The sequence below is a fragment of the Dromiciops gliroides genome, chromosome 1 (genome assembly GCF_019393635.1).
Source record: "Dromiciops gliroides isolate mDroGli1 chromosome 1, mDroGli1.pri, whole genome shotgun sequence".
In the NCBI taxonomy this organism is placed as follows: Eukaryota; Metazoa; Chordata; class Mammalia; order Microbiotheria; family Microbiotheriidae; genus Dromiciops; species Dromiciops gliroides.
In genome coordinates, this window is record NC_057861.1 from 697,683,446 (window position 1) to 697,827,624 (window position 144,179).

The following is a 144,179-nucleotide window of genomic DNA, read 5'->3' on the forward strand; positions in this document are numbered from 1 at the left end:
CATTTCAAATCCAACACTCTCAATATCTTACCCTTCTCCTCCTCCCCAATCTCCTCCTCTTCCTAACTTTCTTCTTTCTACCGAGGTTAATATCATCCTTTCATTCATCTGGTTTTGTAACCTAAACATCTGCTTCAACTTTTCCCTCTTCCTCACTCCCTTCTCCCATATATCCAATCAGTTGCCAAGTCTTATTAAGTCTGTCTCCACAACATCTCATGTGTCTGCTCCTTTCTCTCCACTCATATAACTACTACCCTATTTCAGGACTCATTTGCCTCTTGCCTGGACATTAACTTCTTAAATGGACTACCTCTTTCCAGTTTCTTCTCTCTCCAATTCATATTCCAGGGGGCAGCTGGGTGGTGCAGTGGATGGAGCGCCAGCCCTGGATTCAGGAGGACCTGAGTTCGAATCCGGCCTCAGACACTTGACACTAGCTGTGTGACCCTGGGCAAGTCACTTGGCCCACATTGCCTCGCAAAAAACAAAACAAACCAAAACAAAAACACCAAAAAACAAAAAACAATTCATATTCCATATAGCCGCTAAACCTAAGGGTAGACCCTCTTCTGGTCTCACTCTGTCAATTTCCCAAGATTGGGTTCCCAGAGGGTGACTTACTCCTTCACTCTTCAAGGTTCTAGGAGTAACCTTGAGGGGTCAGGGTTTTTAGTACTGCCCCAGACAAGCCCCTATTCAATATGATCCCCAATATTATTCATCCAGTTGACATGAATTAGCTTTTATAAAAGGATATTTGTTAAGAAGGCATAGCAAGAACAGTAATTATAAAAACAACCCCTCCCAGTACCCACAAAGCAGGGGTCACATTCTTCCACGTACAAGTTCCTTGAGGAGAGTGGCCTAAACTTAAAATACAAATGTAGTGAGGCATGAGTCTAAAGAACAGTCTGATAGTACCTCTGAATTCTTGGATTGGTCATTTTCTCCCTTTGTGTAGTGTTTATGAAGTTTCCACCCCTTCTGCCCTCTCTTGGGGCAGCTAGGTGGCACAGTGGATAGAGCACTGGCCCTGAAGTTGGGAGGATCTGAGTTCAAATCTCACCTCAGACACTTAGAGCCATCTACAGTCCTTCTCCAGTTAGCCTGAAGTATATCTTGCCACTGGATCTGAGATGACTCTGGAGGAGGGAGTGAGGTTGATGACCTTGCACAGTCCCTCCCCTCCCTTAAATATCCAATTCACTTCAAGTATGATACATACTTCCATGTCATGGTCCTCTTCCAGTGTGAAAAGACAAACAACAACCATGAAGTTCCTCTAGGTGTATCTCAAGGTGTATTGCATAGATTCAAGATCATTGCTGTAGTTGGTCTCTCTTTTCTGTCTCTGAAGCTGCGCCATCTTCAGGTGAACTTCCATTGCAAGGTTTTTTTTTTTTTTTTTTGTTCTGACTACTTGCTACATTTCCCACAGATTTTGTTACCACCAATAGTTTCTGGAGTGTGAAGGGGGTTCTTTGAGGGAGAAGCTTAGTGCTCCTGAGCAATAATTTCCATGTGCTCTTCTGTGGCAGCTAAGTGGCACAGTGGCTAATGTGCTGAGCTAGAATCAGGAAGATAATTCAAATCCAGCTTCAGATACTTACAGTTGTGCAAACCTCAGCAAATTCACTTAACCTCTGCTTGCCTCAGTTTCTTCACTGGTAAATGGGGATGGTAATAGGATTAAATGAGATAACATTTGTAAAGTGCTTAGCATAGTGTTGGCACATAGTAGGTACTATATAAAGTTTAGCTATTATTATTATATTAGATCAGCTTAGATGGTATAGTGCATAGAGTGTTGGGCCTGGGGTAAGGAAGAATCATTTTCCTGAGTTCAAATCTGGCCTCAGACACTTGTGACCCTGAGCAAGTCACTTAACCTTGCTTGCCCTCGGTTCTCCTCATCTGTAAAATGAACTAGAGAAGGAAATGGCAAACCCACTCTAGTATCTCTGCCAAGAAAACCCCAAACGGGGGTCATGAAGAGTCAAACATGACTGAAAAAAATGACTGAATGAAATTATTACTACAGCCAGTCAGAAGGGTCACAACATGCAGCACCATCTTCCTTACCCTCACCCCTTCTTCTCCAGTTTACTTACTGTTAGGCAAACTCATCAAGCTCTTGATGTTGGGTTGGATTGGAAGCAGGCTGGGAATATCTGTCTATAGGAAATCATGTATAGAGATGAAAACTGATCCTTGGGAGCTGATGAGGTCACCAAGTGAGAGACAATAGTTCAAAAAGATAAGCGATCCCTTGATAGAGATCCTTGGGGGGGACACTCCTAGTTGGTGAGTGTGGCATAGATGAAGAATCAGCAAAGGGAACTGTGATTGGACAAACAGGAGCAGTGTCACAAAAACCTAGAGGGCAGAAAGTATCTAGGACGAGATGATCAATAGTATTAAATACTTCAAAGAATACAAGTTGGGACCGATCAGTCCCACCTCCTAAAGTTCCTCAGTTCCCTATTTCCTCTAGGATAAACTTCTCAGCTGGCATTTAAAGTGTTCTATGTTTCTGGCTCCCACATACCTTTCAGACTTCTTCCATATTATTTTCTTTTCTACCAGGTATGGAATTGGAAGATAGAGTGTGTAGTTATGTAATGGCAAGAAAGATTTTGATCATAAAGCACATGAAGGGGATTAAAGGGGTCATATTAAAAGCAGTGAGCTGAGACCTGAACCAGGTCTCCTGACTCATGCTTAGGTGTCTTTATATACAACTTGCTTGTATTTCCAGCCCTTAAAACTGGTGAACTTTGTTTGCTCCTCAATTTCAGCATTCTATCCCAACTCCTCTTCTTTTAACTATATATATCCAGAATGCACTCTTCTGATTTTTGCATTCTTTGCACTTTAGAATCCCAAATTTCCATCTCAAACTCTGACTTTTTTTTTAAACTGGACCTGTGATTTCTTCCCAGTAGGGATCACCAGGGATTCAGAGGCAATAATCTGTAAACCCATTGTCTTAGAGACCTTGCTCATGGCCAGACAACTAGTATGTGTCAGAAGCAGGATGTGAACTCAGATCTACCTGATTTTAAGGCTAGTCCTCCATCTGCCTACACCTGACTACCCTTTCCCTTCGCCTCTTGAAGCTGTATCTCTCATGCTACCTTCTAGGAAAGCCTTTTCTGGTCCTGCCCTTCCCTTCCACCCCTTGGTCTTGCTCTCCTTTCTCAAATAATCAGGAATTACCTGTAATTTCCCATTTTGTATCCTATGGTAGACTGTAAGCTTCTTAAAATCAGGGGTTTCTTTTGGGTTTTGTCTTTGTAAGCCTAGCCCTAGTAATGAACCCTGAACACTGAAGTCCCTTAATAAATGTTTGTTGGATAAGATCGCATATTCTCTAGGTTCCAATATTCAGATATCTTTAATTCCCCCTTGTATCTCCCTCACCTTCCACATCTTCATCAAGTGCCGTTCATCTTCCATGTCTTTTTCCACATTTAGCCCTTTCCTTCCATTCATTGCCACTACCCACAGACTCTCATCATCTGTTACTGAAAAAACTTCTCACTGGTTTCTCTGACTCCATTTACTACAGGCCATTTTGAACAAAGTGTCAGAATAATATTTCTAAAGCCTAACTCTGATAATGCTACTTCCACACTCAAAATCCTCCAGAGTTTTCTCTATTGTTCTAGGATAAAATTTGTCCAGAAAGGCTCACAGATTTGCATCTTTGGGAATGGAGGAGGGGGAGTCCTTTGTAACCTTCTTTAGGTCTTTTTATCATAAAAGTATTTTATTATTTTATAGTTACATGTAGAGATAGTTTTCAACATTTGTCTTTATAAGATTTCTAGTTCCAAATTTTTCTCCTTTCCTTCCCTCCCCCCTCCCCAAGACAGCCAGCAATCTGATATAGGTTATATATGTATAATCATATTAAACATTTCTGCATTAGTCATCTTGTGAAAGAAGAATCAGAACAAAAGGAAAAAACCTCAAAAAAGAAAAACAAAAAAGTAGAAACAGTATGGTTCAATCTGCATCCAGATTCCACAGTTCTTTCTTCTGGATGGGGAGAGCATTTTCCATTATGCATTTTAGGTATTTTTTTTTTTTGCAATAGGATTTCTTTCTTTCTTTTTTTCTTTCTTTCTTTTTGCTGGGCAATGAGGGTTAAGTGACTTGCCCAGGGTCACACAGCTAGTGTCAAGTGTCTGAAGCTGGATTTGAATTCAGGTCCTCTTGAATCCAGGGCCAGTGCTTTATCCACTGCACCATCTAGCCGCCCCCATTGGATTTCAATACAAAATTGAACCGCTAAATTTACTTCTTTGGCCTTGGTTCCTTTCCATGACCTATAAAATGGGATTTTGGGGAAACACCTGAGAAAGATGATAACATGCTCAAGAAATGACAGTTTGCATAGAGATCATTTATGGATTTTTAGATACTCGTCAGAAAAAAAGGCCTTTAAACAGGGCTTGTGGGAAGCTAAGGCTTCTACTTCATTTCCCTTTCCTCATATTTTCTGATAAGGTAATCAGTCATTAAGAATTTATTGAGCCCTTACTTGTGTGCCAGGTGCTATGCTAGGTGCTCAGGCTACAATGTTAAAATGAAACAGTTGGGGGCAGCTAGGTGGCACAGTGGATAAAGCACGGGCCCTGGATTCAGTAGAATCTGAGTTCAAATCCGGCCTCAGGCACTTGATACTTACTAGCTGTGTGACCCTGGGCAGGTCACTTAACCCCTATTGCCCTGCAAAAACCAACCAAACAAAAAGGAAATAAAATGAAACAGCTATTTTTCAGGGTGCTTTCATTCTATCCAAGAAGACTACAGGTACATTTCCTGGCACATACAAAATAAATACAATATACATTTTTTTAGAGGGAGTTAAGAACCTAGCAGCTTGAAGGTTCAGGAAAGACATAGGTTTTAGTACAGCACCTGCCACTAACTGTAATTTTGGTCAAATCATTTTACCTTTTAAAGTCTCAGTTTCCCTATCTTTAAAAATGAAGGTATGAGAATAGCTGATCTCCAAGGTCGTAGACTCAAAGATGGAAGGACCTTCTGAGGTTATTTTATAAGCAATAAGTAGAAGAAGCAGGGTTTGAACCCAAGTCTTTTGGCCCTATATCTACCGACTTTACTATGCTGCCTCCTTTCAGGGTTCACATTCTATGATCACTATCAGAGATCGTATTCCTTAAGGCTGAGGTTTTACCAAATGTCTCCCTACAGTGGTCAACAGTGAAAGTATTATTCCCATCTTACAGATGAAGAAACTGAGGATCCCGTTGATTTGCATGTAGTAAAACAGTTAGTTTAAGTCAGAGCCAGGATTAGAACTGAGGTGTCTTGACTACTAGTCCCAGTCTCCCTCATCTTCACAAACTTCAGTCAGAGAGAGTGGATTTCTCCTGCCCTTGGACTTTCCTCTCTGGCGGGGCTGCCTCCCTGCACCTGCAACCTTAAAAGTCCTAGGACTGGACCTGGCCGTGCACGACTCCTTCACTCCCGCCAGGTGGCGCAGCGAATGCTCGCTAGTTCGGCTCCCCTGGGGCTCTATCCAGGTGGACTGACTTTGTCTGGTCCCAGCCCGCCAAGTCCCCTGTCCCAACCACGGCCTCGCAGCCTACCCCCTCTTCAGTTGTCTAGGGGCCCGAGTCCAGCCTGGCTCGGAAAGTGGCCGGGACAGGATTGGCCATGCATGATATTCGCCTTAACTGGAACGCTCCGCAGGCGAATGGGGAAGCCCCTACTCCTGTTTTGCAGGGTTGCCTCCCCATCCGCGACAATGCGTGGTCCGTGCCTACGGACTAATCCCGAAGCCCAGCGAGAAAGCGGGGGCTCTAGTAGAGTGTGTGAATGTGGGGGAGGTGTGTGGCTACTGATTTATTTTTTAGCTTTAAAAAAATGATTTCCTTTTTTTAGGAATAACACCAGGAGCGGAGTCCAGATTCCGGGCCCCACCCCCGTTATCACGGCAGTTCCCTCCCCGGCCCCCCGCGGGGCCACGAGCCTCAGGGCGGGGGCGGATAAAAGGCCGGGTGCGGCCGGGATGCTGGGCACCGTCCCCCAGGAACGAACGCCAGATCGGCGTAGTGCTCTCCGTGCCAAAGTCGACGGCTTTGGCTCGACGAGTGGGGAAGGGGCCGGCCGGGCCAGAGTTGTCGGTGCCGCCTCCCGGTTCGGGTTAGCAGCTGGGCTGGCGCGCTCCCCACGCCTTGTCCGGGGTCACAGGGCTCCCCGGCTTGGAGGGAGAGAGCGAGTCAGTGAGTCTCGGGGAGCATCCCGGGCGCGTCTGCGTGGCTACCTGGGCTTCAGACCCTAACTCAGCGTTCAAAGCCCGGCCCCCTCGGCCAGGTGAGGACCCCTCCAGCCCCACGCTGACAGCTCGGAGGACCTGGGGGCTCCACCGCACGGCGCCCCGAGCCGGAGTAGCTTGGGGTCTCTCCGAGAGCCCTGGGAACCCTGGCTGGTTCCCGACCGAGAGGGAGAGGCGGGGAAGGCCCGGGGAGCGAGGCAGGAGGTGCGGCAGTTCTCGGGGAAAGGCAGCGCTGGGGCGCAGCGCGGCTGAGCCCGGGCGTTTGCTTGCGCCGGCAGCCTAGGGGAGTGCGCGAGCTTGCGCGCGCGCGCGGGAAGACCGTAGCCCCCTCCCCCTTGTGTCCCCCCACCCCCACTTTCCCTCTTCCCTCCCCCACGCGAGGCCGGGACCCCTTGGCTGCCCTCCGCTGGGGAGGGGAGCCCAGGAGGCTATGGGATCGGGAGGGCGGAACCCGCGCGGCCCCGGCAGGTGAAAGCGAGCGAGTTCTCACGCCCCCTCCTCCTCCTCCCTCCACACAGACACACACGCGCGTACACATACACACGCACACATCCAGCCCTCCTCCTCTCACGGCCCCCACTCCGCCCCCTTCTTTTTTTTTAAAGCAGCACCCTACCCCCACCCCACCCCCACCCTTCCCGAGAACACGCCCGAGTATTTGGAGGAGAAGAGGCAGATAGTAGCAGTAGCATTGAACATGAGGGGGCTCGGATGTGCGCAGACCTGCAGCTCGCGGAGCGCTGGGCGACCAGGACGAGGCGAGAAAGCTTGAATAAAAGAAAAGGAGAGAGAGGGGGGAGCGGACGGAGACGCTGGGAGAACGTGGGAGCCAGGGAGACCGACATCGAGAACCCGGGAGATCAGACAGACGCGCCGCGCGCGCACACACCACACACACACACACACACACACACACACACACACACCCTTAGCCAGCGAGCGCGGGAGAGAAGGCCACTCTAGAGCCAGACGGACCGACGCCCCGAGACGACCCCCTGACCCCAGCCCCCCCAGCACCCCTGAGACCCCAGGGCGGGATATGGTGATTGTCTCCACTACCTCTCGGGATTTACAAAGACAGCTCCGCCTGCTCAGGGTTCCTGCTCCAGCTCTTGCCCCTAGCCCCCGGGGCCCCGTCCCCCGTGTCACCAGGGGGGGCTCAGCCCCGTGGGGGGCGACCCTGGCCCGAGACTGAGCCCCGAAACCCAGTCCCCTCCCCACCTAGTGCATGTGGAGCTGAGCGCCGCCGGCCAGCGGGGAATATGAACCGGAAAGCAAGGCGCTGGATCTGCCCCATCTTCCTGAGCCTGGGCATCGTCTACATCAAAATTGGGTAAGGTACTCTGGAGGGCTGGGCAGGGCAGGGTTGGGCGGGGGCGCACGGTCCAGGACGGGGCCCGCGAGCGTGGGGATCTCAGCACTCAGGCTCCCTTTGGAGCTCTTTGTCCCTTCTCCAGTCCGCGCGCCAGCTCCTGCCTCCCTCGAAAGGTTTGCGGTGCACGACGAGTGGAGAGAGGTTGCGATAGTAGACCTGGGGGCGGCAAACTTCCCTGTCCAGGACTCTGGGCACTGGAGCCTGGAGCGGTGGCGAGGAGAGTGGAGAGCCAGACAGGAGAGGCGTAGGGATGGAGATCAACGCGCGCTCCACGTCACCACCAGATCCACCTAGACCCACACGTACAGAGATACACAACACACAACACACACACACACACCACCACACACACGCAGGGAGACACTCAGACACAAAGCGAGATACAGAGTCCCCGGACACGCAGAGACACAGACATCCAGTGCCATTGACTCAGTCCACACAAGGTACCCAGACACACCGTACTCTAGCCAACCGAGCCAGCCAGCCACCCACTGTATAGATACACATGGTACAAGCTCAACCACACAGGTATCACGAATACATATCTCACATACACATTCATATCAGACTGATGTCCACCCCCAATCCTACACAGTTGGAACCGCTGCCTCCTTGCAGCCTCAGGCCCGATCCTCTCTCACAAACTAGCTGACCCCATTACTGGGAAGCCAATTTAATTTCCTCTCTACCTAGAGCAGGCAGAACCCCAGGATCTCGGGTGGGGGGAGTAGTTCGGCCGTTGGACCTGGAGAGTGGGAGGAGAGTCCTACTAGTAACTATCTTTCCCCTACGGGACGCCCCTTTTATTGCACAGTGTAGAAGTCTCCCCCTCACCCCACCACCCACGCACCAGCGACCTTCCAAACAAACTTCACAGCCCCTGCGGGACCCCCAGAACCCTGTGCAGGTGCTGCTCTGGCTCGGTGAGAACCAGGCACATTCCCAACTATTCTCCCCCCCCCCCCCTCACGCCCCAGCACAGACCCGGGGCAGTGCTGCGCGGCTCAGCTGGGGTGGCGGCAGGGGCAGAGGCAGCTAGGCCGCTGCCGTTTGTTTTTCCGATTCTTAAAAAAAAAATAACCTTATTGATTTATTTTTCCGCTCACCTCTCCACCCCCATCTCCAGTTTCTCCTTCACACATGCCGTCCCATCGCTCTCATTTAGCAATCAGGAAGCAGGGCGCTTTGAGGAATGCCCATTGGCTCTGCATCTTCCTTTAAATTTGCAATGGGGGAGGGGGGGTGGTCAAAAAAAAAATCTCCTATCCAACCCTCATTGACCCTGGTCCTTTCCTTCTGTGATCAGGGAAAAGGTGGTATTGTTGTCTAATTGAAACCTCCCGGCTCCTGGAGCCTCAGGTTGTGCCTATATAAGGGGCAGAGGATTGGCAATGGGTGGGGTTCATTGAGGAAAGGAGGGGGACTTTTCGGGGAGGAGCACTTTCAGTTTTCCTGAGTCTGTGTAACACTTAGAGTGGTGAACTGCTTCAATATGCTTCAACCGTAGTCCCACTCTCTGGTTGCCATTGCAGAAAGGGCATTGGATCCAATGAAAATCAGGAGACTTGGGTTCTAATTGTGTCTCTGAGGATAACTAGCTCCTTGACCCAGGGCAAGTCATTGAACCCTTTTCGGGCCTCAGGTGCTTATCTATTCTTGAATCTAGAGCTGGGACCTTAGAGCTTTTTCTAGTCCTACCCCCTCATTTTCATAGGAGAACACCCAGGCACAGAGAGGTTAGATGATTTGACCAAAGTGGCACAGGTAGGTAAGGATGAAATTTGACCCCAGTTTCTTTGATTTCAAATAGACGCTTTTTCTATTTCATGCAAAAAATGAGGGGATTGGACTAGGTTTACCTTAACCTATAAGGTGCTCAATTCTATAAGGTTGTGGTCCTTTTGCACTGTCATTACTAGTTTACTTTTATGACTCAAACTAAGCCATATGTTAACTCATTTTAGACTCCTAGTTCATTTTCCTTGAAAACATTAAAAAAAAACCAAAAACCAAAATTGTATACTATATTGTTGACGTAGAAATCTCCTAGTCATGCAGTCTGTGTTTAAACTTTCCCAATTCTGATCAAAATGCATCCGAGGGTCACAGGATATAAGCTAGAGTTTTCAAGGGAACTCAAAGATGATTTAGGCCAACTTTTTTCTTTTACAGATGAAGAAACTGAGTCCAGAGAGGTTAGATGCCTTGCACAGAGTCAAATGACTATTCAATGTCATAATGTCTTCTAGTTTCCCATTCATGTCTTTCCCATCATCATTTTCCTTTCTTTTACTGAAACAACATTGCTTCATACTCATTGGAGATATGGGTTTATTTGGCTAATTACTTTAAATAATTGACCCATTCCTTAGGGTATTATTACAGATATATCGAATTGTAAGCAAACTCATTGTATAAAAATTCAAATATACAAGTCTTATAATTGAGGGGAGTGAGTTTAAATTGTAATTGATCCTCAAGTACATTAAAACAGGATCTATTAGAAAAGGTAATTTACAATTAATTAATAGAAACATTTATCGTACAAAGTGAGGTTTACCCATATTTCCATCTGTTGACAACTAATGCATAATTATTTTATTGGTATTGGGACTTATTGCCATTATCAGGTTTACAACCTTTCTAGAATCCTTCTTTAAAGCTTCAGGTTCAGAGAATAGACTATTTTGAGGTTGTTATCCTCTTGAACTAGGCACTTGAAATGAGTGAGACACATATTTGGCTGAGATTAAAGTTGTAGCCTCTGTTGTTAAAAAGAAAGCTTGGAGTCAGTGTTTGCCCCAGAGGGTGGGCCTGGTCTGACCCTGACCCCACAACTGCTCCCTGCCTTTGATGGCCAGTCTGTCTCTCTCTTCCTTGCAGGGGGCTTTCTCCTCCGTGGTGGCTCTTGGGCCAGCTTCATCTGTAACAAGATCCCAGGGCTAGCTCCCTGACAGAGGGCAATCTGTCAGAGCCGACCTGACGCTATCATCGTGATCGGAGAAGGGTCTCAAATGGGAATCAATGAGTGTCAATTTCAGTTCCGAAATGGTCGTTGGAACTGCTCAGCCCTGGGAGAGCGGACGGGTCTTTGGAAAGAGCTGAAAGTGGGTATGTTACCTCTTCCTTGTTTACTGCACAGCTAGAAAGAATCTCAGGCTACCAAACAGTGCAGTCAGGACCTTGAGCCTTATTCAAGTGGACTACTGGTCACCATTGTAAGCTACCTTTACATTATCTATCCTACTCTCTTACTTTCATGCAGCCCTTCTTCCCCCTGAGGAAATACAATTTGAAAATGTGTTGTTTACTCGTTTTTAGTTGTTTCTGACTCTTTGTTACACCCATTTGAAGTTTTTCTTGGCAGAGAATACTGGAGTGGTTTGTCATTTCCTTCTCCAGCTCATTTAACAGATGAGGAAACTGAGGCAAAGAGTATGAAGTGACTTGCCCAGGGTCACACAGCTTGTAAGTGTCTGAGGTCAGGTTTGAACTTAGAAAAGTTGAATCTTCCTGACTCCAAGCCCTGCAACTCTATCCACTGTGCCACCTAGCTGCTCTTATTTTTGAAAATACTGCTCTGTCTCTAAAGGGTCCTAACTTCACCTCTCTCTCCCTATCCTTTAATAATGTCTCTCTCTCTCATCTTCTCTCTCTCTCTCTCACTTCTCACTCATCTCTCTCTCTCTCTCTCTCTCTCTTCTCTCTCTCTCTCTCACACACACACACACACACACACACACACATACACACCCCCCCTTGTTCAGATATTTTGTTTCTTGACAATCATGAAAACTGGGGGATAAAGTACTACACAGTTATGCCAATATTGTTTCAAAATGCCAGACCCAGAGAAGTCACCAGTCCATGTGGATTTAATGTGTCCTCTTTGGCTGAGCTGAGGGAGGGAGGAGTTGTAATTAGTTTATTGTATGATTTTGATTCCAACCTCCTTTCAAGAAGGAGGTAGTATTTTTTCTTTTGGCCCTAGTTATCTAGATATACTCTTTATGATGGTCATGTGCCACAGTTTCTCAGCTAACAACTGAGGTAGTGCTTTATTGAGATATCACCTAATACTTCCAAAATTTCTTTCACCCCTCTTACCTTGTTGGATCCTCACAACCACCTGAGACAGGGCAGGGGTTGTTATTTGTTCTGCAGATAGGGAGACTGAGGTTCTGAGAAGTTAAGCAGCCTATGGCCAAGGTCAGACAGTTAGTAGCAATGCTGGGGGCTGAACCTGAGGTCTTCTTTTACTTAGTGCTCTCCCACCCAACACTTTACAGTCTCCTGTAGCATTGTTTTTCTATTTCTACCTTTTTTTTTGTGGAAGTCAATGGACTCTTTGGGGGGAGTTGTTTGTTTTTATGTCAGAGGCCAGGATTTCTGCAGCAGAAATACTCTCCAGACAATGGGGAAAACCACCAGAGTTGAGAGTAATATTAGAAATATGGCATACACATGATTCTCATTGATGGTGATAATCACCTTGGTGACTGTACTGTCTTGGTCTCTTAAGCTTCTTGTCTCTATGGCTCCAGATAGAAAAACTTTTCTTAGGGTCACTTCCCAGAGGGAACAGAACCATGAAGACACATGCCCTTGGGCATCAAATAGAGCAGCCCTTTGAGCAGATCCTGAGAGAATGGAAGGACTCTCCAAGACCAGTGTGATCACATAGCCTTCTATTGCTAGAGAGAATTCCTACCCCTTAGTAGCATTGATACTGCAGCTTATCGTACTCTGGCCACAACAGAACGATGATGGCATGTTGCATTCTGCCACTGACATCCTAAATTAAATATGTTGCGGTTTAATCACTTCTCTGGCTTGAGATGGAGTTCTGCTCCTTGGAATCAGCCCTTGCTGGTTTCTTCCTCTTTGACCTTCTCTTTAGTGGGGTCAGATTGCCCTCAGGTGTCTGCTACTGACACCGTGGTGTTTTGAGAAGGATGAGGAGAGTGCTTGTGGCCCCATCAGGGAGGTCTTCTTGTGAGAATTGAGAGGTAGGGAGTAGAAGATGTGACCATTGTGGAATGGAAATCCCATTGAGGGCAGAGTGGCTCACAAAGGGATAGTGAACAGAAACAGCAAAGGAAGTGTTACAAAGCAGCTACCGAGGGCAGGAGAATGCCCTTGCCCCTCAGAAGTGATAGAAGACACTGTTAGCAATTTCCCTTTTGTTTTAACTAGAAGTTCCAGAGGCTGGAGTCTGCAGAGCAGGGGATCAAAGAATCTCAGAAGGAACCTTCAGGGGTCTGGCAGCTCAGTCCCTATCTGAAATGTACATCCTGATTTTTTGATGTTCCCAGGATCATTCAAACCACTTTCTTGACCACTGTTGGTCACAGAGAACTCAATACCGTCCTGAAGTGGGGCATCACATGATTGGATAGAGGCTGGCTGTTAAGAAAGTTCTTCCCCTTTATCCTGCTCAAATCTATCCTACAATAAATTGAGCTTAGATGCACTCCACTCCAAGACACCTTTTTTCATCTTCCTAGTTGTTAAATAGTTGCCCCTTCTTCAGATATTATGTATTTATTGATTATGAACATCATATGTAATGTAAGCATCTTGAGGTCAGGGGCTGTTTTTGTTTGAGCTCTCAGCATCTAGGAGAGTACCTTGCAATTAGTATATGTTCAACAAAAACCCATTTGATTGAATTAACTTTTTTCCTTCCTTTCTTTTCTTTTTGTGGGGCAATGAGGATTAAGTGAACTTGCCCAGGGGTCACACTGGCTAGTAAGTGTTAAGTGTCTGAGGCCAGATTTGAATTCAGGTCCTCCTGACTCCAGGGCCGGTGCTTTATCTACTGTGGCCACCTAGCTTCCCCTTCATCATTTCTTATAGCATAATTATACTCCATCACAATCATAAGCCACAACTTGGTTCAGCCATTCCTCAATTGAGGAGCGTCCTTGCAATTTTTAATCTTTTGCCATCACAAAAAGAGCTGCCATAAATATTTTTATGCATAGTAGTCTTTTTCTCCCCTTTTTTAAAAATCTCTTTGAGTTATAGTGCTACTAGTAGGTATTGCTAGGTCAAAAGGTATACACAATTTTAGAGTCCTTTGGGCATAATTCCAAATTATTCTTCATAGTGGTTGGACCAATTCACAATTCCACCAACAATGTATTAGCATACCTATTTTCCCTCATCCCCTCCAGCATTTATCATTTCTGATAAGTAGAGGTGATACTGCAGAGTTGTTTTAATTGGAATTTCTCTAATTAATAATTGATTTAGAGCCTTTTTTCATATGACTATTTTTTGATTTCTTCTTTTGAAAACTGCCTGTTGATATCCCTTTGACCATTTATCAATTGGGGGAATGACTCCTACTTTTATAAAAATTGAGTACATGCTTTTTGACACTACCATCCCACCTTCCCTCCCATAGAAAAAATGTTCCTCAGTGATGAAGAGTGTCATAAACCAGGAGAGAGAGCTCATTATGAAGTTACCAGGGTCAGGACTCAAAAAAATCTTGAATCATCTGGAAAGTGAGGTTAACCCTCAACAACTTGGTCCCAATACAATCAGTATGGGGAACTCCCAATATGAAATTCCATTTACTGATACAGGTCAGCCACTGCTTCATAACTGATGGTCTCCAGAGAAGCCTGGGCCCTGAGAGGTTAAGTGTTTTGCCCATAGTCCTACAGACTGTGATTTGGGTTGGAACCCTAGTCTTAAGGCAGGAGTGGAACCTGGGTCTTCTTGGCTCTAAGTGTAGCCCTCTATCTCCTATGCCACACTGCTTTTCACCAATGAGTCAAAATCAAATGAGGATTAACTATCCTCCATTCAAATTAAACAAATCAACTGCAAAAGTATAGGATGCATGAGCCTCTGCTTCTCAGCATCCATATGAAAAAAAGACAACAGGTTGTAATTGTCTGAAAGTCTCAGTATGAGTCAACAGCGTGATGCGCTGGCCACACAGCTAATGCAATCTGAGGTCATCCCGAGACAAGTGTGGTGTCCAGAAGAAGGTCAGACCAACATCTGGAGTGTTTTGGGGTGCCTGACTTTGAGAGGGATATTTATAAGCTGGATATTTTCCAGAGTGTAAAGCAGGATGGTAAGGGGTTGAGAATGCAGACCTTTCCGAGGAAGAGCTAGAGGAGCAGCAAAGCTAAGTCTTAAGTGGGGGCTAAGGTGTGGCAGAATTAGGATGAAGCACTTAGATATGGGTAGGGCCTATTGGAAGAGATTTAGCTTTCTTTCACGTGCTTCAAAGCACATACCTAGTAGAAATGGGGTGGAAGTCAGTGGGAGGCAAACTTTGGTTTACTTTCCAACAAAATTGGGGGAAAGAAGTGTTTGTGGTTCTGTGGGAAGAGCATTGGATTTGGAATCGGGGACGGACACTCACTCAGCTCTTTTTGGAGTCAGAGCTTTCATGCTTACACCACTTGTATGATCTTAGAAATGTTGTTTAACCTCTCTGAGCCTCACTTCTCTCTTCTGTAAGACGAGGCAGCTGGACTTGTTGGCCTTTAAACTCTATGCTCCTGGGATCAAGGAGAGCTTTCCAAGTAAGGGAATGGGCTGCTGTGGGATGAAGCCAGGAGTTTGCTTGAGCAATTCAGGCTGAAGAAGTAGATGACTACGGGGCAACTAGGTGGCACAGTGGATAAAGCACTGGCCCTGGATTCAGGAGTACCTGAGTTCAAATCCGGCCTCAGACACTTGACACTTACTAGCTGTGTGACCCTGGGCAAGTCACTTAACCCTCATTGCCCCACCAAAAAAAGAATGAGATGACTACCTTGTCAGGGCCAGTTAGAAAGGATTCCTAAGTTGTGTAGAGGAGTGGGAGATGGACAGAACACTGGACAGATAAACTCTGTCTATGCTCTGTCCTGCTGCAGATGCTGACTTAACTGTGAGCAAGTCACCTAACTTCTCTGTTTATCTTAGTTTCCTCATCTGTAAAATGAGGTCCCTTGCAGCTCTAAATTTATGATCTTCTATGACCTCTGAGGTCCATTCTGACTGATTCTGTGTTCTGCGATTTCATGGTAAACTTTAGGTAAAGAGGATTCAAAGGGCTAGCATTTACATGGTGCAGAGCGCTCTATTCGCTGTCTTACCTAGCTTCCAATGAAATGCCAGAGATGGCAGAAGACCCAGTATCAGATCTAAAGAGAAAAGACTGTTTATGGGATGCACTTGCCTGTATTCATGGGAGTTAGTCGGGGTGGGGGGAAGGGGGTGGCAGGAGGCAGGGCCAGGTGGGAGGATAGCCTTAGGAGTCTCAGAAGGTCAAGTCCCCCAGGACTTGAAGGACCTTGTTTCCTGTCAATGTTTTCTGTTTGGACTAGTGGTCCCTCCCCACCAGACTGTAGCCTATGGCGCCCTTTGAGGAAGCAGAGAAAGTCCCAGGGAGTTGAGATGTCAGGGTGAAGGTTGGACTGCAATGAAGGTGAATTGTCTAAATTCAGGACCCCTTGGACTGGACATTGGCCTTTGATATCTCCTCCAGTAGCCTCCTTGCTGGGGTCTGGGAAACCCAGCTCTCATGCTCTGCAATCCTGGCCACCTTGTGCTTTTTCTCTCATTCCCCCCTCCCCCCCCCCAAGACTTGGTTGAACAGAGAGCAAAAGTAGCTCGAGAATCCCTCCTGAATGTGATTAAGCTGCTGTTTTTCCCTGTTCTGTGATCAGTGATTCTCTTATTTACTGGAAATTAAAAATGAATTTGCCTAAGTAATCCTCCAAGTAAGCCCACTGCTTAAAAGGAAAAGCTGTCAAATTGGGGTTTGACCTGGAACTTCGGGGCTTCCCCAGGCTTCTTTCTGAGGTCTTTGTAGTGAAGGGCTTCCTTGAGCCCCATTCAAACTGAGACCAGAACGTAGGGGGAAAAAAAATGGAATCAATCTCTCAATCGACAGATTTTAGTGATTATCTCTTAGGTCTAGACTCTGCTAAGATATATTAGTGGGATTAAAAATTAGGAGATGATATCCTGCCCTACATCACTTACACTCTATCTAGGGAGATGAAATATATGCGCCAGGCTGTACTGGGTAATAGTAAGTCCCATGAAGGGCGGGCAAGGTTTTTTTTTTTTTAAAGTGAGCTATTGGGGTTAAGTGACTTGCCCAGGGTCACACAGCTAGTATGTGTTAAGTGTCTGAGGCCAGATTTGAACTCAGGTACTCCTGACTCTAGGGCCGGTGCGCTATCCACTGCGCTAGTCTAGCTGCCCCATTGGGCAAGGGTTTTAAAGGATGTCTGGAAGTGATCTCACTGGTAAATGAGATCCTCTCTAACCGCATAGCACGGTGTTTTGTAGCCCTTTAATGCACTTGTCTTGTATTGCTATGAAATATGTAGCTATGTCTGTGCCTTAACCCTCTACTAGATTGTAAGTTCCTTGAGGGCAGAGATCTAGGTTTTTGTGGTTCCTCCAGTTCTAGCAGGCACCTAATACTTGTTTTTGTTTTAATTTTAAAGGAATGACACGCACAGAAGGAGGTGGAAAACCCCAGGCATGTTCAGGTTGAAGTAAGATCAGTTTGCTTGGAGTGGTGTCTGCATGTAGGGGTAGTGGAAGCTGGAAATGATAGAATTGATTCCAGACCTGGAATTCTTGAATGCTTCCTAAGGACCCAGAACTTTACCTTACAGAGCATGTGGAATCCCTGTAGGCTTTGAAGCAAGGCTAATGCTCTGAGTGATAGAGGCATTTTCACAAAGATTATTGTCTCTGGGCAACAAGGGAAGGGAAGTACTGAAGGCCAGAGAAGACTGGAGATAAGGGGGACCAGGGGGACCATTGAGATAAGGTGAATAAGGGTCTGAACAGTGTGGTAAAGTGAATGTTATGACCCAAAAGCCTCATGATCAAAGAGGGCTTCCCTCTTGATATCCCAGTGCCCCACTCCCCCTTCTTGTAGGGGATTTGTCTCTGATACCCAGGTCGGGAGGTGTGTGGTGTTGTGTGTGTGTGGTGTGTGTGTGCGCGCGCGCGAGCGTGTGTGAGAGTAGGGCAGTGCCAAGATTCTGGAGCTCAGCAGCCCTGAATGGCGGTATAGGCTGGATGGATGATGTTGGTTAGATGACACAGGGCATCCTCTTCTCGAAGCCAGAGGGAAGAATAGGAGACACAGAAGCTGAGGAGGGGCTTTCAGTCAGCTTTCCCTTGTAACAAAGATTGAAAAGAAAAACTCAGCAAAATCGATGAACACATTGCCACATCGGAACTGTTCACACCCATGGTTCCCACCTCTCCGTATGAAAGAAGGGAGGTACCTTTTTTCTCCTCCTCTTCTTTGGAGCCATGTTCATTTACTGAGGGGATTTCTTTTGCCAATCCAAACTAAGTTCAACTCAATAGACATTGTATTTAGTGCCTACTATGTGTAAGGCATCATGCCAATGTGGGATACAAAATTACAGGGGCTCTACCTTCTAGGACCTTAAACTCTATTGGTGTTCAGATGACTGATTTTGTTCATTACGTGTTGTTTCTGATTTTCCCAAAGTCTGGGGCTCTCGTCCTATTTGGAACCAGTAACCTTGTAATTCTGAGTACTGGCTGCAACAATGTAGTGATCAGTCCTGCCCATGAATAGGAGGACTTGAAATTGGAGTTTTTTTCTTCCAGTGGTATCTGTTGTTCTAACTAATAATAATCATGACAACCCAGATTCCTCTAACGCTTTAACATTTACAAGATGCTTTCCTCGTAATAACTCTATGAGGAATGTGATACCAATAGTTCTCATCCCCATTTTACAAATGAGGGAATTGAGCTGGGGAGAGGTTAAATGACTTTCCCAGGTTCATATAAATAGACAAAACAATAATTAAGTGCTTACTGTGTGTCAGGAACTATGGCAACTACTAAAAGCAAGTAAACTAATGTGTTGTTCCCTCAGGGAGATTCCATTCTAATCAGGGAAGCCAACACATAAAAGAGGGAGCTGGGAAGGGGGTCTTGTAGACCCCCCCCCAATCTGGTAGATTGCCGGATGTTCAGGAAGTGCTGTAGAGGTCTGAAATGGAGCAAAATAAGGCCCCAAACTGCTTATCAAAGCCTAGGGTGGATCCCTGTTGGCAGAGTCCAGTTTTCCAGTAGAAAGGGAGTGGATGAGATTGGTCCAAGTGGAGTTGAGTGAAAATAGCATGTCTGGACATGTCCAGGATGTGGACAAATAGTGTCAGAGCCTGTATTGAACTCAAGCCTTCTGACTGTAAAGTATGTGCTAGCCAGTAGAATGTCCTTCAGGGAAGGGACTTTTTCAGTTTTTCTGTTGTCTCTTCAGTGCTTAAGAGAAGACACCTTAAATGTTTGTTCAGCAGGATTGTTTGTTGACTCATCTACATTCTCTTACCTTGTCCTTCTTATGATCATAGGACCAAAGATTTTTAAGAACTAAAAGAGACTTTAGAGTCCATCTAGTTGTGCTCCCCTCAGTTCACAGATGAATGAGACTGAGGCTCATGGAATGGAGATGACTTGTTCATAAGCCACATCTGTAGTGCTCAGGTCTTCTGACCTCAATTTCATTATACCCCCATTGCCTCAGAAGCCGGCAATGGAGGCAAACCCAGACAAATGAAATTGCAGATCCTTGAAATTTTTTTTTTTTTTTTAGTGAGGCAATTGGGGTTAAGTGACTTGCCCAGGGTCACACAGCTAGTAAGTGTTAAGTGTCTGAGGCCAGATTTGAACTCAGATACTCCTGACTCCAGGGCTGATGCTCTATCCACTGCGCCACCTAGCTTCCCCAGATCCTTGAAATATTAAAGAAATACTGAAGGATTAGTAGAATCAGACACTTAGCCTTCAAAGGGACAATGCTGGTCATCTATACCAACCCTTTGCCCAGTGGAGGAATCCAGTCTACAGTATCACCAATAGCCATAGGTCTTTGCTTGTAATAATAAGAGTTGACATTTATATAGTACTTTAAGCATTAAAAAGTGCTTTACATAACTTATTCTGTCAACATGTGTTTTTGAGATGACTTTAGGAGGGCTCTGGCCAGCTCTAGTCAGGGAATGGAAATAGCCAAGATATTTGACTTGGAGTTAAGAATGGAACTTTCAGACTTGGCCTCATCTATATTACTGCTCTCCTTTTGGAGAATGATTTAAGAACAAAGAGGAGGACATACAAAAAAGAACCGAGAGGGCTATAGTGGCTGTCAGTGTTTATCATGTTCAGAAGACTATACAATTTAGAGCTAGAAGTGAATTTAAAAGTCAGCTCATCTAGCCCTCTCATTTTTACAAATGAAGAAATTGAAGCCCAGAGAGATTAAGTAACATTTGTGGTTTTTGCTTTCTCTAATTCCCATTATTTCACATGTTTCTTTAAATTTCTTCATAAACTTCATGTCTATCACATTTTGTTGGTATTCTCTCATGTTGATAAGTATGTGATTTTGTTGGTGTGGGAACTCAGTTCTCTGACACAGAACATAATCCTTCTCTGATTTGATTGACAGTCTTCAAGGCTTGCTATGGTCTCATTTTATCATCCTACATTTATTCATCCATCCACTTATGGTAGGGCATATTTAGCTTGGTTTCCATTTCTTTGGAACTGCAAACAATATCACTATCTTTAAACATAAGCTATCTTTTTTTCCCCTTCCATGATGACTCCTCAGATACTTAACTAAGAATGGAATCATAGGGTCAAAGCGTCTAAATGAATCTATCTACATATATATATATATGTATATGTATATGTAACCCCCACCTACTCCCCCATATATACATGTGTGTGTAAACATTTTTTTCTATCTTCTTGTGTATGACCACATTACTCTTCCAAAAAATTTTGGTCAATCTGTAGCATATGAGTGGTCCTGCTGTTCTATGTCCACTTTTGGATTCATCTGTGTATCTATAAAGTTCTGTTGCCTTTGATAGTTTTATTTTTTTATAATGATATAGTCAAACATACTCATGTTGTCTTCTATTCTGCTAAACTCTTTATGTATCACCTTGGATATATCTTTTCCCATCTCTTTGTATTTATATTTGACATTTTTATGGGGATTTTCCACTATATTCCTATACTATGGAGCCATTAGTTCCTACTATAATATGCCATCCATTAAAGTGGGTTGTTTCCAGTTTTTTTTCTATTCTAAAGAAAAGACTTCTGAATATTTTTGTATGGATAGGCTCTTCTCCTCAATCCCTTTTAAAGATTGCTTTTGGATATAATCTCCTGCAGGTACATAGCTGAAAACAACCCAAAAGGTTGACTAACTTGATAAGGTAGCAGATTAGCCCCAGCTCCTATTGTCTCCCACTTGGGACAAGATATAGATTTCTTCCCAAGTGAGTGGACCTTTGTCATAGACTATGATGTCACGGGGGTGACCAATAACAAGTGATAAGGATGAGTCATGCATTCCTAGAGGGACTTGGCAAAGTTGGCTCTGCCTTTGAAATTTCTTCCTCTCCTTGGCAGGGTCATTTCAGCCTCTGATTAGAATGTTAAATAATCAATGGGTTCATGAAATCAAATTAAACTCAGAGAAATAGAGTTAGGAAATGGTTAGGGGTGACAGAGGTTGGGAAGGTTTACAGGTCTGCTTTATCAAAGCCAATGTGTTAAGCTATTTAAAAGCATTTCAAATTGGAAAAAAAATACCTTTCTCATGAAACTGAGATGGGAGGGATAACAACTTGTACATGTGAAAAGAATTGTCTATTTTCAATCATGAATTCAGTGGGGTATCTATGTCAATATGTGCATTTGGAATTTTTGGGGTAGGTATCTTGGGCATTATCTGTGAGGGATATTTATGAGTTATTTATAGGAGGTATTTGTGAGGAGGTATTTGTGGGTTAATTTCGACATGGACTGTGGAGGTATGTCAGTGGAGATGAGTCTATGGACATGATGTAAGCTTCGTGAAGACAGGGACTATTTAATTGTTCTTAATTTTTCTCTCTGTATTCCCAGTGCTTAGTATAGTTCCTGATACAAATTAGACATTTAATAAATGCTTGGTGATTGGTTGGTACATATGTGTATGTGGAGGTGTCTCAGAGATAATAAATATATGAGATGTTCATATATACATATGTTTATGTGTTTGTATATATATATATACACATATATACATATACATATACATATGTGTGTGGGTAGTATTTCTATTGGAGTACCACTGGAGGGGCTGTTTTAGGAGAGATATGAAAGGGTACATTGGATTTTTCTGTGAGGTATGTTTTTGGGAATGTGTGAAGGTGTACCTATGAGGTTGTCTGTTCAAGGTGTGTATGGAGGGATATCCCAGTGGTTGTATCTGAATGATTATGATCCACTTATGGTAGGGTATGTATTGATGGAGATGTCAATGGTGGTGAGAGTAGTTGGGGGTTATGGGTGTCTTTGTGATGGAGCATATCTGTGGTACCCTGGGTATATGGATTTGTTTGTAGACCTTTTCTGACCAGTTGTGACTATTTGGGAACGCGGAGGGGGGATTTTTCTGGGGATTGTGTCTGTGGGGTTATGTGGGAGGTGGTATTTCTCTGATTGTATCTACTTATTAAAGGGTCTTAAACAAGTTTCTCAGTCTTAAAAATGGGAATGAGGAAGTTGGATCAGACATTCTTTAAGGTCTCTTTTTGTTCTAATATTCTGTGAATCTTTGATTCTAAACATGCTTCTGATGTTAATACTCTGAAGTTTTATGGCCACAAAGGAAGAATGAAATGGAACATTGCACAATTCTTCAGTGAATATGACCTGTGTCAACACACTACACACTTAATGAGATGCCCTTAAATTATTTTTTTCTTTTAGAGTAATCTTTCATCTTGAATTACCTGGATAAATCGCCTTGGTACTCTATTTCTGTCACCTTGTGATGACACAGATGAGATGTTCCCACAGAGGCCTGCCTCATGATTTACAATCCAGTGGCCTTGTCCCAGAGCAGATGACTGAGCACTGCCAGTTTTCTCACTCACCAAGACTAGCTGACTTGGGGGATCTGCCCATTTCTTGTATTTAAGAGTCAGGAAGACCTAGGTTCAAATCCTACCTCAGACACTTGTTAGGTGTGACCTTAGACAAGTCATTATTCTGCTCTCTGAGCCTCAGTTCCCTCATTTGTCAAATGAGCTGGTTGGACTCAATAACCTCTAATGTTTCTTTCAGTTCTAAATCTATGAACTTATGACCATCTTCCCCTCCATGGTTAGATGGACATATTATGATGAACTTTGGCCATGTGAACTAATTTGAGAGAGGTATTCTTTTGTTTGTTCAAAAACACATTTAAGGATACCATGTGAAACTCTATCGTTATTCTAGAGGGTAGATCAAGAAATAATGGGCAGAGATTCCATGTGGTTCAATCACATTCTAGTGATGAAAACTACCAAGGGTTGCCTTTTGAGATAGTGAGTTCCCTGTCACTGAAAGTGAGACTGTAGGGCAGCTAGGTGGTGCAGTGGATAAAGCACCAGCCTTGGATTCAGGAGGACCTGAGTTCGAATCTGGCCTCAGACACTTTACATTTAATAGCTGTGTGACCCTGGGCAAGTCACTTAACCCTCATTGCCCTGCAGAAAACAAAACAAAACAAAAAACACAAAAAGAAAGTGAGACTGTGGAAGATACTATAAAGGAGACTCTTGTATTGGTGAGATTAGAAAAGACTACTATTTCTTTCAAATCTCAGATTCTCTGAACTATTTGAAGATGGCCTACTCTTCCACATAAGTCTTCTCTTCTGTAACTTAAACATATTTTGGTTCCTTTGTCTTAAGTCCTCATATGAATTGGCTTCCAGACCCACCCACATCTTGCCCTCAATTCTCTCTAGTTTGTTAGTGACTTTCTTATGATAGGGGGGCCACAAATGAAGGCATAACTCAAGAAGTGGTCTGACTAGTACAGAATACAAATACAACATTACTTCCTATGCTCTGGAGTGGACACCATACTTCTGTTAATGCATCTGATGGACTAGCTCTTTTTTTTTTTTTGTTTTAATCTGAAGCATACTTTTATCTCATATTAAGCCTGGGATCTTCTAAAACCCTGATCTTTTCCCTCGTATGAATTGCTATCAGTATGGTGAATCTGGTCTTGGATAGTATAAATGGGATTCATGATTTGAATAGGAGTTAGAGGCAGCATGGTGTGGTGGAAAGAGGCCAATATTTTTAGTCAGAGGCCTTGGGTTCAAATCCTCACTCTCTACTTAACTGTTTGGCCACAGGCAAGTCAATTAACTCTTTAACCTTCTGTTTTCTTATGTGCCAAATGAAGGGAATACCTTACCTTCACTGATGTCTACCATTCCCTTCTAGACTTAGTGTCTGTGACCTGTGAGGTCGGCCATCCCTATCCTGTTAGAAGTGGAAAGAAATCTAAAACTCATCTAACCTCTTTGTCTCTTCTCAGGATGAAATGAAGGGCCAGGAAATAGAAGTCACTTGTCCAAAGTCCCACAATGAATTAGTAAAAGAGAGAGGAGACCTCCCAGTTCAGTGAACTTTCCACCCCAGCAATAGCTTTGGTCTGTTTTCCATTCTTCCTTGATTCTGTGTCTCTCCTTCCATTTTTTTGTACGCATACATAGAATTTCCAAGTTCATATAAATGTTTCATCCATTCTGCCTAAACCTCAACGTTCTTCCACCAATAGCCAGGTGCCCTTCCTGAGTTCTGTCTTTCATCTCAGCTCGATTTATCACCATATACCTCGGCAGGAAAAGCCGGATCCCAGGAAGTAGGCCAGGAATGAGTTTGTCTTCACTGGGCCATTTACAGTGGGAATCATGAGCTCAGAGGATCCTTGAACGAAAGCTAACCATCCCGCAGGACTGACAAGATGGGCTGAGTTTTCCGTCTGTATATTTTCCTAATCATCATATATTTCAGCTCATGTCACTGCAGATAACTCCCTTTCTGACCCATTGCCTTTAAATAGCCAAAAAAAAAATACAATGCACTTTGTGGTTTCCAGTAAGATACTGTAAATACACCCTGATAATATTCCGGTGCAGACCATTTATAGCCAGCTTACAGGGTGGTGGAATGGAATCTATTAGGCAGGTTTGGATACAACTTTATTTCCTCTGTCACAGCAAGCTGTCCTGGATTATTATCTTGCTGAAATGCAAAGTGGGAGTTGAACCATTCTCCCTGTTTTCATTTAAATGAACTAGAAGTGACAGGCTTTGGCCTCCACTAACAGGGAGAAAAGCCTGTTTTGAGAATTCACAAGTTGTCAACACAGGTGTTCAATATTCAGAGTCAGGTTTAAAACAAAATGACTTTGAAGTCAATCTGTCTTTTTCCCCCCATGGCAAGACCTCATCTTCGAGCTGGTGTTTTTACTCTGGATGATGACTGGGCCTGTCACCATCCTGGGGCCCTAGAGACGGGAACCTTCCTGTTTACCCCGGGGCTTGACTGCCCCTCCAGCCTCTGGGCACGAGCTGGTCACAGAAACCCAGGGTCTGAGAGAGAGGCTTCTGCTTTCCTGATGGCCTCTCAGCGGTCCTGGCCAGCCCCAGCCTTGGCTAGAGAGAGAAGGGCTCCCTTCCCATTATGTAGCAGTGTCTTACCAGTCCTTAGGAGAAGAGCAAAACCAAAAGGTTCCCCTATTGTCTTCAGCAGGGAACAGCCACACTTAGCAACACTAGATTCTAGAGTCAGCCCTGCTGGCAAGCTTGGGCAAGATCCTTGACTTCTCTGTGCCTCAGTTTTATTATCTATAACACAAGGCAGTTGGATTTGGATCATCTCTAAGGTCTCTTGCCGTGCCTGGAATCCTGCTTTCTAAAGTTTCTTCTAGCTCTAAATTTCTGGGAAGTTCTGAAGCCCATCACTAGAACTTGTTGAGATCTTTCTTGCATCCCAAGTCAAAGAATATTCTTAGGGCAGCATGCTAGCTTGTCTCCCCAGACTTGTGTCATGCACCAATTTTTAAATTCTTTATATTTTTATAAAAGTCACTGCTTAATCATTAAAAAGGAGAGGGCTAGTCTAGAAACTTAGACATTCCAGTAGTGACATCCCTCCTTCAGTGGGTATGAAAGCCACCCAGTCAGGGACCAGATGGCAGATTGTTAAACACTCTGCAACTCATGGAGAGCCAGAGGGCCTTTTAGACATCTTTTTTTTTTTTTTTGCTTTAAGCCCCTAAATTCCTTGCTTTGTCATAGGACCCAGGAAACTAAGGAGACAATTTAGTAGAGCAGAAAGTGTGCTAAGTTTGGAGTCAGAGGGCTTGGAAGCTCAAATCCTTACTCTGCTACTCTTAGTTCCTTTTCTATTAAACCTGGGTGGGGGGGAGCATGTTATAATGGAAAGAGAATTAACCCTTTTAGAGGACTCATATTCAAATCCTGATTTTGACACATAATACTTGTATAAGCTCGGGCAAGTTACTTAACCTCCATGGGACTCAGTTTCCTTTTTTATTTTTATTTTTGCAGGGCAATGAAGGTTAAGTGACTTGCCCAGGGTCACACAGCTAGTAAGTGTCAAGTGTTTGAGGCTGGATTTGTACTCAGGTCCTCCTGAATCCAGGGCCAGTGCTTCATCCACTGTGCCACCTAGCTGCACCTAGTTTCCTCATTTGTAAAGTAAGGGGGCTCAGGTTAGATGGCCTTTGATGTCCCCTCCAGCTTCAGATCTGTGACACTCTGTCTTGCTGACTTCTGAGGTTTCTTCTATCACTGAATCTATGATCTCAAACTGGCTGTACCAGTCACTGAGATTTTCCCAAATAGGGTATATTGGGCCAAGGCAGAATGATGCATTTAAGAAGCTTGCCTTCACACTCTCCTTTCAGGATGCTCTGCTGCATCCTGAAAAACCTGTTTGTGTGTTGTGGACCCTTTTGGCAGTCTGGGGAAATCATAGACCCCTTATTTTAAATACATAAGATAAAATACATGGGATTACAGAGGAAAACAGTTATATTGAAACATAGCTATCAATATATTGAAAGAACAAACCAACCTAAGTTCTTGGATCCCAGAGGAAGAACCCCAGCTCTAGAGGTGGGTGCCAGGGATCCCTCAGGCTGATCCCACTTCAGTTGTACATAGACCTGAGCCCTAGACCCCTTCCCTACTCTCACTCTAAGGAAATCCTGTTCCAGTAGCTATGACCTTTGAGAGTATCATACGGGGGAGTTCACCAAAAGTTGTTAATGAGGGGCAGCCAAGTGGCACAGTGGATAAAGCACCGGCCCTGGATTCAGGAGGACCTGAGTTCAAATCCAGCCTCAAACACTTGACACTTACTAGCTGTGTGACCCTGGGCAAGTCACTTAACTCTCATTGCCCTGCAAAACAACAACAAAAAAATTGTTAATGGCCAAATAAATCTCTTGCCAAGTACTTTTGCATCTTCATGACTTAAGTCAAAGAAAGGGATCTTTCACGTCCAGGCCACAGAAAAACAATCGAGGGGATATTTTCCTTCTTTAAGGGGAAATTTAGGGGAAAGGGGAGTTCTTAGCAATCCTAAAATTCCACTATACAGGCAGATACTTACCAGCATAATTTATTTGACACTATGAATTACAATCTTTTCTTTTTTAGCAACTATCCCATTAGGTTAGTAGTGGAATGATTACTTTCCTCATTTAAGTGAAGAAGGAAGGGGGCAGCTAGTGGATAAGGCACTAGCCTTGGATTCAGGAGGACCTGAGTTCAAACCCAGCCTCAGACACTTACTAGCTGTGTGACCCGGGCAAGTCACTTAAACCCCCATTGCCCTAAAAAAAACAAAAACAAAACAAAACAAAGAAAAGAGGGAACTGAAGCTTATCAAGTGGAGTGACTTGACCAAAGTCACACAGTTCTTATTAGAGTTGGGAGTTGAACCTAGATCTCCTGATACCATACCCAGACTTTTCCCCATTTCATCACAATGCTTCCTTTCTCCTCCACCCAGCTGTCAATGCTCTCCCCTCTTACTTTGGAGGACCAGCTACTGAGATCCTGTTCTTTTTTCTTTAATTACTTAATTATTTTTGAGATCCTTTTCTAAGGGAGAGATTTGGGCCATTTGAATATGTATAAGGTGGAAGTAAAGGGAAGAACAATTGGAAAGGCTGGTTAGAAGAGGGGCTGGATTTCCACCCATCCTCCCATTCCCTTTCCAGGATCAGAAACATCAGACTTTATCTCTTCTTCTGCCCTGTGTTGAAGACTAGCAAGTACAGTCTGCGAGAGTAGAAGAAACTGTCCAAGAATAATTCTTCCTCTGCCTGGGCTTTAGCAGCTGCGTTGCTGCCAAGGTCAGCGAGACCTTGGGTTCCTGGCTGTGGAATTGCCCTCTCGTGTGCTTCTTTGGTGGATGGACCACACACCGTAGTTGAAACTGCCTTCCTGTCTCCCTTCATCCCTGCCACGCTCATAGCCCACGGATGGCTCCCTTTATCTTCCACATAGAGTACTGAGCTTCTGGTCTCCATTTCCGACTTGGAAGTTTAAAGAGGCATTGGATAGAGAGAAGGCCTTGAAATCAGGAAGACCTGCCTCTGACATATACTGACTGGGGGACCCTGGGCAAGTCTCTTAACTGCAGTGCTCTAGGCAACTTTATAAGAGGGCAAGTTACAGAGAAGGTGCCAACTTGCATTGGTAAAAGGAGTTTTATCACACAGAAGATCCTTAGACTAGTGGTTCTCAAAATGAAGTTCATGGACCCCTAGGGGTCCCTGAGACCCTTTCAGGGAGTTCAAACTACTTTTATAACAATAATGAAATGTTTTAATATCTAACACACTAAATATCAATAGATACAACTCATATAAGCAAAGGTTTTTTGAGACCCTCAAAAATTTTGAGTGTTTAAGGGGTCCTGATCCCCAAAATCTTGGGAACCACTGTAACCCTAGACAAATGAAATATAGGTCCATTCCCTAACCCTCATCCCTACCCTATCCTTAGTCTCTCCCTAAGGTTTTCACATTGAGGACACCACCCAGGGCTTACAGATATGGTCAGTTAGTTGGTCAACAAGCATTTATTAAGTGCTCAGTATGCGCCAGGCATTAGGAGTCAGGTGATCTCAAATAAAATGTGTCCTACTTTATGAGAACTTAGGAGACTTTCCTGGCCCATGGTCCAGAGCAGATGTTTCAAAAGTCTAGAGTGGGATAACAATAGTGAACTGTGGCTGCTCAGCAGCTTTCCCTGGTGAGCTCTCATCTCTCATGTCCCATGCCTTCATCCCTGCCAATGGCAGCAATGGACTGATGGTCCCATAGCTAGAATTATTTTCTTCTTTCTGTGAGTTCTAGACATTTTTCATAGAACCTCTCGAGAGAATTCCCTACTGGCTCATAACATGTTCCCATTGTGCCCACTCCGTCCTCCCCCTCTCCAAACTGCTGTTGGAAATTATTGTACCACACTATAAAAACAGCAGCTGACATTTATAGAGCACTTAAGGTTTTCACGGCCTTTTACATACATGAACTCATTTGATCTCAACAACCCTGTGAGGTTGGTGCTATTATCACCTTTTTATATAGGAGGAAACTGAGGTTCAGAGGAGTTCCGGTGCCCGAACTCACCCAGCTAGGAAGTGCCCAAGGTACTTTTGTCTCTAAATCTAGCACTTCATTCACTGTGTCCCATCCAGAGTCATGGAAATGAGGCTGACAGAGTGCAAGCAACTTATGCCAGTGAAAATCGAGTTCCACTGTGAAGAGGGATACCTTTCAACATTAAAAAAATGATTCTTTAATGCATGTAATGATTTATACTTTTAAAAGGGCTTTTGTACATATTATATAGATAGCTCAGCGGATAGAGTGCTGGGCCTGGAGTAGGGAAGACCTGAATTCAAATCTGTGGTCAGACACTAGCAGCGTGATCCTGGGCAGGTCACTTAACTTCTGTTTGCCTCAGTTTCTCTCAACTGTAAAATGGGATAATAATAGCACTTCCTTCCAAGGATTGTGAGGATCAAATGAGATAATATGTATGAAGTGGTTAGCATAGTGCCTGGCGTATAGTAAGCACTATAAATGCTACTATTGTTATTATTACTTCATTTGTTCTTCATAGTATCTCCTTGATGTGGATTGTAAGGAAAGGAAATGAGTGAGTCATAGTAGGCATAATGGGTTTACTAATAACAAATTATGCTAAGTTAAACTGATTTGCTTTTTTTTTTTTGGTAGGCTTATAAGATGGATAGAAAGCTCTACAGTAAATTAATCTTGATTTGGTAAAGCATTTAACAATGTCCTCATGATATCCTTGTGGAAGACATATAAGAATGTGGGCTGGATAATAGTACTATTAGGTGGATGGGAAGCAAATTGAAGAATAATGCCCTAAGAGCATTGGTTAGCGAGTAGGATGGTGCAGTAGATAAAAAGTACTGATTTGGACTTAGAGGACAAGGATTTAAATATCAGTTCTATAACTCACTTCCTCTGTGTGACCTTGGGTAGGTCACTTCATGTCTCTGAGACTCAGTTTACTCATTTGTAAAATAAGGCAGTTAGACTAGATGACTGCTAAGATCCCTTGAAGTTCTAAATCTATGATTTGATAATTGTGGAGGGTAATCTTTCCTGGTGGCCCTAGAGCTCTGACTATAGGTTTGTCTTGTTTAATATTCTTATCAATGAGTTAGATGTTGGTCTAGCTATCATTCTTGTCACATTTGCAGGCTATGCAGAGCTGGGAGGGATGGTTAATATATCATAGGATGAAGATTAAGAATGATTTTTGACAAACTGAAGGGATGGGCTGAAAGTAAGAGGAAACTTCACAGGAATCCGTGTAAAATTTTACCTTTTGAGCTCAGAAAATCAACTGCCTAAATGTAGGATTGGGGAGGTAAAGCTTGACCTCAGGTTTTGTGAGACATTGAGAACTTTTGTTTTTTGGTTTTTTTTTTTTGGTGAGGCAATGGGGGTTAAGTGGCTTGCCCAGGGTCACACAGCTAGTAAGTGTCAAGTGTCTGAGGCCGGATTTGAATTCAGGTCCTCCTGAATCCAGGGCCGGTGCTCTATCCACTGTGCCACCTAGCTGCCCCCGAGACATTGGGAACTTTTAAAAGTGCTTGAGTTGGGGGCAGCTAGGTGGCACAGTGGATAGAGCACCGGCCCTGGATTCAGGAGGACCTGAATTCAAATCCGGCCTCAGACACTTGACACTTACTAGCTGTGTGACCCTGGGCAAGTCACTTAACCCCCATTGCCTCACCAAAAAAAAAAAAAGTGCTTAAGTTGACTTCCAATTCAACACTGTCATTTGGCTGCAAAAATCCTTAGTTTAGGCTTTATTCAGGGTCAGGAACACCGTGATTCAAGCCTTACCTTTGACATATAATGGCTTTGTGACCCTGAAGAAGATATTTAATCTTTTAATCACCCTGGGTAACTTCCTAAGATGGTTAAGTTGTGGATCTGCATTGGTAGAGGGAATTTCCTCACTGGGAGTTCTTCATACTAATGAATTACTAGTCAAGCTCTCTACCTCCCCCAACTCCCTTCCCTGAAAAAGAAAGTGCCAAGAAAAGAGGAGGTAATGAATGGTCTCACCATATGTGTTCTGGTCCCACATGTTGAAAAACACATTAACCAAATGAAATGCATCCAAAGACAGGTGACCATTATGGCAAAGACTTTGGAAACGCTGCTATATATAAGGAACAGGTCAATAAACTATTGAACCTAGAGAAGAAAAAGCTTAGCAGACATAATAGCCACCTGAAAATCTCTGAAAGGCAATGGTGAAGAAGACGCAGGCACTGATTCCAGGAACCAGAACTAGGATTTATGGGTAAAAGTGACACAATATCTTTTTAAACAATTAAAGCTGTCCAGTAATGGACCAATCTGCCTGGTAAGGCAGTGTGCTCTCTGTCATTGGTAGGGTTCAAAAAGAGAGACCTGTGAAGGGTGATGTAGAGAGAATCACTAAGGGAGAATGGGTGGGGAGGTTGAATGTGATAACTTTTCTGGGCTTTCCTCCTTTGTGAACAGAGGTGGTTGGGCTAAGTGTTCGCTGTCATTGAATTACAGAATAAGAGTTGAAAAGGATCTGAGAGGCCACTCAGTCAAACCCATCTCATCTACAACATTCCTAACAAATGGTCTTCTGACCTTCATCTGGTCCAGAGGATGGCATCTGTGGTCACTTCTATATTCTGTGATATCTAGGACTTTGTGGCTGTGATTCTGTGAATGAGGGGGAGCAGTGAATGCAACACTGGGCTTGGAATCAGGAAGGCCTGTGTTCAAATCTGAACTCAGACACTAGCTTTGTGACCCTGGGCAAGTCACTTAAACCTCTGTTTGCCTCAGTTTCCTCCCCTGCAAAATGAGGATAATAACAGGATCTACCTCACAGGGTTGTGAGGATCAAATGAAGTTTTTGGAAAGTGCTTAGCACAGTGCCTAGCACATTTTTGGTGTTATTTGGGCATTTTGGTCATGTGCCACTGACTCTTCATGACCCCATTTGGGGTTTTCCTGGCAAAGATACTGGAGTGGTTTGCCATTTCCTTCTCCATCTCATTTTACACATTAGGGAACTGAGGCAAACAGGGTTAAGTGACTTGCCCAAGGTCACACAACTAATAAGTGTCTTAGGGCAGATTTGAATTCATGAAAATGAGTTTTCCTGACTTCAGGCTCAGCACTGTATGTACTTTACCACTTAGCTACCATAAACCTTTCACATAGTAGGTACTTTATATTAATTCCATTCCCTCTCTGTCCCCCCTTCCCCTTCTCTTTCTTCCACATAAGGAAAATGAAACTTGGTTGAGGTTAAATGACTAATCCAAGGTTGTACACCTAGTGTGTGATGGAATCAGGATTCGTATTTGGGTCTTGACTCAGTCATAATTCAGTGCCCATTCCCTTCTACCACGCTTCTTCTATAAACCCAGCTTTGTTTTGGAAGGTTATAGATTCTTCATTCTTCTCTCGAACCCTGGCAGAAAGCCTCCCTTCTTCCCTATCTGATCACTTTTGTTCAGCCAAATGTTATCGATCCACCAACATATATGTGTTAAGCACATTCTCCTTTCTCTTTTCAAATCTCCCCTGTTTCCTAAGAAAATGGAGATGCTGTTAAATTTGTGTTCCCAGACTCTCTGAGCCAAGCTAGCCTCTTCTCCTTTATTGCTTTCACCCCCTCCATGCCTTTTATTATTCAAGTATCTAACCTTTGGTTGGAAAAAGATGTTTTTCTTCATTCCTTTGGAAGTTCAGCTCTTTCCTTCACCATTTTTTTTTTCAGATTCCTCCTCCTTCCTGCTGAATAAGGTTTGCAGGGGCCAGCCCCATACCATTTTTTATAATAGCACTCCACACCTTGGTAGGAATGTCAACAAATGACTCAGAGAGTGTCTGGATTTTCTTATCAGTTACCACTTGGGAACATCAGTTAGCAAATATTTATGGAGGGCCTACTATGTGAAAGGCACTATAGCGATGCTTTGGAAACTGATTTCCTGATGCCCTGACATGACAACTGTGATCTGACCTGATGTCTCATTTTTCTCTCCTTTCCCTTGAACCCCACTTCTCCTATAAGACTTACTGTTTGTATCCCATATTCATTTAAATCCAGTGAATTTTGAATGAATACTTATTATGCAGAGAGCTCTGTGGGTGGAGGGGGAGATTAAATAAGATACAGTCCTTTGCCTTAAGGATCTTGTAGTCTAGGACTTGGAAGAGGGAGGCGGTCCATTGATTTCAGGAAGTTTGCGAACATGGATGGGAAAAACTATATTTTCTTTTCACCGATTTCTAACTGCAATTTTGGAGAAGAAAATGAGAAAGCACTTCAGTGTTTCTTGCCAAGAAAACTCCAAATAGAGTCAGGAAGAGTTGGACATGACTGAAAACAACGGCAATTTAGCATCCTCTTCCATTAGAAAGGTAGGTAAACAAACCATGGGGGCATTAGGCTTTCCCAGACTGCCAAAGGGGTCTATGACAAAAAGGTTGAAAATCTCTGGTACAGAAGGAGGAGGATGCCACATCTGTATAGAAATGCCTTTTTTTCTTTTCTGACTAGATCTTTCGTTTGGCCGATAAAGGGAACTCTCTCTACCAAAGCAGGTCAGCAACCGCTCTGCACTTTATAGTTATAAGAGAGTTTCTTCACAACAGCCTTGTGAGGCAGGTAATTTGGTATGATGAGAAGTAGTGAAATGAGCACTGGGGGAAAAGACCTGGGTTTGACTTTCACCTCTAACACTTCCTAGCAATGTAACCTTAGGCAAGACTTACTGAGCCTCAGCTTCCATATCTGTAAACTGGGGAAAATAATAGCATTGCCTCACAGGGTTGTGAGACAGACCCAAATGAGAGAATACAGTTAAACACATTGTGAATCTTAAAATCTTATATAAATATCATCATTCCTCATTTTGCAGATGTTCTTATTATTTTTCAATTGTGTATGACTCTCCATGACCCCATTTGAGGTTTTCTTGGCAGAGGTATGGAGTGGTTTGCCATTGCTTTCCCTAGCTCATTTTACAGATGAGGAAACCAAGGCAAACAAGATGAAGTGACTTGCCCAGGGTCACACAGCTAGTAAGTGTCAAGTGTCTGAGGCCAGATTTGAACTCAGGTCCTCCTGTCTCCTTAATTCTTAATTGGTTCACTCTAGTTAATCTCGGTTTCAAAGGGATAAGCAATGAACTCAGTCAGGGCAGAGCCATATTCTATTTCTCATTTCTACCATGGTGGTTAGCATGGGTCTGGACACAAAGCAATAATGCAGAGGCTCAAAAAAGACTCATTGGCATGACTGTAATTAAATTGATGTTCTCTTGCTCCAAGAGTGACCATAGATCCTTCAAACTTTCCTCTAATACAGGGTTAACTTGGAGTATGGGGGATTTGGTTGTTGTTGTTTTTTAATTGTTTTAAAAAATATCTTTGCTATTTCAATATAATTGATCTCTTTTGTTATTCTATGTATTTTATTTTATTCACTTAAAAATCTTATTCTAAAATGGGGTCCATAGGTTTCACCTGACCTCCAAAGTGGGATCCTTGATATAGGAAAAATGTTAAACATTTAAACAAATGTTGAAAGACTTAGGAACACTGATCAACATCATGAGCAACCACATGTCTCTAGAGGACTCATGAAGCATGCTACCCACCTTCTGAAGGACCCAGAGTGCACATTTGACACACTTTTTTTTTTTTTTGGGGGGGGAGCATGATCACTGTGAAAACTTATTTGCTTGATTATACATATTTGTAACAAGTTTTTGTCTTTCTTGCTTTCTTAATTGGGGAATGTGAAGGGAAGTGGGAGGGACTGAAAGTGGATTTTTGTGTGAAAAAATTAAATAAAAAAAATTGCATATTAAAATAAAGGTTAAGAACCATTCCTCTAAATAGGACCTGCTATTCCATAGAGTTTGGAGAAATGTTTCGGGACCCCCATCCTAAAATTGCCATGTTCCTGGAAGTTCAAGAAGGACTTTCCTAGTCAACAAGCATTTATTAAGCACCTACTGTTATACCAGGCACCATGCTAAGTTCTAGAGATACAAAAGAAAGACAAACAGTCTCCACTCTCAAGGAGCTCATCAGTCTAATAGAAAACATGTAAATGATTTTGTAGAAAAAAGAGATCAACAGGATAAATTGTCTTAGTATTCTCGTGGACATAATTTTGATTTTGCAGATCTCCTGCAAGGGTCTTGGAGAACCCCAGAGGGAGACCACTGGCTTAAAGCTACCCAAGGGGGGCCCAGGTAGGAGCTTCACCTCACCTGATCATAGGCTCCAGGGTCTCAGTGGATTTGGGGTCAAAGGACCTGGGTTTGTTTCGCTGGTTTAGAGAATTCCTGGTAAGGAGCTTTCTTTGCCAGATGGGGGGAACCTAACAAATCTTGATAACTTCAAGCCATCGAAAGGCAGCCTGGAATACCGGACAGAGCCCTGGGTTCAGGTCCTGCCTCTGACATATATTGACTGTTTGCCTCTGGGTTATTCTCTATATCTCTCAGTGCTCCCTGGCAACTGCCTGACATTGTTGATGACATTGTGTTCTGATAATGTCGATGGGTCCTGCTTATCTGGATATCAACATCCCCTAGAGATCAGCAATGACTTGAGGGCAGTCCCTGGCTGCCAGATGTTTTCTCCTTCCTACTCCCTCCTGGGTCCAGTACAATTCATGGAATGTTAGAAACAGAAAAAAATATTAGAGATTGTCTAGTCCATTTCCTTAGTTTTACAGATGGGGAAACTAAGCCTGGATGGGTAAGATGTCTTGCTCAAAGGCATGCAGTTAACAGCAGATAAAGCTGGGACTCAGGCCTATGATTTCTCATTTTAAGACCAATATTCTTACTGATCTGCCATATTGCCTCTCTCAGGCCCAGGGCAGTACCAAGCACTCTTGGACCTGGCGAGGAGATGTCTAGGGGTGGGGAAGGTTACCTGTTTCCCTGACGATAACTGGAAACTTCAGTCCTCCTCAGGCTCTTCACTCAGGGAGACTCAGTTCAAAAACCACTTATTAAACACTACCTGCACTGACCTGCACAAAGAGTAATACTTTAAAGACAATCTGAGAAACAAGCTCTCCCCCATCCTTTAGTACTGTGGTGCCATGTTTGATTTTGTTTTTGGTGAGGCAGTTGGGGTTAAGTGACTTGCCCAAGGTCACACAGCTAGTAAGTGTCAAGTTTTTGAGGCCAGATTTAAACTCCGGGTCCCTGACTCCAGGTCCGGTGCTCTATCCACTGCACCATCTAGCTGCCCTGCCATGTTGTTTTAACAATGGCAGCAGTGGTGTTTTTTTAGTAGCTTTCTCAGCCAGCCAGGGATGCAAGTGTAGCCTGTGCATATCCAAAACTGTGACAACTCTTTTATTATTGGGACTATTATTTTTGTTAGGGCAGCTAGGTGGCTCAGTGGATAGAGTGCCTGGCCTGGAATCAGGAAACACATGAGTTCAAATCCAGCCTCAGATACTTATTAGTTGTGTGATCCTGGACAAATCACTTAACCCCATTTGCCTCAGTTGCCTCATCTGTAAAATGAGCTGGAGAAGGAAATGGCAAATGAGTGTCTTTGCCCAAATAGGGTCATGTAGAGTTGGTTACAACTGACACAACTAAACAAAAAATTGTTTCTATTAATAATAATCACAATTATTCTTATTATAGTGATTGAGCAAACATTTGTAGGATATCTGTTCTATGTAGGGTTATGTGCTATAGGAAAATACAAACTGGAATAAGACCCAAGTCCTGGCCTCTAGGAGTTTATAGTCTAGCATCAAAGAATCTCAGAGTTGGAAGGGCCCTTGAGTCTGCCCAATCCACCCTGTACCTCTACAAAAATCCCCCATAAGTCCTCATTCATCCTTCATTGAAGACCCCTAATGGGGGAGAACCCACTACCTCCCAAGGAAGCCCATTTCACTTTGGGAGAGCTCTAGTCCTTAGGAAGTTTTTATTTAAATTAAGCTTAAATTCTACCTCTGTGACTTCTATCCATTGCTCCCAATTCTGCTCTTTGGGGCTAAGAATTAGAAATCAAATCTTATTCCACATAAGAGTGCTTCAAATCCTTGAAGACATTCATTTATCATGTTCCTCTGAAACCTCATGTTTTCTTTCTTTCTTTTTTCTTTTTCTTTTTTTTTTGTGGGCAATGGGGGTTGAGTCAGTTGCCCAGGGTCACACAGCTAGTAAGTGTCAAGTGTCCGAGGCAGGATTTGAACTCAGGTCCTCCTGAATCCAGGGGCTGCGCCACCTAGCTGCCCCCAAAACCTCATGTTTTCAATGCTAACTATCCCCAGTCCTTGAACCAGCTATATGGCATTATCTGAGGGCACCAAATAAACTTCTCTGGATGCTTTCCAACATATAAATTTCCTTCCTAGAATAAGATGCTGAATATATAGAATATTAACCCAACTATTATTATTAATGACAATAATCACATGTTCAAGCTAAGACAATATTCCAAATGTAGTCTGATCAGGAAAAAGTACAGCCTAGATGGTCACCTCTTGTGTTCCAGTTGTTAATCTTTTCTTGAAGAAGCTTAAGAACTCATTCACGTTTTTTGGCCGCCCTATTCTCTGCAGGACTCATTTTGTTGCACTTTCAGATGAATTTGCTTGGTAACCTTGACTTCTCTATCTTTTACTTGGATTCTGTTTTTTTTTAACTCAAGACTTTACATGTTTCCCTACTGAATTTCATCTTCATGAATTTAGCTCAGTGTTCTAACCAGTAAAGATCTTTTTAAATATTTAATTCTCATTGATAACCATTAAGAGTGGAGAGGCATTCTTTTTAACCACTTTACCTTTCTTTCTAGGAGATAGAGCAGTCTGGACTTACCAATGGCAGAAAGACAAACATTGTATTTAAATTCTTGCCCCTCCTTTTTTTTTTTTTTTTATAAAAACCTCTCCGCAGTTTTTGACACTGTTTACCATTTCCTTTTCTTGGATAGGTTCTCTCCTCTTTTGACTTTCATGAACACTTCTGTCTACTAATTCTTCTTTTATGTCTGACTGTTCCCACTCTGTTGGATCAGCATCATCTCCCACCTCCATGAGTGGGTGTTCCCTAGGGTTCCATCCTGGCTTGTCTTATCTCTCCCTTCTGTGGATATCAGCTGTTTCTATGTGTTTATGGATTATGGGTTCATGGATTTGGATATGGATGTAACTTGAAGTCACCTGGTAAAATGCCCATTTTTTTAAATAGATGAGGAAACTGAGGCCTAGAGAGGTCAACTAACTTGCCCAGGGTAAAGCAGATAGTAAGTGGCACAGACATAATTTGAATTTAGGCTCTCCGACTTAAATCCAGTACTTTTTGTTTGTTCTCATCTTGTTCAGTTATAATCTTTAGGCATCTGACTCAAGATCTAATATCTAGCCTTAGATGCCCTTTTAAATTCTAGTCCCCAAATACTAACCATTTGGTATATATCTGGATGGTCTAATGGCAACTCAAACTCAGCATGGCCATGTTCCCCCTGTCCCTTAAATTCATCTCTTCTTCAAACTTCCTTATTTCTGTTGAGGACACAACAGTCCTCCCAATGACCCAGGCTCAATGTCGTCATACTTCACTCTTCCCTTCCTCCTTCCATCAAATGAGCTGCCAGATCTTGTTGAGTCTTGATCACATGCCTCTGCCCCCTTCTTTGTACTCACCCCTGTTATTGATGTTGCATCATTTTTCAGTCATGTCTAACTCTTTGAGAACTCTTTTGGGTTTTCTTGGTGAAGATACTAGAGTGGTTTGCCATCTCTTCTCCATTTCCTTTTATAGATGAGGCAACTGAGGCAAACAGGGTTAAGTGACTTTCATAGGGTCACATAGATAGTGAGTATCTGAGGCTGGATTTGAATTCAGATCTTCCCCAATTCTGGGCACTCTATCCATTGTGCCACCCAGCTGCCCACTTACACCACCAGTATCTATTTCAGACCCTCATCACCTCCCACCTGGACTATGGTAACAGCCTCCTAATTTATCTCCCCACCTTCATTCTCTTCCCTATTTCAGTTCATCTTCCAAAGAGCTTGCCAAAATAATTTCCCCTGAGGAATAGGTCTGACTGTATCATTTCCTTGTTCAAAAATCATCAGTTTTGCTTCCAGGATAAAATGTAAAGTGCCTGGCCTGGAATTTAGGGCCTTGGAGGCATAGTTGGAAGGGGCCCTAGCAGCTTTTTTTTTTTTTTGTAGGCAATGGGGGGTTAAGTGACTTGCCCAGGGTCACACAGCTAGTAAGTGACAAGTGTCTGAGGCCAGATTTGAACTCAGGTCCTCCTGAATTCAGGGCCGGTGCTTTAACCACTGCACCACTAGCTGCCCCCGGCCCTAGCAGCTTTGAAGCCGATGAAGTACTTTTCTCTTAACAGCTCTGTGAATGTAGGTAGTGCGTGCTAATGCTCATTTTATAGAAAAGAGAAACCAAGTCACACAATACTCAGAGGACTAGAAAGTCCTGTGAGATCAGAGGCTGGTCATTGTGATCCATGGCCCGCTGGGAAGCAGAGAGATCTGAGATCATTTCCTGCTGGGGTGACAACGGGGAACTTCACCAGGTTGGGGTCTAATTAGGACTGAGCCTCAAGTAAGAAATAGTGACTGAGGAAGGATTTGGTGGGGTGGAAGTTAAGTGTGCCTTTCAGGACTGAAGGGAAGGTCTCTATATCACTTAAAGTTTTTTTCTAAGCTATGGTTGCTTTTGGCAATACCTCAAAGAGTTTTATAGACCTTGTGCCCAGACTCACCAGTGGCTAGAAGGTGTGTCTGCAGGAGGCTGACTGTAGCACTTGCAAGAGCCTTTTGGAATGTTGAGTGTCTACGTGGGGGTGCTTAGTCTTATCACTAGAATCCTGGGCTAGGACATATCTGAGAAGTCACCTGGTGTACCCCTTCCCAACAGGTGGGACCATCCCTCAACCATTGTTATATAGATGAGAATTGACCTTGTTTCCAAAGATCTCCCGGGGAAGTAGATTTCTCAGCCTCCTTTGTCTTAGTCATCTCACACACATCATGCCTCTTTAATCATCCCCCTCCCCACAGGAATTTCCCCATATACTATTTCTCACTGTCAAAAAATTCTTCCTTAAGTCTAACTTGAAGCCCTCCTGATGCAGGAAGTAATCATAGCTTATTTTCTTTGCCCAAAGAGAATAGCTGATAACTATCTGTTTTGTAATGGACTTGAATGCTAATTGCTATTCCCTAGGTTACAATCTCCGAATCAGTGCACTAAGATGCATTCATACATCAAAAAGTTGTATTTAGTGCACTTTTGTTCTGGTTTTTTTTTTTTCATTCCTCTTTGCTGATTTTTGACCAATGGCATGAAGAAGGTGGGATCCTTGGTGAAAGGGGGAAGGGACTAGCTGACAGACATATACATATTTCTATGGAAAACTCATATAGATTAGGAAACTGAGACCCAATGTGGGGGACTGACCAGTGAAGGGGCACATAGATAATGAATGGCAGAACTATTGACATCTACAGGAAACAAAGGCCAGTGTTCATGTTATATTTGTCTGAATGTATCCATAAATACAAATATATGGATGGATACATTCTTCTTGATTCTAACTGCTCCCAGCCTCATAAGTGCCCTCATTACCTCCCATGTGGTAATTACCACTCTGTGCCTCAACATTCTTTTGCTCTGGTTGTTCCCTAGATCTGGCATGTCCTCCGTCCCTGTGCCTGCTGGACCTATCCTCTAAAGCCCATTTCAAATACTGCCTCCTTTAGGAAACCTCGCCCAATCACCTTGGTCTTATGACCTTTCCTTTCTAGCCCTCTGACATCCTTATGACTGAACAGAGCATTTATTAAGTGCTTACTGTGTACAACGTGCTGTGGATATGAACAGAAAATAAGACAGCCCCTACTCCCAAGGGCCTCCCATCCTGGCGGGAGAGACGAGGTACATGGAAGGCTTTAGGTGAAAGTCAGATGGAAGGGTCCCATGGTCCTTAGGGGGCAGCAGCAAAGTGGATAACAATGCCTCTCCTCTAATGTCACTTCCATCGATAAAGTCATCTCAGTTTCTGATGTTGAACCATTTATCAGTGCCAGGGACTTTCTTTTCTGGGTCTATGATAGATATGGCTATAGAACCTCCAGGAGTGGTTAGCTGCCAGGCTGCATCTCCACAGGACTTGCTTCTGGGAATGAAAGCCAAAGGCACTGGCCTGAGCTGTTTCCATCAGGATCCGAGGGGAGATTGTGGGAGAGAGTGGTGGCGGTGGTTTGACTCACTTAGTACGTGGTGCCTCTCTTCCCTCCCTCAGAGTGCCCCACTACCTCACGTAGGCTGGTCTGCCTGCTCTGTAAATGGCAGTTGGTAGCAGTTGGTGGGGATGGCTGGCCCCTTCTCTCTACAGGAGTTGCCTTGGCTAGGGGGTGCAGTGGATAGAGCTCTAGGCTTGGAGTCAAGAAGACCTGAATTCAGTATTTGACTTTAGACACTATCTGGGTGACACTGAGCAGATCATATAACCTCTGTTTGCCTCTATTTTCTTAAGTGCAAAATGAAGATAGTAATATGCAAGGGCCAGCTAGGTGGTGCAGTGGATAGAGCACCAGCCCTGGATTCAGGAGGACCTGAGTTCAAATCCGGCCTCGGACATTTAACACTTGCTAGCTGTGTGACCTTAGGCAAGTCACTTAATCCCAATTGCCTCACCAAAAAAAAAGATAGTAATATGTAAAGATCAGATAAAATGATATTTATAAAGTATAGTATCTGGCACATATTGGGTGCTATATAAATGCAATCATTATTATCCATTTCTATCCATTTGTCTTTTTGTGTGTGTGTGTGTGTGTATGTGTGTGTGTGTGTGTGTGAGAGAGAGAGAGAGGCAATTGGGGTTAAGTGACTTGCCCAGGGTCACACAGCTAGTAAGTGTGTAAAGTGTCTGAGGTCGGATTTGAACTCAGGTCCTCCTGAATCCAGGGCCGGTGCTCTATCCACTGTGCCACCTAGCTGCCCCTATCTGTCCATTTGTCTTAAAAATCCACATATATATATATATGTTTGTTTACATTGGCAAAATGGGCACATCTTCACGGGCTTATGTTTGTGGTTGAGCATGGATCATGTGTGAGTATGTCTATATATTAATCATATTTAAATAGCACTTGAATGAATGAGTGGCAAAAACCCCTATTTATTAAAATCTTAGTATGTGCCAAGCCCTACTGAGCACTGGGGATCCAAATACAAAAGTCCCTGCCTTCCTGGAGGTTGCATTCTAATGAACAGAGGAGACATTCTTAACTTACATTCCAATGGGGGAATGCTGCCCTGGGAAAGGGGTTTTAGTCTGGGGAGTTAGAATGATGAGTTAATCCATCCACAGGATACACCCTTTCCAGAAGAAATGGTAGTAATCAATTTGTTTACTGTTCCAAGAACAAGTGGCAGAAAACTGATTGAGGAAGGGATGGGATAGATTCCTGGTAGAAAGACAGAAGACAAGATGACAGGGGTGTACAGATATGAAGCATGATTTAGGGGTGGCTAGAGTCTATCAATCCCCTGTTCTGATCCAGGGCAACACCATCCTCCCAGCCCCTCAGGCTCACAATCTAAGCATCATCCTGGACTCCTCATTATCTCTCACCCCCATATCCAAGCTGTTGATAAGGCCTGTCGATTTCACATTTGCACTGTGTCCTGAATCTGCCCTCCTCTCTCCTTTGCCACTCATCATTCTTGTCTAGGACCTCATCTTCTCACACCTGGATTACTGTAATAGCTGCTGGGAGGTCTGCCTGCCTTAAGTCTTCCCTCCCCCCCACCCCCATTCCAATCCATCCTCCATTCACCAACTAAAGTGATTTTTCTGAAGCACAGGTCTGATCATGTCACAGCACCCCCTCCCACCCAACCTTCTCCATACATTCCAATGGCTTCCATTTGCCTCCAGGATCAAATATAAAAGGCTATGTTTGGCATTCAAAGCCCTTCGTAACCTAGCCACCCCCTACCTTGACAGTCTTCTACCCCTCTCCTACCCTCCACGTACTTTTCAGTCCAGGGACACTGGTCTCTTGACTGGTCTATGATCAAGATACTCCGTCTCTTAGCTCTGAGTATTTTCTCTGTCTCCCATACCTAGAACTCTCTCCCTCCTCATTGCTTCTTTTTTTGTTTGTTTTTTGTTTTGGTGCATGCAAGGAACCTCATTGCTTCTTACTAACTTCCCTGGCTTCCTTTAAGTTCCAACTAAAACCCTGTCTTCTACAGGAAGCCTTTCCCAACCTCTCTTAACTCTGGTGCCTTCCCTCTCTCATCCCTCTTTATGCTGTGTATAATTGGTTTGTACATATTTGTTATTTTCCCCTATTAGATTGTAAGCTCCTTGAGAGCAAGAACTATCTTGTCTCTTTTTTGCATCTCCATTGCATAGTACGGTGCCTGGCACATAGTAAATGCTTAATAAATATTTATCGACTGACTTAGTCAATCAGTAAGCATTTATTAAAATGCTATGTGCCAGGCACCCTGCTAATTACTGGGGATGTAGAGAAAGGCAAAAAACAGTCCCTGTACCCTTGTAGAGCTTTATTCTAGTGGAGGAGAAAACCTATAAATAAGTGGGGGCCTTGGTAACAGTTGGTTCAAGGTTTGTAAGGCTCTTTTCCTACCATAACCTTGTGAGGTAAACAGTGCAAGAATTATTTGCCCCCATGATAGGGAAACTGAGGCCCAGAGAGAAATGAACTGCCCATTGTTACTCAAAATACTTTAATACATCTGGGATTTCATCAGTGTAGATATTAGCTGCAACTATGTAGGTCATATTCTGTGTTACATAGTTAATAAGTGAAGGGGCTGTGTTTATGTGTGAGTCCATGAGTCTAGGTAGGGGTGACTAGTTAGATTTACTAACTACAAGTAGACCTCATGGATGACAGATTGCTGGATGAAAGACACGGTACTTGCTGCTTTCTCTCCTATTTCTGTCCTGGCAAAAGTTCACAAGTATGTCTTGGCAGGAAAACATATGGGAAGTAGAATTCTAGGCCTTCTCTTCTCTGGTGAAAATCGGTCATCTTTCCTCTAGTCTCAATTTAATTCAGTTGAAAAAAGAATTCTCCTTAAAGACTTTCGAGGCAATGTAGTGTAATGGAGGGAGTGCTGGGCTCAGTGTCAGCCAGATTTAGGCTTAAATTGTGGCTCTTATGCTGATTGCTTTTGTCACCTTGGGCAAGTCACTTGGCCAAGTTCATGTGCTTCTGACCACTCCTTAGGATTTATTTACTATATTATAAACAAGTTGAGATTAACCACTGGTGGAGGAAATTCCCTTACCAGAAGTTCCTCTCACTATTGAAATCATAGGTTGGTATCTGCACGTTAAACCCCTAGAGGGGTCTGCTGATAAATATTTAATAACAGACTCAACAAAAAAAAAAGTAAGCCTGATACACTATAACGTTTAATCTGCACTTTCTCCATCACTTTCCTAAGTCTAGACAATCTACAAAACAATAGATAAAGTCTTGATTTGTAGCTTATAGATTTCTAAGGTGTAAATGCTCACATTACAGGTTTAACAATCAACTTGCCTCATGACTCCAAGCTCACCCCTCAGCTCCTACTACCACAGAGAGAGTCCTGTGCTGGGTGACAAGTGCCTACCATCGCGGGGCCTGTGATCTGGGTTCTCATTTCCCTTTTCCTCAGTAGCTTGCTTCCTAACACAAGGTGATGCCTGTCTTTTCTTTCAGGGAGCCGTGAAGCTGCATTCACCTACGCAGTCATTGCTGCAGGTGTGGCCCATGCCATCACAGCCGCCTGTACACAGGGTAATCTGAGCGACTGTGGCTGTGACAAGGAGAAGCAGGGCCAGTATCACCGGGATGAAGGCTGGAAGTGGGGCGGCTGCTCAGCCGACATTCGCTATGGCATCGGCTTTGCCAAGGTCTTCGTGGACGCCAGGGAGATCAAGCAGAATGCCCGGACCCTTATGAACTTACACAACAATGAAGCTGGCCGCAAGGTAGGCAGGTGACAGGGTCTGGGAGGCAGGTGAAATGGGTTGGGGAGAGAAGGGCATCAGCTGTCAATTATACTGAAAGTAATATAATATTACTGGAAATATGTGATTAAGACATTTATATGGTTTTATATTTATATATTATAATGTATACAAATATATTTAAAACGTAGTCCACTGTTTAAAAAAAAACACTGCAAAATTGCAAATAATGCACTTCTCTGAGTGTGTGGGTGTATATATGTATTGTCTGAACCTATGACTTCATCAGTGTGGGGGAACTCCCTGGTGTAAAAGATTTATCCCCTGATGCAGATCTGCCATTTGTCTCTAACTTTCAGTCTTAGAGAGTTGTCACAGGTCCCTGAGGTGTGTGTGGGGGCGACCTGCTCTTGGTGATACAGTTCATGCATGGTAGAGGCAGGACCTGATATCCCATCATGCTGCTCATCCCTACATCCACATACATTGATTTAAGTTATATCCATCCCACTGTTAGTTCCCTTCTCCCCCTCATCAGTGGAACAAAAGCAAAATAAAGATGAACATGTTTCCTAGAAGCCTGAGGCTGCTTGGGACCTCTCTAAGCTCCTAAAGTATTTCAGCTGACTTCAACATGAGTCAGCAGCTACTGAGAAAGCTCGCATGAACTTAAGCAGTATTGATGGAATCCTGGTGGCCAGGACAGAGCAGGCGATTGATCGTCTGACTGGGAGTTGCCCTGGTCAGATACATCTGAAAGATGGGGTTAAGTTCTGCGGACTGCGTCTTAAGAATGACTTAGACGAATAGAAGTGTATCCAACAGAGGGTGACCAGGATGGTGAGAGATCTGGAAGCTATGTCAAAAAAAATAAGAGAAAGCTTGGAGGATTTGGGAGCACCCATTTGCTGCCTTCAGTTATCCAAAGGGCTTTCTTTTGCAAGAGGTAATAAACTTCTGCTTATTGGTCCAAATAGGACCAAGGAATGAAAGATACAGGGAGGAAGATTTTGGCTGGAGAGGTGAACTCATTACTAGTGAAATGGAATGAGCTTCTCCATGAATTCTCAGTCAGCGGTGTGTCCAAACAGAGACTGGATGACAACATGTGTCCAGATGTTGTAAAGGGAAGTCATACTAGAGGTTGAGATTAAACTGGATGTTGTCTAACGTCCCCTGTAATTCTAGGATTGTGTGATTCCAAGCCATGATGTTCTGACCTCCATATTTTTTTTGTATGTGTGCTTGTTATGACAAGATAAAGACCAGATATAGTTGGGAAGTCACTGTCAGTGTTCTTTGAAAGACCCTAGGGGACAGAAGTGCCCCCAAATTGAAATACGCCAAATGATACCCTAATTTTAAAAAGAGAACGAAGTGTGCCAGTTATTGGACAATAAGCTTGACTTTTGATTTCAGGCAAAATTCTAGAACACAGTAAAGGGAAGGTTAGTGAATATTGGAAAAGGAAGCTGTGCTCCTGAAGAGCTATTGTGACTAAGTCAAGAACAAGTCATGCCAACCTAACTTTGCTTTAGGCAAAGTTTACCAAGGTTTTTTTAAAAAAAACCAAATACTTCACACAGTTCTTCCACATTATACTTTTAGACCAGGTGAGAGATGTACAGTTATGTAGATTTCAGAACTGGTTAACTGGCCAAACCCAAAGAGTGGGAACCTGGAAGGTCTCTGCTTGAGTGTCCTAGGGATCTCTGTATGAGTCTGTGCTGCTTAACCTTTTATTAATCCATAATTTAATGGTTAAAGGCATCAATGACATGCCAGATTGGCCAGTGCCAATGGCCTATGTTGGATGTCAGAAGTAGGATCCATGGCCAATAAGCATTTATTAATAATTTCCTATATTCCTTGCAAGGAACTAGGCTCTGGTGACACAAATACAAAGAATGAAACAATCCCTACTCTCAAAGAGTTTACATTCTGACAGGAGAGGAGAAATAAATACAAAGTTAAATGGAATTTATTTAGGGAGGGAAGGTATCAGCAGCTGGGAGGATGAGGAAAGCCTTTGTGTATAAGATAGTACCTGATCTATATCATAAAGGAAGAGAAGGATTCTGTGAGGTGAATATAAAAAGGAGAGAGTACATTCCAGCCATGGATCTCAATGGCATGGAGATAAGAATGGAATATCATCTGTTTTTGTCTTGTCTTAAAAAATTGGTTTATTTATTTATTTTTAAACATTCATTAAAAAAAATTGAGTCTCAAATTCTCTCCTTCCCTTCCCTCCCACACTGAAAAAGGCAAGCAATATGATGTCAGTTATAAATGTGAAGTCATGCAAAACATTTCCATATTACTCATATTGCAAAAAAGAAAAGTCAAGAAACATAAAGAAAGTGAAAAAAGTAAGCTTTAATCTGCACTCAGACTCCACCAGTTCTTTCTCTGGAGGTGGATAGTATTTTTCATCATAGGTCCTTTGGAATCGTCTTGGATCATTGTATTGATGAGAGTAGTCAAGTCTTTCACAGTTGATCATCCATACAATATTGTAGTTGCTGTGCACAAGGTTTTCTTGGTTCTGCTCCCTTCACTTTGTATCAGTTCATATAAATCTTCCCAGGTTTTCTGAAACCATCCTGCTCATCATTTCTCATATCACAATAGTATTTCATCACAATCATGTACCACAATTTGTTCAGCTATTTCTCAGTTGATGGACATCCCCTAAATTTCTAATTCTTTGCCAACACAAAAAGGAGCTGCTATAAATATTTTTGAATACATCAGTCCTTTCCCCTTTTCTTTGATCTCTTTGGGATGTAGAACTAGTAGTGGTATTGCTGGTTCAGAGGAAATACACAATTATATAGCCCTTTGGGCATAGTTTCAAATTGTTTTCCAGAATGGTTGAACCAGTTTACAACTCCATCAACAATTCATTAGTGTACCTATTTTTCCACATCTCCTCCAGCAATTTATCATTTTTCTTTTCTGTCATATTATCCAACCTGTTAGTATGAGTTGATACTTCAGAATTGTTTTAACTTGCATTTCTCTAACTGATATTGATTTAAAACATTTTTATGTGACTATTGATAGTTTTGATTTTTTCTTCTGAAAACTGCCTGTTCATATCCTTTGACAATTTATCCACTGGAGAATGGCTCTTATTTTTTATAAAATTGTCTCAGTTCCCTTTGTATTTGAGAAATAAGGCCTTTATCAGAGAAACTTGCTTTAAATTTCCCCCAGTTTCCTACTTTTCTTATAATTTCAGCTCCATCAGTTTTGTTTGTGCAAACCTTTTAAATTTAATATAATCAAAATTATCCATTTCATTTCTTGTGATCCTATCTCTCATTTGTTTATAAACCCTTCCCTTATCCATAGATCTGACAGGTACATTTTCCCATGCTCCTTTAATTTACTTATGATTTCACCCTTTATTTCTTAAATCATTTACCCATTTTTAACCTTATTTTGGATTACAGTGTGAGATGTTGGTATATGTCTAGTTTCTGCCATACTGCTTTCCAGTTTTCCCAGAAATTTTTGTCAAATGGTGACTTCTTACTCCAACAGCTGAGATCTTTGGGTTTACCAAACACTAGTCAAATACAATGGTCATTTACTACTGAATACTGTGTACTGAATCTATTCTATTGATCTACCATTCTAAAAATGGAGTATCATTTGTGAGGAACAGAGAAAGTGATAGTCTGGCCAGGATATCAGAGTTTCTGAGGGGTTATAATGTATGCAGGGGATAAAAAAAATCATGGGATGTGGGGATGTCCAGGTGAATTTGAGAAGATAAAAATTTAATAAGGATAGGAGTAGAGCGGTATTGTTAAGTTCAAAAAAATCAACATCACAAGATGTGGCTAGGTAGCAGTTTGATTTAAAAAAAAAGCTCAGGTGTTTAAATGGTTGGAACTTTAATAATATGAGCAAACAGTATGATATAATAGCCAAGAAAGCTAAAATTATCTTAGTCTGTATTAAAGAAAGGAATACAGCATCTGGTAGTAGGGGGCTTGATAATTTTTATGTCTGTTGCCCTCGTCAAATCACATCTGGATCATTGTGTTCTGTTACCAGTGTCATATTATAGGAATGACATTGAGAAGAGGAAAATCATCCAGAAGAAGGTGATTGGGATGGAGAAGAGTTTTGAGATCATGCCATATGGTTGGCTGAGGGAGCAGGGGAATGTTTAGCCTGGAGAAAAGAAGACTTGGGTCCAGGGGTGGGGCAGGAGAGCTATTTTCAGGTATTTGAATGGCTGTCATATGGAAGAGGGATTAGATTTGTTTTCTCATGGGCCCAAAGGGGAGAACTGGGAGCGACTGTTTACAAAGAGGCAAATTTAGGTTAGGTTTGATGTAAGGAGAAACTTCTCAATAACTAGAGCTCTCCCAGAGTGGACAGCTTGGTAAGTGGATTGCAGCCCCCACCTTCCTCCCAAGACCTTCCAACACAGGCTGGATGGGCACTCATTGAGCTTTCTTAGCACAGTGCCTGGAACATGGTAGGAGCTAAATAACAATTGATTGATTGATTGATTGATATATTGTAGGGTGGACTCTTGTTCAGATACAGATCACACTGGATGACCTTGCAGATTCCTTTTAACTCTGGGATCTGTGAGATTTGGGGATCCTGGGATTGAGGCAACCAGAATATGGTGGGAGGCAGCTGTGCTGTCGAACTAAGCAACCTGTGATACTCCCAAGCAGTGCCCGAACCAGATTAAAATGTAATTAGGGAATGCTTCACAAAATAAAAATACAACAGTATAAATAATGTTAATGTGTGGCTTTCCAAATCAATATGCAGCCAGCAGGGATCTGTTTCTGTTTGAGTTTGACAGCACTGGTGTAGAGGACCAGACAGAGTTCAAAGACTTGGGTTCTAGTCTGGGACTCAGTTTCCTCATTTGGAAGATTCGGTTCCATCCAGCAAGCAACAAAGTGTCTCTAGGCACTGTACTCGGTGGTGGGGATACAAATACAAAACCAAAATGAAAATCAGGGGTTTGGTTAGATGGAATTTTTAATATCATGACAACTATTTCAACATAATTAGTTTCCCTTGCAGTTCTATATATTTTATTTTATGCATTTAAAAACATGATTCTTATAAGGGGTCCCTGGGCTCATGCAGACTGCCAGAGGGGTCCATAACACTCAAAAAGATGAAGAACCCCTGGATTAGATGATCTCTAAATTCTCCTCCCTCTCTAAAAACCTATCAGTCTATGAGATCATAATGGGCGCAGCATAGCCTTTACATTGTAGCATCCTCCTTCCCGAATAAAGGAAGCATGAGCTGATAGAAAGAGTCAGGGGGTAGAGAGTCAGGAAACCTGGCACCATTCACAAACTGGGGGACCTTGTACATCAGTTTCCTTATTCATCAACTGGGATAAGGCATCCCTGCCCTGCCTGCTGTGAGCAGATTGTTGGCTAGATCCAAGGTTTGGATGTGTGTAAAAATACTTAAAAGGGGGGAAAATTGAAAGATTGTACAGCTTCTAGAAAAGGAGACTGCAAGGCCCCTGTGTCTGAGGATTGGGAGCTGGTGATAGCAGCCTCAGCTACTGTGCAGCTGAATTGGATTCCCTTCAGGCTCCGACATGCCTCTTCATCAGCACGGTAATTGCTATAGGATCACTTTCCAGCCGGCTGGCTGGCTCCCCTGACACTTTGTGAAGCACTGGCTTGGCAGGAGATCCCAGAGAGCCACTCAGTCTCTCCTTCTCTCTCTCTCTCTCTCTCTCTCTCTCTCTCTCTCTCTCTCTCTCTCTCTCTCTCTCTCTCTCTCTCTCCCTTTCCCTATCTCTATCTCTCCTCTCTCTCTCTCTCTCTCTCTCTCTCTCTCTCTCTCTCTCTCTCTCTCTCTCTTTCTCTCTGTCTCTCTCTCTCTCTCTCTCTCCCTTTCCCTATCTCTCCCTCTCCCTCTCCCTTTCCCTCTCTCTCCCTCCCTCTCCCTCCCTCCCTCTCTCTCTCTCTCTCTCTCTCCTCTCTCTCTCTCTCTCTCTCTCTCCTCTCCCTCTCCCTCTCCCTCTCTCTCCCTTCCTCTCCCTCCCTCCCTCCCCCCCCCCTCTCTCTCCCTCCTTCCCTCCCTCCCCTCCATCTCTCCCCCCTCATCTGATGGAATGGAAAACACACTGACCAGGGTTATCTGATGTGAAAGCAGGCTGAAAACATGTGAGACATGGGGTGTGGTCATATTGGGGGGGGCAGAGCCCATATTCTAGAATTATAGACTCTTCCCAAAGGATTGATTCTGGTCGTGTTACCTTCCCTGCTCAAAAACCTTCAATGTCTGCCTACTACCCTATTGATTGAATTCCAGACTTCCCTGATGGCTTTTTAAGACCCAACCTTATCTCTCCAGATTTACCTTCCATTATTACCTTTCATTTAGCCCATGCTGTCACCCCACTGGACTGCTCTCTTTTCCTGTACTCTCTAATCATGGCATACATATTTTTTCACATCCATTGTTTTACTCGTGCTGTTCCCTCCCATTTGGAATACCCTTTCCCCTCCAGCTTTGTCTAATTTTTATCCATCCTTTGAGGTCCAACTCAAATACCAGTCCTCCATTTAACTTCCTTCCCATAGTAACTTTGTTGGTATCTCATTTGTAGTGTTTCTCACATTCTGTCTCCCATTAGAATTATTTTTGTATATGTCTTATCTGCCCTACAAGAATATAAGTTTCTTCTGAGTAGGGACTGGGTCTTGGTCATCTTGGTATCCTCTTTGCATAGGGCCTTAGGTATAGTAGGTGCCCAGTAATACTTGTTGATTATCATCCCAAAACACCATATTTGTTTTTTTTTTTTAATGGGGCAATGAGGGTTAAGTGACTTGCCCAGGGTCACACAGCTAGTAAGTGTCAAGTGTCTGAGGCTGGAGTTGAACTCGGGTCCTCCTGAATCCAGGGTCAGTGCTTTATCCACTGTGCTACCTAGCTGTCCCTAAAATGCCATATTTGAAAGGACTCTTCGAAGTGATTTTACAGTGGAGGAAATCGAGGCTTAATAAATTATTTATTTTTTTAGTGAGGCAGTTGGGGTTAAGTGACTTGCCCAAGGTCACACAGCTAGTAAGTGTTAAGTGGCTGAGGCTGGATTTGAACTCAGGTACTCCTGACTCCAGGGCAGGTGCTCTATCCACTGCGGCCACCTAGCTGCCCTGAGGCTTAATAAATTTAAGGTCCGGAAACCAGGTCTCCTGACTTCTATCCCAAAGTCATTTCCATTAGGCAAGATCATAGGATCCCAGATTTAGAGTTGGAAGGAAGCTTTGAGGCTGCTGAATCCATTTTATAGATGAAGAAACTGAGGTTGATAGGTTAATTAACTTGACAAATGTCACACAGCCAGTAAATGTCTGATGCTGGATTTGAATTCAGGTCTTTGTGACTCCAGGTCCAACGCTCTACTCAGTGTGGCACCTTGCTGATTCTAGACGTAGGCACGTTAGAGTACAGTGTGGATGTACTGATGTTAAGGCTTGGCACAACCATGTTAAGGCAGGTGGTGTACATGTTGGGGCAGGATGTGGCACTTAGGGTGCACACATGGTAGAGTGTGGTAAGGGGTGACATTTGGTCAAATAGTGAAGCTTGAGCAGTCTCTTTTGTTGTGCCTTCCTATATTCCTTTCTTATGCCCCTTGTCTCTCTTCCAGACTGTCCTAAGGCACCTGACTTGTAGGCCTCCCCAGGCCTGCCCTTCCCTATAGTATCCCATGCTTAGGAACTTCCCTTCCTCTTCCTACTATAAAAACTCACCAGCCTGGGCCCTGTCTTCTCTTCTTTCCTCCCGATTCATTTGATTAGCCTGTTTGAACTAGGGAATAAGTGATAATAAATCACTGTTACTCTGTTGAGGGGATATTTTCAATTAATGGTGGTGTTCAGAAGACTGACTGAATGAATCCAAAAGTCCAAAAAGAATGAATCTCTCATTGTAGATTTAATGACCTAGTGGTAAGGCCAATGGGGGAGATATTTTGGATCTGGGGTGGGGAAGACCTTCCCATTGGCTCTGACTATTACATTGTGTGGCAAGGACTGATCCCATCTAGTCCTTATGTGTCCTGGAACAGAACTAGAAGGAAGATGAGCTAGGGGTCTGAGTGACACCATCTGCTGGGATGAACAGGCAGCTGTGAGCAGGCAAGCCCTAATCCATCCTTTTCCAGCTTCCTCTATGCTCTCTTCCTAGCTCATCTCCCGGCTGACAGTCAACCACGGGAGAGCTGTGCATTCTTTTCCTTTCTCTTTTGGGTCCCTGCCTGTTGGCACCATCTGGACTCGATGACCTTCCAGGACCCTCCTAGATTTAAATCTACAGTCTCAGGATCTAACCCCAGTTGGCTTCTGCTTCACCAGCTCTACTCACTGGGCTTGTGGGATCATAGGTCACGGGCTTGGAAGGCACCTGGGGGTTGTCAAGGCCAATCCTCTCATTTTACAGATAAGGAAATTAAGGGTCCAGAGCCCCCTTACCAGAGGATCAGGGACTTGGCTGTGGTCATGTAGGTATTAAAAATGGAATAGGGATTTGAACCTAGGTCCTCTAAGTTCAAGATCTTTCCATTAATAATAATAATATCTGATAGTTATATAGCGTATATATTTATACATATGTGTATATATGAATATATGTGATATAGAGAAATATGTACCTTTCCAGGCTTTCTTTTTGAGCCTTAGCAACTATGGAATAGAAATTACAGATCTTGGTATCATGATTAATATTACTATTGTATACAGAAACTATATTATTATGTTACATATATTACACACATGTACTATTTATGTGTATGCATATGTGTGTATATGTGTGTATGTATGTATGTATATATATATATATAATTGCCCCCATTTTACAAATAACAAAGTTGAGGCTCAGAGAGATTAAAATCCTTGAATTTAGTCTCTCAGCTAGTTAGTGCCAGAGGCAAGATTTGAACACAGATCTTGACTTAAATCTAGCCCCTTATCTACTATACCATGCTGTCTCTTACTGTATCATTCTAGATGTGATTTGCTCCTGGAGTCTTTTCCTTCATTTTGAATAGTTGTATTAGGCTGGGTGTATTTCTTTGTGTGCATGGGACCCAAGTAATACTCTCTTTTCTATGGGTACCCCAGGTATGGGGCCAGGATGAGTTTATACAGTAGCTCCCAGAACAGGAGTGAAGAACACAGACCTATGGGCTTCAAGACCATTTTGCTCCAGGTTGGACCAGCTGTGGGGTCCAGAGCAAGGCTGCAGGATGGATCCTTCTGGCACTGCCCCAAGTCTGGCTAGGCTCCTGCCTGTGGCTGCTCTTGTCACCCCCCTGATTGCAGAGCAGTTGGAGCTGTTGTTCCTCCAAGGATCGAGGAGGTGGGTGTGTTTGAGAAGGGAGAGTAGAAGCATGTGTCCTTTATGCCTTCAAAGGGGAGGAAGAGAGGCACTCCAGAGAGCCTTGTCTCTATCAGTGGCTGCTATCAAGGATTGAGATGAAGGGGAAGGGAGCGTGAGACACTTCTGTTGTTTTTAGGGCCTGTCATCCTCTGTCACTTGCTTGCTCTGTATGGGTGGTGAGGACAAGATCAAATTGCTTTTTTCCCTCTTCTGGCTGCCCTTTGTCTCTCCCTTCTCTCCCTCCCCATCCCCCTTCCCTGAACAGCTAGCCTGTGTTGGGGCTCCTGAGTCATCGTGATCCATCATTACCTGGTCTCCCATGACCAGAGAGCAAGGGCACCTCAAGGTGGCTTTTGCTTGGCTGTCTCTCCCTAGACCAGGGACAGAAGAGCCCCAGTCATTTGTGGGAGAGAGGGCTTGAGGGGATACCTTCTTAAGCTGTGGGGTCTTGTCTGGGGCTGTCTGGAATGAGGAGAGCTCTGGGGAAGTGTGAGGATGAAACATGCTTTCCCTCCTAGGAATCTCCTATATGGGGCTGAGAAGTGCCCTGAGGCCAGGTTAGGAAGTGGTTTCTAATACCAGCCTCGATCAGAGTCCTGTAACACTAGCAAAAAAGACGTCAGCAGTCTATTCATCATTATGACCAAGTGGGATTCTTACCAAGGATGCAAGGATGGTTCATTGGCAGGAAAACAATCTAGGAAACAGTCTTAGCTGAGGAAAGGAATCACCCTGCCTAACACCATCTCACTTCTATGAAGGCAGCGTGGTGTCATGTATAGCGTGCTAGGCACAGAGTCAGAAGTTCAAATTACTCTGATCCTGGGGGCAGCTAGGTGGTGCAGTGGATAAAGCACCAGCCCTGGATTCAGGAGGACCTGAGTTCAAATCTAGCCTCAGACACTTGACACTTACTAGCTGTGTGACCCTGGGCAAGTCACTTAACTCTCATTGCCTTGCAAAAAAAAAAAAAAAGAAAGAAAGAAACAAATTACTCTGATCCTTATTCCCTGTGTGATCTTGGGTGAGTCATTCTCTGGGCTTGGGTTTTCTTGTCTGTAAAATGGGCAGGTTGTACTAAAGGCTTTCTAGCCTGAAAATCTATGATTCTATGGCTATCAAGCAACTGGTAAATAGGTATTGTGCCCTGACTGTGTACAAACACTGCCTGGGGTAGACTGGAGAAGTACTAGACCCAGTGTCCGTCCACAAGGAGCCTCCGACCAAGCTGGGGAGATCAGACTAGTGGCCAGTGTTTTCTCCCACCTCAAGTAAGGTGAATATATTTATATGCATGTATACATTTACATATACACACATATGCAATACATATGCATATATCCATATATCTATATCTATCACATATTTGTATGTATGTTTACTTGCTATTTCCCTCCTGTAGAATGAAATCTCTCAGGGGCAGGGACTATTTTTGGTTTTTGCATTGTGTACTCAGTGCTTGGCACAGAGCCTGGCATATCAGGCATTTAAGAAATGTTTATTGGATTTATCATATTGAAAATTTGCACTCACAAAAAGCTGCCTAATGATGTAAGGCCAGTTGTCATGTGTGTTAAGGGGATGGAACACACAGCACCTGCTACAGGGGCTCAGAGAAGAGAGAGGTCCTACGGGCAGGTGGGTTCAGGGAGGGCTGCCTGGAAGAGGCTGAGCTTAAACTGGTTCTCGAAGGATAAATGCAGGCAGGCTGAATCGGGATGGCTATTTCAGGTAGAGAAAAGGCATGAACTGAAAGCAGCAGGGAGCAGAGTTGTAACCAGGCATATTTTCACCTGGGGCAAAAACTGTGGAGGGAGGCTGGGGAATTGTAGTCATGCAGAGGAATAGACTGACCTCAGATGCAGTTAGGCCAGAGCTGATCAGACTGTGAAGCTTATTGGGGGTGGGGAAGAATCATTTGCCTAAGTTAGGAGAGCGATGGCTACAAAGCTAGAATGGTAGGTTGGGACCAGCTTTCCTGGCTTCTCACTCAGTACCCATCCCTCTTCCCTGGACAATCTTGTGCTTGTACCTGTTTTAAGAGCTTATAGTATTTAAAAGGGAAGCCTAAATCCGCAAATAATCAACAGGGTGAAAAGTTCATGGGATTTTAGAGTGGGAAGGTTCTTTTAAAAATCATTTAGTCCTGTTCCTTCCTTCATTTTACTGACAAGGAAACCGAGGCTCAAAGAGGAGAAATAGCTTGCCCGACATCATGCGTGTTGCAAGCCATAAGGCTGGGATTCTCAATTGGCACCTGCTTGACCATGTGCTAGCATCCTCCTGTGACTGACCAGCCAGTGTGAATGGCTCAGACTCTGTAAGCAAACTTGGCGCATTGGGTTCATCTATATATCTAATCTGGGGACCCAGGGCCTTGACCTTCTTCCTCATTAATATCGTCTTTGCTGACACCCTCTGTGTTGGTTTGGCCCCATACACGTCCTGCTTTTTCAGGCTCCAGCTCTTCATGACTTTGGGGTGTGTGTGTGTGTGTGTGTGTGTGTGTGTGTGTGAAGCAATTGGGGTCAAGTGACTTGCCCAGGGTCACACACCTAGTAAGTGTTAAGTGTCTGAGGCCGGATTAGAACTCAGGTCCTTCTGACTCCAGGGCTGGTGCTCTATCCACTGCGCCACCTAACTGCCCCACCTAACTGCCCCTCTTCATGACTTTGTAATTCTTCCTAGTGTAGGCACCCCCTTTACATATACAGATGGCCATCTCTTTATGACCTAGTAGATTGTCTTCAAGAGATGCTGTGACCAAAACATTTATTACCTGTGGCTAACCTACCAGTCAGTCAGTCAACAAGCATTTATTTATAGTACTTATATTGGGCTAAGGGCTCCAGATACAAAGAAAAAACAATAAAGCCCCAAACAAATCAAAATAAGGCTTCTCCCTTCAAGGAGCTCACATTCTAATGGGAGATACAGAAAAATGCAAGCTACATGTATACATAAAAGCACATTGATCTGTATCTCATCATGTAAATTATACATATATTGTATAATGCACATTATACATCTATTAAATTATAATGAACATAGAAGTTAACTGATATACATTACACTCATATTAGACACATCACATCATATAATAGACATGCATGTCCTTTAAAATGTATCTCATCATTTACATGTTTCTCCCATATACCTATATTTACATATAAATAAATATATCTGTATACATATATCCATACATAAATGCATATACATATGAAGCAGTAGTGAGTACTCTCTGGCTCACTATCCCCAAATGAGGAAGGCTACATCTTCTCAAGGTTCTAGGGTGTCATAAAGGGTGGAGATGTCTTTTTTTTCCTAATGTCAACAGCTCAAGCCCCCATCAACAGTGTTCTTTCCACTCCCCCAGGTACCAGGGACAAATGCTCTCCTTCCATTTAATCACTAAACATCAATTAGTTTTGAGTTATATATAACCATTTACTCTTTTTTTGGTGGTGCAGTGAGGGTTAAGTGACTTGCCTAGTGTCACACAGCTAGTAAGTGTCAAGTGTCTGAGGTAGGATTTGAACTCAGGTCCTCCAGAATCCAGGACCAGTGCTTTATCCACTGAACCACCTAGGTGCCCTCATCAATTAGTTTTTAAAAAGGGAGATTTCTTTCAAAGGAAATGCATTCTTTCTTTACATAACTAGAGGGGAGATGGGCATGCCCACAGAGAGGATAGCTCTGGGGATGGGGAGAGGGGTTGGAAGGGTGGAGAATTTCTTTGGAAGCTCATGAAATGTGTGTGTGGGGGGGATGGACAAAGGAGGAGGAAGGAAAGAAGGGAGCAGAGCCAGGAAGGGATGAAGTTTATCCCTGAGGAGACCCTAGCATTGCAAGGGGCCACAGAAGGAAGTCAGATCTAGACCAGTTTTTATTCACTTCCTTTACCCTAAGCTGAGCTGGCCCGAGTTGGGCTTCTCCCAGAGAGACTGTCCTCTCCTGGTTAGAGAAGAAGCCCATAAGCTGATTCAGCTGAGAGAAAGATCTGAGCTCAGTCAGAGAGAAAAGCCCTTCACCCCCTGGGGAGTGTCTCTCCCTTCTAGCCCCTCAGGTGGTCTCTTTTTTTTTTTAAGTGAGGCAATTGGGGTTAAGTGACTTGCCCAGGGTCACACAGCTAGTAAGTGTTAAGTGTCTGAGGCCGGATTTGAACTCAGGTACTCCTGAATCCAGGGCCAGTGCTTCACCACTGCGCTATCTAGCTGACCCTCAGGTGGTCTCTTAACAGACCAGATGAAGCAGAGGATGAGGATTAGAATTGTAGGGGGTCAAGCCCTGAGAGCACTTTCCTCTTTAAATTCAGGTCCCCGACTATACTCTCCCCAAGCTCCAGTGACCCTCCAAATTTCTTCAATACTTTTCTTTGCATCAGATGCCTTTGGCCTTCTGATGGCTTTAATCTTGGGAATCCGGCATGAAGTAGTAGAAAAAAAATCACTGAATTTGGGGTTGTACATCCTGGGTTTTGAGTTTATGACCAGGGTCAGGTGAGTAGGCCTGTCCAGTCTCAGTCTTCTCACCAACAAAATGGGTATTATACTAGTTACCCCCACAGACCTGTTGTGAGGATTGGATGAGATCATAGGGTCATGAGACTCAAGCTGGAAGGGACTTTGAAGATGATCTAGTCTAGCCCTTTCACTTTACACCTTGTAGAAACTGAGTCTCAGAGATGGTTAATGGCAAAGGTTAGTACCTGAACTCCAAGCCTAGCCTTCTTTCCTCCATACTACGATGCCTCTTTAACCCTCATACAAAGCACCAGAACCACTCTATTAATGAAAGTGATTTTAAAAAAATGTTGGGGTGAGGTTGGCCTCAGGGTGCTCCTGACTTTAGACATGGTCTCAGAGCAAGCCCCTGCTTTTGGGGTGTGGCGAGTCTTGGGAAGGATCCTTTCCCTTAGGCCAATTGGTAGGGAGGGTAGGGTGTAAGCAGACCATTGGGCAGAGGCGGCAGGCGCCCAAGGGCTTCTGGTCAGGATAGCAGAGGACCCCCTCCTAGGGGGATGATTCTTTTTTTTTTGGTGAGGCAATTGGGGTTAAGTGACTTGCCCAGGGTCACACAGCTAGTAAGTGTTAAGTGTCTGAAACCAGATTTGAACTCAGGTCCTCTTGAATCCAGGGCTGGTGCTTTATCCACTGAGCCACCTAGCTGGCCCAAGGGGGATGATTCTAATTGGGTCTCCCAAGGGCAGGGCAGGCAGGACTCCAGCCTTACCTAGTCCATATCCATTAATGGTGGGGTTTGAAGGTTTTGCTAAGCAGCTCTCCAGCAAGGTTGGGGCTTGGGAGAAGGTGATCCCATGGTGCTCCCCCTTGTCTAGGTGGTCAACAGGAACTTAGCATTAGGGGTAGGGGGAATAGAGCTTCTAGACTTGACTCTGGACTTTACTCACCCTTTTAATTCTCCAGGTAAAAGCTCAGCTTGAGTCTGGCCTTGGTAGTGCCACATGCTCTGTCCATCTTCCTCTTTTTTTGGGGGGGGGGAGGGCAATGATGTTTAAGTGACTTGCCCAGGGTCACACAGTTAGTAAGTATTAAGTGTCTGAGGCCGGATTTGAACTCAGGTCCTCTGAGCCACCTAGCTGCCTCTCCCCCGTTTTAATTCTAATAGCAGACATTTTTAGCACCTAGCTCACAAGGCTGTTGTGAGTATCAAGGGAGATGATGTGTAAAGCATTTTGCAGACCTCAGCCATGTAAAAATGAACTTTTATTATTTATAGTGTTCTCAGGTTTGCAAAGCATTAGTACTTCATTTGATCCTTGCCCTGGGAGGTCTATACTACAAGTATTTTTTAATATATTTTAAAATTTTTATTATATATATATATTTTTTTGCGGGGCAATGGGGGTTAAGTGACTTGTCCAGGGTCACACAGCTAGTAAGTGTCAAGTGTCTGAGGCCAGATTTGAACTCAGGTCCTCCTGAATCCAGGGCCGGTGCTTTATCCACTGCGCCACCTAGCTGCCCCGAGTATTTTTTTTTATAGATAAGAAAACTGAGGCTTGAGAAAGTTAAACAACTTCATGGTTAACTCCTAAGTCAGAGGTAGGATTTGAATCTGGGTCTTTCTAACTCAGGTTTAGTGCCATTTCCATTCCTCTCTCTTGTTTCTTTTCCTTTCTTTCTCTCCTCTCAGCCTTCACTGCTCCTGTGGCAGTGAACTGGGTTTGCTGATGGCACTGTGGCACAATGGTTAGAGCCCACAAGCTGGAGTTGGAGGGTACAGATGCTGATTGTGCTGCTTACTACCCTGTGACCTTAGAGAAAGTCGAAGGAAGGACAGCAGAGTGGAAAGAACAGAGACTTTGCAGTCAGAGGGTCTGAGTTCAAATGCTGGTCTTGGGCAAATTGCTTCCCCTTTCTGGTTTTCATTTCCAACTTCATTTAAAATTTTGAGTTCAAAATTCTATCCATCCTTCCCTCCCTCCCCTTGCCCCTCCCTGAGGGTGGTAAGCAATCAGATATAAGTTATACATATGCGATGATATAAAACTTTTTTTGTTAATAAACATTTCTATGTAAAATTTTGATCATTTTCTCTTCTGTAAAATGAGATGCAGTTGGTCTTCAAGGTCCCTGCTAGCTTTTAAGTTGCTTTCTCTGGGACTCAGTTTGCTCAGTTTTAAAACAAGATCCACTTGGACTAATTGATTTCTCAGGACTCTGTGAATTCTCAGTGTGATGATGCCCTGAGTAATAGTTGAATTTGGCCCAGCAGGGATTAGCGGAGTCTCTATCCCATCCTGGTGCTGACTCCCCGTCCATTTCTACAGCAGCTTGGTGACTCACCTTGGCACCCCCCATGCAGACACCCACCTCTTGCCCAGACTGGCCCTCCAATCCAATCTCACGGGCACCATCTACAGGGAGCAGGAAAAGAAGAATGTGCCTGGGGTCGGGCTGCCTCACCACCCTTGGGTTGGACAATATTTGGAAGGATCAAAGATGTATTTTTATCACTCGTTCTCGCACTCCTGCCATGGAGATAGTCGTCCTTGGGCAAGACCCGACCTGACAGACAGGCTCTGTGTCTTGTCAGCAGCAAGAGGGAGAGATAAAGGGGATATTAATGTCGTTCTGAATTACGAGATGGCATCAGGCTGCACCCGAGTCAAAATGGGTGAGGAAGAGCTCTCTTCCTCCCGTGGCTTAGTCTCAGCTAGTGGGGAGATTCTGACCCTTGTGCCCGAGGCACGTTGACTCTCAGCTGGCTGCTGCATCTCTGGGGGTGGAGGAAAGGCTTCCTGATTCATCCTGCAGATTAAGGGATGATGAATTTGCTTGCTCACCTGCAGTCTGCTTTAGAGGCTCGAAGCCCCGGAGCCCAGTGTGAGTTGTGCCCACGCCCAGCTTGCATGTGGGGGTGGTGGAGGGAGCCGTCCTGCCACACAGGGTACGAAGAAGTATTGAGGTCCGGTTGTTTCCCCCTGCAACGGGTGACTGAGGCTGGGTTCTCATATTGATGCTAGGGAGTGCCTGGTATCAGGGATGCCTGGCTCTCACTCTGATCAATAGATCATATGGTTTAGGAGAGAGAGAAGCCAGGGCTTGAAACTTGACTCTGTTTGACCTTGGGTAAGTCATTTCCCTTTATGGCTTGAAGTTTCCCCATCTGTAAAAGGATTCTAAGTGCTATCATCATGATTTCTTAGGGAAATTGAGGCAACATGGGGTAGCTATTTTAGTTCCAAGGAGCAGCAGTCAGTTCAAAGAATATGGGGGGGGGAACACCCTAGAGATTTTAGGAGTTGGCCCTAATTTTGGATGATTCTATCTCCCGACACTGGAGGTCCCTCCCCCACCCAATACCTGATTGGGCCAGTGTTTCTACTCTGTATTAGTACTTTAGGTCTGGGGTGAAATGATCAGTTATGGGGACTTTGGGAGTCGATTCTAATTCACCTCTTCAACTCAAACTTGATGGGGTCTCATGTGATACCTGCCTATATGGAGAGACTAAAGGTAGCCGGGGAGCAGGGTCAAACTCTGTCTTCTTTTCTACTGCTAGGATTCCCCTCCCCCTCACACCATTCCTCTCCCCCCCCCCCCAATCCTAAGATCTCTGAGCAGAATTCCTTCTTATATTTAGTGCCATCTATGGAGAGCGAGGAAGCAGAGTTGCCTGCACTCCCCAGGGTGCTGCCTCAGACCAGACTAGGGCTAGACCAGGTGGATGACGGCCGGACCAAGTCTGGCTCCCTCTTGCTTCTCACTCCCTGCAGCCCCCGGCGTGGGGGACAGGAGGGGCAGGGGTGGCTGGGGCTCAGCCTGATTGGAATGTACAGCTCCAGGGAGGTGAGCTCAGGGGGATGGAATTTCACCCTAACAAGAGAGTGAGGGAGTCACCCCACCAGGCCCTTGGCGGAGGGATTTGGGTCGTGTAATTTCCTGCCCCTGTCCGGGTGCTACTAGCGTCAGTGAGAGGTGAATTCCCACTTCTGCTTCACTGTATGGTGAGTCAGGGACCCAGGAGGTCTTCCAAGGACCCATCTCCATGACTACCAGGACAGAGCAAGTCAGGGGAGTGGCTGGAGATAAAGATCTCACCACAATGCCGCCCTTTCAGCCACAAGGGCCACTTACATATTTGCCCCCTCTGAAGGGCCAGGAAGCACGACAAGGGCCAAGTGGGAGTGACTGAGGTTTATCGATTCTCCGCCCACCCTGAGAGGACAGCAGGGGCTCAGCCTGGGAGCCAGCCAGCCAGCACCCCACTGGGAAGCTTTCTCTATTGCCCTTCTCTGAGGCATGAGTTGGCTCCTAGTTCCCTCAAGTCTAGGAGGGTGAGGCAGGGGTAGGGGTGAGTCCACAGACCTGGGACTCTGGCCCGGGTATGTCTGGGGTGGGACGTGGAGAAGGGTGTCACCCCGGTGGACTGCTCAGCTCCATGCTCCTGTCTCCTCTGCTTGGCTAGCCTTTCTTTCACAGGAGGCTATTATTTGCCCTTGACTTCTGGGTTGAGGTAGCCAGAGTGCCTGGACTGTGGGTTAGGGGCAGCTAAGGGCTCCCAAGAAGGAGTATGGGGGCTGTTAGGGCAGGAGATGAGGAGAAGGGATGACTGGGAGGGAAGGACCGCCCATGGAGTAACAGAAGCATAGGAGGCCAGGCTGGGCAAAGCAGGCCCAGGAAAGCAGGCTGGGCCCAACTCCATGAAACCTGTCATGCCCCAGGGCCCATGTGCCTGGGAACGGAAACTGGTGAGGAGCCAGCAGCGTGGCTGTGTGGGGGACAGCTGGAGAAGTAAAGATGGGCACCCGAGGGAGGTTGGGGTTTTCCAGTTTCCTGAGATGACACAGTAAGAAGGCATCGCCAAGGTCTATGGAGCTGGTGATGGGGACCTTGATAGCAAAGGCATGATGGTGGTCAGGAAGGGTGGAGCTGAGATAAGCAGGGCCACTGCCAAGGAGCGAGTGGCCAGGGAGAACCTCAGGATTCCATTTCCCACAGAGGAAAGAAAATGGCTGGTGTCAGAGCCTCTTTATCAAGGAGATACATTGCTTTGGTCCTGGAGGATGCTCCCATCTCTTCTCTGACCCTCAGTACCACAAGAGAAACACAGCCAGTATAGACAGGGTAATCCCTTTGGGGAACTTTCCTCCCGGATTTGCCACTCCCCCACTCCTCATCTAGAAGAAGCCTCCCATTGTCACTAGAGGAAAATTCAGTCTCCATCTGCTTGGGGGATTACCTTGCTGCCAATGGCATGCACAACAGCAAGCTGCCCATGGTTGATAACTCATCCTACATCTCCTGGTTTCCAATGCCTCCTATGCTGCTGATGGAGCTAGGAGGTAGAACAGTCCACTAGCAGGCCACTAGGGCCACCTGTGCCACTGATAGCTTGGTTGCTCAGCCTTGGGATTCCTGTGCTGGGGTTGAACTACCTTGATTAGTGAATGGGTGAGCACAAACCCAGTTAGCCCACTATTATTTAGCTGGCTCCAGAACACCAGACAGATTGTGCCTCACACCTCTTTATGACTCTTCTTCTGGGCCTCAGGAAGCATATCTACCACACTGCTATTGTACCTGGAACAGGACATCTCAACTGGCTTCCCTGTGGGATCAGCTTGTCACAGTCACAGGGAGTGACTCCCCAGATTTCTTCCTACGTACCCTAGCCACCACTCGTCTAATGATATGTGTTGTCTTCCTCTATTAGAATGTAAGCTCCTTGAGGGCAGAGATGGTCTTATTTTTATATTTACATGATTTTCCACCCTTTTCCCCCTCCCTTCAAATCCAGCATAGTGGCTGGCATATAGCATTTATCACATGCTTTTTCACTCATTCATTCACTCTCTCTCACTCGTTCATTCATTCTGTATCTTTTGCTGACATCCCTTTCTCCCTCTTCTTTGCCTATTCAAATCCTACTAATCAAGGCTCACTTCAGGTCCTGTTGTTTGAGTGAAGTCTTCCTTGATTACCTCTTCTGTCTCTTATCTCTTCCTTCTTTTCTTTTTTGTTTGTTTGTTTTACTAATAGGTTTTTTTTTTTTTTTTTTTAGTGAGGCAATTGGGGTTAAGTGACTTGCCTAGGGTCACACAGCTAGTAAGTGTTAAGTGTCTGAGGCCGGATTTGAACTCAGGTCCTCCTGACTCCAGGGGTGATGTTCTATCCACTGCGCCACCTAGCTGCCCCTCTTCCTTCTTTTCACTGGCATCTGAACCACACAATCTCATACTTAATCACACACTATTCTGTAGTATTGTTCTCCAGTTTCCTTCAGGTGAGGATTGTTTTGTTTTGTTTTGCTGATGTTGGTGAGGATGAAAGCAGTGGTTGAATCAATGTTGAGGATGAGCATGATCATTGACTGTGGGGGTAGAGGAGGTGGCTACCATAGATGTGGCAAAGGGGGGAAAAAGTTCCTTTTCTTTTCCTTTTAGCCCATTACAGTTTGCTGTTTTGTCACTTTCCTTTTGGAAAAATCATTTGGATAAGAAGCAGCTCTGTTTTCCTTGGAGATTTATTATTGTCAATCTCAATTAGATTCCTAAATAAAAATTTCCAACTGCTGGAAAGAAACACTTAGGGATTGGACGAACTGATCACAAAATTCCCTCCCAGTTCTGACCTTTTTTATCTTAAAGTTCTCTTCCTCTCCTCCCCCAGCTCTAATATTCTGTGTTCTACAATTCTGTTTACTAAGGTCTTTTGTGGTTGGGTTTTAGTATTTTAACATTCCAGGTTCTAAGGTCCTTTCCAGATCTGACATTCTGTGTTTCATAATTCAGCATTTTAAAGTCCCTTTTGGCATTTTATGTTTCAAAATTCTATATTCTAAGGTCCCTTCTAGCTCTGACATTCTGTGTCCTCAAATTCCATGTTCTAAGGTTTCTTCTAGGTCTGACATTCTGTGTTCTGAAATTCTCTTTACTAAGGTCCCTTTTTGACTCTGATGTTCTGAGCTCCTTCCTTGCTCTGAGATTTTATTTTTTAGGGCTGAGGTGTCAAACATGTGACCTGCCACATGTAGCCTAAAACACTTCTGTCAACCTGAAGCAGATTAAAATGTAGTTGGGGGGCAGCTAGGTGGCGCAGTAGATAGAGCACCGGCCCTGGAGTCAGGAGTACTTGAGTTCAAATCCGGCCTCAGACACTTAACACTTACTAGCTGTGTGACCCTGGGCAAGTCACTTAACCTCAATTGCCTCACTAAAAAAATTAAAAAAAAATGTAGTTGGGAGATACTTAATGAAATAAATAAGAACACAACAAAACATGGATAATATTACATTTAAAAACTGCCAATATATGTCCCTCAGGAATTTTTATGTGTGGATTAGTGATCCATATTTCTATTTGAGTTTGCCTTCACTGCTCTTTCAGCTTCTTCACTGGTCTCTTTTGGCTCAGATGTTCAATGTTCTTAGGTCTCTCCCCTCTCTAAAACTCATATCTTGTCTCTAGCCTAATTGCTTGCAAAGTACTTCTCTAAACCTTCACCAACCAGTTCCTGCCTCTAAGAGACTGTGACCTAAGCTTAGGGTTGGAGCTGTGTCATTAAGATTTTGGACACAATCTAAAAAGCCCACCCCTTGTCTCTGCAAGCAAATCAGAGGTCCTTCTCCTGTATTGTCGGGAGTAGCAGTTTGCAATTTCTCTATTGGCTGATTTTCATAAGGGGCTCGGGAACATCAGACTCCATCCTGGCAAAAGGCTCAGGTGTCCAGTGGCGAAACCTTTCCCCTTGGGGCCTCAAACATTGGCCACTTGATTTCGCCCAGGATATGGAAAGCTTAGCTGATGGCCATTCAGCGCAGGAACATGTTTGAAATCCAGCCCACCCTGGAGGGACCAGAGTCATTAGTTTCAGGGGTCCAGTCTTAAGTGAGATGAACTTTTGGGTCTCAGTTTACGTTTCAGTGAGCCCTGAGTCAAACGCCGCTCGCTGGTGACAATCAGGCCTTTGTTCCCTAGGGGTGGAGCCCTCCGGTTGCTGAGGACCCACAATGCTCTGTGTGTTATCAAATCTGAAGGGGCAAGGAGTGGGGGCAAGAGGGGGCAGAGAAGCAAATTCACAGAATAGGTTTCCAGAAGGGTAGTATTTAGGGTGGGCACACAGGGGGTTGGAGTAGGAATAATTGACATGGATAGCTCTGCCTCTTGTTCTAAGCAAACCAATAGCTGACGTCCCAGTTAATGTTAGGGGCTAATAATTCAGTTGAGAAAAAGATTCATCACATGTCATAAGTGGAAAGAACTCTGGACTTAACAGTCAGGTTAAGGGTCTGGGGCCCTGGTATTCACTGTCTACATGACCCAGGGCAAATGAATTAACCTCTCTAGGCTTCCATTTCCCATAGCAAATGAGAAGACTAAACAAGATAATTATGTGAAAATACTTGAAAACTGCAGTGTCGTGTTATTATTATTATTATTATTATTATTGATTAAGGGTATTTTATTGAGGGATCATGGCATAGTGGATAGAGGGCTGGTCTTGGAATCTGGAAGACCTGGGTTGTTCTTCTGCCCCTGACAAAGGAAGACTTTATATTATGCAACAGTTGCCAATCTACATTGATAGATTGGCATTTTTTTTTTAGTAAGGCAATTGGGGTTAAGTGACTTGCCCAGGGTCACACAGTTAGTAAGTGTTAAGTGTCTGAGGTCGGATTTGAACTCAGGTCCTCCTGACTCCAGGGCCGGTGCTCTATCCACTGCACCATCTAGCTGCCCCTAGATTGGCATTTCTAAGCTACTAGTTCCCCACAGGTCTAGAAGAAAATCCCCCAAACTCAAAACCATAAAACTTCAGCTGATCTCCTGCCTTCTCCATGTGGATATTTTCTTTATTGGTCTATATTGAAATCAAGGTTCCTTAAGTTTTTTGGATGTCTCATATCTCTTGGACAGTATTTAACGAAACCTTTGGGCCCTTTCTCATAATCATGGCCTTAAATGATTAAAAGAAAATACATAGGGTTATAAAATCCCCAATTAAATGGAAATATAGCTAGTATATTTGAAAATATATATTAAGAAACAAGTTAAGAACCCTTGATCAAAGCCTTCTATTCCTGTGTGATTCTTGTCCAGAATTTCCCCAGGGATTCTCCACCAAGGGTCTGCCCAAGATGCTGAAGACCTTCTCTTGGTCTTTTTGAGGTTTTGCTGGGACCAATGTAGGACTCAGGCTGTGTCTATATATTATCCCTCACTTTTGCCAAATAACCAACCAAATGATCCAAGAATTCTCATAGGAAAAGACTTAGTGAACAAAAAATACCCCTGTACATAATGTGACACAGAACTGAATGACCACTCCATTGATTTAGTTCATTTGTATCTAGGAGAGGTACCTGAGAGGGATTGGGAGTTGAACCTGGAGTTCACCAGGGGGAAGAAAGCCGGCTAGATTGGGGCCTCAAACATTGTATTTTGGAAAGTTTGCTTGCTCTTTTGATCCCCAGCTGACTTCTTTCTTTTTTTTTTTTTCTTTTTGGATGGGGCAATGAGGATTAAGTGACTTGCCCAGGATCACACAGCTAGTAAGTGTCAAGTGTCTGAAGCTGGACTTGAACTCAGGTCCTCCTGAATTCAGGGCCGGTGCTCTATCCACTGTGCCACCTAGCTGCCCCCTCACCTGATTTCTAACACACCAAAAAACCCTTAAAAAGAAAAGATCATTTTTCTCCTGGTGATGTTGTGAATGTTGGAGCACCACAGTCTCCAAAGACTCAAAGTTGTAGGTGGGCCAAGGGGAAATATTTCTAATAATAACCTGTACAGAATGAGGGACTTAAGGGGGTCTAGGAAATATGATCATTTATAACAATAGCGGGCCACTTTCCCTAATATATTTAAAATGGAATTTGATTTACAAAAATTCAACTTATTCAAAGCAATGGCTTCCACCTTTTCCACACCAAAGCTTAAAAGAGGATCTAAAGTGATACATCAATGATTTTTTTTTTTTGGTGAGGCAATTGGGGTTAAGTGACTTGCCCAGGGTCACACAGCTAGTAAGTGTTAAGTGTCTGAGGCTGGATTTGAACTCAGGTACTCCTGACTCTAGGGCCAGTGCTCTATCCACTGCGTGACCTAGCTGCCTATTGATCCTATTTTTAAAAGCATTGGTGTAGAAGAGGGGGAAATGATTGTCTGCAGGCAAGCTGCTGTTTTTCCCCTTTGCTTGTAAATGAGAGTGAGCCCCTCTTAATTGGGGTCATTCCAAAATGCCTGGAGTCCGAGGCAAGTCAAGAGTGCTATTTCAGGTGGCCACACTGGGAGTGTCCGTTGGCCGCAGGATGCTTGGCTCGTGGGAATAATAATAACTCACATTTTCTGACAGTTTGTAAAGTGCTTTGCTCCTAACAACTCAAAGGATTGTTACTTAGTGTAACAACTCAAGTATTATCATCCTCAATTTTCAGAAGAGGAAACCGAGGCCCATAGAAGGTAAATGACTTGCCCAAGGTCATAAGTTAGTAAACAAAACAGCTGGTTCTCAAACTCAGGTTAAAGCCAGGGGTTTTTTCAGAATAGTCCTTCCTTGAAGTTTTATTCTAACTCAATACCTGACTTAGAAGTGCCTAGACTTGGGATAATAACGATAGCTGATGTTCTTATAGGGTTTTAAAGTTTGTAAATCACAGCTACAAAGATAATTTCATTGGAACCTTATAGCCACCCTTATTTAGCCCCATTTTACAGATGAAGAGACAGAGACGCAGAGAGCCTCCTTCTCATGATCACATGCATTGGAAGCAGCAGGTAAAGCCCAGGTTCTACCCATGGTGCTTTTCTGCCTCTTATGATGACTGTCCAGAGAGGAAAACACAGGATAGCCGTTGTCTCGATGTTGGCATCACGCACCCCTGTTTGGGAGGATAAGACTAAGACAGATGAAACAATGATAATGGCTGACACTTGCCTTGTGCTTTAAGGCTGGAGAGACTTCCTTTACACACAGCCTTTCATGTGGTCCTCATAACAACCCTGTTATTGCGGTGGGGGCTATTATTATTCCCATTTTACAGTTGGTGATACTGAGGCAAGCAGGGATGAAGTGACTCACGAAGAGTCAACCGCCCCACCCCCCACCTCCACCCCTGCAAAGTGTCTGAGGCCAGACTTGAACTTGGGTCTTCCTGACTCCAGGCCCAGGCACTATCTGCTGTGTCACCAGCTGCTTGTAGAAGAGGAGGGATCCTCTCTGGGACTTTAGGGAGGCCTAGGACTTGTCTTTGTGAAAAGAGGTCAGCAGAGCTCCTGTGGTGAGGGGACAGCTTGATTAGAAGCCTAGAGATGGAATGAAGGTGGTAGAGACCGAGGCCTGCCTCAAGTTAATGATTAACACCGAGGAGCAAAGGATGGAGGGGAAAAAAAGGGCCAGATGATAGAAGACCTTGAATGCCCGGCTCAGAAGGTTGGGCTCAATTTCATTTAATCACTAACTACCACCACCACCACTACCACCACCACGGCTGGTGAGGGGCAGAAGCTGACTAGCCAGCCAACTTATGGACTGAGAAATTGATGGCCCTGGGATGTTTGGTCACTGGCTGCTTTCATACCAGGAGGGTAACTTCTTGGTGGAGTGAGTGAGTGTGTGTGTGTGTGTGTGTGTATGAGTGTGTCTCTCTGCATGTGTGTATGTGTCAGTGTGTGTATGAGTATGTGTGAGTGTGTCTGTGTGTGAGTATGAGTATGTGCAAGTGTGTATGAGTATGTGTAAGTGTGTGTGTCTGCATGTGTGTGAGTGTGTGTATGAGTATGTGCGAGTATGTCTGTATGTGAGTGTGTGAGCACGAGTATATGCAAGTGTGTGTATGAGTATGTATGTGTGTCTGTGTCTCTGCATGTGTGTGAGTGTGAGTATATGTGATTGTGTCTGTGTGTATGTATGTGTTTCTGCATGTGTATGTGTATGAGTATGTGTGAGTGTATGTATGTCTCTGTGTGAGTGTGTGTGTGGGTATGAGTGAGTGTGTCTGTGTGTGTCTCTGCGTGTGTGTGTGTATGAGTATGTCTCTGTATGAGTGTGTCTGTATGTATGTCTATGTGTCTGTATGTATATCTATGTGTCTGTATGAGTCTCTGTATGTGTATGTGTGTGAGTGTGTGTATGAGTATATGTGTCTGTATGTATATCTATGTGTGAGTGTGTGTGAGTATGAGTGTGTCTGTGTATGAGTATGTGTGAGTATGAGTGAGTGTGTCTGTGTATAAGTGTGTCATTGCAGGTATGTGTGTATGAGTATGTGTGTGTGTGTCTGTGAGTATGAGTGAGTGAGTGAGTGTGTGTGTGTCTGTGGGGGGTGCAGGTGTATCTCGGCTGAGCTATTTGTTGTTTGATGTTAGACACACCCAGGCAGTGTCCCCACATGTCTTTCCACTTTGGCTTTCTACGACTCAATGCAGTACAGCAGGAGTCCGTTCTGGGCTTCGTTGCTCACTAGCGATGGGGGACCTGGGGTAAATCATTTTCTCTCTTCCTCAGGTTCCCTATCTGTAAAAGGTACCAGATGATCCCTCAGGTCCCAGACCCGTCAACAGTTCTGTGCTCCAACCACAGGCTGGTTGACCGTAGTCTCTGGGCCCTTGCCAGGGTCTCCCTGTGAGCCTGGGCTTGCTCTACAGTGGTTTTGGGGGGAATGGGCTGGACACAGGAGGGACAGGGAATGGGGGTTGTGCTTTTTTTCTTGGGCTCCTCTGTTGGGGATTCTAGTCGTGCTCTTTCTGCCTTTTCCCAGTTGTGAGTCTGTCAGCATTTTAATTACAGCTCCCTCCTTTCAATGGTTTACAACTCAACCGTAAAAATGTGCCCTGAGCTAAAACTTGGCACCTGTGAGTGATTGACTCCTGTGCTCATTTCTATATTTGGTGCCATTGAAAACACAGTAGCCAACTCTTCAGAGTCAAAGGAAAAGAGGCATTTTTAGGGTTTTTAGAATGGATGGATCTTCAAGTAAAAAAATATTTTGAGATATCTCTGTATTGTTAAGAAAAATTCAGAAAGTTAAAAAAAATACTTAAGATGACCCTATGTTTTAGATAGAAGGAACCTTAGAGATTATCTAATCCACCCTGCCTTTTTATAGATGAATAAACTGAGACACAAATTTTAGTGATTTGCCCAGGGTCACACAGGTAGTAAAGCAAGAGACCTTAGACTGGAATCCAGGTTCTAGGACCCTGAGGTGCAGAGCTTACTCTGCCCTACTCTACTAGCTGGTTATTCCTTTGTTGGGAGAAGGTGCCAGCCTCTCCTCATCATTAGTTTAACATTTGCAAGATTTTTTGTTTTTGCAAATTGTTATTTGCAAGTGCTCTTTTCAAATAACCCTTCTTCACCCCCTTAGGCTGTGTTTTTAGTTGGAGTTGGTCGGCCATTAATTTATTAGTTGATCTGAGAGTTCAGTAGAACTCCCAGAGCTAACTCTGCATTCAGATGCTCCCTCCGTAGCTGGCTAAAACAAAGTCAGATCTGAATGGAGACTCCCCCACGACTCAACCCTTTTTTAGTCTCCTCGAAAGAGTGGGTGGGGCCCATGGGCCTCAAACCTCTTCTTGGAATGAAGGCTCTCCAGCCAAAAGGGTGAGGGGTAGACTACTCGGCAGCTCCCCCACTCCCTCACCGCCATTACCTCAGGGTAAAGGGGTAGTGGTTCATCAAGATTCTCCCCTCTCTCCACCCCACCTCCCAAGTCCCCACCCAACTCTTAGCTGGAAATGGGGAGGAAGGAGGGAGATAACCGAGGGTGGTTCCTAAATCTGGGCTGGAAAGTAAAACAGGAAAGATGATATTAGGAAACTGGCCTCTGGGGGCCTGACTCCTGTGGGCCCAGGCTGGGGGGAGGGGAGGGAGGGGGGCAGGATGGAAGCTGATCCCAGCTCCCAGGATGGCTAAACTGGTCACTGGGATACCAGCTTCTTTGCTCCAGATATGTAATAGAAAAGAGGATTTGGGTCCTTTGGGAAGAAGGGAGGGGCTGAATTCTGATTTGGAAGCCATTTGGCCTTTGTGGGGGAAAAGAAATGAGGGGTCAGGACTGGGAGGATTAAAAACTCCCCTCTTACAACTGGCCAGTGTCAACGATGCCTCCATTCATTCGATCATTCATTCATTTATTCAACAAATAGTAATTGAGTGCCTTTGGTATGTAAAACCTTGAGCTAGGTGCTGAAGAGGCCACAAAGATAAACTGCGATTCAGCTCTGGCCAAGGAGAGAGAAATGCTTCTTGAACCATTTTCCTCCCAGCTCAGTCTCTGGCCAGACTTGGTGAAAATTCAAGGAGGTGATGGTTTTTACGTACTGAGGAGGATGAGGGCAGGCCATTTGGCTCCCATGGCTGAATTGGATCAATTACTCAGGTGCAGAAATCAGTTTTTAAGGTGGCTAAAAGAGGGAGCAGCCTATGATTCTGACCAGAGTCAAGACTCTAGCTCAGTATGAAAGAAGTGACACAGAGACAGACAGACAAATGGGGGCTGGGAGGCAGGGGGGGGGGCGGGGGAGGAGAAAACTAGAGAGAGAGAGAGACAGAGAGAAACAGAGACAGAGAGATGGGGGAGGGAGAGAACTAGAGACAGAGAGACAGAGAGGAGAGAGACAGAGACAAAGAGAGAGACAGACAGATGGGGGAGGGAGAGAGAGAACTACAGACAGAGACAGAGGGAGAGGGAGAGGAGAGAGAGACAGAGAGAGAGAAGAGAGACAGACAGACGGGGGATTGGGGGGAGAGAACAAGAAAGAGAGACACAGAGAGAGAAACAGAGAGACAGAGAGACAAATGGAGGGAGGGAGAGAACTAGAGACAGAGAGACAGAGAGAGAGGAGAGAGAGACAGACAGAGAGAGACAAAGAACGAGACAGACAGTTGGGGGAGGGAGAGAGAGAACTAGATACAGAGAGAGACAGAGACAGAGGGAGAGGAGAGACAGACAGGGACAGAGAAAAACAGAGACAGAGAGAGAGACAGACAAATAGGGAAGGAGGGAGAGGGAGAACTAGAGACAGAGAGACAGAGATAGAGAGAGAACCTGAGTCTATGGGGACAAAAGTGGGGTGAGGGGTGGGGGATGGCTAGGAATGCCCAGCCACTGCAATAGAGGCCAGAAAATTCCTCCAGTCTAAATGATCCAGTCTGGACACCTGCACAGATTGATGCAGCAGATAATTGCTCAGTTCTCCAACTGTAGATAGCACTTTTCTTTGGAGGATTCTCTGAAGGTACCCCCAGGAGACATGCCAGGCCTTTGATACCTACCAGAAAACAATTGATCTGGGATTCTGGAAGTCCTTTGGGGCAAGGAGAGGCTGTACCCAAAAGTCTCACAACTTCCTGGCTTCCCTGCCGTGACAACTAGGGCAACTCTGTGTTAACTGAGAGACTTGCCTCAAATTCAACTCTATTTATTCACTTCCTTTCCCTAAATTTTTGATGAGCAGTGACTCTTATCTCAGCCCTGTGTCAGACCACTTGAGGAATCGATCAGTACAAAGACTTACAAGAGAAATGCTCTGACCTGAAGAAGCTTAAAGGCTCACTGAGGCTAGAAACAGTTAAAGTATCATAATTATTATTTGTTAAATGCCCTAGCAGAATGGACGAAATGTTAGTATTGACACAACAGACCTTTGCTTTTATGAGAGGCTTGGGACCTCTTATCTAAGGCTCCTTCTACTTCTGAACCCCAGGATCCCACAAGAACTGCAATATCTGTATGCTATAGGCAGTTAGGTGGTGCAGTAGATAGAGCATGTGGTCCTGAAGTCAGGAAGAACTGAGTTCAAATCTAGCCACAGACACCAGCTGTGTGACTTTGGGCAAGTCACTTAAAAAAAAAAATCCCTGTTTGCCTCAGTTTCCTGATTTGTAAAATGGGGATAATAATAGCACCTACCTCCCAGGGTGGTTGTGAGACTCAAAAGTGCTTAGTATGGTGCCTGGCACAAAGTAAGCACCATATACCCGTTACCTGCTGCTGTCATCATCACCGCCACCATCGTCATCCTCATTGTTATATGTGGTGCAGATCATAAGTGCTCAGTAAAGGAGGAGACTATAAGTGTGGAGTGTCTGGGGATCAGTGAGGGTAGATGATCTGCACAGACACACTGGGGAGTTGTGGGAGCCACATTTGGATGGGTGGGGTGAGGCAAACCTGTGGAGGGCCTTGAATGCCAAACAGACTAGTTAGGATTTGATCCTATAGGTGGTGGGGGTGGGGTGGAGAGTTTTCCAGCAGGCGACTGACATGATGAAACTTGAACTTCCAAGGAGGACAGATTTGGGCCATGAGGGATCGCTCTCCAGTCGGTGTTGAAACCGACAGCAACGTCATTCTCCCTGCAGACGAGGGACGGACAGACCTGTAGCAAAGCTGTGTGACTCCGGGCGATTTCTCTTGCATTCCAACCACCATGTTTGGAGATAGCTGCCGTTCCCAGCACAGTCAAACAGGAATATTCAGCAGAAGCCACAGAGTGCAATATGACTAGAAGAATGTGGCCAGAAAGAAAAACTTGAACTATTCACTGAAGAATTTTCCCCCCTCTCTCTCTTTCATCTGAATTGTCCAGAAGGAACACACCTGCATCTGAACGAGATGCAGCTTTGGGTGGGGAGGGATCAACACCTTGTGATGTGGAGGCTCTGGGACAGGAAGGATGGTGACAAGAATGGATCCCGTTTCTTCAGCATTTTCCAGGCTTCATGAACTCTCTCTTCTCACTGGTCCTGAGGAGCCAGGTAGTGCCAGGAAGACCGAGGTGTAGGGAGGTGAGGCAATTTATCCGAGGCTCAGATCTTCTGACCCCAGGACTTTGCTGCTCCAAGACTAAAGCTTGTGGGAGGAGCCCAGTGACACCTACTTGTGACCCGAGCAACGTCTTGTCCACTGGGCCAAGATCTCAGGGACAGCTGCCCAGGTAGAATCAGGGAAGGGCAGTGAAAAATGAGCTGGGCCAGGAGACGAAAACAAGCAGGTTTGAGCTGTGTCCCTCCTGGTATAGAGTTTTTTTACTCGTCCCAAGCCTCTCATAAAAGCAAAGGTCTGTTGTGTCAATACTAACATTTCGTCCATTCTGCTAGGGCAGCACCGCTTCCAAAGAGCTAAAGGCGTGCTGTATACAAAGGAGAATGGAGAGGAGCATGGTGGGTGTGAGCAGGTTGGGGTCCATAGCCTATATGCAACTCTGAAGAACAGGATGGCTTCAAGGGGTTGTACAATGGGAAAGGAAGATCAAGCAATGACGAGTGGGTGGCCAGTGTTGTCCTGGTACCCTTGAGAAAGCCAGGCCTCTGGCATGTTGGGTAGACTCTCCGTGGCAGACTTTTTGGAAGGACGTGGACAAGAGATGCATAAGATGGGAAGGAAGGGATGGGTTGTGAATGGAAACACCCAAAACATTAGGGCAAATTCCCAAATCCACGAGATCACAGTTCTGGTCAAATTTGAGTATTTAAGGATGATTGCCATGGGAAAACTGGTCCTTGTTCTCTCTTTTTTTTTTCTTTCTAATTTGGTTGTATAGTGGAAAGAACCCTGGATTTTAAGTCAGAGGGGCCATGTTTGAATCCTGCTCTGCCACCTGTAACCATGTGGGGGGAAAAATTACCTTTCTTCTATAAGATGAGGGGTTTGGAGCAGATCATCCGTGAATCCTATGAGCCTTTAATTCTCTCTGATATAGCCAAATCTGGCCACAGTTAATTCACTCGGAGCTACTTGCCCTTCTGGTCATCCAATGGTCCTTAGCTCACTTCCCTCCTCTGCTGAAACCTCTACCTTACTCTTTCTCCCGTGTCTTCAACCCATTTCCCTTTACTGTCTTTCCTAACTTCAGTCCCCTAACAACTGACATGGTCCAGGGTTGGGTAGTGATGACCTCTCCCTTCCCTATGACCCCATCACTGGTGGCTAGATGAAAGTGAACACTAGACTTGGAAAAAGAGACCAGAACCTGAGGCCTGTGTACATGGAGCAAGCTAATCAGTCTCACTTTATTCTGATGGCCCCAAGTATAAATAGGAGGCAATAATATCCTTTTGCCTCAGGATTTTGGTGATTCTAAGAAAGAAATACCTTCGCTTTTTGGAGAAAACATATAGCAATTCATTATAATGATTACTCTCTTCACTACCAGCATCATCATTATTAAGGCATCATGGGTCAGGAAGTCCTGGGTTCAAGTCTCAACTGGCTATGTGACTGTGGGTGAGATGCTTAACCTCTCTTTGCTGTGTAGGCAACTCTCTAGGACTATAAATTACAGAAAGGATGTCAACTCACATTGGTGGAGGGAGTTTCCTCATACAGGAGGTTCTGGCATATTGGGTTGTCTCTGAACAATGTGTATCTTATTCCCATCCCTTCCCAAATTCTATCTATAGATTACTAAATCCAATGAGAAGACCACGTCTTTCAGAGCCTCTTGCTGGAGCCACAACTAAGACCGTGACGTGGATATTCTCTGGGCTCTGCCCCCACCCCAGGGGAAGTTGGAATGCTAACTGCTAAGGGAAAAGGAGAGGGGCTGGGGGCTTGATGAATCCTAGCCCTTATCAGTGGCCTCCATGTTTAGAGAACTTTGAGGTTTGCAAAATGCTTTATAAAGACTGTCTCAACTGATCCTCACAAGTATAACCTTCCCATTACTGGTAGGAGAACTGAGGCTCTTCAGAAGCTAAGGAATGTGTCGATAGTCCCACGCTAAGTGTCAGAGGCAGAATTATAGCTTCCTCCTTCCTGATTCTTAAGTCTATTGTGTCCCTCGGTGAGAGGCAGTCTGATATAGTGGGGAAGTCACAGCACCTGAGTGTGAATCCTGCTTTAGACGTTTACCAGTGGTATTGCCCCAGGGCAAGTCACTTAGCATCAATTTCCTCTTTGGACACTCTGGCAGCTAAGGGTTCTGAATCTCCAGCAGGCTCCCTAGAAGAGCTGAGCTGTTCTTATTCAAGTCCCTTGGTGAAAAATCTCAGAAAGGAAGAGGACACAGCATTCTGCTTTAAGACACTTTGACATGTAATCTGAGGCACCAAACCAATGAATTAAGCAGGAGATGATGAACCTCATAAAATGATTCTTCATCTTACAGATGAGCTCAGAGATGCCGGATGACCTCAGAGGCCCTTTGATCCAACCTCACTTCACAGATATTTTGTTTTGGTGACAAGTTATCAAATTATTGTTTTTTTTAAAAAATATACATATAATATTTTATTTCCCCCAATTACATGTTAAAACAATTTTTAAACATTTTACAAAAAGTGTGGCATTCTAACTTTTATTCCTCCCTCTCCTCCCCACTCCCCAAGACAGTAAGCAATCAGATATATAGGTTATACATGTGCAATCATGTAAAACATCACTTTGCAGATCTTGAAGAAATTGAGGCCCGGGGGGAGGTTGCAGCTTGTCCAGGGTTACACAATTAGTGTCAGAAACAAGATTTTGAACCCAGGTCCTCCAACTCCAGAGACCTGCTCTTCTTGCAAAGTCCTTCTAGATAAAGGTTTTCCTAGTGCATTAAAGTATTCAATTCCGTTTAATTCACTAAATGTTTAAGTGCCTACTATATAGCTGGTGTTTGGGTAAGCTCTGTGCAAAACACGGTCCCTGCCCTCTCGGAGCTTACAATCTAATAACATGCCAACAAACATATACAATGCAAGCTATATACAGGATAAGAGGGAAACAAAATAAGGATATCACTGGAATTAAAAGGTATTAGGGAAAATATTTGAGGAACAGCATTGGTCTAGAGTAGAATGCATGCTGGACCTGGAATTGGAAGACCTGGGTTCAAATCATGGTACTGATATTAACTGTGAGAGTGTGAATAGGTTGGTTGGTTGCTCTAAACCTCAGTTTCCTTTTCTGTTAAATGTAAGGTAAAATGCTAAGAATACTCACACCACTGTGAGAAAAAGCACTTTGTGACTCTTAAAGTGTCCAGAAAATGTAAGTGATTGATCCCTGGGTTTCTCTTGGTGAGAAGCCTCTCTCAGGCCTCCTTAATCTCCATGCCTTCCCTCTGACACTGCCCCCAGTTTATCCTCCTCATATCTTATTTGTGCCAAAAGTCTGTGAGTTCCTTGGGAGCGGGTTGGTTTTTTTAAAAACCTTTCTTTATATCCTCAGAGGTTAGTGCAAAGCCTGGCAATAGCAGACACTTAATAAATGCTTACTAACAGACTGGCACAGGGGCCAGGTGCAGGGGCGGGGTGAGCAGAAAAGACAGTTTTAAAGCTGAGGTGTCTGCTCATTTCATAACCAGCCTAGTTACCAAATCTGAAATGAAGATGCATGTACACAATAAGGCAGAATTTAATTGACATGAATCTGATTTCCCCAGAAGTTGACAGACCTGTGTGTGGCTGTTGTGGAAATTGAGGGGTTTCTGTGCTCCGAGGGCGTTCTAATCAGAAGCCCCCTTCCAAGCTGGTAGAGTAATCCCCTCTACCCCACTCCAACTCCACCCTCCAAGTCAGGACCACTTATATATTTCTCTGGTCCAGGACACACAACTCACTGGTTAGACTCTGAAAGATCAACTGCTGAAAAAAAAGGAGCCAACCAACCCAAGTGTGATCCTATCTGTTCTGGGGATGAGCCAGGAAGTCATCTGGCAGCCAAGCATTTCTCAAGGTCCCTCCTCAGCTCTCCGAGTGGAGGATGTCTGGGGCTCACTCTGGTACATTGTTGGTACTCCCTAGGTGAAATGTCAAGGGGAGGACAGTTTCCTCCTTCCTTCCAAGGGTGTGAAAACTCCCTCCTTCCACTTCCTCTGTTCCTGGTACTGGGCAGCAGTGTACAGAGAGGTGGGGGACTGAGTTCAGGGATACCATTAAGTGTATGGAGTCATGGAATTTTTCAGAGCTGGAAGGGACCTTGAGTCTTTAGACTGACTCCTTCGTTTTTCAAATGGTCAAACTGAGCCTTAGGCTGGTAATGTCACTTCCAGGGTCACACAGCGAATAGCAGGGATGGAGTGAGAACCTTGAGCTTCTGTCTCGGAGGCCCCCATGCTGCCTCTTTCATCCTCCAACACCCCTGCATGTTCTTCACTGCTTATGAGTGTACCAGTTCTGAGTATGGGGGTGCGGGGGGCGGGGTGGGGAGAGATAATGAACTGTGTGCATGTCAGGTAGGAGGTGAAGCTTAGATCTGAGGCAAAGAGGGCCAGAGAGAGTAGAGACTGGCCTGGAGGCCAGGGGTCTGGCACCAGGGGCCAGTATGGAGATGAAGCTCATATTGTTAGGAAAGATCAGAGGTGGCATTATGCCCCAAGTCTAGGCAGGGAGGAAGGAAGTTAAGAATCACTGATCCATTGTATAGGCGAGATAATAAAAGCCCAGTGAAGAGAAGTGACTTACCCAGAGTCACATAGGCCTTAAGGGAAAGAATAAGGATTTGAATAATAGAGCTGGAAGAGACCTTAGAGGTAATTTATCTCAATCTCTTCATTTTACAGATGAAGAAACTGACTTGACATTTAACAGCTCTGTGACCCTGGACAAGGAGCCTGTTGAAAGGAGATCATAATAGCACCTACCTCTAGGGGTTGTTGTGAGGATCAAATGAGTTAACATATATAAAAGTGCTTAACCTTAAAGCACTATAGAAATACTAGTTTATTATTATTATTATTATTATTATTATTATTACTGCTGCTGCTGCTGTTGTTATTAATCAAACTCATATAAGTAAGTAGTAAGCACCAGAGCTGAGACTTGAACCCAGGATTTATAACTTCCAGTCCCTTGCTCTTGCAACCATACCCAGTGTTAGAAAAGGTCAGGGACCAAAGTAAGGAGATTGAACAACATGTGTGAGTGATATTAACAATATCGAGAAAAGAAATAATTTGTCTGAACCCAACAAATCCGACTATTCTCTACAAAGGTAAGAGGCAGTGTGGTGTGGATGCTGGAGCTATGGGCTTTTAGTCGGCACAACCTTGGTTCAGATCCTGCAGCTTGATAGTCTAGATGCTCACTGAGAGCCAGGTACCTGACTAAGTGCTGGGGATCGACAGAAAGGCAGATTTATTTTGGGGTGACACTGAGCAAATCACTTCCCCTCTTTATTCCTTAGGCAACTCCCTTTATGTTATTTATTATGTATGGTTTTGGAGGGAGTTACTGCCCTTGTGGCTGACCTGGGTCTTGGGAGAAAAGATAAGCATGAGAATAATAATATTAATAAATAATAAGGGGGGCAGCTAGGTGGTGCAGTGGATAGAGCACTGGCCCTGGAGTCAGGAGGATCTGAGTTCAAATCCAACCTCAGACACATAACACTTACTAGCTGTGTGACCCTGGGTAAGTCACTTAACCCCAATTGCCTCACCAAAATAAACAAACAAACAAATAGATAAGTAAATAAAAATAAATAATAAGTATTAACAACAATAATACTAGCTTGCCTTTATAGGTTGTCTTATGGTTACAAAGGGCTCTCTCACTTGACTACAGTCATCCTCAGAGGTAGGAAGTATGAGGATTATTGCCCCAATTTTTTGGATGAGGAAACTGGACTCAGCAGCAGTGACTTAACCAGAGCCACACTTACTCACTAGTAAGTGGCAACAGAACCAGGACTTAGATTCAAATCTTCCCACTCCCAAGTATGACAGGCTTTGTGCTCTGCTTCACTGCCTTTCACTTTGGATGGAGTGGACAGGGAGTAGAGGGAGCAGAGGAGTCCCGGATGAGGAGGGGCACCAGCATCACTAAATCCAGAAACTCCCCAGATGGATGAAACACTTACATTTTTGAGCCTGCTTAGGGCCTATGCTTTTTTTTTGGTGGGGGGGGGGTCCTGAAGATGAAACATGGTTTAATATGAGGTTTTTTTGGACCACCTGCCTCCTTTGCTCCTTTGATTCAAAGGAGGCCCTGGGGAGGAGCCTGCTGAGTGACCAGCCCTGGGCCTAGTCTAGATTACATCCAGTTTAATGTCAACCCAGTGAGACCACTGAGGATTCCCAACAGCATAGTTTGCAGGATTAGTGTGGGTGAGTCGAATGTGATTATAGTGCCCATCACTCTGTTTTCTGTGAAATGCCTGCTGCATGCTCATCATGGTAACAAAAGGGGGAGGCTGCCTCTTTGGGGGTGGGGGTGGCGAAAGGAGGGGGATGGAGCTCACCACCCAAGTCCAACACTGAGCTCCAAGCCTTCTGGGATACCAGTTAAAGGCCCTTGTGGGAGGCAAGCATTTAAGAAGGATTAGGTCACTTAGCTGATGAAGTATAGACATTCCAAATTGTGTGTGTGTCTGTGGTGTGAAGTTATGTTAAAAACAGGCTTGTAGAATAGGATCCAGGGTTTAGTAGTTTGTAAACAGGCTTAGGCAATCGATCTTTTTAAAGGCATTGGTAAAATCATTGACCTTTACTGCTTACCCAGAATGACATTTGTGAGTCAGCATGGCACAGCCGATGGAGAGATATCCTGGAAGTCAGGAAGAGCAAGGTTCAAGTCTCACCTCTGAACTAGACTGGCTATGAAATGCTGGGGAGCTAACTCATGCTTTTTGCTCACAGGCAACTCTAGTACTATTCCTTGTAGAGAAGGTGAAGAAGGAGTTCACTGTGCCTAATGAATTAACAGGCCCATTCTCTATTCCCATCAGCAGGATCGTTGACACAAAGTATCCTTACTGCTTATCCAGAAGGAAGGCTGAGAGTCAGGTCTCAAGGAGATTCCATTTAGTTTGAAAGAGATGCAAGTTTAGATGGAATAGTATTCCTGCCCTCATGGTGCTTAAAATCTAGTAAGGGAATATGGCACATACACAACAATACAGTGTGTGTGTGTGTGTGTGTGTGTGTGTGTGTGTGTGTGTGTATCTCTAGCACCCAGCACAATACTTTGCACATACTAGGTAACTAATAACTTCTTGTGGAATTGAACTGAACAAGTGCCACCAGGGAGGGAGTGCCAACATCGCCGGATCTGCCACCTCCAATCTAGTCCCACTCCCTGTGGAGATGACCCTGGGTTCCTGAAGCTTGAGCCAGTATATACAAGCCTATCAAGGTAGAGCGTCTGACTATGGACCCACCCACAGATTCCATGTGTGGCAGCAGAGAATATGGCAGATGGGAAATGAGCGCTAAGAGTCTGAGAGCCTGTCTCATTCTCCCTCTGATGCCTCTGGCCTTCCTGACGTTGAGCCCGCATCCCTAACCCTAAAGGCCTCTGAGGCCCCCTTCCAGCTTTTCATTTATGATCCTATGATGAAGCCCAGCTAAGTCTGGAAAGAGGAAGGATTGGACGGAGGGAAGATAGAAAGAAGTAGAGAAAGCAGTAGACCTTGGCTGGGAGAATGGCTTTATTATTTACCTCTTGTACAGCGATGGGCAAGTCATTACTTCTCTGGGCCATAGTCTACCCATCTACAAAATGAGATGATTGAACTTGGTTACCTCTAAGGACCCTCCAGCTCCAAATACTATGATAATCATCAGAAAAAAGGTGGTCACTAAGTGATGGGTTTATTTTGGCCATAGCAACTCATTAAAGTGCGCCTTAGGGGGAGGGGAGGAGGGTTGGGAACTGCATCAGTGTGGGAATGGTCAGACTTATGAAATTACAGATTTCTTACTGAAATATTACAATCAACCAACCAGCAGATATTCATTAAGGACCTACTATGTGCTAAGTACTATGATAGGCCTTAGGGATACAAGTTAAGAAAAAAATGAAACAACACCTACCATCAAAGAATTTATATTCTAATTGGGAAGATAACAAATATATATATATATCACATATATGCATATACACACATGAGTACATATATACACATATGCACACATGTGTGTATGCATATGTGTATATACATGCACATACAATAGCTGTGTGGTAATGTATTGTGTGCACACATATATATGTATGAATAGCACAAAAATATAACCAATAAATACAAATATGTAAAAAGTAATTAAATGCAAGGTAGTTTGGGAGGAAGGATACTAGCAGTTAAGGGGATCAGGAAGGGCTTCACACAAACCATGGTACTGGCTTGAGGCTTTTCTTTTTTTTCTTCCTTTTTCTGAACTTTTCTATTGTTTCTTTTTAAATCATAAAAATATTTTATTATTTTTTAGTTACATGTTGAGATAGTTTTCAACATTTGTTTTTATAAGATTTCTAGTCCCAAATTTTCCTCCCTCCCTTCTTTCCCTCCTCCCTTCCCAAGACAGCAAGCAATCTGATATAGGTTATATGTGGACAATCACATTAAACATATTTCTGCATTAGTCATGTTGTGAAAGAATAATCAGAACAAAAGGGGAAAACCTCAAAAAAGGGGGAAAAAGTAGAAACAGTATGGTTCAAACTGCATCCAGATTCCACAGTTCTTTTTTCTGGATGTGGAGAGCATTTTCCATCATGAGTCCTTTGGAATTATCTTGGATCATTTTATTGCTGAGAAGAGCTAAGTCTATCACAGTTGATCATCACACAATGTTGTTGCTACTGTGTACAATGTTCTCCTGGTTCTGCTCATTTCACTCAGTATCAGTTCATGTAAGTCCTTCCAGGTTTTTCTGAAATTTTCCTGCTTATCGTTTCTTATAGCACAATAGTATTCCATTACATTCATATACCACAACTTGTTTAGTCATTCCCCAATTGATGGGCATCCCCTCAATTTCCAATTCTTTGCCACCACAAAAAGAGCAGCTATAAATATTTTTGTACCTTTGGGTCTTTTTCCCTTTTTTATGATCTCTTTGGGATAAAGACCTTATAGGGGTATTGCTAGGTCAAAGGGTATGCACAGTCCCATAGCCCTTTGGGCATTGTTCCAAATTGCTCTCCAGAATGGTTGGATCAGTTGACAATTGATGTTCTTCTTAAAGGAAGAGGGACTCTAAGAAGCAGATGTTGGAAGAAGGTACATTCTAGGCTTGTGGGATGGTTAATGCAAAGATGTGGAGTGAGAAGAGTGGTCATGTGTGAGGAACAGAGAAAAGGTCATTGAGTCCATTTTCCCAGGTCATAGAGGACAGGATGGGGAGAAAAATTCCAACAAATCTGGAAAGTAGATTGGGTAGGTCTTTCTTTAAAAGCTAAACAGAACATTTTATATTGGATCCTAGAGGTAATAAGAGGCCACTCAAAATGATTGAGTAGGGAAGTTACATGGTCAGATCTGTGTTTATGGAAAAGTATTTTCAAAGCATTGTGTGAAGAGATTTGAGGCAGGGAGACCAATTAGGAGGATGTTGTAATAATCTAGGTGAAAGGGCTTGAACTAAGGTATGTAAATAGAGAGATGCAGCTGGATGTAAGATGTGGTAAGGAGAGAAATGGAAAGATTTGGCAATTGATTGGATATTCTGGGTGAGGGAGAATTAGGAGGATAGGATCATGCTTAGATTGTGAACCTGGGAAGTTGAAAGGAAGGTGGTGCCTTCCACAGAAATGGGCAAGTTTGGAAGATAGGCTGAATTGGAGGAAAAGTTTTAGATATTTTGAGTTGAGGTTGGATGTTCAGCTTGAAATTTCCACTAGGTACTTAACTGGTGGTGGTGGACTGAAGCTGAGGGTAGAGCCTGGAGCTGGATATATAGATTTTGGAGTCATCTACTAGACAATGATTAAACCCACTGGGTGATGATTATAAAGAGTAGGATGAGAAGAGAAGAGAGCCTAGGACATATGCTTAGGGAATACTAATAGGTAGGGTGGGTGCAGTGGATAATGAACCATCAAAGAAGACAACTGAGAGGGAGCAGGTCTATAGATAGGGAAGTAAAGCAGGACTGAGTAGTGTTATAGAATCCTTAAAAAGAGACAGTATCCAGGAGGAGAGAGGGTGGTCAACAGGGTCAAGCGTAGCAAATAGGTGGAGAAAGGATTAGGACTGAGAAAAGACCAGATTTGTCAAGTAAGAGATCACTCACAAGTTCACTATGCTGTACTCACTAAACTCCAATGAACCAGAACCCAAATTACCAGAATGTTTAATTAGGTGGATTCTCCCTCTGCTCCCCACTGTTAGGAGAAAGGGCAGATTGCAGGAAAAGAAATGGACAACACTAATGTGCACATTAGGTGCCTAATGTTTGTTGACTCACATTGGCTTGACTTCACTCATGGGATGTCCTAGATGGGCTTCAGAGGACAGAAGTAAGGACAGAGGGTGAAAGGTTACAGGCAAAGAGGCAAATGTGAAATTTCCCAACAGTTAGAGCTTCCCCCTATGGAATGGCCCACTTCTACCCCCAGGTGTTGGAGATCTCTGAGCCAAGGCTGAATTATCACTTGTTGGGTATCTTCTAGTGGGAATTTTCTTTTTTGTACTCATTGTACCTGATGGATGCTGAAGACTCTTCTACCTTTGACAGTGTGATTCTGTATCACTCATCTTCACATTGATGGCCCTAAGGCCCTATGATAACCTTTGTTAAACAAAGTCACACACAGCTAGACTCAACTGATGAAAGTAGGGACATTAGACTCAGAATTTTCAAGAATTTTCAACAAGTGTTGAGCTAAAAAGGGTTAATTTTCTGAATTGACCAGAATATTAAACTAACCAAAGCCCATTTCCTGGCCATTCCATTTAGTTGAGAGTTTAGTAGGGGGGCAGTTAGGTGTCACAGTGGATAGAGTGCTGGGCCTGGAGTCAGGAAGACTCATCTCCCTTAATTCCAACATAGCCTCAGACGTTTACTAGCCATGTGACCCTGGGCAAGTCCCTTAACCCTGTTTGCTTCAGTTTCCTTATCTGTAAAATGAACTGGAGAAGGAAATGGCAAACTACTCCAGTATCTTTGCCAAAGAGTTGAATGTGACTGAAATGACTCAACAACTACCACCATTTGGTGTTGGGTATTTGGGTTAAAAAATGAATATGGCATGAGGTCAAGTTGTCTAGTGGAAAGTGCTCTATAATGGCTCTTTGGAATTGGTTCAAATCTCAGCTCTGTGTGTGGCTTTGATCAAACACCTTCACCACTCCAGGCCTCATTTGCTCATCTGTAAAATGAAGGGGTTGGACCAGAGCAGGGACATTTTTTTGTGTGGTGGATTTCTTTGGCCGTCTGGGGAAGTCTATGGACCCTTTATCAAAATAACCTTTTAAATGCACAAAAGAAAACAAACAGGATTACAAAGGAAGCCAGTTGTACTGAAATAGTCATTAAAATATTTTTAAAGATATTTTAATTTAATTTAATTTAAAACCAAAAAAAAATGACAAGATGGGATCTCAATCAACAAGTTAAGAACCCTTGGACTAGATGATATGAAAGGTCTCTTCTAGTTTGAAATCCTGTGATTCTCTAAAGATATAATCTCCTTTAAGGGGAAGGACAGTGTTTTGCCTCTTTTTATTCCCTGGGCACATGGTAGGCACTTAATATTTAATATTTATTGACTGACTATGGCCCTGTTCAGCCAAGGATCCCACACTTTTGAAAGTTTCACAGAAAAAAAGTCTGAAAATAAGGTATCTGGGAAGGTTTCAGTTCATTCCTGCCTAGGGGAAGAATAATGGATTAACTGACATGTGCAGGTCCTTTCTAGACAAAGATTTCTCTGACAGTATTCACAAGTAGAAGGCAACTGGGTTGAGTCTGTCCTGGGACACAACCTCGTTACCAACTAGCTGTGGAACTTGGACTGGTCACCTTAATGTCTCCTTGCCTCAGTTTCTCCGTCTATAAAACAAGTGGATTGGAGTAGATAATGGACTCCTCGCTTCCCTCGGGGCCTTTCTAGCCCCAACCTTCTACTTTCCTGGGTCCCTTGCTGCTCGGTCTCTGTTCCAAGGTTTAACATTGTATACTCCTCCGAGTTCATACTTATCATCAGTACTTTTAGGTTAAATTCAGAATTAAAAGTCGGAGAAAAGTTCCTCCTACGAAGTGGGAGGACAGGGAATGACTGCAGGCGTGGGAGGAGGATCTGGGCCTGTGACTTCATTTAAATGACTCTGTTTCTCTCTCCCTCCCTCCCCCCTCCATTTCTTTCTCCCCCTCTCTCCGCCCTTTCTCTTTCACCTCCTTTCCCTTCCTGCAGATCCTAGAGGAAAATATGAAGCTGGAGTGTAAATGCCACGGGGTGTCGGGTTCGTGCACCACCAAAACGTGCTGGACGACGCTGCCCAAGTTCCGGGAGCTGGGCTACATTCTGAAGGACAAGTACAACGAGGCGGTGCATGTGGAGCCGGTGCGGGCCAGCCGCAACAAGAGGCCTACCTTCCTCAAGATCAAGAAGCCCTTGTCCTACCGCAAGCCCATGGACACGGATCTGGTGTACATCGAGAAGTCGCCCAACTACTGTGAGGAGGATCCTGCGACGGGCAGCGTCGGGACCCAGGGCCGAATGTGCAACAAGACAGCCCCGCAGGCCAGCGGCTGCGACCTTATGTGCTGCGGCCGCGGCTACAACACCCACCAGTACGCGCGCGTGTGGCAGTGCAATTGCAAATTTCACTGGTGTTGTTATGTGAAGTGTAACACGTGCAGTGAACGAACAGAAGTGTACACGTGTAAGTGAGTCCGGAGGGTTGGGGAGCCACTGGGGGACTGGGTGGGTGAGAGGGATGTGGAGGGAAAGGGGGAGGGAACGGTGACTGCTGGGCCACCCTTCCATTACCCCCCTCACCACCCCACTGCCTGCTGAGAAAGGAAGAAGACGGAAAAAAACCCGAGGAAGACGTTTGCACATGATCTGGCCTGACCTGCTCCAGGCTGTCACCAAGATCTACTGGGCCTCTTCCAAAAGACCGGCTTTGGGTGGAGGTTTTTTCCTGGCTTCTCACCGTAAGCCCGGGTGTTCCCTGTTAGACCCAAGAGAAGAGCAGAGAGCGGACAATCCAACCCCCTCCGCAAGTACACTCAGCCACTAAGCCACTGGAGTCACTGTGGGCCCGGGTGGCCTCAGGGAGACCACCAGGCTGGGCCAGGCCAGGCCCCCATGACTCAAGGGGTCAGCCTCCCCTTGCGAACAAATGGTTCGATCTACACAGTGACTGTTCACCAGGAATCAAATATGGCAAGAAGCACTGGAATGATGAGAACATTTTGCAGGGGAGATCAGCAGCCCGGTGTGATTATTCCTGCAGAGTGCTACCCACCGGGCCCACTTTAGCCTCAGCACTCATGGAAATGCTTCAGGAACCTCTCCGCTGGTCTTCATCTCACTTAAAATAACTTCAGCAAACCCTGCTATTGCTCCCGCTGCTGTTCTATGGCTAGACATGACATGGTCTTTTAAGCTGCCATTTTTTTTTAAAAGCAGGGATGTCAGGCGCCTGGGCTTACTAATAGCAATATTTAACAATTTATTCAGATAAAAATAATATTAATTTATTTAATTAAAAGAACTCTACCACCACTGGAAAAGATTCTGCAATCAAAGTAGGCTCCTTGCTTTCTTTGTGGAATAATTTTGTCAACTGGGCAAGGAACAATTGGAATTGTACATAGTTATTCTTTATGCAGATATTTCTACTAGTTGATTTTGCAAGTTATTCCTTGCAGTCCTAGTTGTTTAAGTATAAAAGCAGGCATCTTTTTACATATATATATATATATTTTGCTGTTTGCTGCTATTTGTCTGGAAACTCAAGTTGGCATTGATCTTGAGATCTTTACCAGTACATACCAATACCCCCTTTTCCCCTACCCCCTGCCAGGTAAGACTCACCATTCTGAAAATCAAGTTTGAGATGCCTATACAGAGAAACAGAAATTAAACTCCAGACAATTTCCATCTTTTGGAAAATGACCCATAGGATAAGAGAGTATATTTTGTAAGAGACTATTTTTATATGAATATTTTATTTATACTATGTTTGCCTGTATCATGCTATAACCTGTTCTACTTCTCAAACCAGGCAGCCATCTCATCCTGTTTATCAGAGGAAGGCTGCTGAGGCCTTGGCATGGAGGAGGATGGGACTCAGAGCCCAAATGGGTCTCTTCCCCTCATATCACACAAAGCCCCTCTTGGGATCCAATTTGCCAAGCGTGCAAAAGATCCTTCAGTCACATGGTTCAAAGGCGTGATTGGTATTAACAGGATACTCTCTGAGCCCATTTGGAGGAAGAAAAAAAAAGCCAACCCCAACAAATTTAAGCTCCCTCCCCCTTGTGGCCTGGGTCAGTCAACTGTGGCCCTGTGATTAACAAAGGCATTGGGTGTATTGGCCCTGAAATCCCCACATTGTGGGACTGTCACAATGGATTGGATCAGCCATGATCAGTAGGCTTGGACATTGCCGACCAGACGAACACACACACACACACACACACACACACACACACACACACTGCCTCCCATAGACAGTGGTTACCCCAGAACCCTGTTTTAATGATGAAATGGGTTTAAGAAGATGCCTTTGAATGCCTCAGCTCCTACCACACATTTTCTTAGAAGATTTCCCCATAAAACACCAAAATATTCCATCCAAATTCAACCAATCCACCTTTGGGTCTTCAGCCTATTCATTATCAAGCAACTGCAGCCCCAAAGTGATCGATGACTTGGAGAGGGCGCTGTCCAGGGCAAACTGAGAAAATAGGTTCTCTTTTCCCCTGTCTTTTCCTGTTGCCTTTTGCCTTTCCCTCTCTGGGGTGACAGGCAGAGAGAGGCATGCAGGGAAAGTTTCTAAATCATGGAAGCCCTTCTCTCCTCAATCTAGCCTGGACCTCTAGCCTCTTACTTCCCAAGCTTAGTTTGGTCTCATTTGGGAGTATGTGTATGTGGTGCAATGAAAAAACCCTGAATTTGGAGACTTAGATTTGAATCCTGACTCTGCTGCTTAATCCCTGTGTAAGATCCCTCCTTTGAACCACTCCCTTAATTTATCTGGGCCTCAGTTTCGCCATTTGGGGTTGCTTGTAACTTTTTTTTTTTTGGTATCATGGCCCCCTTTGGTGATCTGTTGAAGATTAGGGACCCCTTCTCAGAATAAAGTTTTAAAATTTATACAACACCATACATTAGATTACCAAGAATATAAACTATATTAAAAACTATACAAGATATATTTAAAAAGGCAGGTTCATGGACCCCAGGTAAAGAACCACCCCTGGATTAGATGATCTCTCAGCTCCCTTCTAGCTTAAGTCCTGTGTTTCCTAGAAGATTGGGTGTCAAGTAGTTGATGTGTCTCTGTAGGAGGGTCATCTTCCATATATGGCTCTGTGTATTGTTTGTTTGTGGGAGCGTAGGATTTAGAGCTGACTGGGACCTGGGATGGCCTGAGCCAGATTCAAATGTAATTGGGAAACTTTTAACAAAATCAATAAAAATATAGTAGAACATAGATAATGTTATTATGTGGTTTTCTAAGTCAATATACTCCCTCAAGGATCCTTATGTATATTTCAGTGGTCCCCTTTTCTGTTTGGTCTAATCCAACCCTATTGTTTGAAAGATGATGCACAGAAGTCCAGAGAGAAATGATTTGCCCGGGATTATGTAGGATATGAACCCAGGTCTGCTGATTCCAAACCTATTGCTCCTTCTACTGTCATACCATCTGTGTTTGTGTACACATTAATGTAGCCATGTGTCTCCATATTGATTTTACCTTGTTTCTTTCTGCATCCTTTGTGTATGCGTTCCATGTGTTCCTCATTTATTTTTTTCTACCTAGTAGATGAGCAGGAGTTGATGGAGCTCATTGGTGTCCTGCTTTTTTTGTATACCCAACCTTTCCTTTTGGGATTTGGGAAGTCTGCTGGGGAAGGAGCTGCCCTTTTGAAGAAAAGACCCTGGGGGAATATTTGGGGGCTTGGGGGAGCAGGGAGCTTTAGAACTCACTCCTTGGGGCTACTAATGGATTCACAGTGGCCCTGTGATCATGGCACTGGGAAGGACTGTTTAGGAAGGAGGCAGGGGGTCTCTAAACCACATACCTTTCCAGGTTTGGTCATCTAGTTGCGTGGGGTTTCTGGGTAAGCCTCCTCTTGGAAAACCGACTCTCTGCTTCATACAGAGTGTAATTAGCCCCCAAGCCTGGTGTTCTTCTGCACACCTGCCACCTCCACCCACCTAGTGTAGGCCTGTTTCCCCTCCAGTCAGCCCCAGGTGACCCCTATCAAATTGTCATTTACTTTCACAGAGGGGAGTCAGGGCCCCAGCTGAGCATATAATTAAAAGAATGAAAGTATTTTTGGTAATAGGAAAGTTGTTATCTTGTCAGCTTGGTTATTTTCATGCCAAAACATCACAGGCAGCTCTAGTTTGGGGTTTGGCTTTGGAGATACATGGCAGACACTGGCCTCAGAGGCTATAAGTCCATCGAGAGTGAGGCCCGCTTTGTCCTGGGCACCCAAACACTGAGCAGCCCCAAGCCTATTAGCCTCCAATACACAGCTCCACCCTTCCTCCAACATGCATCTGGTTGCATCTGCCCCACCCCATCCTGAAGGAGTTCATCTCTTCCTCCTGTGGAGTTAGGACGAGGGAAGTCGATGTCCCCTCTCTGTACAGATAATGACTATCACCTTGGATCCTGGCCCTTGTGCGTGCCTGGGGCTTCAGTTTCCCCATTTGTAAAATGGGCATAATAATAGTTACCTACCTCACAGGGCTGTTGTGAGGGTTTCTTCATTAATGTTTGTATGTCTCGTTTAAGCTGCAAAGTGATGATAGGCACCAAGTATTATTATAAGCTCCTTAAAAACACCCTTCTTCAAACATCTTTACTCACAGTAATAAATATTTGGATCTCTGTATGAGCAGAGTTTTCTTTTTCTTTTTGTTTCCTGAAGAAGTGGCTTCCTTCCTCCCCTTCCATCCCCATCAAGCAACAAGAACCATTGAACAGAAATTGAAAAAATAAAATTGAAAACTTAAGGCATCAGTCTTAATTTGGAAGTGGTTCTGTAAAAGGTCTTCTGTAAGGTGGCAGTGTAGTGGGATACATTAGGATACAAAGACATATGTTCTAGTCTCAATTTGCCCCTCATTTGCTATGTCACTTTGAAGGGGCAGCTGAGTGGTATAGTGGATAGAGCACTGGCCCTGAATTTTGGAGGACCTGGGTTCAAATCTGACCTCAGACACTTACCTAGATTGCCTCAAACATCCAGTTGTCCTGATCTATGTCTTGCCACTGGACCCAGATGGTTCTGGAGGAGAGAGTGAGGCTGGTGACCTTGCACAGCCCTCTCTCACTTAAATCCAATTCACTGCAAATCATGACCGCCCCATTGTCATGGTCCTTTACAAGAATGAAGAACAAACAACAACAATAACAATTTCACTTTGGACAAGACAGTTCGTATCTGTGGGTCACCACCATGCCCTCTTCTTTAAAAATTAAATGTTTGGGTAAGAGGTTGGTTTCTTCTGGCTTAAGAATTTTTATGAAATTTCTATTAGGAAATTATTCACGTGACCCTTTAGATGTACCTCAGGTCCTCCAGATTTGACTAAACTTTAAAACCTAGAACAATAAAGATAGAAGATGGAATGTTTTCAATGAAAGGTTCTATACGGCAGGTCGGGAGGATATGCATTCTGAATACTTTACCCAGCCTCCCTTGAAGGGTTATTGAGAGAAAAGTGCTTTACAATGTTAAAAGTACGATAGGATGTGAGTGATTCTTACTCCATCCAACAGCATGAATGTCTTTTAAAAAACCCCAATAGACACTTAACACTTACTAGCTGTGTGACCCTGGGCAAGTCACTTAACCCCAATTGCCTCACTAAAAAAAAAAAAAGAAAAAGAAAAAAAAAACCCAATAAAAGGCCAAGATGGCAAGCTGTAAACCAAGGAATGATTCTGAAAGTCAGCTTCCTCTGATTCAGGAGAAAAGCTATTCAGGGGTCTGGTTAGAGGTATGGGAGTGGGTATAGACTAAAGCTGGAGAAATGCAAAGGTAACCATCTCCTTGCTCAGGTTGGGCCTAGCTTTGAGGAATGACGTTCTATAAGATCATAGACTCAGAGCTAGAAGGGACCTGGAACATCATGTAATCTGTCTCCCTCATTTTACAGACAAGGAAAGTGAGGTCCAGACAGATGAAGTAATTTGTCCAAGGTCCCAAAGAGGCTGGGATTTGAACTCACATCCTTTCACTGCAAATCCCATCCCCAACACTATCTTTGTGATCTTGGACAATTCACTTAATCTTTCTGGGCCTCAGTTTCTTCATCTGTAAAGTTAGACAGTTGGATTAAATGGCTTTTGATGCTTTCTCCAGTTCTAGCCTATGATAAACTGCTGTGTCCATGTCATTATGCTTCCTTTGGGTAATTAAGGCTGAACTGGGGTGTTGGGGGAGGCTATATTTCTCCACTTCTGCGGGTGTGGGGGAAGGTGCTAGGCATCCATGAGAGAAAACAGATGGGCCCCTGATGTAGGCTCTTTCATGTCAGGACTTATTTAAGCCATTCAATTCTCTTTGGTTCAAGGCCTCACAGTCCCAATGGGGAAATGACATGCGATGTGGCTGGGCCATCTCCAATGACAACAACAACCCTCGTGAGGTTGGGGCTCATTCCAGGCTTGGACAAGGTCACAATTCCAGATTTGGCTCCTACTTTAGGAAGTCATAATTGAGTAGAAGCTAGAGCCTGTCACCTCCAGAAGAGAACCCAAGTGTCCCACTTGGTACTTGACACTTCTTGACAGACCCCAGAGGAATCAGTAGAATCTAGTATATTAGGAAGCAGATGACCCACGAGGCAGAATGGTACAGCAGAAAGAGGCATGGCTCTGGAGTTGGGGGATCTGGTTTCAAGTCGCTTAGCCTTTGTTTCTTCATGTGTCAAAACTAGGGAGCTGGACCAGATGGCCCATTCTGGCCCTCCATCTATGACTAGAAGAACTTTGGGTTTGAATTTTGACTCTGCTGCTTAGCATCCATATGACCTTGAACAAGCCTTTTTTTTTTTTTTGGTTGAGGCAATTGGGGTTAAGTGACTTGCCCAGGGTCACACAGCTAGTAAGTGTCAAGTGTCTGAGGCCGAATTTGAACTCAGGTCCTCCTGACTCCAGGGCCGGTGCTCTATCCACTGTGCCACCTAGCTGCCCCTAGGCCAGCCTTTTGTAACTGGTTGGGATAACATTTAAGGTCCCTTCCAGCTTTAAATTCTAGGATTACCTTTCCCACACTAGTCATATTTTATAATTGAGGAAACTAAGACCAGCAGAGTGACTGCAGAGTGGTAGCCCTAAATAATAGTCCTAAATAATGACAGCTGGCATCTACATAGTGCTTTAAGGTTTGCAAAGTGCTTTACATGTGTTAGCTCATTTGATCCTCTCAACAACTTTGTGACCTGCCCAGGCTCAGACAGCTAAGTGTCTGATGCTATATTTGAATGCAGGTCCTCCTGACTCTAAGCCCATCACTATTCACTGTGCCCCCTAGCTACAAGAGACAATATTTGTAAAGTGCTTAGCACAGTGCCTGCACAAAGTAAATGCTTAGTAAATTCCTTCCTCCCTCCTTTCCTCCTTTCATTTCTCTCTTCCTTTCCTTCCTTCCTTTCATTTCTTCCATTCATTTCTCCCTTCCTTCCTTCCTTCCTTCCTTCCTTCCTTCCTTCCTTCCTTCCTTCCTTCCTTCCTTCCTTCCTTCCTTCCTTCCTTCCTTCCTTCCTTCCTTCCTTCCTTCCTTCCTTCCTTCCTTCCTTCCTTCCTTCCTTCCTTCCTTCCTTCCTTCCTTCCTTCCTTCCTTCCTTCCTCCTTCCTTCCCTCCCTTTGTTTCTCCCTCCCTCCCTCCCTCCTTCCTTCCTTCCTCCAAAGGAGATTATTTTTACCTAAAGGAGATTGATGGAGGTTAATGACAATACAATTACTGAGGCCTACCACCCACCACTCACACACCCTGGCTATGGGTTTCACTTAGAAGCTCTCAGTGACAGCAACAGCTCACATTTGTGTAGTAGGGCTTTTAGGATGATGAAATGCCTTCCTCACAACAGTGCTGTGTGTGATTGCCCCCAATTTAAAGAAGAGGAAAGTGAGGCTCCAAAAAGGGTCTTGAACTGCCCCAGGACACAGAGCTAGCTCAAATTTGAACACAGTTGTCTCCAAGCTGTAATCTCACTGAAGCCCAAAGTTATACAATACGAATAGGAAAGATCTGTGATTTCACAGGCATCCAACATTCCTGTTAAGGAACTCCTCCAAGTGCAGATCTTATCTTTTCTGCAGCTTGCAGTGTTAAAGAATTGCCTAGGAGCATTGAGAGATAGAAGCTTTCTCAGGATCACACAGCCCATGTGTGTCAGGGACAAGATTTGAACCCAGCTCCATTTAACAGATGAGGAAACTGAGCCTTTAAAGGTTTAGTGACTTACGTGTGGGTCACAGTTTGCAAATGTCAGAGCTCAGACCTGAGCCCAAGAGTCTTTCTGCTATACCATGCAATACTGGCTCTTTTCTAACCTGCTGAATGGACTGAATTTAGATGTGCCCCCACGAGAGCTGAAACCCCAGCCAGCAAGTAGCCCAGAGAATGGAGGCTGGAAATTGGAAAAGCCAGAGCCTGACCTATAGGAGGCACCAAATTCACTGCAGGGCAATTGGGGAGCCTTTGCAGGAATCCCCTTGGGTCTCTGGTTGCTGACAGAGCAGAGGTGCCACTGCCACTAGTGGGGACCCAGCTCCTCAATCTGTCAGGGATGCTGCCTTGCAGAGACTGGGCTGGCTCCATTGTTCTCCCTTTCTCCAGCCACAATGGCATCTCTTCCATTGACACAGCAGCCACCAGTTGCTACGACAACGCCGACAGCCCGTAGAGAATGCTGTCAAGCTGCTTGGAGAACCTTCCTCCTCCCTTAGCAAAATCGTCACGAAACCCAACAGGGCTTGGTTTTGTTTCTGTTGTTCATGCAGGGAGCTCAAGCTCACACTCACACTCACACACTCACGCGCGCGCGCACGCGCACACACACACACACACACACACACACACACACACACACACACACAGAATAGCTCAAGGAAAAAGGCTGAAAAGGATTCCCATTCAGAGACCCCAGTAGAAATGCTGGCAGAGAACCCTTCTTTGTGCCCCTGGCCCAGCCTCCATTCCTGGGATGTTGGAGCTGGGAGGAATCTTGTCATCAATGTCCTTTTCACCAACCTTCTCTGATTCTCCCAAATGAGAACAGTCACTCCCTCCCACCATGTCCTACACTACTCTGTGTCTTTCTCCTTTGTCCCTACTACCCGGGGTCACACAACTAGGTGATATCAGTCCTGGGACTTGAATCCAAGGTTCTTCTGACTGTGCGTTGAGCAGTCTTGCTATTAGACTATTGCTGTTGTCTTCTTTGCATCATTCATTATTTGACTCCTTCCCCCATCCTCCTTCCATCTCTACTTTGAGATCATACGTTCATTGAGGTCAAGAACCATGTCATCTTTTCAATTTTTTTTTAATCTCTAGTGCTTTGCCCAGTGTACAACACAGTGGAAGCTTGATAAAGGTTTGTTCACTGGAATCACCAGGATCACTCCCATCAGCATCACCACTACCATCACTGATTTCCGATTCAATAAACATTTATTTTTTAATATATAATAATTCATTTCCTCCAATTACATGTTAAAACAATTTAAACATTTTTTTTAGTTTTGAGTTCCAAATTCTATTCCTCCCTTCCTCCCTCCTCCCCTCCTCCCTCCCTGAGGTGGTAAGCGATCAGATATAGGTTATACATGTGCAATCATGTAAAACATTTCCCCATTAGTCATTTCGTACAAGAAGAGTCAAATAAAAGAAAAAGAATGGAAGAAAGAAGGTGAAAAATAGCAGGCTTCAGTCTGTATTCAAACAATATCAGTTCTTTCTTTGGAGGTGGATAGTATGCTTCATTATTAGTCCTTTGGGATTGTCCTGGATCATTTCTTTTTTAAAAATTTTTTTTGGTGAGGCAGTTGGGGTTAAGTGACTTGCCCAAGGTCACACAACTAGTAAGTGTCAAGTGTCTGAGGTTGGATTTGAATTCAGGTCCTCCTGACTCCAGGGCTGGTGCTCTATCCACTTTGCCACCTAGCTGCCCCTGTCCTGGATCATTTCAACAAACATTTATTAGCATCTCATATGTGCTAGGTACTAGGTTGAGCTCAAAGATATACTAAATATATAGTGCCTGGCATTTAGAAGGCATTTTAAATAAATGTTGGTGGATTTATTGGTATAGCGACAAAAATAAAATAATCCTTTCCCTCAAAGGGCTTGCATTCTACTTGAGGAATTCAGGATCCAGGATAAGTAAATAAAAACAAGGTAATCTGAGGAAGGAGAGAGGAATAATTGAAAGGAATATCAGGGAAGGCTTCCCAGCAGAGGTGACGTCTGAGTTGTACTTTGAAGGAAGGATAGAAAGATTCTGATAGGCAGGTGTGTAGCCTTTCAGTCATGAAGGTTAGTTTGTGTGAATGAATGGAGAACAGAAATAAATGTCAAGATCAGGGAGTTGCTAGTGAACCAGTTTGGCTAGAATATAAGAGTTTGTGAAAAAGAGAAATGTTCCACCTTAAGGAAGATTGGAGAATTCTGTCAGCTTACAGGTTCTTGGTGGACCCTAGATCAAGAATTTTAGCTGAGAAAAGGTTGGGCATGGGTCTCAGAAGGAGGGGAGAAATGGGGCATCCTCTAAATGAGCTAGCAGACAGCTAGAGATCCATATCATAACCTGGGGGAATCTTCAGCCTACTCATGCAGATGCATGCGAGGACACAGAGATATGTCTCCCCAGGGAGGCAGATGCACGTGCATCTTTGTGCACGCGCATAAGCACATGTACACACAATCCTTCTTGTGGTCTGCTAACTCTTCAGGGACTGTGGATTTATAAGTATGCAAGCTCTCTCCACCATTCCAGATCACAACTCAACTATAAAAGTGAAGGGAAGTGTGAAATATGTCACCTATTTTAAATGGTTAAATATGTAGGGTAAAACCTGAACCCACACCTTTCAAATCCAGCAACACAGATATATGTGTGTGTGTGTATATATTTTACATATTTATATATATATACACATACCTATACATATGTATAGGTATGTACGCATATATTTTTATACATTTATATGTGTATGTATATACATACATATATGAAAAATAGTCTAGATCTCAATTCATTTGCTTAGGGAACTCCCTTTGAAGAAACTCTTATTCTGGTGCTGATTTGCAGCTTGCCTTTGCTTCTTAGTCTTAGAGAGTGATTTCAGGCACAGATAAGTGAATTACCCAGGGCTACATGGCTAGGAAGGTCAGAGGCACAACCTGAAGCTGGATTGTCCTGACTCTGAAGCCAGCCTTTTAGCCATTGAACATCACTGCCCCTCACATCTATAGGGAATAGAGCTGGGTTTTAAACCATTTGGTACAATGCCTTGGTGAGAAATTGTCCTCTGTTGATGTACCTTAAATTTTTAGACATTTGTCTGGGGGCATTGAGAGGTTTATGTGACTTGGCCAGTAACTTGTCAGAGGCAGGACTGAAACCCAGGTCTTCCTAACTCCAGACTATCTACTATGCTAACACTGCCTCTCTCTCATCTCTCTGTGTATAATGTATTCATATACATATATATGTATATGTATATGTGTACAGGTATGCACACATATATAAATAATGTATGTGTATCCCAATATACATACATATTTGTATGTATATATAATAGCTAATATTCATATATCACTTTGAGGGTTGCAAAGCACTTTACATGAATTCTCTTGCCAGGCATGATGGTACATGTTTATAACTCCTGCCCTGGGGATGCTGAGGCTGGTTGGAGTGCTTGACTTCGGATTTCTGACTTACAGTAGGACTAAACCCATTAGCTGTCAACTAAGTGTGGCACCAATATGGTGATTCTCTGGGCTGCCTGAGGACACGTGTCTGCCAGAACTTCCATGATGACCAGCAGTGACATTGGGCTGTGAGTGGCGGATGCACTTCATAACTGAAAAATGACTCAACAACAACAAAATTTCCTTCCAGGTCCAGATCTCCAACTCTAAGAAATGAGTCCTCTGAGTCCCAAGGGATGGACTCCTAGGAATCTGAGGCCATGAGTGCTGAGCCTGCTAGAACTTGGCACAAAGGGCCTGGAAGGTTTCATGTCATCTGGGGAAGTGTAGTTGGGGGCTGGATAGCAGTTCCTGCAGTGGGAAGGGAAGGGGAGGGGAAGGGAGGAGGGGGAGGGGAGGGGGCAGGAAGCGGGTGGGGTTGGTATGTGGTTGTTCCAATGTCAGGTGTTGATAAGTTGGGAACTGCTTGTGCCCATAATGATTGAAACTCACATATGGAAACTAGCATCAGCCATGGGGGCAGGGAGGCCATTCGACCTAGGGGAGTCCCCAAGAGCCTTCTCCAAGGGAGGCAGTATCTTTCAGGACCATTTCAGTCACTAGTGTCTTCTCCATCCCTAATTACCTAGCATTTATTTTCTATATCTTTTGTATATATGTAGTAGTATAAGATCATTGCTTTTGGGCTGCAAGCGACCTTAGAGGTCATTGAGTCCAATCCCTTCATTTTACAGATGGAGAAACCGAGGCCCAGTGAGATTAAGCAACTTGCTTATGGTCACACATAAATCAGGATCCAGACCCAGGTCTTCCTCACTCTGAGTCCCATGCTCTATCCATTACATACATGCATATGTGTGTATATACATATATATACATACACACATGTATGTGTATGAATGTATATATAACCACTATACAATTCATGTATACACATATATGTTCATATATGTATGTAAATATGTATATATTATCTAATAAATCTATCTCTCCATCCATCCATCTTATCTTTCTATCCATCCATCTATCTCTATCTATCCACCTATCTACCTATCTATCTATCCATCCATCCATCCATCTATTCATCTATCTTTCTATCCATCCATCCATCTATCTCTATCTATCCACCTATCCACCTATCTACCTATTTACCTATCTATCTATCTATCTATCTATCTATCTATCTATCTATCTATCCATCCATACATCCATCCATCTATCCATCTATCTTTCTATCCATCCATCTATCTATCTCTATCCATCTATCTATCCATCTATCTATCTATCTATCTATCCATCCATACATCCATCCATCTATCCATCTATCTTTCTATCCATCCATCTATCTATCTCTATCCATCTATCTATCCATCTATCTATCTATCTATCTATCTATCTATCTATCTATCTATCTATCTATCTATCTATCTATCTATCTATCTATCTATCTATCATCTGTCTGTCTATATCTCCTCCACACTGAATATAAGTGCCTCGAAGAAAGTGACTTTTTAGTAACCCTAATGCTTAGCACTGTGCCTGGAATATAGTAGGCATTTAATAAATGCTTATTGATTAGTTGTGTTGGAATCAATATTAATCTGTCTATGGCATAAGCATCCCCATCACAGGACATCAGGCTATTGCACAGGAACCTGGAAAGGGAGTAACATGGAAGCCTGAGATATGGAGACAAAGGGAATGGGGCTCTTGCGATACAGGGACTTACACATTTGTCTTGTGGCCTAGGGACAAAGGGACTGAATGTCATGATGTATGACCCTGGCAAGTCATTTCCCTTTTCCCAGGATGCAGTTTCCCCATCTGTAAAATAAAGATAATAGTATCAGTACTACTGAACTCACAGGGTTGTTGTGAGGAAAGTGCTTTGTAAACCTTGCAGATTTCCATATTGTTATTCTTCCATCAATTTTTTTTTCAGGGCAATGAGAATTAAGTGACTTGCCCAGGGTCACACAGGTAGTAAATGTTAAGTGTCTGAGGCTAGATTTGAACTCAGGTCCTCCTGAATCCAGAGCTGGTGCTTCATCCACTGTGCCACCTAGCTGCCCTTCCATCAAATTTTTACTCTGATTCTGATATAAATGTGAACCTTGGTTCTCAAAGGCAGAGGGAAGGTCCTAGGTGAATCAGTGTGGGATAGGTGATAGAGTGCAGGAACTGGCATCAAGATGACCTATGTTTAAGTCCCACCTTTGATGTTTCCTAGCTGAGTGACCCTTCTGTGCCTCAGTTTGCTCATCTGAAAAATGGGGACAACAAGGACTACCAAAAAGGGGTGTTGTGAGAATCTAGAAAGAAAAGGCGTATAAAACTCTTCCCAAAGCTTTAAGCATTTGTATCAGTTAATTATCACCAAGTTGGAAAAGTTTTTTAATATGGCTCTCGTGCTATTTAGTATAACTCTTGCTGGAGAACCATCCTAGCAAACTCGGAGAGGCTTATTACTAGCTTGGCAACAGGGAAATGAAATTTGGCCACAAAGGTTTTGACCTCTCAAACGTCATTTACTAAGTTGTAGAGGGACTGTGATCTGTCCCCATACTGATGAAATGGCTGATTCTTGAAGCTGTTTTTTCATCTACCACTTCCATCACCATCTAGGGCATGAGATGTGATGACACAGAAGTACATGACTTGCTATCCTGAGGTATGAATGCAAAGTGAGATGTGAAGCTGTCTCTTCCTTCCACACTCCACCTCCCAGGTGACAAACTGTTGTCTGCTCACTTCTTATGTTGAGGCTACATCGATGCCAGTGATTTATCAACTAAATAGCTTTGGGAGTCACAAGAGACTTGGGGCTCATTCTGTCTCTTTGCTCAAACGACTTTTCCCCAATCTTAACATTTCCTGTTGAGGACCATATTATATTATATGACCATACGAGGGTCATATTATACTGTGTTGTTAGTGAAGTGGTGCAGGGGCTCTCAGGTTGGTCATCTGAAGCTCTGAGTGCAGCCTCTCATCCCAAGAGGAGTCCTCTTCACTTCTACCTTCCTTCATCCCATTCCAGACTGACTAAATGCCTGATTCTACCATTGAGAAGACTCATATCCAGTTCTTGGACAGTTTCATTTTTCCTCCAACTATCATAGTTCATATTTCTAAAGTGCTTTGAATTTTACAAAATACTTTCCTTACAATGATGATGTGGGATAGGTAGTAAAAGGACCATTATTCTCAAGCAAAAGGCAGACCTGCCCTCAAGGAACTCAGTAATCACCAGAGGGCACTGCTGGCCACTTGCTGTCATGTTCAACAATAAAGAGTTAGACCTTGGCAGTTCTAATTATCCCATTGGTCACCAGAATACAATCAAGGGAAAAGCTAGGCTCTTGACAGTTCTCAAAGAGCTGGATGTCTCTTCTTTTAACTCTGTACCTTTTGTGATCAGGAATACTTGCTTCCTTAGTCTAGGAGTGTGCTTTGTTTGGATATATACCATTATTCTATTGGCTCAGCCCTCATTGATTGGAAAACTCTGCCCTATCCTCTTTGGGCTGTCTCTTGTTCACTACCCTTGTAGTGTTGAACTGCGTAGAGTACTCATATTCATAGAAGAAGAGAAAAATATGTCAAGAACAACTCCCATTGAAGGTCTTTACACTTGTGGCCACTCCCAAGGCACCCCTTAACTAGTCAATGGTTAATCCTGGTGCACAGTCCAGGAGTTCCAGGAGCACAGTTTAGTTGGTTCATTAGCTACAGATGATCACAGACAGAAAAGAGATTAGAAGAGGGGTATGGAGAAAATAAATTATTATTTTGTTTATACATACACATATACATTTCAATATAGCAAGCTGTAAATAGTTTGGATTATTGTTTTTATTCAACACTTCAAAGATCTGTGCCTTCTGTGGTAGTGAGTCAGTGTGGTGCAGTGGGAAGACTGTTGGCTTTGGAGCCACAGAATCTGGGTTCTTGCTATACTAACATCCCACTTTCTACAGAAAACCTTTCCCAAACCCTTTTCATTCTAGTGCCTTTCCCCCTGTTAATTATCTCTTATTTTCCTGTATATAGCTTATTTGTACCTATTTGTTTGCGTGTTGTCTCCCCATTAGACACTGAGTTCCTTGAGGGCAGGTCTGCCTTTTGCTTCTTTTTGTATCTCTAGAACTAAGCACAGTATATGTCACATAGTGGGTACTTAATAAATGGTTATTGACAGACTGTTTGCTTCCTGCACAACTTTGGATAAACAATTCTTTCCTGGGCCTCAGTTTCCTCATAAATAAAGGAATTGGACTAGATGACCTTTAAGGTTCTTTTCCACCCTCAATCTATTGGGCCACTTTGAGAGAAGGCAGTGTGATATTTAAAATCTAGATTGTGTGATCACCTTAAATTAGAAGCTTTAGCACCAGTCTTTGGGCATTAAACATTTATTAAAGCATACAGGTATTAACATGGAATTCAGAAAGCTAAGAAAAGTCCTATCTCAAATAGAGTTCCAGCCTGGTTGGGTTCTTCCTCAAGTCCTCCTCCACGAGCCTGCTTTAATCAGGAACTCTCCAGCAAGCTGATTGTGGAAGCTTTTTATAGGTCTGGAACAGAGGCAGTCCTTACACACTGCTTCAAGCTGATTGGTTGGTGTCATCCAAATCCATTGGTTTTGAAGGTGTTCTCAAGTTGAGTTCACAGTCTAGCTTCTGAGAACAATACCTTCTTAAGGGATGGCCAGGTGTGATAGTAGGCTAATCAGCAGTCAATCGTTCTCACTTGATTCAATCAGTCTAGATTAATCTCCAGGTGGATCTTTGAGTATCTGCGAAATTCCATTATTTCATCACAGTAGGTTACTTTCCCTCACTGGAGGGTATTCTAACACCCAGTAGGTCATTGTCTCAACCATACCATGCTGTCTGAATTCTTAAGAGGGATGCCAGTAGAGCACAAGGGTAGTAAGTCCATCTGGGCTGGAAAAAGAATTTCTGGTGTGGCTCTGATGAAAAAACTCTGTGTCTGTCATTTGATGAGACTAGCTACATTTGGAGAGGTAATGATCAGAAGGATAGCCACAATGGAAGGCTATTAGACTGTAAGCTTCTCCAGGGCAGGGACTACCTTTTGCTTCTCTTTGTATCTCCAGCACTTAGTACAAAGCCTGGCAAACAATAGGTGCTTAATAAATGCTTGTCGACTGATTGACTCCTCTCATCACGGAAGGTGGGAGGAGAGAAGAAGTACTAATATCAATAGTATCATACATCCTTGAAGTCTGGAAGCATTGTTTTTCCATCTGGGCTTCTCACCCTTCTGTGGATGGATAAGCCACTGTTCCTGCTTCAGCTGACAGTAATAATATCAGCTGCCATTTATATAGTGCTTTAAATTTTACAAAACACTTTACATTATTTCACTTTGAGCTTTCCAGCCACCCTGTGAGGCAGATACTAATGGTACTAACGTCTCCATTTCACAGATGAGAAAATTGAGGCTCAGCGTTGTTAGGTAACTTGCATATAGTCAATCACTAAGTAGTGGAGTCAGGATTTGAACCCAGGTCTTCCAGAGGCCAACTGCCTTTTAGTACACATTGTTATGGTGCTTAGAGAAGCCATCCCAGCACAGCAATGGAATGCCCAGGATTGACAACTTGAGACTTTCAAAAACAATTTCCAAACCCACCATGGGCTCCCTGGGCTTGTCATTTAGAGCTAATTATACACTGTAGCCAGGGCATTATTTCCTGAAAATATGGGTATCCACTTACCCAGAGTGAGGTGGATAACATCTTCATCTGCCAGCGGCAGGATTAGTTCTGACAGAGTTATGTTTACCAACATAAATTTTATCACCTCCTTCTCTCAGCCCCTCCATACACCTGGAATGCGACAGTGGCTGATGATTTATGGCGGACGTCTTGACGACGTCTGTTTTTGTTGGAATTGTGCCATCACCGAGTGTCTGCTGCTTGGCCCCACTGGGTCACGGCAACATATCAGTCAAGGAAGCCACTTAAGTAAATTATTGAGCACTTAAATTGACTTTTTCACTTAATATGTAATTACTTCCTTGAGCAAAATACTTTCCCTGACATCACCAGCCCAGGATGCTGGTGTTCCTATTGAAGGGGTCATATTGACTGGGTATGAGTGTGCTAGTCCCATGGGGCAGAGAGAGAAGGGGGTGAGGAGGGGAACTAGGTCCGGGAATTGGACTTAGACCCTTCAGAATCCACTGATCTCTCCCAGTTGTGGGGGAGAGGAAAGAATGCTCTATTGGGAAAGAAGAAAACAAGCATTCATTAAGCACTTACTATGTGCCAGGTACTGTGTTAGAGGCTTTACAAATGTTATCCGATTTGATCCCCCTACAACCCATTTGACAGTTGAGGGAACTGAGGCAGATGGAGGTTAAGTGACTTGTTCAAGGTCACACTGCTAGTACATAGACAAGGCTGGATTTGAACGCTTCTTCCTGACTTTAGACCTGGGGCGCCCTTTATTGTGCCACCTAATTGCTCCAGGTGTCCTTTGACAAAGAGTCAGGAGTCTTGACTTACTAGTGTAGTTTTGGGCAAATCATTTCCTTTCTCTGAGCCTCAGTGTTCCTCCTCCATAAAATGGGAAGAACCATGGCCCTGCCTATTTCATAGAATTGTTGTGAGGAGTAAACAAACTAATGGAAATAAAGACTTTGTAACAAGAAAGCACTATCAGGATGTCAGCTGCTATTTTCTGATGATCAATTTCTTGGGCAGCCCTTGCTAAAGAATTACTCAGTGGACCTAAAGTCATCTGCTGAAGTTTGCCTTTGTTGGATAGCCTGTATCGTCTGGACTAGGGTCCTGGGGAGACTTTGGTGTCGTTATAATGGAAACAAAATCAAAACTATAGATTTGTTTATGTTCCTTAGTTATTTTCTCTGTGTCTTAACATCCTGTCTAGACTATAGGCTTGTTGTTGGTAGGGCCTGTGTATTATTTTACCGAATTCCTCAAAATGCCTAGAAGGGTAATGGGTATATGGTAGGTATTCAATAAAGACATGTAGATAAAGTGAATGAAAAGCAGCAGCAGGGAGAGCTAGAGGAAAAACACTTGTGGCCACTCCCATGTAAGCCCTAAGGAATGTATCGAAGGGCTCCTTGTTTTTCGATTTCATAGAACTGCGTAGCACAGCTTTGCAATGGAGGAAAACATGGCGGTGGTGGGGAGGTGGTATTAGGTCCAGCACACACCAGAGCTGTTCTTGGGATGTCGATGCCATGTTGGAACTGCAAACAACAGCCAGGTTCAGTTGAGGTCCCCCTAGGATTGTAGTTAGCCAAGGTATTTAGGGCACAAGCACAATCAGGGCACTAGGGAAGCTGAGCTGTAAGCCGTAGAAGGGCAACAGTTGCTGCCAGTGACCCCATGGCGGGCACCGATGGGGTTACATGGGGATGACTATGTCACAAGGCCAGGGACAGCTGCAGCTTTGACCGAGCCTTCCGAGTCCCCATCCTCATGCAGGCGGGTGGTGCTGGGTTATGGAAATCACATTAGCCAATCGTTGGGATTAGTCAGCATGAAGATTTCAAAAGTTTGTATAAGTGAAGAAGTCAAGGAAGATTCAGAGCAGCAATGCTCTAACTTGGACTTCAAAGGTCTTGAGATTCCTTTGAGTTTCCCACTGTCTCATCTTGTGTAGTGTTTATACCTTGGCCTTCTGGGAGATGTGATCAAGATGTTGCATTGGGCTATTTGTGAGGGTCTGAGTTTGGGTCCTGTGCTGCCCCAGAGAGTGGGCACAGAGTGTACCTAAGGGGATGATAATGACGATGACGACAACGCTGATGATGGTGATGAGTGTTCTAGACTCAGCCTAGAACTGCTCTACTCAATCTCCTATCTCTAGAGAAAGGCTACCCTGTGGCACCACTAAGAACTTCAGAGGCTGAGATAACAGTGAATTCATTCATCAGATATTTATTGAGTAGTTGTCCCCAAGGAATTTAGAGTCTAGTAGCAAGCTATGTACATAACAACTGTAAAACAAGGTATAGGTGAGAGTATAATAGGGAGAGGTACAAAGGGAGAATTCCATCCCTCTTGACCTCAGTGGCTTCATCTCTAAAGTAGAGGGAGAGTGTTGGAATAGATAATCTCAGCTTTAATGGTCTGTAAGACCGTATTCTGTTGGGGTGGGGAAGGGATCAGGGAGGGCTTCATGAAGGTGCTGGCGTTTGAGCCAGGCATTGAGGGATGTAGGATTTCAGCAGTAGGGAAGGCATGCCAAACATAGGGATTAGTGTGAGCAAAGTCTCAGAGGTGGGAAAGTGCATAATGGTGACTAGTCCTATTTAGCTAGAATTGTAGGTCCCAGTAAGGGAGCAATAGGAGATCAGACTGGAAACAGACCAGGTTGTGGAATGTGATTCTCCTTAGGTCCAAGCAAAGAAGCATGAAAAGAACCTCAGGGGCGGGAAACACTCCCTGCATTGGGGCGGGCTAAATGTAAGCTGATTGTCACCTCTTCTGATCTGCTTCCTTTTCTTCGATTCAGTGTTACCAGAAGCTGTAGCATCTGAAAATTATTGCTAGAGCTCTTACTAAAAATTCTGGGGAATCTTGGAAGCATATATGAATTTAAGGAGAAAGACAGCCTCCATTTTCTAGGAATGTCTAAGAATCAGGAACTAACTTGTTCACTAGGTTTTCGGCATCCTTGCTATCTTCTCTTGAGACCTGAGAGAGTGACCATTTTCATAAAGAAATGAGTAGATGATTCATAAACAGGTTATTATAAGCTTTAGTTTATTCAGTAGAAAGATTAATGTACTTATAGTCAGAAGAACTGGGTTCAGGTCAAAATTCCTTCACTTAGCTGAGTGATGTTATCCCTATTCAGGTAGCCCTCATTCATTGCCTTTGGAGAACTTTGCAGTCAATGTTGATTAAATGCCTAACCAGTATGCTGTTCAGGAAGTTCCTCCACTAGGTAGGAGACTGGATTAGGTGTTAAGGGCTCTTCCCTCCATCCCTCCTTTCCTTTTTCGTCTTCTTTCCTTTCTTCTTTCTCTCCTTCCCATACTCTCTTCTTTCCTTCCTTCCTTCCTTCCTTCCTTCCTTCCTTCCTTCCTTCCTTCCTTCCTTCCTTCCTTCCTTCCTTCCTTCCTTCCTTCCTTCCTTCCTTCCTTCCTTCCTTCCTTCCTTCCTTCCTTCCTTCCTCCCTCCCTCCCTCCCTCCCTCTCTCCCTCCCTCCCTCCTTCCTTCCTTCCTTCCTTCCTTCCTTCCTTCCTTCCTTCCTTCCTTCCTTCCTTCCTTCCTTCCTTCCTTCCTTCCTTCCTTCCTTCCTTCTTCCTTTCCTTCCTCTCTTCCTTATTTCCTTGGGAATTCACATAAACACAAAACATCCAAGTTAACATTGTGAGAGAAACCTTCTTTCCCTCCATGGTTCCTTTTCTTCTTTGGGGCTAGTTCCCCAGCATGTGCATATCTAAGCAGTTCTCCTTTTCTCTTCCATTGCAAGCAGAGAGAAATACAGAAGAACTTAGGTCAGTGAGCCAGTCTGCTGGCCCTTGGAGGTGGAAGGGGTGGGTGTGGAGGGGCGCTGGTGGTAGAATTCCGATCCTTCTGGGGGAAGGAGTGTGGTGAAAAGAAGAGAACGCATATTATTATGGGAATTAGGGGATCAGGGATCTATTCTTTGTCACTGTGTGACTTGAGGCAAGTCATCTCCTTCTCTGGGACTCAGTATCCTCTACAAAATGAGAAGTTTGGGAATTAAATTAAATTATTTTGTCATGGACCCCTTTGGCAGTTTGGTGAAGCCTTCCCAGAATTTGTATGTGTATGTGTATGTGTATGTGTATGTGTATGTGTATGTGTATGTGTATGTGTATGTGTATGTGTATGTGTATGTGTATGTGTATGTGTATGTGTATATGTCTGTGTATGTGTCTATGTCTATGTATGTGTTTGTGTATGTGTATGTGTATGTGTGTGTATATACATTCATAATTGAAGGAAGTGCTACATTTCAGTTGGAGGTTAATGAAAATAAAGATGTAATTCCGCCCCCCCCATCTGAGTTCACAAACCCTCTGAAATCTATCCATGGACCCCTTAGGAGCCTCCAGCCTCCAGGTTAAGAACCCTTTGAGCATATGATCTCTTGAGAGTCTCTTCCAACTCTAATATGATGAGGTCATTGGACTAGATGTACTCTTTACTCTGTACTCAAGGTCTCTTTCTTGCTTTTGGTCCCCTTTTGAACTCTGACAATCTATGTTCTAAGATTCTTTCCAGCTCTTGACTTTCTATGTTCTCAATATCCCTTTTCCAGTTCTACCATTCTATGTTCCAAGGTTTTGCCCAGCTCTGTTATTCTGTGTTCTAGAGTTCCCTTGCTGAGTCTGTAATTCTGGCAATTGCCTTTTTTTTTCCTTTAGGTTCCCAGACCCAGTGAAAACAGAGAGTTACAAGGAATCAGGGTCCAGAGTTTCAGAGAGAATTAAATGAAACCCATGAATTCAAAGTCCATTAACTCAGAACTTGTGAACATTTGAATAGGGGCTAGGTTGAAGCTTAATGTTGCAGCCTGATAAACAATTTAATAACATCCTATTACATGCTGCTCTGTAGCTATAAGAAAGCACTCTCACAAGCCTTGTCTAATTTGGTGCTCCTATTAGCTTTGGGATGTAGGCAGCATAGGTGTCACAGCTACTTTGCAGAAGAAGAAATCAAGGCCCAGAAAGATGAAGGGACTTGGGGGATGGCAGCATAGTACCCTGGAAAGAAGTCAGAAGACCCAGCTTCAAATTCTACTTCTGACACAATTTGCAAGACCCCAGGCAAGTCATGTAACTTTCATGTGCCTGAGTTTCTTCTACTATCCAATAGACCAGTTGCACTGACATATTACATCTACCTCTAAATCTGGTATTCTATGGTACCATGACTTGTTGAACATCCATACCCCAGTTCTAAATTGCAGAGCCAGGATCAGAACCACACCTAGCCTAGCGCTCTTTCTCTATACCCTAATAGAGTGGAGCAACAAGTTTTTCCTTCCTTAACCTTTGGGGCTTTTGGGGGGGTGTTGCACAATTTCAAAGGCCAGGGGTGCCGGAAAAATGACACAGTAGCTTCAGGGCACCTTAAGACAGCTGCATGGAACACCTTCCCCATGTCCTGGGCATGACCTCAGCTCTAATTTCAAGGGGCCGGAGTTTCCCCAGATCAAAGGGAGCAGGGGCTCTGGGGGCTGGATCAGACGTCCATCTGTCTTCAATGAGGCTGTCATTTATGAAAGTTTCTGGTGGGTCCAAAGAATTTGAAGCCAGTGGCCCTTTGTTTACCGTTAGGGCCCAAGCAGTCCTCTCTAGTTTGAGGATGGAGGGTCAGGACATTTCAGGAACTTGGGACATGGGGAAGTTTAAGACCAGAAAATTACTTAAGTCTTTAAGACCAGAAAATTACTTGTCTTTAATCCCAAAGCTATCATAGGAAGGCAAAGAGGACCTGGGATCAAATCCTTGTCTCTGCCCTATACTACTTGTGAGACTTTGGGCAATTCATTTAATCTTTCTGGGCCTTGGTTTCCTCAGTTGTAAAATTAGGAGGTTAGATTAGAACCCTCCCCGCCCAAGCCCTTTCTAGCTCAAAATCTATAATCCACATGGTCTTATAATTGGGAAGCAGCTATAATAGAGTAGTGGAAAGAGCAATCAATTTGGAATTGAGATCTGAGTTCAAGTCCTGATGCCTTAGGCAAATAATTTAACCAGTCTGAGCCTCAGGTAACCTCACCTGTAAAAAGAGGAGCCCAATGTCTTCCCCCCAATCTTGTTCCTCTTTTTCTTTCTATGGCTACAGTACTGACCCTGTTTGTCTATTCTCTCTCCCTTTTCTCCAGGTACCAAGTACTTACAGCTTCTCATCTTTGCCCTTCTTTCTTTCCACTCGATTTCCATAGCTACTGACTAAGCTGTTAAATAATATCCTTTTTGTAGGCCTTCACAGCTTGGCTCTCCTCCTCCTTCAATCTATTCTTCAAACTGCTGTCAATCATCTTATGTGCTGGGCCTGGAGTCCGGAAGACCTAAATTCAAATCCAGCCTCAGACTCTTCCTAGCTATGTGCCCCTGGGTTAAGTCACTTAACCTCTATTTGCCTCAGTTTCCTCATTTATGCAATAGGGATAATAATAGGGATTGTTATGAGTATAAAATGAAATGATAATGTTAAAGCACTTTGCAAACATTAAAGCTATATATAAATACTGGCTATTGTTATGCCACAGCATTGCTCAGAAATCTTGAATCCCTCCCTTTATATCTAGATCACAGAATCACTGAATATCAGAGTAAGGAGGTGTGGACATCTAGTATAACTTATACCTGAAGAAGGACTCACTAGGCATTCTACTCAACCCTTGTTGGAAGTAAGGGGAAGCCAGCTAAGTTGTCCTTATCTTCTTGGAATCCAAGTTAAATTTGCCTCTGCCCACCTCCCACTCACCACTCTTAATTCTGTCTCCTGGGATCAAACCAGAAAAGTCTAATCCTCCTTCCATGCAAGAACCCTTCAAATAAAATACTCAGATACAGATTGAGTGTTTCCCCTGTTTTCTCTTTTCCAGGCTAACCATGCCCTGATTCTTTTTGCTTATTCCCAGGAGAGGTATGGTCCATAATAATGAGTCAGTGCCATTTAGGGGATGGATGCTAGGCTTGGAATGAGGAGACCTGGATTCTCTTCCTCTTTGGTCACTTAATAGCTGGGTGACCCTCATACTGTAATTTGACTCCTCCCTTCTCTGGACCTCTGTTGCCTCATTAGAAGGACAGACAGGTTGGACCAGATGACCTTTACGTTCTCTCCAAGTTCTAACAATCTGAGAATTCTTGAGTCTAGAAAACACTTAACCCCTCTAAGTCTTAAATTCCTTATTGATAAATTGGACATGATATTACTAATCCAACCGGCCCCACAGAGGAGAAATATGGGCTGTTATAATGTCTGTAAAGCATTTGGCTCATGGCTAAGCTCTCTATAAATGCAGCGATTATTATTAATTTATCTGCTTCCCAAGTTGGCCTTTTTAGATATAAACAGAAGTGATTCTGCTGAGTGAATGGGAGTGCTTGACACCCTCTGTGACTGATTGGTTTGTACTGAAAGCTCAGGTTATTTCAAGATGTTGATTATGATCAAAAACCCCAGGATCCGGACAAGCACAGATGAAGGGTTTAATTGTAAGCCCTGAGAAGAGCTTTCTTCTCTGCCTTTGTTGGGAGAAGTGAGTGTTACAAATGGATTCCTCTAGGCTTGGCCTGCCAGCAGGTGTTGATGGAAAGATTGACAGTGAGTGTACCAAAGAAATGAGATCTAGTGAAGTTGGGACTGAATCTAGAGACTGAAAAGCTAATTAGGCCACTTTTGATTTAGTCACCCAGTTCTCCCCCCTTTCATACCATCTGCAAATCTGATGAGCACACCTTCTTTATGTTCAGCCAAATCATTGATAAGGATATTGGATAAAAGTATTGGATAGAACCATGCCAATGAGAGTCCTGTTCCACTTCTATTCCCAGGCTCACGTTAAGCCATATGCTTTGGGCATATAAATTGTTTAAGCTAACCATTCAGGTCATAATTCTCTCCTATTTTTCACAAGGATAGTATGAAAATTTTTTATCAAATACCTTGCTGAAATCCAAGTTGATGATATCTATAGAATTCTCTCTCTTGGTTAACTATAGTATTTTTTTATTCTTTAAAGGCCAATTTAAAAAAATCCTTTTCTCCATGTAGCCTTGCTTGATTGTTTCTCTTGGTAATGACCTTACCTCACCTTGAGACTTACCTAAGTTTTATCATGTACTATTTTGTATTATAGTTTCTAGTGTATATGTCCTATTCCCTTACTAGAGTGTGAGCTCTAAGGACTATATCTATCTAAAATTTATTTCTTCCCCAGCATCTAGCAGGCACTGTATACAGAACTATAGGTTCTTAATCAATGTTTGTCATTTGTCGATTACTCTTGATCTACCAGCTTAGTAACCCCATACTTAGTGCACTCAACCAGCCTTCACTCTACTATAGCTCAGTTTTATGTAACTCAACACATACATTAGCCTCAACCTCCTCCTCTATCCCCTGAGCCCTGGTGGCAGGGATTAATAGGTACTTGTTACCACATCCATCTTGGTGACCCTTTATAAAAAGGAAATAAAATGTATTCTTAGTGAACCCTTGATGGTTCCTAGCAATTATCACTTTATTTCTGGAGTGCTTTTAAATCATCTGATTATTTGTTCTCAAATTTTGCCATGAGTAGATGTCAGACTTACTGGCTCATAGTTATGATAATTTATCTTCTTCCCCTTTTGAACTAGGACAATATTTGTTCAGCTAGATTTTCCTGTCATCTCTCCTGCTCTTTTTCATGCCTTAGAAATCATTAACAGTAACTCATCTATGGTAGTATCAGGACTATGAGTTGTAATTTCTTTGATCAAGAAGACTTTAACTTAGAAGTCTCTTAATGTCTTATCATCTCTCTTAAGCTCTGAGATATTCATTCTACCCTTTTTCATTTGAAGGTCATTCACCTTGTTGGACAAGGTAAAAATAAAATAGAGTTTTACTTTCTCTCTATTGTCTGCTAACATCATACCATCTGCCTCCCCAAAAGGTACTTTCCTTCTTATAATAAAGAGGGCTTACATTTATATGGTACTTTACCTATATTACCTCATTTATTTCTCAGAACAAACCTATGAGGTATTCTCATTTTACAGATGAGAAAACTGAAACTAAAAAAGGTTATGATTTGACCAAGGTCATATATTAAGTAAATGCTGGAGTTGGGACTAGAAGTAAGGTCTCTTGATTCTAAATTCATGCTTTTTTTCCTATTGAGTCCCACCCCTTGCTTTGAATGTAGCTAAAACAATATTTTTAGTTGTCCTAGAATTCTCTACCTCTATACTTTGGCTCACCCCAACATTATTCTTTTGGTTCTATACCATTCTTTTGTATTTGTAATTTGTTGTATGCTTCCTCTTATATCTTTTGTTTCTTTTCAAATCTGAGCTCATTAGAGAACTCCTTTTGCAGCCACATTGTGGTCCACAAAATGGTGATTCTCTCTTTTCTTCTTTTCTGTGATCACTTGCAGAAATATTGTTAGAATTTTCTTATAAGATCATCTAATTTTGCTTAAGCCATTTTCCTTTTAGAGTCTTAGACCATCCTATCTTTAAATTCTGAAATCTGACTTCCTGAAGTTTAGGACATGACTTTGTCTATCATGCCTTGTGTTTATTATAAAGTCTAAAACATCCTTGTCAATTTCTTCCAAGGTTCCCATCATCTACATATCCCTCATCCTTTCTTCTTTATTAGTCATTGTAAAGTCTAGAGTAGCAGTTTATTTTATTGATTCTGCTATTTTATGAGAGATGGAAATTCAAATAAGGGAAACCAAGAGTTTATCTTATATTATGTTTTAAGCAGGGTGAGATTTCCAGTAGATTTTTTGATATTTGGAGTCCCCTCATGTGGTAGGAGCAATATTCCAACATGCCACCTCCTTTTCAGGTTAGAGTAGTTTTTTCCTTTAAAAGTATTTACAGAGTTCAAATCCAGCCTCAGACACTTGATACTTATTAGTTATGTGACCCTAGGCAAGTCACTAAACCCTTATTGCCCCACCAAAAAAAAAAAAGAAAGAAAGAAAGAAAGAAAGAAAGAAAGAAAGAAAGAAAGAAAGAAAGAAAGAAAGAAAGAAAGACCCTATCCTTGGAGCCAGAATACCTATCTGCAAATCCTGACACCACTGACATGAGTGAGTCACATCCTTTCTCTGAGACTCAGAAGCCTTCTTTATAAAATGAAGGCACAGGGCTAGAGATTGTCTAAGGCCCTTTCCAACTCTTAACATTCTCAGGATTGGAGATAGCCAACAGGTAGACAAAGACACATCTGCAAGCTGAGGACCCCTGATGTGATAAGCCAAGAGGTGAATGATTTTTACCATAGGTGTGTTCTGGGGGGAGGGGGATGCTGACTCTGGAAGACACATTCCCCAAATTCTTTTTCCAATTCTGTCCCCAGAACCAACCTCTCAGACCCTGTTGAATGATAGATGCTGTGATGAGGGACTGGGAAACCCCATGGTGGCAAATGAGTGTACCTCATCTCCAGTCTCCCAGAGTTCAATGCCAAGTTGAGCTGAGCCGGCTCGCAAGTTCGAACAGGAGCCCCAAGGCCTGACAGAGCAGCTCTTTGAACAGGCTCAGCCAAAGGTCATTATCGGGTAGACTTGGCCTCGGCTCCCGCTTTGCCTCCAAGCCTGTAATTTCCGGACTACCACAAGCAGGCTGAAAGCCCCCTGTCTCAATGGGAAGGATTTGAAGGAGCTTTGAAGCAGGGCAAGATGGATTTGCCCAAAGGGCCTGAATTTGAAGGGGAAAAACTTTGTGGCTGGATAGTGGTGAAATGGAAAGATTACTGGCCTGGGTAGCACTCAGGAGACCTAGGGTTCTAGACCAAACTGACCAGTAACTCACTGTTTATTTGACTTTAGACACAGGGACTAGACCTGTGATTTCACTGATAATGAGAATTCTCAGATGTGGAAAATCCTACCAATACAGGTCACCATCTCTGTAATTAACAGTATTAAGAAGTTGTCTAGAACAATAACATGTTAAATGACTTGTCTTGGGTTACAAAGCCACTCTGTGTCAGAAGCAAGACTTGAACCCAGCACTCTCTGGCTCCAAGACCAGCTCTCTATCCACTAGGCTGTATGTCCTTTCTGCACTTTTGTATCCTAATGTATAAAATTGAGGGGGTAGGACTGGTTGATTCTGAAGGTGCCTTCCAACCCCAATATTCTGTGTAAAGTCCTCTTCCAGTGATTCATAACACAGAGATGGCCTTGGTGTCTTGAAGGCTTTGTCAATGGAGTAAATACTCATGTAAGTCCTACCAATCTAGAAAGGTTGTTGTGATTGATGTCCCATCCAGGAAAGTCTGCTGAGGCTAATAACTAAGTTGGCTACATGTTTTTTTGTTTGTTTATTTATTTATTTATTCATTCATTAATTTATCTATCTATCCATCTATTTATTTATTGCTACATGTTGATAAAATTTTCAATCATAGCTGTTCTTGAAGACCATCTACAAACTTGGTAGCTAGGTGGTACAGGGGAGAGAACATTGGCTCTGGAATGAGGAAGACCTGAGTTCAAATCTAGCCTAAGATACTTTGTAGGTATGGTCCAGTCAAACCTCAGTTTCCTTATCTGTAAAATGGAGATAATAATAACACCCATCTCTCAGGGTTGTTGTAAAGCTAAAATGAGATGAAAAATGCACCAGAATAGAAACATTTTCAAGCCTTCAAGTACTATATGAATGTTGACTATTATTATTATTGTTATAGATTTTATGAATCTGAAAGGTGAAAAATCCATTTCAGATACCCAACAAAAGCATGAAGGTGAAAAAAAAGCACGAAGGTGATGGAATGTCAAGTTCATGGAGTAGCCAGTAAGCCAGTTTGGTTGGAACACAGGGTTTGTGAAGAGGAGACATGTGAAATAAGGTTGGAGAGTCAGGTTAAGAATCAGAGCAGGGAATGATACGTCAGTCCAAAGAGTGTCTATTTCATTCTAGAGGCGATAGGGAGTCATTGATGGTTTTTGAGCAGGGGAATAATGTGCTTATACCTATCTTTTAGAAATATTATTTTGACACTTATGTGGAGAATGAATTGGAGAGGAGAGAGATGGCAAACAGGGATAAAATAATTCTGGGGAAAGGTGATAAGGGTTTGAACTAAAGTGGTGAATTGGAAGAAGAGGAGAACATGATCAAAACCAGGTCTGTGGGAGGTGCATTCACAGGCAATTTTGGCTTTGCTCTGGGAGATGCAGCTGGACCCAGAACAGTACAGAGTAGACGGACCATGTAATACTAATAACAATGACAACAACATTTATTAAGAGCCTGCTCTCTGACAGTTATTTTGTTAAGTGCCTGGAGAAGTCACGATGCTCAAATGGATCTGTGATCTCATAGATGGAGGGATTCCCTCCAGTGGTGCAGATCACAACCCATCCATGGACCCATCCTAGGAGATGCTGGTTCATACCTCTTGCCCATAAATTTTCTTCCAGGTCTGGCTGTACAATATGCTGAGGGCAGGTGTGGAGAGCTGTTTGTTAAATTTTAAGTGTGAGCATTTATACCTTGGAAATTGACAATGGCTATAAATCGGGGCTTTATTTATTTATTTATTTATTTTTGGTTGTCTAGATGTGAAAAAGTGTTAATAATGGAAATTACGCTTAAAAGTGTATGCTTCATCCATTTATTTATTTGGAAACACTGTTGGGAAATGTCAACCAGCACAATTCTAACTAATGGCCTTCCTTTATTTCTCCATATTTTGCAAGGATACCAGTAGAATACATGGACTGTCTGCTCTTTATCACTTGATCTTGACATGTGACAAATATTTGATTACCCCATTCCCTGATGATATCCCCCATCTTCCCTCCACCCCCAACTTCTTTTTGTCCTGATGCATGAAACAAAGACTTTGGTGATACAATGATAAAAATGAAAAAAGTCCCTAACTTCAAAGAGTTTACATTCCACTGGAGTGTGAGTGATGTGAGGGAACAATATACAGGTGGATAGTTAAATACAAAATGAACACAGTGTAATTTTGAGAAGGGAAGTGGCAGAACTAACACTGGGTGAACCTCTCAAAAGGTTCTCTTATAGGTGTTCTCATGTGGTCTGAGATTTGAGGGGCCCAGGGATACTCAGATGTAGAAGTGAGAAAATAGCATTCTAAGCCTATGGAATTGGACAGAGGTGAGAAAATGAGGTATCCAATAAGGGGGACATAAAGTAAGTCAGTTTGGATTAAATAAGGAGTGAATGAGGGTACATACTGTGAAATTGATCTGGGAAGATGGGTTGGAGCCAGATTGAAATCAAGTCTTTGTTGAACCTCCTTGAGCATCCATGGCTATGCCTGGCTAGGCTTTGGGGGAGATCAAAAGGAAATAAGATATGGTCCTTATTTTGGAGAAGTTCATAGTCTAGGGGGAACATGACTAACACATTGTAAACGACTTCTTTTTTCTCTAATTTGACTTTAATTGAAGTTTAAAATTCAATTTAAACATCCATCATCTCATGAACCAGCTACTGAGTCTCTCTCTTTCTGTTCATTCCTCAGTTTTTCCTGACTTTTAAACTTTGAAGGTATGTCTGTGGCTTGAGGACTAGTGACTCCTCTATTCAGATATCTGTCTAGTTGGTAACCTGTCTCTCTCCCAAAGAGGCACCCCAAAGACCCGAGGCCAGGGAACTGGGATCTGGGGGTAAGGGTGGGGTCAGAACCCAAGTCTCAGACTCTGAAATCAGCAATTCTAAAAGTATCCTTGCAAAACGCCAAGGATATAAAGTCCTATCTCTTCTCTGGGTCTCAATTTCATCCTCTCTAAAGTGGAGGGTAAGGGGTGGAGAGGGCTTAGTTAATTAGTCAACAAGCATTTATTGATGGCAGGTCCTATGTTAAGTAATGGGGCTACAACGAAAAGCAAAATACAGTAAAAACAAAATACCTAAAAACTTAAAACAGTGGTACTTAAGTATCTGATAGCTAATGTCTAAATCATAGAGTTACCAAATCATCGAATTTGAGAGCTGAAAGGATCTTAGTGGCCAACTAGTATGACCCATATATGAAAAGGATTCCCACTAGAACATACCTGCTGGAAGGTCAGCGAATCCCTTGCATAAAGACCTTAAAGGAAGGAGTGGGGCAGTCCTCTCAGGGCAGTCCAATCCACTTTGGAACAACTCTAATGGTTAGGAAGCTTTTCCTGACCTCCAGTCTAAACTGGTTTCTTTGACCCATCATTCCTAGTTCTGTCCCATGGAGTCAAACAGAATAGTTCTATTCCCTCCTTCACAAGAGAGCCCTGCAGATACTTGAAGACTCCTCTGAGTCTTTCTCTTTTCCAGGGTAAACACCCCCAATCCCTTCAACCCATACATAGGGCACAGTCTCTTCCTCATCCTGGTTCCCTTCCTCTGAATATTCACTTTATCAATGTCCTTCTTGAACTATGGCATCTAGAAGTGAACATAACACTTCCTTTGAGGTCCAAATATCACTTCCCCCAAGGCAGCTAGGTGGCACAGTGGATAAAGTACCGGCCCTGGATTCAGGAGGACCGGAGTTCAAATCAGGTCTCAGACACTTGACACTTACAAGCTGTGTGACCCTGGGCAAGCCACTTAACCCTCATTGCCACCCCCCCCATACCACTTCCTTAATTCCTGGAAATTATGCCTCATTTAAAGCAAATCAAGATGTCATCAGCACAAAGGTTTACAAAGCATTTTATATCTCATTTGGTCCTCACAAAAAGTCTGTGAGGTGCTCTTATCCTGATTTATCCTGATTTTATAGAAATGGCAACTAAGGCTTAACTAAGGTTAAGTGACTTGATCTTGGTCATATAACTATCTGGGGCAGAATTTGAACCCAAGTTCTTCAGACTCCAAGTCCATTACTCTTTTCCCTATGCCATGTTGTACTTCCAAGATATTTTCTAACCTTCAAGTCTGATGTTGATAGTGATTTCCAGAGCTGACTGACTTCAGTAGATGTTATTAAGCAGGATATACTGAGTCAGAGTAGCAGACACAATGGTCTCTCCATAGTTTCTGAAATGCCTTTTGCTTTTCACACTCTATATCTCTGAACAATGGATGTCGAAATCAAATATTTTCCTGGTTATTCACCACTCATGCAAAAATCAGACTTTCTTGAAACCACCATTTTCCAGCAACTCCCTTCCTGATATAAATATGGAAATGTGTTAGGGACAGTCCCATGTAAACCTCATCTGATTCCCAAGCCCTCTGCTCATCTCTTGGGTCATATGGCTCTTTCTCACCCTTGGTCTTGAATAGGTCAACCTCCCCATTGCTGAACATGCCAGTGTGGTGCCTAGCACCCTGACTGACCCCTTCCCCCAAATTTGGGTTGAGCACCGCAGCCCTCTTTTGCCTGTCCAGTACTTGGCTCTTTGGTAGTTGATCACTTTCCTGGGCTTCTGCCACCTATCAAACACAAGCACTTTTGGTAGCTCAGAAATAATAATTCCTCACATTTGTAGCATAGTGTAGTTCACAGGATACCAAGCTAGACAGACACAGAGACAAACAGAGACAGAGACAGATAGCGATAGAAAGAGAGCGACAAACAGAGACAGAGACAGATAGCGATAGAAGGAGAGCGACAGAGACAGAGACAGATAGCGATAGAAAGAGAGCGACAGAGACAGAGACAGATAGCGATAGAAGGAGAGCGACAAACAGAGACAGAGACAGATAGCGATAGAAAGAGAGCGACAGAGACAGAGACAGATAGCGATAGAAGGAGAGCAACAAACAGAGACAGAGCTAGCTAATAACACACGGAGATAATAAGTACCTGTGGTGAGATTTGAACCCAAATCTTCCTGACTTCAAGATCAGTACTCTCTCCTCCACCCCACACTCAAGGAAGAATCCAAGGATAGAAGACAACATTTCTGTGCATTTATTGCACTCATGATGGTCTTTGTGCTTTTTGGCTGCCTGGTTATTTGTCTATTCTGACATCTGTTTTTCTAACCCCTCTTTCAGGAACATGTGTGGGCCAGCAGGTTCACAGCCATGAATTTCAAACTCTCCAAAAGTCAATGTTCCCTGTGAGTTAGCTCTTTTGCTTGCAATGTCCAGGACCCTCTTAGTAAATGAGTCACCTGTTAGCCGTATCCCTCCTTTCCCTGATCCTTTTAACCTTTTCCTACCTTTGTAACCTTAGGCACTCTTCTTATCCCCACCCTCTAAAATACTTGGATTATACCTTATTGCTTCTGAATATGACTTATTCTTCTATTGTTATATTCTAATCATGAGTTTTACCCAAACTCACCCAATGTCTTCTATCAACCAAAGCTGGACATAGGCAGACAGACAAAAGGAAAGGGTTGTTTGAAATAATATTTTCATTTTTCATCTCCAAGTTTGTGTCGTATAGACAAAATCTGGGTTGAAGGATGGGTCACCTCAGCTGACAAATTGGTTGACTGATGTGGCCAACTGCATCAGTCCAGTGTGGATGATTCTATGAGTCAGCCTCTGCTATAGAGAGTGAAAACATGTGCAGGCCACAAACTGTTCCTCAGTTGGCTTCACATCTGGGAGGCAGCTGTTATATGGTGGAAATCCAGGAAACCTGGGTTATAATCCTAACTCTAGAAGTGTGGGCCTTGGTTAAATCACTTCCCTTCTCTGAAACTCAGTTTCCTCATTCATTGATAAAATAGAAAGTTGTAAGTTAAATTAGATGACTTTTATGGTCTCTTTTGTCTCCAGAATTTGATTTTCAACCTAGTGGTTTTTTTTGTTTGTTTGGTTTTTTTAAGTGAGGCAATTGGGGTTAAGTGACTTGCCCAGGGTCACACAGCTAGTAAGTGTTAAATGTCTGAGGCCGGATTTGAACTCAGGTACTCCTGACTCCAGGGCTGGTGCTCTATCCACTGTGCCATGTAGCCGCCCCTCAACCTAGTGTTAAAGTAACTTCCTGGACCCAGGAGTTTCAAAGTCTGGTGCTACAAAGGACTAGGAACTGGACCATTGACATCAATCCATTGGTATCAGGCACTCTCCAGTAAAGAAGCTATTTCAACCAAGGTAGGTCAGTACCTTCTTTGCAACTTATACTTCTTAGAGAGTAGGCTAGCACATTGAGAAGTGAAGTAGCTCTTCTCAGATCACACACCCAGTAGGTACCAAAAACAAGACTAGAAGTTCAGTATCCTCTACTCTACCCATTGCATCATAACTACCTCCTTGTGATTATGAATTAAAAGGTACAATCACCAAATTTCATACTGGAAGGGAGATAAAAGGCAGGCCATCCAATCCAGCTCATACCAGAATATCCCCCCCACCAAACCATAGCTGACAGGTGGTTATAAGGCTTTTGTCAAAAGACCTCCAGGGAGCTGATGGAGAGTGATTTCCATCATTGTTTGCATTAGCCCATTCTGCTTTTGGGTGTTGTTAGGAAGTTTTCCTTTATGTCAGTGCTAAAGTTGAGAGTTACCCATTGCTCCTAGTTTTTCCTACTGAGGCCAAGAAGAGCAAGTCTCTTCCTCTTTCATGATAATTTTTTAGATTTTTGAAGATGGTTATTGATTTTCTCTCTAAGAGTGGGTCTCTTAACCTGGGTTCTGTGGACCTATTTAAAAATATTTTGTATATATTTAAAAAAATTTAAAATTTAAAAAGCATCTAATATAATTAGTTTCCTTTATCCTCCTAGGTATTTTTATGTACTTAAAAACTTTTTTTTTCCTGAGAAGGGCTTCAAAGGGGACCATGACACTTAAAAATTTTAAGAACTCTTGCTTTAAATCTTTGCTTTTCCAGGCTAAACAACCCCCATTCTTTCAATTCAGACTTCCCTTTTGCCTGATGTCTTTGAAAACCCACTGTTATTTCTTTTAGGGATCTGTAATAATTTGTGGTTGGCTTAATCCTTACAACATACTCAGCAGGTAGAAGAGCATCACATTTATCTCAAAGGGGGAAAACTAGAGCATGGAAAAGCCAAGTAATTGACACAAGACCATGCATTCAGTCAGACCATCAGGGCAGGGGACATAAAAAAATGGTGGCTAGCTCACAGCCCAGTCAATCACATGTGGAACACTAAAGTGCAGTACAAGACACTGTTCAATAGTAAGGGGAAAATAAGGGAAGCTTCATGGAAGAGAAACTCTAGCTAGATCTTGAAGTTTAAATAAAATTTGGATTGGCTGAGAAGATGGAAGCAGTCACCCTGGGTGGGAGAAACAGTGTGAGCAAAAGAATGGAGTCAATAATAAGCTTAACATGTTAGTATAATTATAGGGAAGGAATTGGCCTTGTTGGAACAGAAAACCTGTTTTGGACTCCTTAGATGACCTGGACAAGCTTTTTCCCCCATTAGACTCACCCCGTTTCCTCATCTGTAAAATAAAGGGACTGAATTAGAAGGGTGTCTGAGGTTCCTCTCTATGATGCTGTGATGTTATAGGATCCTTAGGTAGAGATTATTTTGTCAGAGGTTTTGATAGTGGGGAAACCCCACAGTTGTATAAATTCCTCAATAAGAGGCCAAGAAAAATTCTCCAGGGAGAACTCTGGCCAAACAGGAAATGTCTCCATGGATAGAATCCTCAAGGAAAAGCTCAGAAATGCCCCCATTTTTTCCTTTTGGTGTCTGAACATACTAGGACTCCAATGGTGAGTGGGGCTCCTTCATGGACAGTGCATGGACTATGTGGGGACAACTTGCTTGGCATCTTTATGTAGGAAAAAACCCAGTGGTTTTCCTATGGTCCCCTGGGAGCAAGGCCTGTGAAATCTGGCTAGGAAAAGTAGGTAGAATGAGATGCATTTCCAATCAGTGTTGTTATTTGTTCCCAGATGTTGGGAGGCTGATGTGCTAATTTATGCAGATGAGCGGAAGCGGGGTGCTGAGTAGCTTCTATGGAGAGAGGGGAGTGTGGGTGTGTGGGGGGAATTTTGCTCCAACAAATATCAGGAGCCCCAGAGATCCAGCAACCTTCTCTACAGCTGGCAACCCCCACAAACCAAAGCAAACAGTGTGGAGGGAAGGATGTTCCCGTGGCCGAGGCAAAGAAAACAAGGCCACTTCCTCCCACCCCACGTTCTGAGGTGGCGGCAAGCTTTCCCAGGGTTGTTCCTTGTGAATTCTTCTTGGGCTCCCCCGCCAGTGTTTGGACAGCTTGAGCAGTGGCCAAGGAGATGAAGCAGAGATGCTGGCCCCTGCCCTAGATGTCGGCCCGGCCCTGGATGTCGGCAACGATAGCCCCAGGCTCTTCTTGGGGCCTGGTCTTCACAGCAAGGATGCTCCTACTAGGGGAAACTCAGGGCTTTGCCACAGAAAGACACGTACTTTCCTGCCCCTGCACCCAGCCACTGGAAGGACAATAAATCCAACAGGTGAGTATCTGGGAGCTTCACTAATAGCAGTAAGGTACGTTGGAAAAACCACCAGATTAGGTATTTTTGTTGTTGTTGTTGCTCAGTCATTTCAGTCATATTTGACTCTTTGTGACCCTGTTTGGGGTTTTCTTAGCAAAGCTACTGGAGTCATTTGCCATTTTCTTCTCCACCTCATTATACAGATGAGGAAACTGAGGCAAACAGGGTTAAGGGACTTGTCCAGGGTCATACAGCTAGTAAGTGTCTAAGGCCAGATTTGAACTCAGGTCTTGCTGACTCCAGGTCTGGCATTCTAGCCACTAATTTTGAGTCCAAACATTGCTACTTACAAGTTATATCACCTGGGGCACGTCATTTAACTTCTCTGGGACTGAATTTCTTCATATATAAAATAAGGGAGTTGGACTACACTACCTCCAAAGTCCCTTCCAACTCTAAATCTGTGTTCTTATAATCCTATGACAGTCAATCAATCACCAAGCATTTATCAAGCACTGGGGATACAAAACAGTTCCATGACCTTTCTACATTCCTAGAGCTTCCATTCTAGTGGGGGGAGTCCATCTATACCCATATAGACATATATAAAGTATGTATAAGAAGCAAGGTCAAAACAAATAAACAAACAAATAAATAATAAATAAATGGATGAATGAATAAACAAATGAATAAATGGACAAAACAAATAAATTTTTTAATGAATAGATAGATGACAGATAGATAGATAGATAGATAGATAGATAGATAGATAGATAGATAGATAGATAGATAGATAGATAGATGGATGGATGGATGGATGGATGGATGGATGGATGGATGGATGGATGGATGGATGGATGGATAGATAGATAGATAGATAGATAGATAGATAGATAGATAGATAGATAGATAGATAGATAGATAGAAAAAAAGAAGCAAGGTCCCTTTGGGGGAGGGAGCACTAGCCCTTTGGAGGACCAGGAAAAGGCAGTAGGTAGATATTGCTTCATGAGCTGAGTCTTAAATGAAACCAGGGATTCTGAGAGACAGAGATGAAGAAGGAAGGCATTTGAGGCATTCGAGACAACCAACCAGGGCAAAGTGACAGAGGAGGAGTGGAATGGTGTGTATGTGAGGAAGAGAAGGAAGTCCAGTTTGGCTGTATGGTAGAGAATGCAGAGTGGAGTCATGCATGTATGCTAAGTGCTGAGAAGGGAGGATGGGGGCAAATTGTCAAGAGTCTTAAATGCCAATCAAATCTGATCCTAGGAGTAACAAGGACCACTGGAGTTTATTGATCTTGTGGAGTCATGTGGTATAATCATCGTGCTTTGGGAAAATCACTTTGATGCTTGTGTGGATTGGAGAGTGGAGAGAACTGAGACACGGAGACCTCTTAGAAGGCTGTGGAAATAGCCCAGGTAAGAGGTGATGAAGGCCAGCCCTAGGGGGTAGGTGTGCACACTACACAAGTCTCTTCATATTGCAGTGATACTTCTAAGGTTTCTTTTTTTAAAGTTGTGTTTTTTTGTTCTTTTTTTTGGGGGGGGGCAGGGCAATGGGGGTTAAGTGACTTGCCCAGGGTCACACAGCTGGTAAGTGTCAAGTGTCTGAGGCCGGATTTGAACTCAGGTACTCCTGAATCCAGGGACAGTGCTTTATCCACTGCACCACCTAGCTGCCCCCTTAAAAAGTTTTAATTAAAAAAAAAAAAACACCAGAAAGGAACTTCATATTTCCAAGCATCTCGGCAACTTCCTGACATAGCTTTTGTCAACTTTTCAGATCTTACACATTTGTTTCTGATGTCATCGTATCTCCAAAAGGTATGAAGTGGGACAGTTTCTGACATCCAGCCCAGCTTTAAATACCTAATTTTAAAAATGGTTAAGGGGGCCTTGTCAGGTCATCTTTCTGGACACCATTTCCTCATCTGTAAAATAAGAGCCCTAGACTAGGTGACCTCCAAATATCCATCTATTATTATCACATTTGAGATAATATGTGTAAAGTGCTTAGCACAGTGCCTGAAGCATAGTAGTCACTGTATCGAAGCTTATTGCCCCCTTTCCCTTCCCATCTAAACATTTAGGATGTTTCCTTAACAAGTGATCCCATGGGGGAAGCTAGGTGTCACAGTGGATAAAGCACCAGCCCTGGATTCAGGAGGACCTGAGTTCAAATCCGGCCTCAGACACTTGACACTTACTAACTGTATGACCCTGGGCAAGTCACTTAACCCTCATTGCCCCTCAACAAACAAACAAACAAACAAAAAACAAGTGATCCCATCCTATCTTGCCTTCTTCAGTAGATTGTCCCCTCCATCATGCCTACTATATCACTTCCTTTCAATGTCTTCCTTTCTACTGGTTGCCTCCCTAATACACCCACATCTCCCCTATCCTCAAAAGACCTCACTTGATCAGTCCATCCACATTGGTTATAAGCCCACATTCCTTTTCCCTTTCTGGGCTAACGTCCTTGAGAAGGCCATCTATAATAGGTGCCTCCACTTCCTTACATCTCACTTACTTCTTAACTCTTGGCAGACCTATAAGATGCCTTAACTGCCAAAGCTAACAGCCTTTTCTCAGTTCTCATCTTTCTTGACTTCTCTGCAGCCTTTGATACTATACTTTTCTCCTTGATGCTCTCTTCCCTCTCAATTTTAATGCTACTAATCTCTCCTGGTTTTCCTCCCACCTGTCTGACTATTCCTTCTAAGTCTTTCCTGAATTTTCATTCAGGTCACTCCCACAATTATATGAGCATCCAACCGGGTTCTGTCCTGGACCTTCCTCTCTTCTTCTTGTATGCTATTTCTTTTGGTGATCTCATCAGCTCCCATGTGTTCAATTATCACCTTTAAATATAGATGATTCTCAGATATATTTGTCCAGCTGGATCTCTCTCCTGACTTCTACTCTCCCATCTCCAACTGCCTGTTGGACAGCTCTAACTGGATGTTCTATGAACAACTTAAACTCAACATATCCAAAACTGAATTTGTTATCTGCCCCCCCCCCCCGAAAAAGCCTTCCCTTTTCCTGAACTTCCCTAATACTACTGAGGGTACCACCATCTTTATAGCCACCAAAGCTTACAGCTTATGCTTCATTTTCTACTCATCACTGTCTCTCATACATAACCCATATCCAACTGTTGATCAATTCTGCCATTTCCATCTTCATAGTGACTCTCATAAATGCCCCCTTTATCTCCTCTGACAGTGTCATCAACCTGGCACAGGTTCATCATTACTCTTGGCCTAGTGCAAAAGGCCACTGGTTTCCCAACTTGACTTCTTTCACACTCCAGTCCATCCGCCATCCACCATTTAAAGAGATCTTCTCTTTGTATAGATCTCATTATGTAAACCCCTCTATTCAATCAACTCTAGTGGCTCTCTATGACCTCCAGGACCAAATATAAAATCCTCTTTGGTTCTTTTTTTTGTTTGTTTGTTTGTTTGTTTTTTTTTTAGGCAATGGGGGTTAAGTGACTTGCCCATGGTCACACAGCTAGTAAGTGTCAAGTGTCTGAGGCCGGATTTGAACTCAGGTACTCCTGAATCCTGGGCCAGTGCTTTAACCACTGCGCCATCTAGCTGCCCCCTCTTTGGTTCTTAAATCCCTTCATATCCTGGTCCTTTACTATCTTTTCAGTTTCTTCCATCCTAGTCACTCCCACATACTCTTGTGATCCAGTAACATTAGCCTCTTTATCGTTCCTTACGCATGACACTCCTCCCAATTTGGCATTTTCACTGGCCGTCCTCCAAATCTAGGTCTCTCCCTATTCCTCTTCACCTCCTAGTTTCCCTGGCTTCCTACAAGTCTGCAAGAAGCCTTTTCCAGTCCTTCTGAATCCTGGTGCCTTCCTTCTGAGATTTCCTTCAATCTGTCTTGTCTGCATCTTATTTGTATAGAGTTATTTGCATGTTGTATTTCCCATTAGACTGTCATTTCCTTGAAAGCAGGGACTTTTTATTTTTTTTTCTTTCTTTGTATCCTCGGCACTTAGCACCTATAAGAAGGTTCTTAATAAGTGTTTGTTGACTGACTGACAAACCTATTAACCTAATGAACCAAGTGACTAAGGCAACATTCTACATGAAACTGCATTATAATGGTCTCATCACTCTGAAGTAAAGGACTCAAAAAGCTTGGGACTGAGGGGAAATAAAAATAGCTTCTAATCCTAACGATGCCACTTTACTTGTCAAGTAGAAATTTTAGCTTCTTGTGGTCTCATTCCTCCCATCTTCAAAGTGAAAAAAAATAGTGCTTTCCCTATATACTTAATCAGGGTTGTTATGAGGATCGATTGAATTGAATAATGTATGTGAGAAAGCTGTCTTTAAAATCTCTGTATATTTGTAACGTTATAGGACCATAAACCTAAAGATGGAAAGGGACCATAGAGGCCTCCCAGTCCAACCCCAACATTTTACATATGAGGAAAAGGAGACCCAGGAAGGTTGTGACTTACCTAATGTCATATATGGAGTAAATGACAGAGGCAAAACTTGAACCCAGGTCCTCTGAGTCCAGAGCTAGTGCCCTTTCCATCGTGGTGTATTTGTTAATATCACTAATGTTAATACTACAGCACCTTAAAGGAGGTTTAAGAAGGACTCACCCGATCAAGATTTCTGTTCTATAGTATATATAGTTAGAGCAAGACCAGTGTGGTTGTCTCTCAGGAGAATCTCTTACAACAATCTTTCAAATTCTGGAAGAAGTCCATCATGTCTCCCTAGTCTTCTCCACTTCAGGCTATACATCCCCTCTTCCTTCAGTTCATCCTCATTTGACATGGCTCCTCCCATTCCTTCCATCCCCTGGGAATGGTCCACAAGGTTCTGTCCTTGGTCCACTTCCCTTCTGGCACTATATTCGTTCCTTTGGAGATGTTATCAACTTCCACAGTTTCTGAAAACCACCTCTCTGTAGATAATTCCCAAATTTCAATCTTCAATCCTGGCCTAATTCCCAGTTCTAGCCCCTCTTCTCCATTTGCTTGCAGGACATCTCCAGCAGGATGCCTCCTCTTTCAAACTCCTCCAAACGTGACCTCATCATTTTCCCTCAACAAATAATTTGCCCCTGCAACTTACATCATTCTCTTACCAGAACCATCTGGTTAAATCTTCATAAACATCTTTGACTCCCCTCTTGCCTCCATCCATTGGATTAGATTTTGTGGAAATTCTTCTTTTATAATGCCTTTCACATCTATTCTTCTGTGAGCATATTCTCTATGCCACTGCTACTATCTAAATCTTAGCCTTCATTTCTTTGTGTCCTGGATGGTCTCCCTGCCTCCAGTTTCATCTCTCTAATCCATCTGGCACATCATTGTCATTATTATCCTGCTACAAGTCACTTCTTTGTGTCACTTCAATTCTATTTAGCTAGTATTTATTAAGCACCGACAATGTGTGCTACACATTGTGCTAGCAGTTCATGTTGCAAAAGACAAAAGAAAAAAATTTGCTCCATTGAGGATTTTATATTCTAATTTTGGAGATACAACACGTACAAAGGAGAAATAAGGTGACGGATGGGGGCCAGTAGTGATGGGGATGACCAAGAGGTGCTTCATACTTGAGCTGAGTCTTGAAGGAAATCAGGATTTCCCAGAAGTGGAAGTGAGGAGGGAGGCCATCTGAGATATGAGAGATAGCCAGTGAAAAGGCTGGGATATAGAGGATTATGTATGAGGTACATGAAGAAGGCCAGTGAGGCTGGACCATAGACTTTTTTGTTTGTTTGTTTTGTTTTGTTTTTTGTTTTTGCAGGGCAATGGGGATTAAGTGACTTGCCCAGGGTCACACAGCTAGTAAGTGTCAAGTGTCTGAGACTGGATTTGAACTCAGGTACTCCTGAATCCAGGGTCAGTGCTTTATACACTGTGCCACCTAGCTGCCCTGACCATAGACTTTTTAGAGGGAAGTCATATATGATAAGATTGGAAACATAAGTTGAGGCAAGGATGTGAAAAGCTTTAAATGCTAAAAAGAAAGGCTTATTTTTAAAATTTCGCATGCAATAGGGAGCCACTGGATTTTATTGAGTGAGTGAGGGGTGACATGGTCAGACCTGAACTTCAGAAAAATCACTTTAGCAACTGTGGGGAGGATGAATTGAATAATGGAAAGACTTGAATCAGGGAGACCAATTAGCAAGCTTGTGCAATAATAGTACAGGCAAGTCAAGATGAAGGATTAAACCAGTCAGGGTGGTGGTTGAATAAGTGGAGAGATGCAAATAATTATGGAGATAGAAATGACAAGATTTGGCAACTTGTTACCTATGAGGTAAATGAGAGGGAGGAGTCAAGAATGACACGGGGTAGGGGCAGCTAGGTGGTGCAGTGGATAGAGCACTGGCCCTGGATTCAGGAGGACCTGAGTTCAAATCCGGCCTCAGACACTTAACAATTACTAGCTGTGTGACCCTGGGCAAGTCACTTAACCCCGATTGCCCCACAAAAACAAAAACAAAAAAATAAAATTGAGGGGCAGCTAGATGGCGCAGTGGATAGAGCACCGGCCCTGGAGTCAGGAGTACCTGAGGTCAAATTTGGCCTCAGACACTTAACATTTACTAGTTGTGTGACCCTGGGCAAGTCACTTAACCCCAATTGCCTCACTAAAAAAAAAAAAAAAAAAAGAATGACACGGGGTACCTGTTAGGAGCAGGACACCCTGGACAGAAATAGGGAAGTTCAGAAGACATGTTGGTTCGGAGGGAAAGATAATGATTTGTGTTTTGGACACGTTGAATTTGAGGTATTTGTCTCAAGATATCTACCTCACAGTCTGAGCTGTCCAAAGGGCAGTTGTTGACTCAGAACTGGAGCTCAGGTAGAAGGTTAGGGCTGGATATATAGATCTGGGAATCATATACCTAGAGAAGGTAAGTGAACCCATGAGAACTGAAAAGAGGACAAAAGACTTGGGGAACATCTGGACATTGCTGAAGTCAGCTTGAACTGGCTCATGGGAGGTGATTGTCAAATTCTCAGTGTGAGTATTTACACCTCAGAGATCAACAAACACTAAATATCAAGGGCTTGATTTACTGTTGTTGATTTCCAAGATGTGAGAAAGTCATAGAGAAAGTGTTGATAAATTTCAAAGTATGTCTTACCTTTTGGGAGAGCTGGTTGTTAAACAACTACTAGTATACTCTTGACAGCACACCCACACTTGGTGGGTGTGAGATGGACGAAGATCAACAAAGGAGGCAGAGGAGTGACTAGACGAGAGTGTTATAAAACCCCAGTGGGGAGAGAGTACCAGGAAGAAAGGGTGGCCACCAGTGTCAAACTCAGCAGTGAGTTCAATAAGGATGAGCTCAAGCCCCATTTTCTCCCATGAAGCTTTTGCTGATCACTTCAGCCCATATTGATCTCATCCTCCACCACTTACAGTCTGATACTTACAGTCTGACACTTAGCATATACTTTGTGATATCTCTTATGCTGTTGCTATTTCTTAATGTGTTGCTGCCAATGTAACCTTGAGAAAGTCACGTGGCCTCAATTTGGGACTAAATTTCTTCATTTGTCTAATGAGGCAATTGGATGTGATGAGCCCTGAGGTCTCTTTCATTTCCAAATCTATGATCCTATGATCTATGTCTTATTCCTGCCACCAAAATCCTTGTTTGATGGAAGCATGGAAGTGTGCCTTTGACGGATTCTACCAGGCTGCCAGTATCCTGAATGTGAGTTCAATGATGGCACATATGCCTACTTTAGTATCGGGACAGCTGGATGGTGTCATAGTGCACAGAGCGCCAAGCCTAGAGTCAGGAAGACTCATCTTCCTGAGCTCAAATCCAGCCTCAGATACTTACTAGCTATGTGACCCTGGTTTGCCTCAGTTTCCTCATCTGTAAAATGAACCAGAGATGCCAAGAAAGCCCCAAATGGTATCACAAAATGTCAAACCAACCAACCAACCAACCCTTGAACATCAGCCTATTTAAGTTTGGAGAGAATCAACACTAGATTGGCCTCAGGGTGAAGACTTTTTCAGCCACAACCAATATGTGAATATCATCTGCTTTGAGGATTGAGGGACTGGGCCACTAGTGTCTATGAAGGATATGTCAATGCCAACAAACTTATTGCTTCTATAAGTACTGATGTAGGTCTTGTGCCCTCAACTAGTTTTCTAGGTGATATTGACAGGCTGCCTAACACCTGTCTTCTATATACCTTGTATATGCCCCCCCCAATACCTGTCACAATGCACAAACACTTAAGAACTGAAATGAAATATAGTTCTTTCCAAACTAATTTATATCAATTAACTCCCTGCCTTTCTTTTCTTGACTCTCCCTTCTATATGCCCCTAAGCTACCCTTATGAATATCATACTTCCATGTATCCCATCAGGCCTGGCCTCAGTGTAGGGTATAATGGGGAAGACATTTATATGTGACAGAAATATCCAATCCTATCCTTCAAGGATGGGCTATTTCACAGCACCACTATTCTGTACAGCAATTTGGAATTATGAAAGAGAAGTTGCTATATAGTTTATAACCTTCATCCCAGAAATCCAACCACTAAGTATATATTACAAGAAGGAGGGAAAGAAAGATTCCATATCCATCAAAACGTTCATAACAGCAGTTTTATGGTAGCAAAACCCCTAAACACAATGGATACCCATTTCACAGGCAGAAAATATATCTTGAGAATAGAGATTGTCTTTTGCCTTTCTTTGCATCCCTCCCTGCTGGATGGGTTAAAAGTCATAAAAGGGTTTCAATATTTAATAACTCCTTATTTTTTAAAATTTATAATACATAGCATCATATATAGTATACATGGGAAATAAATATCTGTGTACATATACATATATATGTATATATATGAAATAAAGAATAATTTTCAAAAAGTTATTAAAACAGAAGACCCTTCATGACTTTTGGCCCACACTATAATTAGCACAATGTCTGGCACATAGGAAGCACTCAATAAATGCTGATGGACTAACTTCCTAGGGAGTGGCTGAATAAACTGTAGTACATTTATGCAATGGAAAATTATTGTACCATAAGAAATGAGGAATTCAGAGAAACATAGGAAGACTTGTAAGACATTTTACAGAGTGAAGAAAGAACCAACAAAGTAATGATATATACAATGACCACAATAATGTGAAAGTTGTTGTTTTTCCTTCATTCTTGAAGAGGACCATGACATCAGGGAGGTGATGTCACAACTTGCAGTGAATTGGATTTAAGTGAAGGAGGGCTGTGCAAAGTCACTGGCCTCACTGTCTACTCCAGAGCCATCTGGGTCCAGTGGCAAGATATACAACAGGATGACTGGAGATGCCCCTAGATGTTTAAGGAAATTGGGGTTGTGACTTGCCCAGGGTCACAGGCTAGTAAGTAAGTGTCAAGTGTCTGACATCAGCATTTGTATTAAACATAATGAACGATCATGGTTTTAATGAAGCAGATTTCATCTCCTGAGTAGAAAGGTGGGAGACAGATACAGAATGTTACATGTACTGTCAAATGTAATTCCTGTGTTAGTTTGCTTTTATTAACTATTTTTTTTGTTACAAGGGAGGGTTCTATTAGGGGTGGGGTTTGCTTGTTGGGCAGTGGTAGCAGCATAAAAATGAAAAATATGAATAAAACCTATTTTAAAATATTCTATCTGGAACATTTAGACTGGGAGTTCCCAGAAGTCAGGCCCTGAGATCTATTTCCCTGACCTTGTTCAAGGTCTGCTGAGTATCAAGGGCTTGTGAGTTTTCAGTTGGGATGATGAGGAGGAGAAGGATGATGATGGTGACTTGTCTTTCATTGTCCATGAAGAAAGGAAGGAAGGAAGGAAGGAAGGAAGGAAGGAAGGAAGGAAGGAAGGAAGGAAGGAAGGAAGGAAGGAAGGAAACAAAAACCATTTGTTAAGTACTTACTATATACAAAACACTATGATTATAGTTCCAAGGATATAAGTAGAAAGGTAAGGTAGTCCCTGATCTCACTGATGCTCACATTTTAATGGGACAACACATATTTTTCATTTGCAAGTAAAATGGAAGGGACCTTTGGTCCTTAGGGTGCAGGGGCAAAGAAGTTGGTGATGCATTTTCTTTAGTGTCATTTCCATCAATAAAGCCATATAATTTTCTGATATTTAACCATTTGATGGTGCCAAGAACTCTCCATGATTCCTGGGAGAATTGATCCAAAGCTCCCAACTCCACAAGGTGTTACATGTAGTAAAGTTATCACTATCACTGATACGAATGCTATTATTATTTCGTTATTTTTGCCAGGTGAAGCTAGTCAGGGTCTTTTGCTGTAGGGGTTAAATGGGAAGAATCCTCTTGAGTATCTAATACAAGCCCTGGGATTTCACAGAAGAATTGAATTCTTAGGGAAGTTCCCAGGGGGCCATCAAGCAGAAGCAAGGAGGAGTAGAAGAAAAAAATTACCAAATAGTAGTCTGTCCTACTCTCAGGCCCAGAAAATGGAGTGGGGAACCAAGAGTTTATAAAAGCAATGCCCTCAGAGAAGAGGGGGAGGTAGGAGAGGGACAATGTGGTGTAGGAGAAAGAACATTGGTCTAGGAGGCTGAAGACTCATACTTCTAGTTGGGGTCATCACCTCAGTTTCCATCTCTGTAAAATAAAAGGATTAAGTTTAGATATCTCTAAGGCAGAGGTTCTTTTAAAACATTTAAAAAATAAATTTTGAGAACTTTTATATTTACATTGTCTAAATTTCTTTTGGTATCCTTCCCTTTCCCCTCTCCCTCCCTGAGGGCAATCCCATATAGAAAATAATAATTATTTTTTAAAAGGAAAAAAAAGAGGAAGGGGGCACTCCAGAGAATAAATCAATATAGTGAAAAAAATCTGAAAATATGCATACCTATATGAAAAATATCATACCTGTGGGCATCTCCCCCACCTCTGGAAAAGTGGATGTGTGTGTGGGAGGAAATTTTATTATATTTCTTCTTTAGGGTAAGACTTTTTTGGTGGTCATTTTGCAATATTTATGGTTATTATTTTATGTAGATTGTGCCTATGGTTTTCTTGGCTCTGCTTACTTCACTCTGCATCGGTTCATATAAATCTTTCCATACTTCTCTGTACTCATCACATTCATCATTTCTTATAGTATAGTCATATTCTGTTACATTTATGAACCATAATTTGTTTAGTTGTTTTCCAGTCAATGGGTGTTTGTTTCTAGTGCAGTTTCTCAACCTGGGGTCCATGAATTTTTTTAAAAAATACATATTTTGATAACAGTATAATTGTTTTCCTTTGTAATGCTATGTATTTTATCTGAATACATTTAGAAACATTATTCTGAGAAGGGATTCCTAGGCTTCACCAGACTGCTGAAGGGGTCTATGATACTAAAAAAGTTAAGAATTCTTGGTCTAAGTTCTCACTTAACTTAGTCTTGGAATTACATAAATTTGGGGCTGGGAAAAGGAGTGAGTGTAACTGCTTGCTGGACGCCTCTAAATATCGGCCAATCATTTACTTGGCAAACGCCACACCCCAGCCCAGCTCCGTGCCAGCTCCCAGCCCTGGTTTCATTCGGAGTTACTGAACAAAGGGCTTTCATTGGCAGTGTAATCGAGGCCACCCGGGGAAGAATGGTCAGGTGCAGTAAGGGGGCTCGGGAAACACCAGCCAGAAGCAAATTCACATGGATGGATGGAAGGACTGAGAGAGAGCGAGTTGGGGAATGAGGCCCTTGGCTGGTGGGCACGGGTTCCGGAGTCTATTCCCAGGGCAGCAGACAATCTCAATCTTTGGCAGGTAATGAAGGACGCATTTATGCGATATGTCAGCGGTTAGTGCAAAGCTTGAAAGAAATGAGATCATGTGGCCAGATAGCATTCTGAGCCTCTCCCCGAGGGGGAAGGAGTATTTCTGGGAGGACTATCAACCATTGTTACCACTCCCTCGTTGAAATACAACGGGACACAGTACCGTCAGCTGATACTTGTGCGATCTGGGGCTATCATAAATTGTGGCTTCACAGAATATTAATCTCTGGTTACACGACGTGGTTAACACACAGACGGGCAATGAGGCAGGGATGCTGAGAAAGGCCTGCAATGGACTGCCCGCTCTTTGAGATTCCCCCCAAGTAGAAAGGGAGAAAGCCCTATAAGCAGGAGAATGGGAGGGAAAGGCCATAGCAATTCTCCCTTGGCAGGGAAGAATGGCCCAGTTTACATCTGGTAACTTTATCCCAGCAGCCTCTGGGAGGCCTCACCTAAGTGAGTGGATGTACACAGAACTAAGTTGGAGATGGGGTAGGGTAGTGGGAGTGGAATGTGAGGGAACAAGGGCAGTGGTCCATTCAGTGCCCAGTGGAAATGCAGACAGGTCACACTCTAGGGGGTATTACCGATCCTCTGAGGTCCCAAGGGATGCTCTGTCTTTTAGCTTTGCTTACCTTTTCTAAGGGCTGAGAATGGGTCCCAGGTTAAGGATACCTGGTCTAAAGACAAGCTCATGTTAGAGTAAAAAGAACACTTTCTTGGAAGGTCCAGCCCCACTCTTCCTCCATGACCTGGAACAGATTCTTTCTTCTTTCTATGCCTCAGTTTCCTCCTAGGGAGGTTGACTAGAAGATCTCTAAGTCTTCTTCAGACTTCCTTCTTAACCAATTTAAGGTGTCAATGACTGATAGTGGCTGAATGTGATTCCCATTCCAAGTCTGACTGCATCATAGCATCCCATTCCAGTAGTTATGATACCTTGCTAAAGGAATAAGACTCCAATAGTAAGAATCACAGTCCCAGAAGAAGTTGAGGGATTAGAGGTCCCAGTGCAGTGAGAGTGCCAGTTCAGTAGGTATCAGGCAATGGGAGAATTGCCCAATAAAGATCACATGGCCAGAGAGCAGGACTGATAGTCTAAAGGTCTTGGAGCTGCTGCTACTATACTATGACTGTGGGAGACTGATGTGGAACTGAAATGGAAGTCTATGCAGTCATAATCCAGGAACTCTTAAATTGAGCCATGGGACACCAAGATGCCAGAGGTTCCCAGAATGATAACAAGGGATCAATGGAAAAGAAAAAAGAGGGAACATGGTGTGGTCCAAAGGGCACTGGATTTGGAGTCGGGAGGACCTGGGTTCAAATCACACCTCAGATACTTACTAGTTGTGTGAACCTGGGCAAGCCACTAAACTATCTGTGCCTAAGTTGCCTGCTCCTCTGTCAAATGTTGTACTTCATGACCTCCTAGGTCTCTTTCAGCTTTAAATCTATGATCCTAAGAATGGGAGTTCTGTGCTCCACTAAGAAGGTGAACATAGGTCTATGAGATTGGTAAAGAACATCAGTAGTGATCTGAAGAGCATGATGTAAATAAATGGAGAGAAATTGAGAGAAGGTGCCAATCTTATGGTTTGTTTAGAAGCAACATGCAGGAGCAAAGAGAGAACACGAAAGCCCCCTTCTTTCTCATCAAAGTAGGGGAATAGAGGAAAGGAAAGTCCTCTATGGCAAAATGCAATGGGACATATAGGATCTTTTGGGGAGAGCTGAGTGTGATCATTGAATTGAGTTAGAGATCATGTGCTCTTGGACTTTTATTTTACAAATGAGGAAAACAAGTTACAGAGAAGGGATAAGACTTGTTCAATATCAGAGAGTAGCAGAAGTTTTCTTTCCTTCCTTCCTTCCTTCCTTCCTTCCTTCCTTCCTTCCTTCCTTCCTTCCTTCCTTCCTTCCTTCCTTCCTTCCTTCCTTCCTTCCTTCCTTCCTTTCTTCCTTCCTTCCTTTCTTTCCTTTTTTCTCTCCCTTTGTTTCCTTTCCTTTCCTTTGCTTTGCTTTCCTCCTTTCCTCCTTCCATTTTTTCCTTCCTTTCTTCTTTCTAACATTCTTTTCTTTTTACATTCTGAGTTTCAGATTTTTTCCCTCCCTCCCACTCCTCTCACCTCCACTGAGAAGGCAAACAGTATATCAATTATACACATGAAATAATGCAAAACATATTTTCATATTAGCCATATCATAAAACAAAACAAAAAATCTAGAAAATTATACTTCAATTTGTACTCAGAGTTCATTAGTTCTCTCCTCGTAGGTAGATAGCATTTTCTTTTCATGATGATCCCTTTGGAATTGTCTCAGATCATTGTATTGATTGGAGTAGTCAAGACTTTCACAGTTGATCATCATTACAACACTGATGTTTCTGTGCATGATAATCTCCTATTTCATTTCACTTTGTATCAGTTCATATAGGTCTTTCTGCATTTTTCTGAAACTACCCCCTCATCATTTCTTATATAACACAATAGTATTCCATCACAATGATGTGCCACAACTTTGTTCAGTCATTCCCCAATTGATATTCATCACTTTAATTTCCAATTCTTTGCCACCACAAAAAGAGTGGCTATAAATAGTTTTATACACATAGGTCTTTTCCCTTTTTCTTTGTTCTCTTTGGGGTATAGACCTGGTAGCAGTATTGCTAGTTCAAAGTATAAAATTCATAATTTTATAGTCCTTTGGGCATAGTTCCAAACTGTAGAATGGTTAGACCAGTTCACAACTCCACTAGCAATGCATTAGTGTACCTATTTTCCTTAACCCCTCCAGCATTTGTCATTTCTAAGAGGTATGAGATAGTACCTCAGAGTTGTTTTAATTAGCATTTCTCTAATAAGTAGTGATTTAGAGCATTTTTTGTTCATATGATTATATATAGCTTTGATTTCTTCCTCTGAAAAATGCCTGTTTATATTCCTTGACCATTTATCAATTGGGGAATGACTCATTTTTATAAATTTGACTCAGTTCTCTATACACCTGAGAAATGAGGCCTTTATCAGAGAAATTTGCTGTAATTTAAAAAATATTATTTCATTGTTTATGGTATTTTTAAAAAGCACAGTTTCATTGATTATCTCTTTTTATTAGGTTTGTTTTTGCTTTTGTTTTGCCTAAGATCAGATTGCTACCCCTGCCTTTTAAACTTCACCTGAAACATAGTAAGTAGATTTTGCTCTAGCCTTTTATTTTATCTCTCTATGTGTCTTTCTGTTTCAAATGTGTCTTGTGTATATGACATATTGTTGGATTCTGGTTTATAATCCATTCTGCTATCTGCTTCCATTTTATGGGTTAGCTTATCCCATTCACATTCACATTTATGATTACTATGTATTTTCCTCCATCTTATTTTCTTTTGTTTATCCTTCTTTCATTCTCTCTTTATCCTGTCCCTCCTAAAAAGTATACTTTGCTTCTGACTGCTTCTTCCTTTAATCTATTCTTTCTTTTATTCCCCCCACTCATATCTGTTACCCCCTTTCTCTTCTATTTCCCTATTGGGTGAGATAGATTTCTATACCTAAATGACTGTTTATGTGTGTGTATTCCCTTTTTGAACCAATTCCAATGAAAGAAAGGTTCAAGCATTGCCTACCCCCATCATTTTCTTCTCCACTATAAAAGCTCTTCCTCATGTGCCTCTTTTATGTAATTCCCCCCCCCCCCCCGTTTTACTTCTCTCTCCCTCTTCCAGTGCCTTCCTCTTTCTCACTTCATTTTTTTGGAGATCATTCCAATATAATTGATTTCTACTTTGTGCCCTCTGTGTATTTTGACTCTTCTAACTTCCCTAAGAATGATAAGGTTCTTAGGAGTTATGTGCATCATCTACCTATATAGGAAGGTAAACAGTTTGACTCCATTGAGTCTTTTATAATTACACTTTTATGTTTACCTTTTTATGCTTCTCTTAAGTCTTCTATTTGAATGTCAAATTTTCTTTTCAACTCTGGTCTTTTCATCAGAAATGCTTGGAAGTCTTTTATTTCATTCAAAATTCATTTTCCCCCTGAAGGATTATACTAAGTTTTTATAGGTAGATTATTCTTGGTTGTAATCCAATGCCTTCTGGAGTATCATATTCTAAGCCCTCTGATTCTTTAATGCAGAAGCTGCTAAATCTTGAGTGATCTTGATTGTGGCTCCATGATATTTGAATTGTTTCTTTCTAGCTGTTTGCAGTACTTTCCCTTGACCTGGGAGTTCTGAATTTGGCTATAATATTCTTAGGAGTTTTCATTTTGGAATCTCTTTCAGGAAGTGACCAGTGGATTCTTTCAATCTTATCTCTCCTGGATCCATTTTCCAGGTTAATTATTTTTTCAGTGAGGTATTTCATATTTTCTTCTATTTTTTCATTCTTTGGACTTTATTTTACTGTTTCTTGATGTCTTATGGAACTATTACCTTCTACTTGCCCAATTCTAATTTTTAAGGAATTATTTTTTTCAGTGGGCTTTTGTATCTCTTTTTTTCCATTTGGCCTATCCTGCTTTCTAAAGAGTTTTTCTCTTCAGTGAATTTTTGTGTCTTTGTTATCATTAGGGAAATTCTGGTTTTTAAGGGTTTTTTTTTCTTCAGTATTTTTGTGCTTCTTTTACCAAGATGTTAATTATCTTTTCATAATTTTCTTACATCACTGCCATTTCTTTTCCCATTTTTTTCCTCTACCACTCCTTTCTCTTTCTTTAACTCTTCCAGGAATTCTTGATGACCTTGGGTTAAATTAACATTTTTCTTTGAGGCTTTACTTGTAGTTGTTTTCACATTGTTGTTTTTTAAGTTTATTTCTTGGTCTTCCCTGCCACAGTAGTAGCTTTTTATGTTCAAGCCCTTTTTGTTGTTGTTACTGTTTGTTCATTTCTCCAGCCTATTTCATGACTTTGAACTTTATATTAAAGTTGGACTCCACTCACCTGGGTGTAGGGAGGCACTGCCACACATCCTAGGCTTCTTTGTGCTGCTATTTTCAGAGGTAGTTCTGGGGGTACTCAGGTTTTCAGTGCTTCCAAGGTGGTGTGATCTGGGGAGAGGTGTGGTTACTACTCTCCTGGTCTGTGCTCTGGTGTTTACCCAGGAATCATTCCTGCTCCCCTGTAGTTGCAAGTACTAGTGTTCCTCTTCACTCTGGGACTGTGGCCAGGGCCCCTACTCCTTTGCGACCAATCACAAACACTACTTTCCACTCTGGAACTGTGGTCCAGAATGCTTATGGGCAATAGAGGTACCAATCAGTGCCAGCTATACCTAGTGCCAGCATAGGGTCCCCTGTGATCTGTCTGGTTCTTCCACTTAATGTCTGTGCTGTTGGCTGAACCCTTTAACCTAGTGGGATGTGGTTATCTCAGTTGTAAAATGAGAGAGCTAGACAAGATCATCTCTATGGATTAGATAGAATGGAGGGACTATTTCATTCTTTATAGTTGTATATTGGGCACCTGGCACAGAGCCTGCTGCATAGAATGTGAACACTAATTGATTGCTGATTGATTGATTATAAGGTCCCTTCTATGATCCTCTGAGAAATGGGGTGAAAGGAAATTGTGTTAAACTGGCTTTGATTATCCACAATCCTGCAGATACTTGAAGTCAGCCCTCATGTTTCCTTTTCATTCCTGCTTCTTTTCTCCTTATTCTAAATTATCCTAGTTACTTTATCCTATAGCATGGTAACTAGCCACTTCACACTTTTGGTTGGCCTTTATCCTGTCACTGCCTTTCTCAAAATGTGGTGTTGAGAACTTAGATGCCAAAAGTCTTCTCTACTCTTCCTTCATCCCTAGAGACATCATGGAGAGACATTAAATCCTTTCTTAGGAAATTGGAACTTTTATTTCCAGGCTGTTCTACCTAGTTATCTGAGCTATTGAGAGAGACATTTATCCTGGAACCAAGGGGTAGAGACCCTCCCAGGACTGGGAAGAACTGTATTTTGCTTTCTATGCTATAATTAACCATGAAATGATATCACCTGATTTCAATTTTATCATGAAAAGGATATTCAGCTCTCTCTCTCTCTCTCTCTCTCTCTCTCTCTTTCTGTCTGTCTCTGTCTCTGTCTCTCTTTATGGTGGGGCAATGAGGGTTAAGTGACTTGCCCAGGGTCACACAGTTAGTAAGTGTCAAGTATCTGAGGCTGGATTTGAACTCAGGTCCTCCTGAATCCAGGCCTGGTGCTTTATACACTGTGCCACCTAGCTGCCCCCTATTCAGGTCTCTTACATGGGAAATTCAGAGTTAAGAGATCTCAGTTCTACTCCTGGTTCTATCACTGTATGGCAAGCATATTGCTGTATGACCTTGGGCAAGTCAAATCCACTCCATGAACTTTGGCTTCCTCATCTATAAAATGGGGATGATGGTTTCTGCCCTTCCAATTCCACCAAGTTGAGGTGAGGGTGAGGTGAGATGATAAATAAGAAAGCACTTTGGAGAATAGTAAATGCTATCTCAACGTGAAGGATTCTTCTAGCCTTGATAGTGCTGGTGTCTGGTTTGGAGGTAGGGGTGGGCAGAGAGTGCAGCAGTCACACTCTCTGTCTCCTTTGCTGAGGGCTCTGCTGACCTTGACTTCCATCACCCACGTGGCTGTCTCTCTCGGGCAGCATAACTCACTTTGTGGTCCATTATCTCGCAGCCGCACCCCCAGCAGAGGCGTCAGTGCTGAGCTGTGGTGGAAGGGAGAGGACTGCATCAAAGGACCTGCAGACAACTGGGGCTCAGGCCTTGAGCAGGCCTGGAAAACACCCAGCTCCAAATGGAAGGGATGGAGGCCAGGAACACCACAAGTTCCTGTGAGCTGGAGGATGCAGGCTGGTCTTTGGATCAATCTGGGGAAGGGGCAGATGAGGTAGAGGGAGGATGGGGGTGGTGGTGTGTGTGGACCTCTTCCACCTCATTCCCAATCCCATGGGCAGCATCTCTTTTCCTCTGTCACTTAGATGGTTCTCTATAAAGGTAGAGAATTTTCACTTTTTCTATCCCTATTTCCCTTCACTATCACCTCTCCTCAATCCCTGTGTGTGTCTTAATAGGAAACCTGATACCAAATGATACATGGGGACCTGATGACTTTAGCCATTAGACAGGAGTTGATCTAGGCTTAGGGCATGTTAGGACTGGGGCTTGGGAGAAGTGCTACTAGCCCTGTTTCATCAGACCCTGGGCAAGTCATGTAATCTTTCTGGTCCCCAGTTTCTTTAACTGTAAAATGAGGGGACTCGACAGCTTCTTAGATCCCTTCTATCGAGTTCAGAAGTCCATCCAGTACTCTCCCATCTCCTCAAACTCCTAGTCTCTACATTACCATTGGACATTCACCATTTCTCCTCATAAAACCCCCTATAAACCAAAATCGTACATTTTTAAGAGAAGA

General features: G+C 43.3%; 1 protein-coding gene across 1 annotated transcript; it reads left to right on the top strand.

Annotated features, from left to right (window-relative positions):
- The first annotated feature begins 10,586 nt into the window (after window positions 1–10,586).
- WNT7A (Wnt family member 7A) lies at window positions 10,587–92,807 on the top strand. The gene is made up of 3 exons (XM_043975981.1): window positions 10,587–10,802; window positions 44,953–45,224; window positions 88,143–92,807. Exons 1-3 carry the CDS (start codon window positions 10,706–10,708, stop codon window positions 88,620–88,622), a joined length of 849 nt encoding a protein of 282 aa, XP_043831916.1. The 5' UTR covers window positions 10,587–10,705; the 3' UTR covers window positions 88,623–92,807.
- The last annotated feature ends 51,372 nt before the right edge of the window (window positions 92,808–144,179 follow it).

Coding starts and splice junctions, on each gene's coding strand:
- WNT7A (XM_043975981.1), top strand. CDS start 10,706: ATGGGAATCAATGAGTGTCAATTTCAGTTCCGAAATGGTCGTTGGAAC. Junction 10,803..44,952: donor TTGGAAAGAGCTGAAAGTGG/GTATGTTACCTC, acceptor CTTTTCTTTCAG/GGAGCCGTGAAGCTGCATTC. Junction 45,225..88,142: donor ACAATGAAGCTGGCCGCAAG/GTAGGCAGGTGA, acceptor CCCTTCCTGCAG/ATCCTAGAGGAAAATATGAA.